Source organism: Budorcas taxicolor, chromosome 25 (assembly GCF_023091745.1).
Source record: "Budorcas taxicolor isolate Tak-1 chromosome 25, Takin1.1, whole genome shotgun sequence".
Taxonomy (NCBI): domain Eukaryota; kingdom Metazoa; phylum Chordata; class Mammalia; order Artiodactyla; family Bovidae; genus Budorcas; species Budorcas taxicolor.
In genome coordinates this window covers 47,954,946-48,095,524 of record NC_068934.1, presented here as the reverse complement: position 1 = coordinate 48,095,524, position 140,579 = coordinate 47,954,946, and the positions used below count along the sequence as shown (strand labels likewise).

At 55.8% G+C, this 140,579-nt stretch overlaps 2 protein-coding genes across 2 annotated transcripts; both read right to left on the bottom strand.

Moving 5' to 3' along the window:
- Positions 1-9,441: 9,441 nt before the first annotated feature.
- FADD (Fas associated via death domain) lies at positions 9,442-12,231 on the bottom strand. Its single transcript, XM_052661762.1, has 2 exons — positions 11,843-12,231; positions 9,442-10,343 (listed from the first exon to the last, which is right to left on the bottom strand). Exons 1-2 carry the CDS (start codon positions 12,126-12,128, stop codon positions 10,000-10,002), a joined length of 630 nt encoding a protein of 209 aa, XP_052517722.1. The 5' UTR covers positions 12,129-12,231; the 3' UTR covers positions 9,442-9,999.
- A 16,567-nt stretch (positions 12,232-28,798) lies between these two features.
- Positions 28,799-124,250, bottom strand: ANO1 (anoctamin 1). The gene is made up of 26 exons (XM_052661864.1): positions 124,143-124,250; positions 117,815-118,147; positions 100,827-100,925; positions 99,927-100,078; positions 98,348-98,402; positions 95,283-95,334; positions 92,167-92,222; positions 88,603-88,644; positions 82,351-82,415; positions 81,416-81,550; positions 76,462-76,622; positions 62,002-62,084; positions 59,636-59,647; positions 58,969-59,040; positions 56,616-56,693; positions 55,575-55,649; positions 52,142-52,343; positions 51,879-51,990; positions 50,816-50,873; positions 48,838-48,938; positions 47,750-47,895; positions 45,026-45,178; positions 38,286-38,338; positions 35,870-36,054; positions 30,929-31,034; positions 28,799-29,062 (listed from the first exon to the last, which is right to left on the bottom strand). The coding sequence occupies exons 1-26, from the start codon at positions 124,248-124,250 to the stop codon at positions 28,799-28,801; spliced, it is 2,958 nt and encodes a 985-aa protein (XP_052517824.1).
- Positions 124,251-140,579: the final 16,329 nt, after the last annotated feature.

The window sequence follows — 140,579 nt, the reverse complement described above, 5'->3', positions numbered from 1 at the left end:
AGAGCCTTCAAGGGTGGCTAAATCTATCAACAGTTTTAGAATATTATTTTTCACTGCACTTGTTGTTATAGTCACCTTCTGCTTACTCCAAGTAATGCTGTGTTTCAGCCAGTATTAGGTTTATGGCAAACATCTGAAATCCCCAAGTCACAGAGGTTTCCGTGCATTTCTCTCATACAAATACAGTCCTGAGGTGACCTTTCCAAGGCTGGCAGGGAAGTTCCGTGACCATCAGGAACCCAGCCTTTTTCTTTCTTGCTGCTATACTCCTTCATGGTCCAATATAGCTGCCCATGCTCCATCTATCGTGTCTGCATTCCAGCTAGAAGGAAGGAAGAAGGGGATGCTGAAGTGCACATCCCCCTTTAAAAAAAAATACTTCTAAGAAGTTCCAACCACCACTTCTGCCCATCTGTAGAACTTCGGCTAAATGGCCATACCTTGCTACAAGTCATATTGGGAAATATAGTCTGGATCCGGGCAGTGAAAAGTTAGGGCTGTGGTGTAAAGTGAGAAGGTATGAACAGATACTGAGGACCCCTGCCATGTCTGCCATGTACTGCTTTCCTTCTGTGATGGAGAAATTATGTTCCTTTTCATTTAAAATTCGGTGAGGAAAGAGAGCCACTTTGGAGGAAAAGATAAGAAAATAAAAGAACAGGTGGTACAGAGCAAAGACAAAACTTGCCAAGCTGGGGACTCCCCTGGCGGTCCAGCGATTGAGAACCCACCTGCCAATGCAGGGGGTGAGGGTTTGATCCCTGGTGTGGGAAGATCCCACACGCCCCCAGACAACTAACCCGTGCGCCCCACCTACTGAGCCCACGCTCTGCAGCGAGAGCAGTCACCGCTGGCCGCAGCCAGAGAGACCCAGCGCAACACCCCCGCCCCCAAACTGCCGAGCTGGCCCTGGAATTACTGACGCTTGGGAAACCTGCTGTGAAGAAGGAAACACGAAGTGGGGGTGTAAGCTCAGGATCAGGCTGGATCTCAGGCCCGGGGGGTGTAGAGAGGTGCCTGCAGGAGGGGAGACCCAGGCGGGGGTGGCGGGGGAGTTGGGGAGGAGGTTTGTCCCAGAAGAGAGGCTGAGAGGGTCTGAGCCAGGCTGGGGGGTGGGGGGGCGGGTGCCGGAGTGAGGGGTAAAGTAGGGGATGGTGGCTACATGCCTGCTGAGAAGGGACCCCCCGCACCGCCCTCCCCCCGCCACACACACCAGGTAAGCCTACCCAGGAAGGGCTGCAGGTTCCTGCCGGCCTGCTTGTTCGCTTTGGAAGGAGCTGCTGAGGTCGGGGGCTTGAGACGGGGTTTAAGAAAAAGGCGGCTTGGAGCTGAGGCGGTGAAGTTAAAGGGGACCAGGTCAGAGGTCGGTAGGTCAGAGGCTGCTGGGGTCCGCTAGGCTAAGCCCAGGGCAGTCCTGAGTCTGACGTCCTGGTTCACCGATGCGGCGGGACTCATGACCTTGTCCGTGTCGGCTGCCCACGCCCCCACAGTCCTGGGAGCCCGCCCTGATCTGCCCCCCCACCCCCGGGCCCCCTGCTGTGCCCTGATGTCAGGAGCAGGGCCTGGCACCGGAAGGGCCCCTGCGTCTGTGCCCGGACTCCCCCTGGCAAGCGTTCCGTGGGCGGAGGCAGCTCCAGGTGGCAAGGGCTTGATGGCCCCAAATAAAAAGGGGTGGCGACAGAAGTGTGGCTCCCTGCTCTGCCTCGGTCCCCGGGCGGGAAGCCAGCGGACCGGCCCGTTTCCAGCACTTCAGTGTTTTGAGCAGAGTATTTTTGGAGCACACAAGCCTTATTTTAGCTTTTGGGGTCACTCCCGCCCTGTGGTGAAGACGGCACGGCCTTCCTCCCCACCCCAAGCTGGGCCACTTTCCCCAGGCCTGCGTGGGGACTAGAAAGTTCTGCGGGCCAGGCTGACTTGATTGGTCTGGCAGAGTGACGGCAGACCTCGTGCTGATCACCAAGCTCCTCCGCTTGGGGGAAAACCACCTCTCTTGATACAGTTCAAGGTTCTGTGAGACGAAAACAAGAGGCAAAGCTGCCATATAGCCTTAACGAGGGCCATCTTCCTCCTAAGGGACAATTACCGCCAGCACACTTTTTTCCCTTGTAACTTTCCTGATCCTGCCTGGAACCAGCCCCACTCACCTACATGCTGCCTCCTGAACAAGCCCTCCAGTTTCTTGCCTCCTGGCCTTTGCACTCGCTGTCCTGTGCCTAAACCATGCACCCTCTAGCAAACTCCTATTAATCCTATGAAACCCAGCTCAAAAGGCCCCTTGTCTGAATCACAGTTGGAAGTCCTGGATATTGCAGGGTCCTTGGAGTCAGGAGGGTTGGGTTCTCGTCCTCTCTCTGCCTGTGAACTGGCAGATCTCTCTGACTCTCAGGACTTATTTCTCCACCTGTAATTGTTTCTCTGTCTGAACATCAGCACCATGTTTTATTCATCCCAGCCCTCTCTTTCCCCCCCAGGGCCTAAGGCAGTCACTGTGCCAGGGTAATAATAGATCGGCACTAACTTCTCGATGACCTTGTCCTCTGGAAGCCCCAGGGGAAGGCAGAGTACTCCCAAATTTACTCACAGGAAATCCAGGGTTGAGAGTTCAATACCAGTAAGACGTAAGTGCCTGCAGGCAAAGGTGTGACCCCTTCCTCTGTGAGGCCTTGTCCCCTGCGTGGGTCCAGACATTGGATGCTCAGAGCCAAAAGGACTCAGAGCTCAGCTCTGGGGACCCAGCAGGTCAGTGTCACCCTCCTGGGAGGCGTTTGGCCACTGTCTCTCCTGCTGGAACAGAAGCAGCTCCTGTCCTTGCTAACGTCTAACACTGCACGCGCTGAGTGCTCACCAAACCCTTGCTGACGAGTGACTGAGCAAATGACGCTGGGCAGGCTCTTCACCTTAGACCTCACTTCCTTTAGCTTTTAAAGCTTTATTTCCTTTAAAGACAAGTGGCCGTGTCTTTAAACTTGTTGATAATATATATCGGGCTTCTCTGGTGGCTCCGTGGTAAAGAATCTGCCTGCAATGCAGGAGACTTGGGTTCAAACTCTGATCCCCTGGAGGAGGAAATGGCAACCCACTCCAGTATCCTTGTCTGGAAAATCCCATGGACAGAGGAGCCTGGCGGGCTGCAGTCCATGGGGTTGCAGAAGAGTCGGACACGGCTTAGCAACTGAAGAACATATACACGTATATATGGAAACATGTTATCTGGCTGCCCTGGATCTCTGCTGCTGCGCTGAGGCTCCCTCTAGCTGCGGCGGTACAGGGCCACCCTCCAGCTGCTGCGCTGAGGCTTCCTCTAGCTGCGGCGGTATGGGGCCACCCTCCAGCTGCTGCGTTCAGGCTTCCCGGGCTCCGGGGAGGGTGGCCTCAGTAGTTGCAGCACGGGAGCTCCATTGTCCTGTGCGTGTGGGATCTTCCCAGACCAGGGATCGAACCTGCGTCCCCTGCACTGGTAGGCAGTTTCTTAACCACGAGACCACCAGGGAAGCCCAGGTGTCTTATATTTTTTGACAAGTTGACATTTTTAGTTTTCTAAGCTGTCAAATGGATCACTTGATCAGTCTTTTATTTCACAGCCCTCTCGTTCTTCAAGATGATAAATTCTCCTAGGGTTCTTCATTATTAAAAATATATTCAAATTTTGTCTGCACCTGGATTTATCTTGGTAGGAGAAAGGTAAGGATGCAACGACCTTTCCCAGTTGTCCTAATCCCAGTGATCGGATTTTTTTCCCTCACTGACTTGACACACCATCTTTATGTTCTAAATTCCCGTTTGATCCCTTGGATGCTTTTCAGGGCATCAGAAAATCCAAAGTGTCTTCAAGAATTGTATAAAGAAGGGCAGCACGCGTGACGGAGTGCAGGTGGAACAAGCCGAGTCAGACGCTCGGGGCACCGCGCTGCTTGCTCCTGGCTCTGCTGTCTGCTACACAAATGCCCGTGTGGCCAGGAGGCTGCGCAGGTGTCCTTGTACCCACCCTGAGCTCTCTGATCTGCCAGCAGAACCCCCCAGCACCTGATTCCTTTGAGGCAGGCCGTATAGTAACCCATCTTGTAGGTGAGCTCATCTCAGCACTTTGGAGCCACTCAGCAGCAGAGCCTGGCCACGACCCCGGGCCATTGGCTCCAGGGGACGCTATGCCTCTCAGTGGCACCGTCCTCTACCCCTATCACATTGCTCTTATTAATTCTGTAGTCCTTGGCCTCTATGAGGCCCCCATCGTGTGAGGAAGAGGAGTCAGTCTCTAGTCTTGTCCATCTCTCTTTCCCTGTGCTCCGTCGTGTCTGACTCTCTGCAACCCCGCGGGGCTGTAGCCCACCACGCTCCTCTGTCAAAGGAATTTTTTCTGGCAAGGATACTGGAGTCGACTGCTGTTTGCTTCTCCAGGGGATCCTCCCGACCCAGGGATCTGACCCAAGTCTCGTGTCCCCTGCATTGGTAGGCGGATTCTTTACCACTGCGTCACTTGGGAAGCCCATATTGTCCTCCTACTTACGTTCACCTATATTTCCACAGTTGTGTGGTTTATGGTCTGGGCTGCAAATGACATCAGTGTGACCAGAGGACAGAGGACTCCGCTTTCTTGCAAGAGGATTCCGGGGTCTGGGGCTGGGTCACGTGTCTCTCGGTGAGAGGCATTACAGCTGGTTCCCCAGGCATCACCTGATGCCTCCAAGGACCTTGGGGAGTGACTGTGTGATCTGAGTTTTGTATCGAGACAAGTTGGTATAAAGGCAAGTCATCTGAAACGGACACAGTCACTTGGGAATAATTACAAGAATGACATAGTGACCTTTACCACATGCCAGTAACTTCCAGCCACTTACCACCACTTGCCTCCTTGGACCCTGCAGCAACTGGCTGGGTGGGGGGGTTGCTGTCAGGGAGACAAGGAGCTGGGGCTCCACTGGGGGGTCACCAGCTAGAAGGGAGCTAGTGGGCACCACCCCCCACCCCATCTGAGCTGTCAGCCCTTTGCTGAGAACCTACTGAGTGAAGACTTGGGTGTGTGGGTGGGTGTGTGAGCAGACCACACATCTCGGAGCACTCAGACCCAAGATGTGTGTGTTCTTCCGCACGTGCCATCAACCCTGCCTGGGGAGGGGACCCTTGGGGCAGCCGGCGGCAATTCAGGGGTGGGGGGCCTCCCTGGCTGGACTTTGTTGGGACTAGGCGGTGAGAAGGGTACCTGCTGGGTCTCCATCACTGCAGGGCCCGATGGGCAGACAGGCCCCCTGCACTGGGCACCTGGCCTGGCCTTTTATCACAGCTGGCTGACTCACCTGCTCAGCGAGTACACATTGAGCCTTGGCAGCTCTGGAGACCGCAGGAAAGAGGAAGCGCGTCTGGTGGGAAGGGCAACGCAGCAGCCGAGGTCCACTGCGGGTCTGTGGGGCTGGACGAGGCCGCATCACACTGGGTGTTGGAGGCAGATCTCAGGCCCTGGGGACCGGGGTGGGCGCTTGGGGCCCCTTCTATTCCTCACAAAGCTGGGACGAGGGCCCGGGACCTGGGAGCCCAGCAGAGCGGTTTCTGTAGCCAGAAAGCCCTCTGGAAGGCGTAATGGGGACCCAGACTCCCAGAAACGGGCATGTTTCTATTTATTATAACAATGTTGCTTTGATGCACACATAAGCCAGATACAAACTTATGCTTCTAGCCGTCATAACTCATAAAAGGCCTACAAAATTCACGAGACACTTGAAACAATTTAGATTAAGAATGTAACTAAATGGTTACTGTGAAGTAGGATTCCTAAAACTGTAGCACAGTCATACACAACAGAAAATTCACCCTTTTCACTCACAGTGTCATCAACATCACCCCATCTGTCTTGAGAACTCTCATCTCCCCAGACAGAACTTCTGTCCCACGGGAACACGTGTGCTGAAACAGTCGTCGCCCGAGTCTAGACTGTCACCAGGCAGGTGTGGGGCGGGCAGCGTGGCTCTGCCTGGGTGTCCAAGTGGCCCATGCTCTTCCATGACGGCCTCCACCTGATGGGCACCCCGCGCGCACAATGAGCTGGCCTCCGTGCCCCCGGGACAACGAATGTGGTTGGCACCCACGTGGGACTCTTGCCACAGTCCTAACTGTCACTGACTCAGGGAGCTGAGGGCTTCTGTGATGCAAACGGTTTTCACCAGTAAGTTCTCCTCGTAAGAGGTTTGCCTTCCAGCAGATGAGGGTGACTGGCCCCTTTCGCATGTGTGCTACCCCGCGTCAGGCCTGCCTGTCTTGGTTCCAAAGTGCAATGGGCACAGAAACCCTGTGGTTAGGAAGCAGCCAGCAGGATGACTCAGTTACCATGGAAATAAAAATACACAACTGAGAAACGTGTGGAGAGCCTGCGGTTTCTCAGAATACAGAGCGGGGTCTTTGGGAGGGCTGGGCCGGGGCTGTCCTGAGAGGGGCGAGGCTCTGGAGGTCGTGTCCAGGGAGCCGCTGCTGTTACACGGGAGCGCACGCCTCAGGGAAGGGGCCTGGGTGGGGCCCGAGGGTGGCCCACTGAACTGTGGTGCCAAGTCTGAGGTCTGTGGTGGGCAGGCTGGCCCCGTGGTGCCTGGAATCTGTGACCTGCCCCCTCGCACGGCAGGGTCAGCTCGGGACCTTGAGAAAGGGACGGGGAGGGGCCAGGGAGGGGGGCTGGGGGCCTCCGCTCCGCAGTGCCGTTTCGGGGTGCCTGTGGGGCTGCCAAGGAGGAAGGGGAGCAGGTGGGAGCTAGTGGGGAGAGTAAGATGGATGAGGGACTGTCAACCCCCTACCCCAAGGGAAGAGTCTGGAGGGCGTGAGGACCCTGGGTGGTCACCAACAGCTGTGTGCGCCCAGAAGCAAGGCTCGGGGTGGCATGGTGGAGGGCAGACTGGGAAACCGGGAAACCTGCAGGGCCGGGAGACGGTGACCCTTCATCTCAACAGACACTTGTTCAACACCCCTTCACTGCCAGGAAATCTCCGGCAGAGCACACACACGGGGACCCTTCTTTCCGTCCTCAGGGGAGGACTGAGAGCAAAAGGCGCTTCTTTCGCCTTCAAGTCAACCCTGCGCCTTGTGTGCGTTTATTGGAAAAACTTCACAGAAGACTGACTTTCTGTGAAGCTGCCAGAAATCCTTGCTGAAACTGCAGCAGCTCCGTCGGGTGGGGTGTCACTGACTGGCCCCCAGGTCCCAGTTCTGATCAAACATGTCTGTCTCAGGAGGGGCAGTGAGAAGACCCAGGACAGGACTCCCCTGGTGGTCCAGCGGCTGGGACCGTGCTTCCACTGCAGGGGACACAAGTTTGGTCCCTGGCTGGGGAACTAAGAGCCCTCTGTGTACAGCAAGGCCGAGTGTCAGGGGCCATGCAGAGCAGAACAGCACTGGACAGCCCTCTGGGCGCTGGGTGACATCAGCTCGTCTTCAAGCTGAGAATGGCACTGCAGACGTGGACAAGCACCTCTGATTTACCCAATGGCCTCTTCCGAGAGTGGTGGAGCCACAAGGGGAAGAGCCCCTGGTGGCCTCCATGGTCTCTGTGACACCCAGGGCCGCATCTGGTGGACACCTGAAAGCCACACCACAGAAGCGGGGACACAGACAGCACACACGAAGACCGCACTGTCCAGACGCTGGCTACCTTCCACCCCCGGGGCTCACACTGTCCAGAGAGCTGCCCTCTGACGCTGGCTGTCTATCTTCCACCCCTGGGGCTCACACTGTCCAGAGAGCTGCCCTCTGACGCTGGCTGTCTACCTTCCACCTCCAGGGCTCACACTGTCCAGAGAGCTGCCCTCTGACGCTGGCTGTCTACCTTCCACCCCCAGGGCTCACACTGTCCAGAGAGCTGCCCTCTGACGCTGGCTGTCTATCTTCCACCCCTGGGGCTCACACTGTCCAGAGAGCTGCCCTCTGACGCTGGCTGTCTACCTTCCACCCCCGGGGCCCACACTGTCCAGAGAGCTGCCCTTTGACGCTGGCTGTCTACCCTCCACCCCTGGGGCCCGCACTGTCCAGAGCTGCCCTCTGACGCTGTGTACCTTCCACCCCAGGGGCCCGGACAGGCCCTGCTGCTTTCTCTGTCCACTTGCACTGTCCGTTCATGCCGCCAGCCTGTGCAGTCTCACCTCAGCGCCTGGAGGGCAGCTGCGGTGGAAGCCGCCTGACTGCTGACGGTGGAGTACCTGGATGCTCCCACCGGCCTGCAGCCCACTTTCGGGGGCAGTGTCCTCTGCAAGTTCGCCTGCCACCAGGCTCTGTGGCTTCGCCCCAGTGGCCCACAGGTGCCAGGGCAGGCCACCTCCAGGCCCCAGGGAGGCTGACAGCAGTGCCTGGAGGAGGCGCCTCTCTGCCCCGACCTCAGGTCTGTGCTGTGATTAGGTCACATGACAGGTTTGCTGAGGCTGTTCCAACTGCTTCACCGTCCAGGGCAGGAGAGCAATCCCAGATGTCAGTGTCTGGGGGACAGTGCTTCACCCCCGAGGACGCAGCTCGGGAGTGAGCCAGTGGCAGCGCCGGGCCCAAGCGATGGAAAGCTCTGAGTGCTGTAAGCGCATGTTGTCCAAATGTCCGTGAGAACACCTGGAGTGACAGAGGGGTGGTCCCTCCCCGCTGTGAGGACCACATGGGGATGCAGGCCAGGTCTCAGGATGCTCAGGATCCTCACCCATTGGTAGCAGCATCTGCCATAAACCACGAGGGATGGGCACCATCTCGTAGTCTGCCTCTGGTCAAGACACGTGGGCACATTTCCCAGACCACCCATTTCCCAGGGCAACCCACTGGCCAAGCCCCGCCTTTACTGGTGGTTGTGATGTTACTATTACACACAGACTCGCCCTGACCCAAAGCCTCTTCAGCACATCACCCTGGGCTGGGCCATGGCTCTGGGGCTGAATGTGGCGCATGGTTAACGCCCGTGTTCCAGCCCGACTTTCGGGGCAGGGCCACGTTTGCCTCGTCTGCTGCCTGGGCTCAGCTCCCAGCAGTGCCCGGCGCGGTCAGGATCTGCCAAAGGCTGGGCCCACAGCCGGCAACCCAAGGTCAGGGTGGCACAGCATGGCGTCAGGCGCTTTCCCAAGGTCACAGCTAGAAGGTACGCGGCGGGGTTCTCTGATGCCTCCTGCAGGGAGGCAGGGCCAACAGCAGGTAAGGGCTGCCCTCTGGCAGATCATGGCCCACCGCGGTAAACACCCCCCTTGGCAGTGGTCCCTGGAGCTGATAGGAAACACAGGCACCCTCCTACAGGTTGGGCCTGTGATAACCGTCAAGGGACAGTGAAATTGGCTATAGCGGGACTTCTGAGAACCTGTAAAATGAGCTCACCATCCGTGGGAAGAGGCAACCGTCATGTGGAGGTCTCTTGCAAAGGCACCTGCTTCAACAGGACTTCAAGCAGGAAGAAAAGGTGCTTCTCAGAATCTGAGGATTCAGCTTCTTACTACTTTTGTTATCAGAAAAAGTGACCGTTAGCAATCCATCGTGGAACTGGAGTCATGATTCATCTGAGAACCAGCATGTGCCGAGCGCCTGCTGCCTGGCCCTATGGCAGGGGGCTCGCTCCCCGAGCACTGAGAGCCTGGGCTGCTTCCCAGACCCGCGAGGGTGCGCCTCACCCCGCCACCTGCCCTGGAGATGGTCTGCACTGCCAGCCTCCAAGCCTTTGGCAAGTGCAGGGGCAGGAGAATGAGCCAGGGGTTCCAAGCGTGGGTTCTGGAGCCCAGCACCCCCAGCACAACGACCTCCAGCTCCTCGCTCTTCAATGCTGCGCGTCCTCTCGTGTCTGGGAGCACCAACTTTCACAGACCCCTACTTCGTACCAGGCGCAGCGCCACACGCCCTCCCGGAGGAGCTTATTTAATGGGGACGACGGTACACACAGTGGCCCCCACCCGGCTGGCACAGAGGAGTGTGGGCCCACAGCCGCCTCCCTGAGTCTTCACGGGGCTGGCACGGACGGCACGTGGTCAGGACCGTGCAGCTGCCCTCGGTCCCCATGGAAGAGCCGCTGGGTGGTCAGGAGGCTCCCGGGGCAGCAGAGCCCGAGTCCCAGGCCATGAGGGACCCGGGGTTGGCGCTCCTTCTCTGGCGGGCCTGGGCCCACTGGTCCTCCTCGATGAGATCTGCCACCACGTTTAGCTGGCAGCCCCGGAGCGCGCTCACCAGGCAGGACACAGCTGCGTCCTCCCTAGCGCTGTTCTTCCAGACCCTCAGCAGTTCCCTCACCTGCTCCACCAGGTTCCGGGGGTACTTCTCCTCGATGGCTTCAATCTTGATCTCAGACACTCTGAGGCGACGAGCCAGCCTCTTCCAGTCCTTCCCCACGTTATCACAGATGATCTCGATCGCCGCCTGCAGGTCTGGTGGGGGAAAAGGGCAGAGTGGTAACCTGCGGTCTGGGGAGCTGTTTAGAAAACAGATAACCGCACACTGGCTGATGGGCCTCCTGGTGCTGACCCAGGTGCTGGGGACCCGAAAGGCCCTTCCACAGAGGCGGACACCACCCTGCAGCAGAAGGGCCAGGGAAAGCTCCATGCTGCCTCAGCCAGCCACACCCTGAAACACTACCCACAAGGCGCAGCCTGCTCTGAAGACTTACTGGTTGGGGGGGTCTTGTAATGGAGACGCCCACTCAGGCCTGAGTAGAGTTGCACCTCTATCCCACCCTGCAACGGGGTTGAATGGGGGGCCCTAGAAGGTACACGCACGTCAAATCTCTGGAGCTGTGAATGGGAACTTTCTTGGAAAAGGGTCTTTGCAGATGTGAGAGTACGCTGAGGATCTCGAGCTGAGGGGATCATCTTAGATTATTCAAGTGGGCCCTAAATCCACTGACAGGACCATGTGCTGTGGAGGCAGAGACTGGAGGGGTGTGGTCACAAGGCAAGGAATGCCTGGAGTCCCCAGAAACCAGAAGAGGGAGGAAGGACCCTCTCCTAGAGCTCTCAGAGGGAGGATGGCCTACTGACACCTGGATCTGACCACTGGCCCAAGAAAGGTAAGAGCATCAGATTCTGTTGCTTTAAGCCACTGAGACACAGTCATTTGTATGGCAGCCCTAAACAGCCCACTTGCTGCTCTGGAAGATGCCCTGACTGACACCAGGCTTCAGTCCCTGGCTACTATGTCCTCATCTGCTGAGAAGTCACTCCTGAGATCAGACTAGACAAAATGCTTCTTGGAAGCAAAGCTTCATCTCCAGCCACAAACCCCTGATACGCTGTCAGCCTGTGTGCCAACTCCTCCAGCCCCGTGAGGTGGGCACCTGTGTTGCTGACCACTGGGAGAAAGCAGGAAATGGAGGCCCAGGGAAGGGAAGTGCAAGTCACTTCCTGCGGTCACAGCCAGCCACAGAATGGCAGAGCCAGGAAGAATCCACTCTTAACCCTTATACAAAAGCAGCGCCCTATCAACCCGTCCTTCCTGCTGAGGCTCTTCTGGAGTCCTTTCACCCCTGTCCCGCCCGGTAGGTCAGCAACGTCTTCTTCTGTCCAATAACTTCTAACTTTCCTGGAGGGAGAGGGGTGGAGAAGAAAGCACTGAGGCTGGATGGGGCAGGGGGCGGTGGTTGTCCACGCTCCGCAACTTTGGCTAAGTTAACTTCTCTGAGCTTTGGTTCTCCTGTCCGCAAAGCGGCCACGTTCCCGTCTCTCGGGGCTGTTTAGGGAAAACCCACGGAAACCGAACCCGGAAAAGGCTGGGCGCCTGGAAGATCGACAGCTGACCCCGCCAACCGCCACAGGGTCCCCGGGCACCCCTCGCCCCTCTCCTCCCGCGCCGCTCCGCGCCCGGCCCCCGCTCCCCGTCCTTCGCCCCCACGCCTCCCGCCCGCACCCCGGCCCCCGGCCCTCGCCCCCACCTCGCTCCTCCGGCGCCGCCCCGGCCTCCGCGCGCCGTTCGAAGTCGTCCAGGAGGCACAGGAGGTCCTCGCGCCGCAGGGAGCCGAGCAGCTCGCGCAGCAGCACGGTGCGCTCGGCGCTCAGCTCGTTCTGCTCGAGCAAGACGGTGAAGAGGTCCAGGCCGCTCTGCGCGAGCTCCAGCTTCCTCTTGCTAACGCGGTTCCGGCACAGGAACTTGAGCTGGGTCAGGTCGCTGCTCGACAGTCCGACCGACACCGAGTGCAGGAGCACCAGGAACGGGTCCATGGCGACACGAGTCCCCGCGGGCTGGGCCGCGCCTCCTCACGCACCCTTCGCGCCTCAGCCTAGTGGCGGCGAGAGCAGTTTCGGGAGCTCGAGGGCCCGTCGCCGGAAGTATCCCGCTGGGCCGGTCCCTCTCGAGGTAACTTCCGGGGCTCGCGCATGCGCTGCAAGCCCAACCGTAGCCATTTCCGCCCGGGAGGCTCCCTGCTGACGCCAGGCACCGCCCCTGACCGGGGACCCGGAAGATCTCTGCGCATGCGCCCTGACGACGTTCTCCCTGTGAGGACCGGCAGCTTTAGGGGTCCCAATCAGTGCAGATGGTGACTGCAGCCATGAAATTAAAAGACGCTTACTCCTTGGAAGAAAAGTTATGACTAACCTAGATAGTATATTCAAAAGCAGAGACATTACTTTGCCGACTAAGGTCCATCTAGTCAAGGCTATGGTTTTTCCAGTGGTCATGTATGGATGTGAGAGTTGGACTGTGAAGAAGGCTGAGCGCCGAAGAACTGATGCTTTTGAACTGTGGTGTTGGAGAAGACTCTCGAGAGTCCCTTGGACTGCAAGGAGAGCCAACCAGCCCATCCTAAAGGAGATCAGTCCTGGGTGTTCCTTGGAAGGAATGATGCTAAAGCTGAAACTCCAGTACTTTGGCCACCTCATGCGAAGAGTTGACTCATTGGAAAAGACTCTGATGCTGGGAGGGATTGGGGGCAGGAGGACAAGGGGACGACCGAGGATGAGATGGCTGGATGGCATCACGGACTCGATGGACGTGAGTCTGAGTGAACTCCGGGAGATGGTGATGGACAGGGAGGCCTGGGGTGCTGCGATTCATGGGGTCGCAAAGAGTCGGACACGACTGGGCGACTGAACTGAACTGAACCCCTAAACCCAGAGCGCAGTCGGCGTCCGTTTCCTTTGGAATGTTGCGCTGCGGGTGCTCTTAATAACAAGTTAATTTATTTATGAACATTTGTGAAAATGCATGTCGTTTGGGCTTCCCTGGTGGCTCAGTGATAACGAATCGGCCTGCCGATGTTGGAGAGGCGGGTTCGATCCCTGGGTCAGGAAGATCCCCTGGAGAAGGACATGGCACCCGACTCCAGTGCTTGCCTGGGAAATCCGGTGGACAGAGGACGGGGCGTCACGGTCCATGGGGTCGCAAAAGAATCAGACAGGACTTAGCGACTAAGCAACGAATGTCCTTTAGTAACCCCTGCAGATCTGTGTGCAGGAAAGACTCTTAAGAGCTTTATTTAGTTTTTAAAATTTGATACCAACGTGATTTCTAAAGTTATCGTCGTTATTGTGGAAGGCTGACTAGCGTTTCTTATTGCCTACTGTGTACCATGGAGTAGGTCCTGGAGACAAATTCAGGAAGATAGTGTGGAAGGCCCCACCCGCCCGGAGCTTGCAGCGTCAGTGCACAAGGTTACCTCATGCAGATAGGAAAGTGCCGTTAAGCCAGAAGTCAGCGCGAGCCAGGGGCCAAGGGCATGGGGGTGGGGAGTGTGGAGGTGGGGGTCTCTACACGTTGAGAAGGCGGTTCTGGAGCAGGCCCCAATGTGCAGGCGTGAGGGGCCAGGTAGAGAGGTGTGGGGGCCGTAAAGGCGAGCCCATGGCAAGAGCAGAAGCACCGAGGAGGGCGCAGGGTGCTGGGGCAGAGCTGGGAAGGCAGGGGGTGGTCAGTGAGGGGACGGGGCAAATTAGGAGGAGCCAGGTCGGAACCCAGCTTTACCTTCCCTAAGCCCCTGCAGAGGGTGAGAAGAAGCCTGAAGCCATCTGAGTTACGTTGGGAAAAAATTGAGATATAATTCATATTCCCTGCAACTCACCCTTTTAAAGTGTACAATTCAGCGGCTTTGCTTGTGGTGCAGTGGTTAAGAACCTGCCTTGCAATGCAGGGAACGCTGGTTGGAATCCTGGTTGGAAAACTAAGATCCCACACGCAGGGAGGTGACAGCCTTCATGCTGCCACTAGAGAGCTCGCAGTCCGGCTGGAAACATCCCACATGACGCAGCAAAGATCCCTCTTCCTGCAACTTAGACCTGACTCAGACAAATGGATACATCAGTATTTTAAAGCGTGTACAATTCAGTGGTTTTCAGCATATTTATAATGTTGTGCAACCGCTACCATTAGCTAAGTTTAGAATATTTTCATCACCTTTGTAGAGACCAGTGCTCATCAGCAGTCACTTCCTCTCCGCCCCCCACTCTTTCTCCAGCTTCTGGCAACCACTAGTAGGCGTCTGTCTGCCTGGGTTTGACCAGGATGGGCGTTTCATGTAGGCGGAAGCACACGCTGTGGGGCCTTTCGGGCCTGGTTTCTTGAACTGCGTGTGACGTCTTCAAGGTTCGCGCGTGTTGTAGCCTGTGACAGTGCCTCCTTCCTCTTTATATCGTGTGTGTGCTCAATTGTGTCCGACTCTTTGAGGCCTCATGGACTGTAGCCCCCCAGGCTCCTCTGCCCATGAAAGTTTCCAGGCAAGGATATTGGAGTGGGGTGCCCTTTCCTCCCTGAGGGGATCTTCCCTCTCCAGGAATAAAAACCTACATCTCTTGCGTCTCCTGCCTCGGCAGTTGGATTCTTTACCCCTAAAGTGCCGCCCGGGAAGCCCTCTTTTTACTTTATTTATTTATTTTTGGCTGTGCTGTGTCTTCACTGCTGTGCACGAGCTTTCTCTAGTTGCTGCCAGTGGGGGCTGCTCTTTGTTGCAGGCTCTAGGCACATGGTAAGGAATTCACGTGCAACGCTGGAGACCAGGGTTCGATCCCTGGGTCCGGAAGATCCCCTGGAGAAGGGCATTGCAACCCACTCCAGTATTCTTGCCTGGAGAATCCCATAGAGAGAGGAGCCTGGCGGGCTACGGTCGGGGTTGCAAAGAGTCGGACACAACAGAATGGCTAACGCAAGAATTAGGCACATGGGCTTCAGCGGTTGAAGCCCATGGGCTTAGCTGCCCTGTGGCGCGTGGGGTCTTCCCCAAACAGGGATTGAACCCACGTCCCCTGCATTGGCAGCGGATTCTTAGCCACTGGTATTAGGGAAATGAAAGTCTTGTTCAGGCTTCAGAAGTAGGAGACCAGGCCTCTGAACTGCTCCTGACCTGCCTGGATACTGCCCAGATTCTGTGCCTGCACGCAAGCACAGCAAATCAGATGGCCCTTAGGTAAGAAAGGGAGTGGGTCCTGGAATCTCTTGAGCCCCTGAGGGTCTGGCCAGTCCCCCAGGGTCTAATGAAATCCTATGACTCACAAGGTGAAACAAGCCATATTGTAAAAAAGTTAAAGTAAAACCAGAGCTGCATTTTGCAGGCAAACTGATGATGATCTCCGTTTACTGAGTGGGATGATAAGCGGGAGCCCCCTCGCACCGGAATCTGAAGTCTCATCCGTGGGATAGACACACTGCCCAGGACCTTTTCCCAGCTGGGACTCCACATTGGTTTTCATGAGGGGCTTCCCAGCGCCGTTCAAGTCTGGGTGTAGGTTGTTGGCCCAATTTGGTGATGTATGTGTTTCTTCTCTCTATTGTTTCTATTTCTTTTCTTTTAATGACCGTATATTGAGATTAAGCCAAATATCTATACAAAAATAGAAACTGTTTGTTTGTATGTAACGAATGGTTTCTTTTGTTAATGAATCTCTTGAACCTAAAACAAAACTTTCAGCGAAACAGCTGGTTTTCTTCTTGTTGCTGTTTGATCACTCAGTCGTGTCTGACTCTTCTGTGACCCCGTGGACTGCAGCCCACCAGGCTCCTCTGTCCATGGGGTTCCCCAGGCATGAATACTGGAGTGGGTTGCCATTTCCTTCTCCAGGGGATCTTCCGGACCCAGGGACTGAATCTGAGTCTCCTGCATTGCAGGTAGATTCTTCACCAGTGAGCCGTCAGGGAAGCCTCAAAACAAATGAGTCACCAGGAAAGTCATTTTTGATGGGTCAATAGTACCCTGTCCTGCGGGGGGGCACCTTTGTCTATTCCGTCATCCGTGGATGCACCTTTGAGTTTTTTCCGCCTTTTTTGTCGTTATGAATAATGCTACTGTGGGCTCTGAGCTACATTTCTAAAGAATCGCCAGGTAGAATCCAAGGGACCCCTCAATAATGCAGATGAGATGCGAAGGTTCTCGGACCAGGTGCAGTGGAGGGGATGAGAAGGCAGCGTCTTTCTTTTGGTCTGGGCTGCATGTAAGTGAGGAGCGTTGAGGATGCCGTCGGGTCTGAAGGGTGGAATGTCTACCAGCTCACCTGGGGAAGGTGTGGGTGGGTTTGAGCAGGAGATAGATGGGTCCCAGTTTAGACATTTACCTCTAGCCTCCTGTTTACATTTGAAAAATAGATGTAATAACAGGAACAGGATAAGCAGCCAGGCTTTGTCTCCTGTGGACACTTTAAGATGACGGGAATGGCAGGAACAGCAAGGGGCTGAGCCCTGCCTAGGGAAGGGATGAAGAGACCACATACTTCCCATTCTTGGGGTCAAGGAGAACCCCCCCCCCCCCCCCAGACTATACACACACAGAAAGGGTCCTCAAGGGAGGGGATGCTAGGCCATAATATGTTCTACCAACTCCCCAGAGACCCTTGCGCTGGAATCCATCGTGGCTAAATGATGCGCACGCACACAGGGGAGGACCCTGCATCAGAGAAGGTATGGACTCAGGGGCAGACAAGCAACGCGATTGGCCAGAGGAAACCCAGAAGAACTTCCCCCACGAAAGTGAGTTGCTGTTGCTGTTTCTCAGTTGCTAAGTCATGTCCAACTCTTTGTGAGCCCATGGACCACAGCACTCCAGGCTTCCCTGTCCTTCACCAACTCCCGGAGCTTATTCAAACTCATGTCCATTGAGTCGGTGATGCCATCCAGCCATCTCGTCCTCTGTCGTCCTCTTCGCCTCCTGCCTTCAGTCTTTCCCAGCATCAGGGTCTTTTCCAATGAGTCGGCTCTTCGCATCAGGTGGCCAAAGGATTGGAGCTTCAGCTTCAGCAGCGGTCCTTCCAGTGAACATCCAGGGCTGGTTTCCTTTAGGAGGGACTGGCTGGAGCAAAGCAGTCAGGTCTTCAGGTAAGCGGTTTAAGCCACCCCGAGGTGTGTGTCTGTCTCTCTCGGCCTGCTCGCGCTTTCTCTAATGGATCTTCTCCCATAATAAGCAGTTTCCCTGCCTCACTGCTTTCTTCTCTTTGCTGAGCTCTTCCTTCGCTCAGGCGGGCGCCAGGGCCCTGCTGCTGGCCACGAGCTCCTGGTGCTCTAACGATTAGGGCCTGGCGCTCTCACTGCCGTGGTCTGCGTTTGATTCCCAGGGAACCGAGATCCCACTTCAAGCTGCTGCTCACTGTGGCTGCCCAGCGACTACCCGAGCCCAGGGTGAATGTGGGGAGAACCTGTTAGACATGTTCACGGACAATGGGATGCACGGGGCCAGGGTTTGGGACAGAAATCTGGGCAGGAGAGGGAATTTGGGAGAGTGAAAGTCGCTCAGTCCTGTCTGACTCTTTGCAACCCCATGGACTGTAGCCCGCCAGGCTCCTCTGTTCATGGAATTCTTCAGGCAAGCGTACTGGAGTGGGTCGCCATTCCCTCTCCAGGGGATCTTCCTGACTCAGGGATCAAACCCAGGCCTCCCCCGTTGCAGGCAGATTCTTTATTGTCTGAGTCACCAGGGAAGCCCGTGAATTTGGGAGTATCCTGCAAGTAGATGTTGCTTGTGATGGTTAATCATATGTGTTAACCTGACTGGGCTAAGGGCCGCCCAGCGATCTGGTAAAATATTTCTGGGTGTGTCTGTGAGGGTGTTTCTAGAAGAGATGAGCACTTGAATTGTCTAAGAAACGCGAGTGACCCTCCCCAGTTCAGGTGGGCATCATCCAAGTAGGATGAAAAGGCAGAGGAAGGGAGGATTCCGTCTCCACTGGAGCACCATTGCCCCGTGGCCCCCCGCCCCCATTATCAGGCCTTCAGGCTGAATTACCCACCAGCTTTTCTGGTTCCCAGCTTGCGGATGGCAGACGGTGGACTTCCTGGCCTCCATGACTGTCGTGTGAGCCAGTCTTAGAATAAAGCTTCTCACTTGTCTCTATCCATCCGGTTGGCTCTGTTTCAGCACCTCCAGGATGCGGTCTCCAACGGGGGGAGAGCTGAAAGAAGAGCAAGTTCTGAGGCCACGGGGTGTCTGATCGTAAGGGAGACGTGATGGAGCCAGGGGAGGAGGCTGGGGTGGGAGGTGGTCCGAGCAGTGCTGGGCCACGCTCCATCTGCTGCACCCCTGCCGCGGTGCGCCTCTGGCCCTGGCGCGCAGCCTTTCCTGACTCACTACACATTTTCCTTCCTGCTCTGTCTCCCCTGCAGAGCCTCCGTGTGTTGCAGTCCAGGCTACAGTCCACAGAATCACAAACAGTCAGACATGGCTGAGCCGCTAAGCCTGTACACGCAGCTAATCAACAATACTGTGGTCGTTTTAGGTGAACAGCGAAGAGACTCAGCCGTACGTATGCACGGATCCATTCTCCCCCAAACCCTCCTCCCATCCAGGCTGGCACATATCACGTAGAGTTCCATGTAAACAGAAAGAGACCCATGGACTTGGAAAACAAACTTGTGGTTGCCGAGGGGGAAGGGATAGTTAGGGGGTCTGGGAATCTCACATACACCCTGCTATATTCACAATGGATAACCGACAAGGACCTGCTGGCTAGCTTATCTTTTCATCTTCTTTACAAGATATTTCACAAAACAAAATGTAACTTTTGTGGATTTTGGGGGCTGTGCTGCGTCTTCATTGCTGTGAGGGCCGCTCTCTCGCTGTGCTGAGTAGGGGCTTTTCTCTCGCTGCGCTGAGTAGGGGCTTTTCTCTCGCTGCGCTGAGTAGGGGCTTTTCTCTCACTGTGGTGCTCGGGCTTCTCCTGCTGGGGAGCGCAGGCTCTACGACGTGTGGGCTTCAGCAGTTGTGGCCTGAGCAGCTCACAGGCTTATTTGCTCCGAGGCAAGTGGAATCTTCCTGGACCAGGGATTGAACTAGTGGATCCTTATCCACTGTCTGGCATTGGCAGGTGGATCCTTATCCACTGAGTCACCAGGGAAGTCCAGAATTTAACTGTTGATGAGGCCCAGTTTCTCAAAATTATCCATAAGATTTGACGGTTACAAGGCTATTCAAACTGTCTCCTTCATCTTGATTGAGTTTTGGTAGTTTGTGCAGTTTTGAGGATGAGTCCATTTTCCTAAAGGCTTAGGATTTCTGAACACAGTGATTTGTAGAATTCCCTTATTTTGTGTCTTAGCCCATTGGCGCTGCTGTAGCAAGGTGCCATAGCTTTCCCGAGAAATCTGTGTGCAGCTCAAAAAGCAACAGTTAGAAATGAACATGGAACAACGGACTGGTTCCAAATTGGGAGAGGAGTCCGTCAAGGCTGTATATTGTCACCTTGCTGATTTAACTTATATGCAGAGTACATCATGCAAATTTCAGACTGGAAGAAGCACAAGCTGGAATCAAGATTGCCAGGAGAAATATTAATAACCTCAGATATGCAGATGACACCACCCTTATGGCAGAAAGAAAAGAGGAAATAAAGAGCCTCTTGATGAAAGTGAAAGAGGGGAGTAAAAAAGTTGGCTTAAAACTCAACTTTCAAAAAAACTTAGATCATGGCATCTGGTCCCATCATTTCATGGCAAATAGATGGGGAAACAATGGAAACAGTGAGAGACTTCATTTTCTTGGGCTCCAAAATCACTGCAGATGGTAACTGAAGCTATAAAATTAAAATATGCTTGCTCCTTGGAAGAAAAGCTATGACCAACCTCAACAACATATTAAAAAGCAGAGATATTACTTTACCAAGAAAGGTCCGTCTAGTCAAAGCTATGGTTTTTCCAGTAGTCATGTTTGGATGTGATAGTTGGACCATAAAGAAAGCTGAGCACTGAAGAATTGATGCTTTTGAACTGTGGTGCTAGAGGAGATTCTTGAGAGTCCCTTGGACTGCAAGAAGATCAAACCAGTCCATCCTAAAGGAAATCAGTCCTGAATATTCATTGGAAGGACTTTGCTGAAGCTGAAGCTCCAATACTTTGGCCACCTGATGTGAAGAATTAACTCATTCCCTGATGCTGGGAAAGATTGAAGGCAGGAGGAGAAGGGGATGACAGAGGATGAGATGGTTGGATGGCATCACCAACTCGATGGATATGAGTTTGAGCAAGCTCTGGGAGTTGGTGATAGACAGGGAGGCCTGGTGCGCTGCCATCTATGGGGTCGCAAAGAGTGGGACACGATTGAGCAACTGAACTGAACTGATTGACTGGGTGGATTATACACAACAGAAATTATTTCTCAGGAACCTGGAAGCAGGAACTCTGTGAGCAGGCTGTCAGCAGGTTTGGGGTCTTGTGAGGGCCTGTGCCAGAGAGCAGCCTCTGAGCTCTCACTGTAGTCTCCCGCGGAGAAAAACAGGGAGGGAAGTGAGTTCTCTCCAGATGTTTTTAAGGGCATTAATGTCATCATGGGGGCCCCACCCTCAAACACCACCACAGGGTGGGAGGGTAGAGTTTCAACATATGAGTTTTGGAGGGATACATTCCGTCTGTGCCTTCCCCGGTGGCTCCGCAGGAAAGAATCCACGTGCAATGCAGGAACCACAGGAGACATGGGTTCGATCCCTGGGTCGGGAAGACCCTCTGAGCAGGGCACGGCAACCCACTCCAGTATTCTTGCCTGGAGAATCCCCGTGGACCGCGGCGCCTGGCGGGCTACAGCCCGTTGAGTTACAGAGTGGGACATGACTGAGGCGACTTAGCGTGCACGTATTCGGTCTGTAGCGTTATCCGTTTAATGGCTACAAGATCTCTAATGAATCCTCCATTTCATTCCTGAAATTGGTGATTTGCGTCTTCTCTCCTTATGTTTCTCTGTCTTGCTAGAAGTTTATCAATTTTATTTATTTGCAATGAACCAGTTTTTTGTTTCAACGATTTTTCTCTCTTCCCCCTTTCCCTAGTTTTATTTCATATTTTGTCTTGTCTTGGCTATTTTATTTCCCTCTCCTTGCTTTGGATTTATTTTGCTTTTTTATTCATTCTGGTTGTTTGAGGTAGGCATGTAGGTCATTTGTTTCTAAGATAAGCATTTTCAACATTGCTTTAGCTGTGTCCTACAAATTTTGAGATGCTGTGTTTTTATTTTCATTTATTTCTATGTCTTTTCCTCTCCTCTGAGGCTTCCTCTCTGGCCCAGGTTTATTTGGAATTGTGCTGTGTCATTTGCTTGGGTTTAGAGATTTGCCTGTTGCCTTTCTGCCATTCGGGTTTCCCAGTTGGTTCACTGGTAAAGAACTCACCTGCCAATGCAGGAGAAGTGAGTTCAGTCCCTGGGTTGGGAAGATCCTCTGGGGGAGGAAATGGCCACCCACTCCAGTATTCTTGCCTGGAAGATACTATGGACAGAAGCGCCTGGCAGGTAATAGTCCGTGGTGTCCCAGAGTCGGACCCGAGAGAGCTGTAAGTCAGCATGGGTTTCTGTCGTTAGTCCCTTTTATAGGTTGATTCCATTACAGTCAGAGAACACGCTCTGCATGGTTTCAATTCTTTTAAACTTGTTGAGCTTGTTTTAAGGCCCAGCATGTGGTCTGTCTTGGCAAGTGTTTCATGGATGCTTGAAAAATTCTGTCATCGGGTGATGTGTCTATAGATGTCAAATGGCTGCTGGAACAACTCTTCCCCAGCTCTCCCAGACCTCTTCTCACCCCTTCAGGTGTTCTGACTGAAGCTCTGCCCCCTGGGAGGCTTTCTCTCTCTCCACTGTCCCTCCGGGATGCCCCAGAGAGGGGCTGCCGTGCTGGGACCACCCACCTTTGGGGGCTGTCAGTGCATCGTGTAAAACCACCCATGAACCACGCCTTAGTCTTCTCTTCCCCTGTGAGCTGACCATCGGGAAGTCCCTGTGAAGCCGTAGGTGAACATGAGTAAACCGGGATGAGTCCCTGCTCCAGATTCTTTTGTTTATGTACCCAGAGGTGAAATTACTGGATCGTACAGTCCTTCTGTTTCATTTTTCTGAGAAACCATCAGAGTTTTTCCCACAGTGGTTGCACCAGTTTACGTTTCTACCAGCAAAGCACTAGGGTTCCATTTCTCCACGCCCCCATCATGTCTTATCATCTTCTGGCTTGGATCTTGGGCATCCTAGGGGGTGTGCCGTGCTGTCTTGTGGGTTTGATTTCTGGCTCCCTGGTAACCAGTGGTGCTGAGCATCTTCTCGTGGGCTTGTTGACCATTTGTGCGTCTCTGGAGAAATGTCTAGTCAAGCGCTCTGTCCACTTTTAACTGGGTTGCTGGTCTTTTTGTTGCTGAGTTGTAGGGGATCCTCGGACATTCCAGATATAAGTCTCTTACCAGAAGTATGATTTGCCATTATTTTCTCCCATTTTGTGAACTGCCCTTTCATTCCGCTGGGTATCCTCCAACCTCCCCCTCCCCCCAGGCTTTACATCTCGGTGAAGGCTAGTTTTTGTATTTTCCTTTCATTCGCATCGCCTCTTTAAAAAAAGAAAGAAAATAGCATCTTTTTCCGGTTTCATGGAGGCACACTGGTCTTTTTTTTTATGTTCCAATAATAGTTTATTCCTAGAGACTGAAATTTGAATTCCATGTAATATTCTCGTCTCCCAGATATTCTTCGCTTCCCCCTGACCATTTTAAATATACGAGCCATTCCCAGCTTGTGAGCCATTCAAAGACAAGCAGCCAGTCGTCCTAGAGGAACTGCCGCAGTGACCGGCTCATGCAGGAGAGCTCAGCAGTGTGGCTTGCAATTGCTGTAAGTTGCCCACCAAAGCAGACGCAGTGAGCGACGGTGGGTTGAGTGTCACTCACAGGGCGGAGCACTGCGGGCGCTGAAAACGCATGAGCCGCGCTACCTGCGCGCGCTCAACCACGCCCACTCTTTCGCAACCCCACGGACCACGGCCCCCAGGCTCCTCTGTCCATGGGACTCTCCGGGCAACGGCCGGTGGACTCCTTACCACTGCGCCACCTGGGACTCCCCTGCGCATTGGTCTTTACTCCCAAGGATGATGAACCGAGTTGCTTTTCTTTCTTCTCTTGTGTCGTCTCAGTGTCCCCCCAAGCTCCTCCTCCTCCTGTTTGTTTTGATCTCTCTCATTCCTGATGAAGCCTTTCCATAGATATCTGGGGACTGTGGGGGCTTTGCTTGGAGGTAGTTAGGTTTTTCCCTGGCGGCGGGGGTACATGGTGGACAGAACAATGGCCCCAAGGTGTCCGATTCCAATTCCCGGACTTTGTGAATGAGTCAATTGACGTGGCGGGAACTTTGCAGGTGTGGTGAAGATGAAGGACTCTGAGGTGGGGGGAGGTCACCCTGGGTCATCCCAGGGAGTCAAGCTAAGCCAGGTCCTCGAGCTGAAGAGACAGCTGTGGGAGAGATTGGCTGCGGTGGCTGGAGGTGGTGGGAAGGGTGCAGCCCCGCCCACACCTTCATCTTAGCTCTGTGAGGCCTGTGTCAGACGTCTGGCTTACAGAACTGTAAGACAGTACGTTGCTGTAGTAAGTCACTAAGGTCATGGTCATTTGCAGGGCAGCAAACAGATAACCAACACAAGGACTCAAGTGCTGGATCTTGTCCGTCCCCAGGTGCAGCTCCCACAGATAGCCAGCAGAGGGCAGCAGCCACCCACAAGTGAAACCAGGCAAATTCAGTTCAATTCCGTTCAGCCCTCAGTTGACTCCACGGACTGCCGCAGGCCAGGCCTCCCTGTCCATCACCAACTCCCGGAGCTTGCTCAAACTCATGTCCCTTGAATCGGTTATGCCATCCAACCATCTCATCCTCTGTCGTCCCCTTCTCCTCCTGCCCTCAATCTTTCCCAGCATCAGGGTCTTTTCCAATGAGACAGTTCTTGGCATCAGGTGGCCAAAGTTGGAGTTTCAGCTTCAGCATCAGTCCTTCCAATGAATATTCAGGGTCCTGATTTCCTTTAGGATGGACTGATTTGCTCTCCTTGCAGTCCACGGGACTCTAAGAGTCTTCTCCAACACCATAGTTCAAAAGCATCAATTCTTCGGCGCTCAGCCTTCTTCACAGTCCAACTCTCACATCCATATGTGACTATTGGAAGAATCATAGCTTTGACTAGATGGACCTTTGTTGGCAAAGTAATGTTTCTGCTTTTTAATATGCTGTCTAGGTTGGTCATAGCTTTTCTTCCAAGGAGTAAGCATCTTTTAATTTCATGGCTGCAGTCACCATCTGCAGTGATTTTGGAGCCCCCAAAATAGTCTGCCACTGTTTCCCCATCCATTTGCCGTGAAGTGATGGGACCAGATGCCATGATCTTAGTTTTCTGAATGTTGAGCTTTAAGCCAACTTTTTCACTCTCCTCTTTCAAACCAGCTGCTGAAGTCAGGACGGTGGGTAGGGATCAGGGTCACAGTTGGGTGAGGAGGGGTGACCAGAAAGGAGCACCAAGGGAGGCTTCTGGGGTGCCAGTTACAGAGATGTGTGTGTGTTGTGGCATTTGAGTGTATACTCAAGACCTGTGCAGTTTTCTGTATACTGAAAAGTGAAAACATCAGTCACTCAGTCGTGTCCGACTCTTCGCGACTCCATGGACTGTGGCCTGCCAGGCTCCTCTGTCCATGGGATTCTCCAGGCAAGAATCCTGGAGTGCATTGCCATTCCCTTCTCCAGGGGATCTTCCCGACCCAGGGATCACCGTCTGAGCCACCAGGGAGGCCCTTTTTGCATATTAAATTAAGAAGATTTAACGAGCACTGAACCAAACCTAAGCGGTATCTTAGGCTGGTCGCAGCTCAAGGCGGCCTTCACCTTCAGGGTCAATCATTGGCATGAGGGACCCTGCCCCGGGCCTCAGGCCCCCATGAGCCCCAGTCCTTCACTGTCTGTGCTCGGGGCTCAGCTCTGCCCCGCTCCTGCCACTCCATTCCAGGGACCAGGAGCAGAAACCGTTCAGCACCAGGTGCCAGGGTCCTGGGTCTGAGGGGCCCCTGTGGGGCCAGCTTGCGGTGAGACCAGAGTGGAGCCCTGACCCTCTCTGGGCCCCACTGTGCCTGTTTGTGAAACGATGGTGCCAGCTGCCCAGCTCATCTCTGGGGGTCCTTTTGCTGCCAGAGCCCAGGTCTTTGTGAAGTTAATCTTGTGGCTCCCCGCCCCCCCCCCCCCCCCCAACTTCCTCCCACCCTTGTCCAAGGCCTACATCGCTCACCTGAATTTCTGCATCTCTCCTCTCTGGCTCCCAACCCCTCTGCAGTCTCCACCCACACCACCAAGACCTCGAGATGTGTGAGTCAGCTCCATCCCTGCCCTGGTGGAGGCTGCCAGCCCCTGCCGTGGACTTACCGCCAAGGTTGAAACCCTCAGGGAGCCAGGGCAGGCAGGGGGCGCTGGTGCGTGCAGGTTCCCGATTCCTCACCTCCTGCCCTGCAGCCCCCAGACGTGAGGAACTTCTCGCTGCTCCTATAACCTGCCCAGCACGCCGCTGCCTCAGGGCCTTTGTCCTTGCTGCTGCTGCTGGAACCCCTGGCCTTTCTCCAGGCTTTTGTATTCCGGCTCCTCCCTGCTCAGACTCTGGGGGCCTTCCTGCTCAGCTCGATCGCTCTGAGTGACCCTCGGCCACACCCCTGTCATATTTTCATCAGCACCCCTTCCTTCTTCTGAGACGATCCTGTGCTGGGGTGCATTTTCTCGCCCCGCATCTGACGCCTGCTGCAAGAGGTCACCCTTGAGGGACCTTGCTCATGGCTGCTGCTTGAACGTTGCAGGGATGCGTGTCTGTAAGCTCTGGCTGTCAGGGAGCCCTGTGCTCTTGGAGGGGGGTCACCGCCCCACTCTGAGAGGTTTCTTCACAACCCAGAGGGGCTAAAGGTCCCCTGTGAGCCTCTCAGGCCCCTGGGAGGCCCCATGAGAGGGGAGGGTTGATGCTGGCCCTGGGAGCCGCCCTCAAGCTTTAGAAGGATGCTCTTGATGGCGGGCAGCCAGGGCCTCTTGGGCTCGGGTTTGCTGAGACTTCCTTGGGGACACAGCAGCACCAGGGGTGCCCTGCAGGCCTGTGGGTTGAGGCCTCACTGATGTTTGGATGCAAAAGAGAGTCTTTCTTTCAAGAAATGAGGGGGATTATAGGTGATGGGTTAAAGAAAAAGTGTCCCCACTTGCCCAAATGAAAACACTGTGGGACTTCCCTGATGGTCCAGTGGCTAAGACTCCATGCTTCCAGTGCAGGGGGCCTGGGTTTGATCCCTGGTCAGGGAACTGGATCCCACATGCTGCAACTAAGGGTCCACATGCCACAACAAAGATCTAGCGAAATAAGTAAATTAATAGAAAAAAAGAAAACACACTGGCAATCCTGGGATGGTCCCCTAAAGGTTTGGGGGCAATTTTAGGTCCACGAAATCTTCAGTACTACTCTGTTGGGTTGGCGGGACCAGGGGTCAGGATTTGGGGATCATGGAGGAGGTGGCTGGAAAGCTGTGCCCACCCCCCACCCCACATACGTGTACACGCATGCATTGCTGTTGTTCAGGCAGTCAGTCGTGTCCAACTCTTTGTGACCCACTGCAGCACGCCAGGCTTCCCTGTCCTTCACCATCGCCCAGAGTTTGCTCAGACTCATGTCCAGTGAGTCAGTGATGACATCTAACCATCTCTTCCTCTGCCACCCCCTTCTCCTTCTGGCTTCAACTGTGCATAGGTGTAGACAAAGCAATGCAGAGACACATACGCAGGCACAGTCACACGTGCACGCACAGACCCACACAGCCATGCACGTCACACACTCTCGGACAAGGTCCCAAGAACATCAGAATGGGCCAGTGTCCTGCGTCGAGCAAACGGAGGCTTGCGAGTTCCCTGAGTTTGCAGGTCCAATCATGAGGGGGCTCTGGGGTTGGCCCCTTGAGTTTCTGGGAGCAGAAGTCACATGGACAGGGTTTGGAAGGAAGATGTCATGTATACAAATTTATTCAGATGCATGTTCAGTCTCTGTGAATCTGTGTACATTCACTTTTTAAAAAAGAAATGGTTTCCATAAAAGGATATTTGGTAATCACCTCATTTTTAATACAATGTTTATATACAAAAACCCCATTTCAAACTACTTACTGTACAAGAGAAAGCAGAAGCATCAGATGGCATGATTTTAGCAAATAACAAAAAGCTATGACACCTGCGGACGTCCCTCCTAATCAACAGCTTACGGGAATGTCCGCGCTCGCCAACCACATGTTCAAGACAAACATGTTCGTGTCTTCGCCCCTCCCTTTGCTGGAACATTTCTCTTACGTTTCTCTGCGTGCTTGAGAAATTTCAGATCATCAGTTAGTATAATGGGGCTGTAAGTTGAGACCATTCCTATCAGCTATGAGGTTTGTTTTTACAAGTTTTTTAAAATAATTTCCAATAGTAACATTCCTGTAAGTAAAAATATAGAGAAGTGTTACCAAAATAGAAGCCTTTATTAATAAAAATCTTTGGTAGTAACAGTAGTTTAAATTCCTCTCAATGATATTTGGTTAGCTAATAAAATGAACGCCTTCCACCTGTGAGCTACAGAGAAAAAACCCTTACATCCACTGTAGAACTGATTTAAACAAACAAACCCAATAAATATGCTGGAGCTGCAAAAGTACCCCTGGAAGCCTTAAGGCTTCTTGAAACCCTGGCGCTGTCTACAGAGGGGCCTCCGTGGCCAGGGTCTCTCACTGCTCACTTTCCCGTCAGCCTGTGGGCTTCCCTGGAGGCTTAGACGGTGAAGAACCTGCCTGCAACGCAGGAGACCCAGATTCGATCCCTGGGTCAGGAAGGTCCCCTGACGAAGAGAACAGCCACCCACTCCAGTATTCTTGCCTGGAGAATACCATGGACAGGGAAGCCTGGCAGGCTACCGTTCACGGGGTCTCAGAGTCAGACACCAACTGAGAACTACCATCTCCTCTTTCACTATGGTGGGGGGAGGTGCATGGCTGACGGTGGGGACCCCAGAGGGGCCGTCACTGCTTACGCAGAACACCTGCACCCTGCTGATTCTCTGAGGGAATCCGGGGCTCCCGGGCCGTCTGAGTGACACAGCCAGGGCACCTTTCACTTTGAGCAGTCTGTCGGTTTCTGAACCCGTGGAAGGAAAAGGCGATGAAACAATCTGGCTTTCTCGACCTAGAGACAGGTGACGTCGTTTGGAACGGGTGTCAATATCGTTATCCCTCATCCATTTCTCTGTTTGCCCTCAAATCTCTCACCAGCTTTTGCCTGATGCCTTGGAATGCCACCTCACCTTTCTGAAGGCATCAGGAGGGTTTAAAGAAGATGACTTCTGGGGGCTCACCTCCCAACTGCCAAGGAGACCCCAGGCTCCAAGCATCACAAAACACCTGCATCTGCTGCACGCCACCCTGTCCCCAGCAATCGTTTTGATTAACGCTGAACACTAAGCATAACAGGATCCCTGCATAATGGTTTTGTGCAAAAACAAGAGAAAACAAAACAAAACAAAGTAGAAAAAGATGGAGAAACGCTGTCCTACTAGAAGGCAGTTTTCCAGGTTTGCCACAAACCCAGGAGCCCCGGGGCCAGGTGGGTGTGAAAAGCCCCCCGCCCAGGAGGGAGAGTGTGCACGTGGCTGGGGCTGCCCAGCGGCTACAGGGAGCCTCCGGGGAAGTCGGGGCCGTCCGGGGGCGGGGGCGGGGGTGGGGCGGCGGGGGCGGGGCTGTGGTTGTTGCAGGGCTCCGCCTTCTTCCGGTCCTTCTCCATCCACGTGTCCAGCAGCTGCTGCTTGCCCTGCTCCTCCCGCATGAACAGCTCCACCATGAGCACCTTCTCTTTGTGGATCTGCTGGCTGATGTCCTTGGGGATGTCGGGGATGACCCAGTCCACAAAGTCGCTCATGAACATGACCAGGTTCTGGAAGGAGAGTCAGCGTCGGGGGGCTGGGAAGGGCGACCCCGGAAACGCTCCCACCTCCCCCTGCGCCTCAACGAACAGCACCTTGCCCCACCCATCACCCCAGCCCTGTGACCTCAGATACACCCTGCACCTCCCCGGCCTTGGTTTCCCGGGAGGTCATAGATGAGACCGGAAGTGGGCCCTCTTGGCTGCATGACTCTCAATCTCCAGGCTTAAGAAATGATCTGATTGGTTGTGCTCAGTCACTCAGTCGTGTTCGACGCTTTGGGGCCCCACGGACTGTAGCCGAGGCACCCTTTTACATCCCTCCCAGCAGTTAAGAGGGCTCCTCTTTCTTTCCACCCTCAGTGCATGCTTAGTCACTCGCTCGTGTCCGACTCTCTGCAACCCCATGGACTGTAGCCCACCAGGCTCCTCTGTCCATGGGATTCTCCAGAATACTGGAGCGGGTTGCCATGCCCTCCTCCAGGGAATCTTCCTGACCCAGGGATTGAAACCAGGTCTCCCGCATTTCGAGTGGATTCTTTACCATCTGAGCCACCAGGGAAGCCCAAGAATACTGTAGTGGGTAGCCCATGCCTTCTCCAGGGGAACTTCCCGACCCAGGAATTGAATCAGGGTCTCCTGCATTGCAGGCAGATTCTTTACCAACTGAGCTACCAGGGAATTGGTTACTCATCACTAAACACAACAAGTGCTAAGGCTTCAAGGGAAAGTAGTTAAAATGCAAAGACAAGACAAATGGGGCTTAAGCCATCTCTGAGGACTCCGCAGGCCCTTCTGCCCTTTGTCAGGCCTCCCAGGATTGCCCTGAATCCATGCCAGCCGCCTCCCTGCTTACATTTCTGGTCTGTAGAATGCAGACGAGTTGGCTTTCACAGACTGATGGAAAGTTTTCAAACTTTCATCTGACCAGCACTTGTGAGCACGTGTGACTGAGTTAGTCTACTGGTCATGGAGGGTGCCGGTTCCCCCCTCGCCCCGCCTCAACCCCCGTCATCTTTCTTGGTTGACGTTCCCAGCCCTCAGCTGTGGCCGCTGACACTCACAGCTGCCTGTCTGCAGGGAACTGCCTCCTTCTGTCTCCCTGGTCCCTGCCTGAAGCCAATGCAGGGCCACGTGGGCAGACCAGGCACTCTCCTGCATCAAGGTGGGCCCGCTTGTGTAGCAGGATTCACGCTTGGGCCCCCTTCCTGCTGAGCACCACCCCCACCCGCCACCCCGCAACAAGGCCTTCCCTCAATAACCCGTTTGCACCAGAATCCTCATCTCAGGCTCAGCTTCTGGGGAACTGGGCCCCAGACACTAGTCTGACTGCAGTGGGTTGTGGAAGGCTGGTGGTTGAGGCGGGGGGCCTTGGGGGCTGGGGGTCCTGGAGGGGGCCACAATGTGTAGAAGGGGTAGGGCTGGGGGTTGACCCCAGTTCCTGGGATCCCAGGGCTAGGGGGACACCCTGGAGGCAACCCCAGCACGATCTCCCCAGCTGGGGTCCCAGTGCCACGTGCCGGCTGGCTTCCCTGTCTGGATCTTGGCCTCAGGGTTAGTTCCCCTCCCTGGAGACTGGGCCTGGCAGGGCCGGGTCCCCTGCCTGCTGGAGGTGGGGGCTGGTGTCAGCCAGGACCTCGCCAGCCCTGACCACCTCCCATCCCCGCCAGCCCTTTAACTCAGGAGGGTCTGGGGCCTCTCCTTGCCCAGGGCCTGGGGTCACCAGCACCTCACACCCCGGGGTGACCAGGATGAGTCCTCCAGCCTCCAAACCCCTAACCCCGGCCAGTTCCTGCCCTCCTGACCCTTTTCTGGGCAACAGCGCATCCTTGGCGCCTCAGCCCGTAGCCCTTCCGGAAGCCGAGCAGGCCCTCGCACCTGGAAGACGATGACGAAGGCCAGCCGGGCGGCCAGGACGGCCCAGAAGTCCTTGGAGATGTCATACTTGTGTTCTGACCATGGTGGCTCCCGGTAGTCCTTGTACCTGCAGAGGCGAGGCGGGTCTTCAGGAGGAGCTGCGGTCCGGCTCCGCCGCAGGGCTCCTGTCAGGAGAGCCTGGGCCGCCTGCAGGACAGCCCCCAGCCCCGCCAGCTCACACAGTGTGCGGGGCTTCTCCCCACACCAGAGGGGATCCCGGCGCCCACGTGGGCTGGGCAGGCCTGCGGGGGTGTCCCCATAAGCAGCGGGCTCTGGGACCATATTGTCCGGGGATCCCAAACTCTAAAGGCAGTGCAGCCTTGGTACCAAAAAGCACCCCCCTCCCACCCCGGAGACTCCTCACACACAGGAAGTGGGGCCTTCCGGTGGAAGAGGCTGGGGTCCCTAAACCAGAGCCTTAACCCACCCGCCCCCTCCTGCGTCCACAGAATTCCAGGCCGCGTGCTGTGAGATCCAGTGTGAAAACCGCTTCTCCAGGCTTTCCCCTCTCTGTGGGGGAACTACTGGAAAAAAATGAAACGTTCTGCAAAGTAGCCCATGTATGAGGTTAAACACACAGTTGGTGTGTTCAGGCCCATTCTGTCCCCTGCCGCCCTGCCAGCCCCAGTGCCTGAAGGGCACCTCCCCCAAGTGTTACCTCATCTCCCTGTGAAAAATATCCACCCACCCCTCTTCTTATGGCTCCTAGACGCGGCTCTTGACGCCCCGCCGGGAGACAGCGCTCACTCCCAGGGCCCCCAGGTCCCACCTTTGCCCCTTGTACAGCGGGAGCGTGGGGGCCTCCATGGCTCCACTTCTGCCTTTTTCTCAGAGGTCCAGAGATGCCCGAGGTGGGGGCAGAGGAAGGAGGGGAACCCGGGGTTCTGTCCCCACCTAGGCGCCCCCAGCTGCTCCCAAATGTGTGGGAAGAGCTTCCTCAAAGCCATCTGAGAAAGCCCCGGCTTCTTTCCGAGAAAGGGCAGTTTCCAGATGCAGGGCCGCAGGTGCACTCGGCCTGTCACTGAAAAGCTGGGGCCTCGTTGGGGGCCCAGGAGAGGAGGCCCCTGGCTCTGCGGGTGTGGGCCTGGTACAGACCCAGACTGGGCTCTCGCCTCACTGTATGTCCCTGTGGCATCGCTTGACCTCTCTGGGCCTCGGTCTGGCATTCCCTCACTTAGTCACATCACAAGAATGTAGTGCTGCACACCAGGCCCCATTCCAGGGGTTAGGGCTGGTCGGGGCACAGACAGGCCCCCTCATCCACAGAGCTGTGTGTCTTCTGAGGCAACAGGACAGAAGTCGCCGAGAGCCTGCGCAGCACTAAGTTGCCAGTCCCAGAGATAGGATCGGGCGGGGAAGGCACACTCTGGTGCCAGCTGCTGAGCCGTGCAGAAGTTGTACAACCTGATCTCCTGTGGGAACAAGCGGCCACTGCTCTCCCACCGTCAGCAGCCATACACACCTGCTCCTCCCTCTTCCTTCTGTGCTCAGGGCCAGCTGCACTAGGGTGCGGGGAAATGTGTTTGTGCTACCTGGCAAACTCCTACACATACTTCAAAGCCCACTCATAGACGTGTCCAGACGCCAAGCCCCACCACTTGCACTGATCTCTGTCAGAGATGATCTTGCTGTTTTCCTGGCTCAGCTCTGGCACTCAGCCTGCAAGCTCCCCCAGCCGGGGACGATGACGCCCTCTCTGGAGCTGCCGTGAGCATTCAGTGAGACCACGCTTGTTTCAGTGCAGTGGTGAACGGTAGCAGGGATCACAGCTCTCAGCTGCGTTTTTATTCCCACGGCTGCAGGCTGGGCTGGGTGCTGCTCCGCCTGCAGCCGACTACCCTGGGAGGTGGCTTGACCAGGAGCAGCTAGCAGCGTGGAGCTCACAGCACTCACAGGGCTTAATCGCGGCCAACAGACAGATGGGCCTGACTAAAGCCAGAGTCCCAGGGAGCAGAGAGGGCTGGCCCACGACCTTCCACCTCTGTGGGGGAAAGGTAGCAAGCGTCTCACTTGAAAAGGGGGTGTTTGGGTGGCCCAGGAGCTAAGAGTCTGTGCTTCCAGTGCTCGGGGCTCAGGTTCGATCCTTGGTCAGGGAACTATACTTCACCTGCTGCAACTAAGACCCGGCATGCGGCAGGGAAGACTGAGGATCCCGCACGCCTCGACTACGACCCGGCGTGGCCAAAAACCCGAAAAACAACCCCCCACAAAACCCCCGGGGTCTTTGCCCTCTTTCCTCAGCCCTCCCGCTGGCCCCCTGCTGCGTGGTCAGGACTCCTGCCAATGCTCGGATAGGGGGCTACCTCGGAGGCCTGGGTGCCCGGGGGCCCATTCTCGAAAACCAACGCTTACCCTGTAAACACCAACACTGACCTTTTGAGGGGATTTATAATAAAACGACCACCTATCTCCCCGCCTTCTTTGTTCTAAGTCATTCTTCTCTGAAATTCATTTTGAGTTAAATAGGTCAGCCTGAGCGTGTTCTTGGCGTGGGGCATTCAAACAAAGCAAGAGAGGCGAGCAGGGGGCTGGACTGGAAGCTCAGGGGTCTCTGGAGCCGAGGCCTGCTGACGACGGGGAGGAAGGGACCCCCAGCTCTCCAGGCCGACCTTGCCCACGGCGGCCACGCAGGAGTTGGAGCAGCTCACCCGGCCTCTTCTTGATGTATTTGCTCACATCTGTGTGCCCTGAAACGTGCGGTGGGTGGGCCTCTGAACAGCAGGCAGCGTGTCGTGTTGGGTATTTATGTGTCGTCTGCCCTCTTTCATTGGCAGGCCTGGCCCCAACTTGTTCATTTTCACCCCTGTATGGGTCTCAGAGTAAGTGCAGTCCCTGCCCTGACTCGGAGCACAGAGCACGCCTTGTAGTTTAATCCCTGGGTGGGGGGGGTGGTCACCGGGGCACAGGTCCTGTTCAAAGTCATCAGCTGCACCTACACGGGGTGGGCCTGCCTGCTGGTTCCAGTGACCCCAGGTGTGCTGTTTTCCATTTCTTGGACCTGTTTTTTGCTATTGTTTGCTTTGTTTTTGTGTTTTGTTTTTCTTTTGCAGCCATGAGCTACTGCTCATTGCTGTCAGTACCCTGGACCCCGGCAGCCTCCTCCACAGCCTGCTGCCAGGTCAAGGGTATAAAGACAGACAGGTGGGCCTCACAGAGCGAGGTGCACAGTAACAGTACACAGGCTTGGAGTAAACTCCGCCCTACACAGAAAGGGCCGCGCTTCGCCACTCCGGCTTTGCGACGTGTGTCTTGGTCCCTGAGGTCTTCCTGTTCTGAGTCTCAGGCGGTTTAGACTGTCAGAGGATACTAACCAAGCTGCGGCCAAACGGCCTCCACTCTGCCCCTGCCCTCAGCCTCATCTCAGCCCGGGGCCCATCACACCACAGTCCTGTTTCCTGAGCCGGGATATGGGGCCCCGGCCCGATCCCTCGGTCTCACTGTCCACCACGCTGGGCCTTTACGCTCTGCGCTCTAGAGCCCACCCGTGCCCACCACCCTGCTTTCACCCACAAGCCCTCTCCCTGGAACGGCCCCCATGCCCCCACCCTTCCCCTACGCTTCCAGCTACTATTACGCGTTTAACTGGATCTGTTTATGCTTGTGCTGCCCCCTGTACAAGGTCCCTGGACAGCCGGGTTCATGTTGCCCGTTCCTGAGTCCCCAGACCCGAGCTCCCAGCCCCTAACCCTGCCAGGCTGGCCCATGGAAGAGGCGCAGTGAATGGCCAGGCCTGGCTGTGCCCCTCGCCCCACCACCCACACCCCACCCCTGCCCCCGTCTCTCCTGGGGCACCCCTCGCCCCACCACCCACACCCCACCCTGCCCCCGTCTCTCCTGGGGCACCCCTCGCCCCCACCACCCACACCCCACCCCTGCCCCCGTCTCTCCTGGGGCACCCCTCGCCTCCACCACCCACACCCCACCCCTGCCCCCGTCTCTCCTGGGGCACCCCTCGCCCCCACCACCCACACCCCACCCCTGCCCCCGTCTCTCCTGGGGCACTCCTCGCCCCACCATCCACACCCCACCCCTGCCTTCATCTCTCCTGGGGCTCTCCCTGCCTGCTCTGAATGACCGTCTCAGGTATCTGCTGCTTTTGCCCACCTAGCATCCATGACCCCTTGTTTGAAAACCCCAGTTTTCCTCGAGATGCCCCCAAATCTATGGCCACAACCCCATGCCCTGGCACCCAGCCCAGACCTAGCCAAAGAGAGGCCCCACACTCTGGCAACTGTGATTGGTTCAAGGAGGGGCCTGTGACCGAAGGCAGGTCAGTGAGACTCAATCCTAGGACTTATGCTGACTTGTGGGAAAGAAATAGTCTTCCCACCAGGACTTTTGAGTAGAGAGGACTGCTGGGGGATTCCCTTCTGCCTGCCAGAAAACGATGCCAACGTGCAGGAAGCATGTTGAGAGACAGTGTCAGAATGGGGCTGGGTGACAAATGGCAGCCCCTGGACCCAGCCGTGCCTGAAGCTCTCATGGACTTCTTAGTTAAAGGAAATGATAGGTCACCTCCTACCTCCATCCGATGGTGAAGGACAGGCAGCTGCAGTCCATGGGGTTGCAGAGTCACACCCAACTGAGCGACAAGCTACAACAGCCACCTCCAACCCAGGAATCTCTCTCTCTCTTCTTTCTCTGAATCAAGACTGAGCTGTTCTGTGATTTGCCCAGAAAGAACTCTGGCTTGAATTGGGGTTTTTCCAGAAGCCCACCAAATGAGGCTCTTTAAAGAGAGCTGTTAGGGATTTCCCTGGAAGGCCGGCAGCTCAGGCTCTGAGCTCCCAGTGCCTGGGTTTTATCCCTGGTCAGGGAACTAGGTCTCACATGGTGCAACTAAAACCTGGCGCAGCCAAATAAATATGTTAAAAAAAAAAAGAGAGAGTCGCTGGGCGGTACCTGCAGATCTGCACTTCATAGCCCAGGTCCAGGGGGTCGTTGGGGGCTGTGCCGTTCTGGAAGTCGCTGACATTGAAGGAAGAGAGGGTGTGGTTGACGAAGCCGTGCATGGTCCCGTTCTCACTGTACATGTAGAGGTACACCAGGCGAGGGATGAAGTCGGACGTGAAGGAGATCACAAACGCCTGGCCAGGGAACGGAGCGGTCAGCGCGGCCCCCAGCGGGGAGGGGGCCCTGCCCCACCTGAGCCTGGGCAGCGCTGGCCCTGGAGCCTAGCCAGTGACCCACATTGGCAAACGTGACCCAGGGCCCCGGCTCGCCAAGTAAACAAATGAAGGGTTAGGGGCACCCCTATCAGCCCCTCCAGCATTCCAAGGAGAGCTCTGGGGATGGGAACAGGGCACCCCTGAACGAGGAGGCTGGGGGACCATGCTGGCTGCCCCTCGCTGGCTGGGTGGCCCTGGGCAAGTGACCTGACCTCTCTGTGCCTGCTTTTCCTCTTGTCAGACAGGCTAACTGCACCCACGGTGGGTGCCTCTCCTTCCTGGCCTGTTTGGAAGGGAATGAGGCAGGGAGGGAAGGTGCCTTGTAGACTGTAAAGTCCAGACCCAGCTCCCCTGTACTGGAGCAGCCCCCAAGGCAGAGTGGTGCGATGCCAGTGTCAAAGCACGGGCCCGAAGGCCTGGGGTAAAGACCAGCTCTGCCTCTTGCTGGCTGGGTGGCCCTGGGCAAGCGGCCTGACCTCTCTGTGCCTCAGCTGTATCATCTGCAAGATGGGCAATGCCCCTGACTTCAGAGCCCATGTGTGCACCGGTGGGTGGCCTATGGAAAGGGCTTAGCAGCGTCTGGAATGTTCAATGGCTGCTACTGTGGCCGTTGCAGCTGGTTGCTCTCACAAGACGCCCTGTGTGCTCCCAGCTGCTCTGTTCACAGCACCCCGGTGCTTACGCTGCACACTGAGGGGCTACGCCTCGGTGTTTCCAGCGCCTCCTCCTTAAAACGTGACCCCCGGCTCAGCCTGGATGGGTGGACGAGCTCTGACCACAGCCTCCCTTTACAGACGGGTTTCAAAGCCTTAAGCCGGCAGGAGTGGGTGGCTGATGGGGGCGGCCTGTCCCCAGGGATAGCAGGTCCCAGGGCTCTGAGGGTCCCTGTCTGGGCTGAGCATCACTTCCTGTGCTATGGGGATGGAGTCAGCCCCACGACTGTGACCATCTGCTCCTGGGGGCTGTCTGCCTGGCCCTCCCGCCCCCACCAAGATGCAAGGTGGCAGCTTCTGGGGGGCTCAGACTCGGTCGGTGGGTGGAAGGGTGAGGGCCACAGGACTGCAGACATTCCTGAGGTGCTCGTACTTGGGGTTCATGTGTCATGAAGGTGTGAACCAGATCCGCGGGGGCAGGGTCACAGGGGGTGCTGTTCCCAGCAGACTTGCGTGCGCGTATGTGTCTCTGTGTCTCTCTGTGTGTATGTATGTGTGTCTGTGTGTATGTATATGGGTATGTATGTGTGTCTCTCTCTCTGTGTTTCTATGTGTGTGTGTCTGTGTATGTATATGTGTGTCTGTCTGTGTATGTATGTGTGTGTCTGTGTGTATATATGTGTGTGTCTCTGTGTGCGTATGTATGTGTGTGTCTCTCTGTATGTATGTGTGTATATTTGTGTGTCTCTCTGTGTGTTTCTATGTGTGTCTGTGTGTCTATGTCTGTGTATGTATATGCATGCCTGTCTATGTATGCGTGTCCGTGTGTATGTATGTGTCTGTGTCTCTGTGTATGTATGTATGTGTATGTGTGTGTCTCTCTGTGTGTTTCTATGTGTGTGTGTCTGTGTATGTATGTGTGTCCGTGTGTATGTATGTGTCTGTGTCTGTACGTGTGTGTGTGTGTGTCTGTGTATGTATGTGTCTGTGTCTGTGTGTGTATGGATGTGTCTGTGTGTATGGATGTATGTGTGTCCGTGTGTATGGATATGTCTGTGTCTGTGTGGGTGTATGTATTTGGCTAGTAAGTTCCTCTTCTCTCCATGTTTCATTTTCCAAACCTTCTTCAAAGAGCAGGTGTGAGCTTCACATAAAGGAGAAAAAATGAACTTTTTTAAAGAGCAGAAGAGGTGCTGACGTGGAATCTCTTCCTCTGGGTCTCCCTTCCGCCCTGTCTGCCTCTGTCTCCTTCTCTCAGGACTCTGGGGAGAAAGGGCACTTAGAGGCCCAGGTGGGCACAGTGGAGGGTGTTGCCTGGGTTGTGGGGCGCGGCTGAGGAGCTGTGTCATTCCCAGCTGGAACTCGCCCCACTCCTCAGTAGAACCAGGAGGCGCTCTCTCAGTGGGGCTGCCCGAGGCTGCAGGCAGAGACCAGCTTCCCGGAAGGGCCCCCCATCTGTGCAGCAGCTCAGCCAGTTGCAGTCCCCAGGTCACTTACGTTGATGATGACGGCAAGCTTCCCGACGCCTCTGAGGATATTGTACCAGATTCCTGGGGGAGGGGCCAAAAAGCACAGGTTCAAGACCCTCTTTGCCAGGGCTCTTAGTAACTTGAGCAAGCCCGCGGCAGGCTGGCCCTCTCAGGGGCCGGTCTGGCCCTCTTGTGGCACAGGTCAGACCCGTGGTAACTGGGAGTCGTCTGGGGAGGGCCTGGGGCAACCTGGTGAACCGCAGAGCCCATGGCTTGTACTGGCTCAGTGTCTGTTTGTAAGCCAACTAGATTCTCAGAGGGATGCTTAGAAACACCTGGTTCCTGGTTCTGAACAATCTGCCGTCAAGCTGTGTAAACTACTGACTGTTTTTTCTAGAGAGACAAAGAATCAATTTAGACGTAGCTTCCCCCTCCCCAAAGCGTCCATGCAGCAGTAATTAGAGACGGAAGCCACAAAATTTGGTGTCCAGAAACTTCTACATAGCCCTAGTGCCAGCAGTGCCTGCTCTTCGGAAGGAAAGTGCTGGCAAACCCAGGCAGCGTGTTAAAGAGCAGAGAGACTACTTTGCCAACAAAGGTCCGTCCAGTCAAGGCCAGGCTATTTCCTGTGGTCATGTATGGCTGTGAGACTTGGACCATAAAGAAGGCTGAGCACTAAAGAATTGATGCGTTTGAACTGTGGTGTTGGAGAAGACTCTTGAGAGTCCCTTGGAGTGCAAGGAGATCCAACCAGTCCATTCTGAAGGAGATGAGTCCTGAATATTCATTGGAAGGACTGATGCTGAAGCTGAAGGTGAATTTCCAGTACTTTGGCCACCTGATGAGAAGAGCCGACTCGCTAGAAAAGAGCTTGATGTTGGGAAAGATTGAAGGCAAAAGGAGAAGGGGATGACAGAGGATGAGACGGTTAGATAGCATCGGCAACTCAATGGACATGAGTTTGAGCAAACTCTGGGAGATGGTGAAGGACAGGGAAGCCTGGCGTGCTGCAGGCCACGGGGTTGCGGATTCGGAGACGACTGAGTGACTGAGCAGCAATGGTGCTAGAGAAACCATGGTTAGGGACAGGTCAGATGGCAAGCCAGGCCAGGGCCTCCTAGCCAGTGTGGCCAGGAGCACATCTTGGGTAACATGACTGGGCAGCAGTGAGGTACAAACCATGCCCGTCTGGACACCCCCTTGGTCCATCAGCAGGAGACGTGGGGCTGTACCCAGTCACAGGGGAGTGTGGATGACCTCACAGCACTTGGAGCATCGCCAGCTGCCCCACTGGCCTCGCTCCCAGCAGAGACGAGAATCAGGAGGCCCAGGAAGGAAGCCTGAGGGCCCAGAGTCGGCCCCGCTCCTTAGGGCCCCAAGGCTATGGCTCCTGGAAAGGGGCCCAGCATCCCTGGCCACCCCTGTCCCCACCCTGATGGCATCTTATCAGGCCAGGAACACATCATTGCAGACGTGGGGCGGAAACTCTGTCCCACTCACCCTCTTCCCCTGCCTGGAGCCAGATCTGAGATGGTGACAACAGAAAGGGCTGGTGGGGACAGTGGCAGGGTGGGGGGCTCTCCATCCAGGGCCCATAAGGCTGCGCATGGGTGTTCCTGCCCTTGCAGTGAGCGCCCATTTGAGGGGTGCATGCTAATGGTCGGCAGAGACAGCAGGAGCTCAGGCCCATGTGCCCCAGAATTGGGAAACCACCGGCTCAGACCCAGCCCCTGAGGGCAGGTGTAAGGGCAGCTTCCCAGCCCTGGCCAGGGACCACTCCAGAAGGGCAAGCATTTCCAGTGCCCCAAATATGGACCTTTGTTGGCAAAGTGATGTCTCTGCTTTTTAATATGCTGTCTAGGTTTGTCTGGGAGAGTTTCCAAACTTTTCCAGAGCTTGCTCAAACTCACATCCTTTGAGCAGGTGATGCCACCCAAGCATCTCATCCTCTGTTGCCCCCTTCTCCTCCTGCCCTTAGTCTTTCCCAGCATCAGAGTCTTTTTCCAATGAGTTGGCTCTTCACATCAGGTAGCCAAAGTATTGGAGCTTCAGCATTAGCAATGGGTAAGTGTTTGCTGAGTGGCTATATGAGTGTAGAAAGTCCGTCCAACCAGACTCTTCATGCCCAAACAGAGGCTGCCACATCCAGGTGCGGGGGAGTTTCATCAATCTTGCCTGCTGCTTGAAAAATGCTGTTGCTGTTGCTTACTCCTTTAGCCGTGTCCGACTCTTTGCGACCCCGTGGACTGTAGCCCACCAGGCTCCTCTGTCCGTGGGATTCTCCAGGCAAGAACACTAGAGTGGGTTGCCATTTCCTTCTCCAGGGGATCTTCCGGACCCAGGGATAGAAGCTACGTCTCCTGCATTGGCAGGCGGGTTCTTTACCACTGAGCCAGCAGGGAAGCCCCACAATGTCAATGGGTGTATACAAATTGGGATGATGTGTTTTTTAAAAAATTTAGACTAGCTGCTTCTGCAAGAGCCTCAGCTCCCAGCTGGCATCTCCATGACCACAGCTGGTGGCGGCTGGCAGTGGCGCCCCCTTCAGGCCACACCACGGATTGCAGCTCTCTCTGTACCAAGGCAACGCCCTTGATCACCACCAGTGACTTCAAGAATCACATTTACCCAAACCCAGACCCTACTAAAGCCTGGAGAAGAAAACCCTCCAAGGGCGGAGTGTTTCAAGGGCCCAAGATCAGGCACTCCTGTCCACTCATTCACAGGGTCCCGCACAATCTGAGCTTGAGAATTCCAAGTAGGGTGCTGGAGTGCTGGCCAGTCCGGCAAGTTGAGGTCTCCGGGCAGGGGCTCCCTTGGGAGGTGGATCCTGAGCCCAGCAGGAGGAAACGAGTCTGTCAATGAGCTGAGAGAGGTGACAGCAGGAAATGGGGATGGCACGGGGGAGATGGCTGGGCCAGAGAGAGCGCTCCACGGCGGGAGACTGAGGCTGCCCGACACATCCTGCAGTGTCTCTATCCCCAGGCCGATGGTTCTCTGTGTGACCCCCCACCCCAGAACCCTGGGCTCCAGGACGCTGGGCCCAGCCCACAGGATTGGTGTCTGCTGGAGTCTTGACCCGCTGGATTATTCGAACGCATGCCGCATAAGAACCACTGTCCTGATGACCTCTAGGAAAGCACAAGGGGCTGGAGCTGCCTCGGACGAATCTCAGCCTCCTTACGACATCTCGCAGGGCTCCGTCTCATTTCACCTGTCTCCTTCTTCAATGCTGAGCCTGGTTCCGGAGAACAGTCTAGGGAGGTATTGGGATGTGCCTGCTGACTTGCAGCTCCCAGGAGCTGAACGCAGGAAGGGTTTCTCACCTGGGAGGCTCTGAAGAGTGAGCCCGAGAGGAGGAAGATGCTGGCCCTGGGTGAAAGGTCAGGCCTAGGAGGCTGCAGCCGGCGCCCACGTGCGCACGGGGCGGGGTGCCCTCAGCGACCCGCCACGCCTCCCTCTCCGAGGCCGAGCAGAGCAGTGACGGCACTGGCGCTTCCTCCACATGCTCCTGGCGCTCTGGGTGTGGGTCATGGGGGCTGCGGCGGCCCCTGTCCCTTCAGGGCCCCGCACGGATCACAGGAGGAGCACAAAAGCCTCTTCAAGGAAAGGTTACGGTGGAGGAGCCCATAAACAAACCCAGATTATGCTTCGACCAACGGGGCAGGAACCAGGAAGTCAGCAGCTGATCCGTAAGCAGAGTTGCGGAGCTGTGAGCAGAGACCCCGAGGACGTGCTCCAAGCCCTGCTGGTGCTGGAACGACACCAGGGCCCGGGAGGGCTCGGGGAGGGGGGTGTCCTGGGACTCGCTTCCATCCCGGGGGGCTGCAGGGTTTAGGGTGCTGCAGTGAGGCGTGGCCGCGGCTCCGCCAGGCACAGGATGCCAAAGCAAACAGTGGCCGCTGTGGGCTTGCCTGGGGCCTCCGGCGCCCGAGAATCAGGCCTTTGTAAGGAGGACAGGGCAGGAGCAGCGCTCTCTTTCACGGCCCCTGGGCGTGGGCTCAGAATTCCCAAGGACCGTGCAGGGTGCGCCTGGCAGGCTGCCGTGTCCGCCCCGTCCATGCCGCAGGCCTGCCCTCACGGAAGTGTGCCAGGAGGGGCTCAGGGCTTGAGCTAATCTGGTTTCAGCTCAGCTCTGCTCAGCACCTGGCCTCAGTCTCCCTATCTGGAAATTGGGACCGAGGATTCACCCCAGTGTCCTCACCAGGCTCCTCGGGGACACAACAGCAAAAAGCCCCAGAGAAAGTCCAACATCAGACACGGCTCCCTGGGCCATCCTCAGAGCAGGGCATGGGGCACTTCAGAGAGCCCTGGCTTCACGGCACCTCAATCTCAAGGTCGTTGTTCAGTCGCTCCGTTGTGTCCAACTCTTTTCGACCCCATGGACTGCAGCCCATCTCCCGGGGTTTGCTCAAACTCATGCCCATTGAGTCAGTGATGCCATCCAACCATTTCATCCTCTGTCGTCGGAGGATCTGTGGATCCAGCCGGTGGCTCAGAGCAGTGCCCGGCCTGTGTCTGGATGGCCCAGGAGGGAAGAACCCTCATGAGAAGATGCCACATGAGAAACCTCAGCTTTCGGTGAGAATTCTGCACATCGCCTCACAGCCCACAGAGATGAGAACATCTGCTCTCCCGCCCCGCATGGAAGTGTGAGCTGGGCTCTGACCCAGCACAGCGGCAAGCCCGCTGCTCTGGATGGCTCTTACCAGGCCCCAGGGCCCTTAGAGTCGAGGTGTGCGGGGCAGAGGCTCACTCCACAGCCACAGGCGAGGCAGCATCAGGGACCCCGGGAGCCAGAGAATTCACACCCTTTCACATCTTTCAAAACCACAAAGTCTGGTGGAAAAGACATCTCTTTGCTGAGTCTTTACTGGTTGTCCGGGTCGCCCGGACAGGAAGGAGACTCAAGTGTCAAAACGCAGGGCGATGACCTCTGTATGGGAGCTGAGCTCAGATGTCCCTCCTGGTGGAACAGCAAGTGTTCCTGGACCCTCTTAAGCTTGAGCTCGGCAGGTCACACCATGGATCCCAAGGCACAAATGTGAACCAGGTGAAATCACCGATATCTGAGCGTGTTTGAATTGTGAAAATGGCAATTTCTTCTGGTACGACCTGAGAAGGTGCACTGTGTAAAGCAGAATTCCAGGCGGATCGGGGACTGATGGTGGAGAATTGGTGGGCCTGGCACCATCAGTTGGTGGGGGCCACTCCAAGGATGGAGCACTGGCCAAGGAGGCCCTGGCCTGGGATGCGATGACCTAATGCCAAGGGCAGCAGAAGCTTTTGGAAGGAGTGATGATGGCCCTGCATGTTTGCAGGATTACGTTTGGGCTAGACAGTAAAGAGTCTGCCTGCTATGCAGGCGACCTGAGTTCAGTCCCTGGGGTTGGAAGATCTCCTGGAGAAGGGAATGGCAACCCACTCCAGTATTCTTGCCTGGAGAATTCCATGAACAGAGTAGCCTGGCGGGCTACAGTCCACACGGTTGCGAAAAGTTGGACACAACTGAGCAACTAACGTAAAGGTCCAGCCCAAAGATCTGTCTCCCTGGTGTGCAGTCCTTAATTTGGTAGAATGACAGAGAACACCCCTAACACACAACTCAATCTTGTTTGTTTGGGAACCAGCACAGAACTGGCACAGGTGCTGTTCTAACTAAAATTGTATTCAATAGGAAATAAAAAGAATACATTCTGTAATTTTCCATCTCATTTCAAGACAAAGTTCCAATAAAGACTTTTTTGTTTTCACCCTGAAAATTGAATCCTGGTTTAAGGTGATTCTGTTTAAGATAAGATGGGCATTGTCCTTGCTGACGAGGGCTGGCTCTGGCCAAGGCACGCGTGGGTCTCTGAGCCCCGCCCACTAGATCCCCCCACTCCTGGACAGATGGGCACCCTCGTCTGCTTACATGCCTTTGGTGGTAGGGAGCTCACCACTGCACAAGGAAGCTGGCTCCATTTTTAAGGTCTCTGACTATTCGAAAGTTATGCCTGATGTTCAGTGTACAGTCCCACAGCTCCCAGTGCCTTAGTGACTTGGGGTTAAAAGGCCCAGGCTGCTCTTGACCCTGACCCGCCAGGCAGGTCACACAACGCTCTTCTTTCATCGGTAGAAGGGGGGCCCCCTCCTTCATCTCTCTGGTGAGTGTTAAATGACTACGTGACACCCTGTGTGTGTAGGAAGACACTTGCTGGGCGTGAACGCCGTCTTCCCCGGTGCTCTGGCTCTGTGCTCTGGGCCCACACAGACGTTCGGGGTGGGGCAGGGGTGCTGGGGACCAGCAGAGAAAATGCATCTCATGAACCGGCTGGAGCAGCAGGTTGGGGAGGCCCCTAGTTATCCGAGACCTGAGCTCTTCCCTAATGTTCTCTGTGGCCCGCACATCTCAGGAGCTGGGGGGTTGGGGTTCCCTAATGTTCTCTGTGGCCCGGACATCTCAGGAGTTGGGGGGTCGGGGTTCCCTAATACTGGGTGGTCAGGTTTCCCTAATGTTCTCCATGGCCCATACATCTTAGGAGTTGGGAGGTCAGGGTTCCCTAACGTTCTCTGTGGCCTGCACATCTCAGGAGTTGGGGGGTCCGGTGGGGTGCAGAGGGGCTGGAGTCCTGCATCTCCCCACCCCTGCCTCGTGTCTGAGTCTCCTTCCAGGGCAGGTGCAGTGAGGAGTCGGGGTCCCACTTGGCCAGCTGTGCCTCTGGCTTCCGGGGAGTGCGATCCTTTCCCCAAACCCAGGGTCTCTGCTCCCAGGGCCCAGGCACTCACCGATGTCCTTGGCTCTGACGGCCACTGGCCTTCGGAGCTCAGTGACGAACTTTTTGGCGTCCAGGCGGATCTCAATGATGTTGTTCAGGAGCGCGAAGAGCGGGGCCAGCGGGAAGGACGCGACAAACAGCGTGACGAAGCCGAACTGGATGACTGCAGAGAGGGGCGGCGGTCAGCACGTGCGGCCCCCGGCCCAGCGCAGCGGGACACTCGCCCTGGGCCAGAGGGCGCCCTGCCTCCCATGTGTAAGAGGGGATCTCGGCATGGGCCCTGCGGCCCTGGGTGACCCCAGGCCAGGAGGCGGGTTCTGAACCTTCACATTACGTCTTGAATAATGGGCGTGTACTCACTTATAGTCTGATCATGAAAAAATTTACCAGTGATGGGGAAAGAGTGCCTGTGAGCACAAAAGCCCAGACTCAGTCACTCTGTGTTTGGGCGGGGAAAGGGCCCAAATGCCTTCTAGGACCTGGGGGGCCCACCAGCATCAGTGCGCCTCCAACAGCCCTTAGCGTCCACTCCATCGGGCCTTGGGGAGCCAGCGGGGGCCCACCGTCCACTGTCCCGGACAATCCTGCTCCTCTGCCTTGTTCCCTCTATCTTTCATCTTCATCATCAACCAGCCGACTCTGGGGCAACTTTGGCCTCCGAGGTTCTAGCCCACAGAGGCCCAGCTCCCGGGGAGGTCAGGAAAAGGTTGCTGAATGGAAGCAAATGGGGGAAGCGGGTTCAGGGATTGTACAGCCAGACGCTGTCCAAGGGTGCTCGGTGCCAGGCGGTAAACAAGGAAGCCGGCAGAACGTCACCAGGGCTGGCAGGCTGAGTGTGGCCATTGTTAGTGGGTGGGCGGGTGGGGCTTTGTGTGAGGCTTCATCCTGGCATGGGGTCGCTGGCCCCTCGCGCCCCACAGGGGCTCTGTGGGATGCTTTGGGGCAGTGGTCTTGTCTGAAGCCTCTGCAGATGGTGGAGGTGACGGAGGCCCCCTGGGGGGCCAGGGGCCACTCAGCCCTAAGGCTGCACGTTCTCTGACCTCCGGAGTGACACTGCCTCATGTTAAACAGACAGGCTGGGGGAGAGCTGTGGAGGTGCGGGTGGGGCGGGGGAGAGGGCCAGTCAGGCCCAGAAGGGACTTGACTTTCTTCCGCGCCATCCCAGCCGAGTCAGCCTGGAGGCGGAGACCCGTGGGCATGGGGTGGGCTGCTCCCTGATGGGCAAGGCGGGGGGGCCTGTTCCAGGAATTTCATTTCATCAACCCCCAGAGGACCCTGAACTCTCCAGCCGCCAGGAAAGTGGAAATCTGGGGAAACGACCGACCGCTGTCTCCCGGTTGATCACAGGCTGCAGTTCTCTGTGTCCATCTCCCACGGGGTCAATTGGCCGGCAGTGGAGACCCTCCTCCAAGACCCCAGGATGAGTGTCAACAGGCAGGCAGGGGGCAGGCCTGGGTGGGTGGGCGGTGCCCGCAGGGCAGGGAGCTGCCCGCCTGCCTCTGGTTCAGCCCAGAGTCGATTCTGGGACAAAACGGAGGACTCCACTGGACCCCACGTGGTCTCCTTGTTTGGAGTCTCAGGGCTGTTTCTGCACTGTCATCTGAGAAGCTGGGAGTGACTCAGTGACTGCCCACGGGACTAGTGTGCCTACTACTAAACGGAACCGCTCCTGCGCTCCAAGGCCGCCCGGCCCCACCCACCTCTCCCTGCAGAGCAGTCCCTGGCTGGCTCGCCCAGGTGCCTGTTAAAATGCAGAGTCCTGGGTCCCACCCCAACAGACTGGGAATGGGCCTCGGGAACCGGCACTTAAGCTATCCAGGGTGGTCAGGGGGCACGACACTTGGGAACCCCTCTACATGAGTCTCGCTGTCCGTTCATTCAGTGAGCAGGCACTGAACACCCACTGTATACCTGGACCTGTTCTAGGTGCAGGGGGTACAGCAGTGAAGAGGAAAAAGAACCCAAAGGCCGGCTTTCACAGAGCGTCAGTTCCACAGGAGAGACAGACAGAGGGGGAGCGAGAGAGTGCCAGGGACTAGAGATGTCAGCTGTGGGGAGAATCAGAGAGCAGGGCTGGGCTGCCCCGTCACACACTGTGGGAAGACCCCTCTGGCGGGGACGTTCTGAGCAGAGCCCTGGAGGAAAGGAGTGAGTGATGCACCAGGGGAGCAAATTCCAGGCAGGACGCAGCTGGTGCAAAGGCCCTGAGGTAGGCTTCTGCTCAAATGACTTCTACGCATTTGTGTAACAGGAGAGGGCTTCCCTGGTGGCTCAGCAGCAGAGAACCCGCCTGCAACGCAGGAGATGTGGGTTCCGTCCCTGGGTTGGGAAGACGCCCCGGAGAAGGAAATGACAGCCCACTCCAGTGTTCTTGCCTGGGAAATCCTACAGGCAGAGGAGCCTGGTGGGCTACAGTCCATGGGCTCACCAAGAGTTAGACACCAGTGAATGAACAACAGCAGCAACAACAGCAGGAAGGCCAGCGCAGCCCAGTAGGGGAGGGGAGGGGGGAGGTGGTGGCCGGGAGGCCCCATGTGGCTGCCATGTGGCCTCGGCTGGCTGGCTCTCTCTCTTGCCCCAGTCCCGGGACTCTTGGGCCACCCTGGGCACCGCCCGTCCTGAGACACAGCTGCAGGCGACACGGCTCAGTCCTAGGGGTGTCCCCTGGAGCCCTGGGGGGCCGCTGGCCCGTGTCCACCCTGCTCCGCCGCAGGAGGGCCCCCCCGTTACTCACTCATCTCCATGTACTCCGGGGTAAGGCCCGCGAAGGGCTCCAGCGTGTAGTCCACCTCGTACCGCTGCTTCTTCTTCGCGTGCTCGTCGTGGTCCGAGGGGCTCTGGTGCTTCAGCCTCAGATAGCGGATGAACTTCTTCATTTTCCTGGAGGACGCAAGGCGTCGCCTCGGTCAGGCTCCCAGGAAGGCGGGCTTGGGGGTGGCCCCTCCAGGCTGTTTTAAAGCCTGAACTGACGTGTCTGCAGTGACCACTCTGTTGACGGGCTGGCTCCTTTGCCCTCTCCCCCCGGGGGCACGCGGAGGGCAAGCCTCACCGCTTCGTTTGTGACATGAGCAGTGGTACCCAGACTTTTTGGCACCAGGGACTGGTTTTGTGGAGGATGATTTTTTCCCAGACTGGAGGTGGTTTCGGGACAATTCAAGTGCATTATATTTATTGTGCATTTTATTTCTAATTTCAGCTGCTGCTGATCTGACAGGAGGTACCAGTCCTTGGCTCTGAGGTTGGAGACCCCTGACAGAAGGAAAAGGAGACGGGGGAGGGCCCCAAGGTATCAGGGGTCTGGATGGGCCTGAGCAGACTTGGATGCCTTGGACCACGGGGGCTGGCACTTGGATTTGGGGGCACTTATCTATATCCTTTTCCAGTGAGTCGAAAAAGACACTGATGCCAGGAAAGATTAAGGGCTGGAGGAGAAGGGGATGACAGAGGACGAGACGGTGGGATGGCATCACTGACTCAATGGACAGGAGTTTGAGCAATCTCCAGGAGACGGTAGAGGACGGGGAAGCCCTGCGTGCTGCAGTCCATGGAGTCAAAAAGAGTCAGACACAACCGAGCGACTGAACAAAAACAACCTGTATCCTGCACCCTTGGCCATTTGGGAGAGGAGGTGTCACCTGGCCTTGTCCCTTTCCTCGTCCACCAGGCAGTCGCTCCTGCCCATCTTCCCCGGGTTCTCACCACCTCCCTGTTTCTGGTGCCCCACCCTGGCTGGTCCAGGCCCCACGTCGCCTGCCGCCCAGACCACTGGGAGGCCTGCCCCGCGCCTGTGCCCGCTGAGGCCCGAGGCCAGGGGCTACTCACGGGATGCCGATCTCAAACAGGTTGTTCTGGATCAGCTGCTTCCCCAGCATGATGATGCTCAGCTGGATGCAGAGTTCCATCAGGCAGCCCCCCGGGGCGCACTGCAAGAGAGGGTCGCATCAGCACCCACCGGCCCGCCCAGCCCCTTCGAGGGGAGGCCAGCCCTCGGCCCCGGGGCTGAGCTGTGTCCTCCATGTCCTGGCCCCTGGAGCCTCACAGCAGGACCTCACTTGTTAGCAGGGTCTTTGCAGACGTGACTGAGGGAAGACGCAGTTGTGATGGTATAGGGTGGGCCCTGCTCCAGTGGCCGGTGTCCTTTGAAGAACAGAAAACGCATGAGCGTACGGGAGCGGGGGGAGGAGGCCCCCTGAGATGGAGGCAGAGACTGGAGAGGCACGTCCATCGGCACAGGGACATCGAAGACGGTCAGTGGCAGAGAGAGCTGGGAGAGGCCTGGAGGAACCCTCCCTAGAACCTTCGGAAGGGGCACAACCCTGCTGACACTGTGATTTTGGACTCTGGCTTCCAGAACTGTGAGAGCTTAAAACTGCCGCCTTAAGAGACCTGGTCTATGGCGTCTTGTGACAGTGGCCCCTGGGGTTAGTACAGCCTGACCGACAGGCTGTCCGGGCTGGACCCAGGCCTGGAGACAGAGCCCATCGGCAGGGGGTGGGCAGCGGTCTCACAGGCTGGGGCCCGTGCAGCTGGGAAGCCACACGGTGAGGCAGCCGGCCACCCGTTAGGCCTAAAGCCCTGTCCCCGGGGGGCTTGTACCGCCATAGGCTGGTGGGGGCGGGGGCGTAAGCAGGCAGACAGAAGCTTAACTTGTCCAAGTGGTGGGAACTAAGGGACCCTGGGTGACATTCCAGGGCACAGGTGACCCTCTTTGAGTCCTGGGCCAAACTTCATATACCAAAAATTGCCAAAAAATTTATCTGGAAGAGCCACCATCTCATTAAAAAAATAAAGGTGCTCTACACTTTATTCGGCTTTCCTGATGGCGCAGAGGTTAAAGTATCTGTCTCCAATGAGGGAGACCTGGGTTCGATCCCTGGGTTGGGAAGATCCCCTGGAGAAGGAAATGGCAACCTACTCTAGTATTCTTGTCTGGAGAATCCCATGGACAGAGAAGCCTGGTGGGCCACAGTCCATGGGGTCACAAAGAGTCGGACACGACTGAGCGACTTCACATGCTTTATTCTATTTCACGAAGACATTTCCCCTGGCTTCTCCAAGAGTTAGAGAGCTTGACAGGGTGTCGCCCTACGTAAAAGATGCGTCAGGCAGTGGGGGTGTGCTTGGAGGGCTTTTCACAAACATCCGTTACTGCGGATGAGGCCTTGGAATGTTGGGGCCAGCACTCAGCTGGCTGAAGCTCTCGACTTCACCCCAGGCAGCCAGGTCACCCAGTACCTAATCCTCTCCACCGTTTCACACGATCTTATCAGGAAGGCCTTTCTTTCTCAATAAAATGAATTATTCTGGGAATTGCAAAAGCCGAGTAGTTCGCGTGAGACCTGAGATGGGCCTTGAAGTCTGGCTTGGTCTGATGGAGCCAGTGGAACAAGTTTGGGGGCCAGGACTCAGACGCACACACTAGACTCACAGTGGCTGAGCGGCTGAGCAGAAGCCAAAGACCACCAGCATTATGATTGGTGGGGCAAGAGATGAGCATTTCAGTGTTGAGGTAAAAGAACTGTAATTGAGTTTTTTTTTTTTTTTTCTCACTAGTCCACCATAACCAAAGAGAAAAACATTCAAGGTCTTACAGAAAAAGAAGAAGAAGGAAAGAAAAGGGTGTAATTTTTTTGGTTTCCATGACCCTGAAGAGACATTCTACTTTTAAGGTGACACTATATGGACACGCCACAGAAGACTAAAGCCCACCCCAGCAGCTGGATAACAGAGCAGGGGTCTCGCGGGCTGGGAACTGAGGTGTGCTGTGTGAACAGAGGTGAGAAAGCAGAGCAGGACCTACCTCTTCCATCCGGAAAGATCGGAAAATGTACACATAGTCGCCCGGGCGTCCGACAAACCTGCAATGATGGGGGTCAGTTAGAGAGGGCCGAGTGGGCCCTGGGAGGCCCTGAAGGTGGGAGCTGGGCCGCGTCGTGGGTCCCCAGGTCGGAGCGCTAGGGTCTCACAGGCTTTCTCCCTGCCCGCTTCATCTAAGAACCGACCACAGTGGCTTTCTGTTGGTTGAATATTCATGTGATTCCCAAGCCTGCAGGTGGGTAAGAAGACGTGGCTTCAACAGGAAACCAAGAAGCCGAAGGGTGGATGGAGGGAAGGGAGCCCAGGAGGGGAGAAGGCAAAGGCAAAGGAGTCTGAGCCCAGATGTTGTCATGCCCACCACAGCAGGGTCTCGCAGCCATGCTGGGGACCGCAGACAGGCCGGAGTGGGGCTGGTCCCAGAGGCTGCCTCTCAGTTCCCTGTGGGGTGTGTGGCTGAGGGTCGTCTGAGAGCCTGCTCCATTGCTGCGGGTGCTCTCAGGGGGGCCTGGGCACCTTGGCCCAGCTCTGGGACCCTGGGATGTAAATCGCATGATGCTGAGGATGGAGACTCTGGGAGGGGTTCTGGGATCTGACCAGCCAGGCTCTGGCGGGGGCGGGGACAGTGGGGAGTCGTGGTGGGTGGGCCACAGGCCCCTAGAAATCCAGGACAGCTCCAGAGGGTCAGGGTGTGGGGTTCACTCCACCACTGGCCCAGAACACCAGTGGCTGCCCTTTCATACCTTCTCTGGCAGCCCTCACCTCCCCAGTGTGGGAGCCCCTGGAACTGGCTGCCTGGAGCCCCTGCTGTCTGGAGTCCCCAGCGCCTGGGGTCCCTCCTCCCGAGGGTCCCTGCCCCCTGGGGGCCCCGCAGGAGCCAGGCCTTTGCCCGACTGCAGCAGCAGCTGGAGCTCACTGACTGCTCTGCCTTGGGCCTGGGTGCCTCCTGCCTGTAGGGAGTCAGGGGTGGGGGGCGGGAAGCCTTCTATCGGACGGGCAGGCACGAGCTAGGGAAGGCGGTGTGTCTGAGTCACCAAAGCAGCCCCTACCGGCCTTTGAAGAAAGCCACGTAGAAGATGGGGGTGTAGGAGTTGACGAACTTGAGCAGGAAAGCCTTGAAGATCAGCCTCTCCTCAAAGCTCTTCTCCGTCTTTGGAACCTCTAGAGGGAGTGAGAGGCAAGCCGCTGAGCCACTGCCCTGGTCCAGGCGGGTCACTTCACTTGACCATCAGAGGGGCTGAGCGACCAGCCCAGGGCCCCACGGCAGGCAATGTGCGGCCGCCTGGCTCTGGGGCTCGGCCAGGGAGCTCACCTATCTTGGTGAGCCATCTGGCTATGCAGCCGTACACCTCGTCCAGGAGGATGATGACCACCAGGTTGATGATGACTGCAGTGGCCGTGACCGTGACCCGGATGTTGGACCGCACGGACGGGGAGGAGTTCATGGCCAAGGCAGCGGCCGTGGAGATTCTGTAGATGATGACGCCGAGGACGATGGCGAACGTCACGGCAATCTGTGGAGGGAGGAGGGACACCGTCGGCTGGACCACACCCTCTGGCTCCCTGGGCCCTGCTGTCCCCCACCTGGGAGCGCTTCAGCTTCAAAACAATGACAGGCGTTTCTTGTCACCCACTAGATGCCAAGGGCTTTACTGGTGTTAATGTCACAGATGAGTGAGGGGCCAGATTCTGTTTTACAGAAGAGGAGACTGATGCTCAGAGAGGTTGGGTAACCAGGCCAGGTCACCCAGCACACGAGCTGGGGCTTTCCTGGCGGGTGCACCACGCCTGGAGTGCACGGCTCTGCAGCTGCCTGCTGTGAGAACCAGGACTGCCTTGCCCACTGTCCCCAAGAGGATGGCTGCAACCCCAGTAACTGGCTTGTGCGCTGGCAGGCTGACTCTGGGGTGGGCTTTGCCCCAGCCTGGGTGACCCCGAGTGGAAGCAGTGACATTCTCGATGCTGTTGTGGGAGGCAGGTGGGGCATGTGGTGGTCTGGTCTCCCTGGCAGTGCTGCAGGCCTGCCTGGGTCAGATGGATGGGGTCCCTTCTCCTGATCTCTCCAGAAGACCTCCACACCCCTCCAGCTCATCCCCCATCTTGCCAAACCCACCGTTGCCCCAGAACGTTTCCTAAAGCTTGGACTGGCGGCTGCTTGAGAGACAGGGGTGGGCACTGGCTAGGATGATGAGTCTGTTCTGCATGGAGCTGTCTGTCTGCCTGCCCAGACTCCTCTTCCTTACCCTCAAAAGCCCTGACTCACCTGGGAAGACCCTGTCTGCACCCTGTCCTGCCCTAAGGGTGAGGACGCCTGCGCATTCCAGTCCTGAGGCAGTCCTGAGGGTGGAGGGCGGCTGTGCAGGGCCGTCACCCAAGCCCAACTGCACCGTGCCCTCTGCGTACCCTGGGCCCTGCGTCTCCCTTTCATGGAGGGTGTGCAGGGGACCTGCCCTTGCCGAGACGGCCCCTCGTGGCTCCCAGGACAGCCCTGGAGGGCAGGGGCTGCGCTGTGTGCCTCCAGGATGCAGCTTGGCAGGGCTCTGCCTGCTTCACCCCAGAGAAAGGCCACAGTGGTGGGGATCTCAGGATGCTCCTATTTTAAATTTCCGGCTAGTGACTCCACTGCTGCCCACACCTGTGAGCAACTGAATGGCGACCACACCCGCCCAGGGAGCGTCTGCACCCCACACCACACCCCGAAGAACGGGCTGCCCTGTGGAGAGGTGTGGGTACCACTCCTGCCAGCTCCCGGAATGAGGGCTTTCCTGGAAACTCCCATGCCCCTGCCAAGAGGCCCCACCCCACGCCCAGGGGAAGCATTGCCCTGGGCTTGGAGATGCCCCTCCTGCCTTGTGTGGAGGTGTAGACGGGGCACTGGGCCTGCAGAGACTCAGCAAGGTGCCCCTTTCCCTGCTGGTGTCCCCCCATGACCACCCTATAGCGGTGTCCCCTCCTGGGTGCAATGCCCGCTCTGGAATGAAAGGGCCTCAGGGCCGGGGTTTGGATGCAGTGTTCACATGGGCACCTTCGGGACCAGGAGCATGGGGGCACCTGGTAGGTGGTCAGCTGCTATTTGTTCAGAGAATGAAGCTCCTGTGTCCAGGACAAGACTGATTCATCTGTCATGGGGACCCCAGTCCCTCAAGGTCTGCTGGTTCCCTCACCACTATCCTGCCTTTGCTGGGAATGACACTGTGCCCATTTCCCAGTCTCTGTGTAGACAGGGCTGGCCAGCACAATGCAAGCACAGGTGTGGGCAGCCCTGTGGCAAAGCACTTTCAAAGAGGGGCTGCCTCCACTGGCATCCATCTTCTTCCCCTTTATGCCTGGAAAGTGGAGGTGATGTTGGAGGTGGGGCAGTCATGTTGTGACCAAGAGGATACAGGCAGAGACCAGAGAAGTCAGTGCCTGTTGGAATCATGAAAGTGCTGGGCCAGCCCTCCACTGCCTACACCTTGATTCTTATTACGTGAGAAACTCAAAACTCCCTGAAGACTATTCACAGAAGTGACATGTAACCTGAGGGCCCCTGTCCAAACTTGCCGTGGTGCAGAAGAGCCCACAGCCTCCCACCTCCTCCATCCCTGTGCTGGACCTTCTGATTCTTCTCTGCCAGGAGGGGCTGAACCTTGGTGCCTGAGTCCCATTTCCTGTACCCCGTCCCCTGCTGGGGAGCTCTGGCAATGCTGTGGGCAGGGCCCACATTGTCCTAGGTGCCCTCAGCACCACTCGTGTGTCTGGGACACGTGTCCCAGCGCTGGGCCCACTGCCACTGGAGTCATCTGCAGGCCCAGGAGCCCTGCGCACAGCGGCTCCACAGTCCTGGGGGCCCCACTATGGGTTTCTTCATATCAGCGATGTCCTTCTCAACAGTGTGCAAGACTGTGAGAGGAAGCCGAGTCCTCGCTCTGCTTCTAACTACTCAGCTTAGAGGGCCTCAGCTGCCGCCCCTGACACCCAGTGGAAAAACAAGCCCACCTGCATGTCTCCAAGTTCATGGAGAATAGCGAGGGCCTCAGGGTGGACGGCCAGCCTGGCATACGGCCTGCGGAGAGGGAGAGACCTCTGGCCTCTGTGTCCTCGCCAGCAGGTGGGGGGGGGGGTGGGGACAGGTGGGTGTGAGCCCCTCAGGCCACTGGGCACAGCCCAACCTTCGGTCCACAGCGGCCATGAGGGCCCCCCACAGGGTCAGGGGCTAAGACCCTAACCTAAAATTCCAGGGATGGATGAGGGGATGGTCATTTCTACAGAGACCACAGCTGGCGCTGACCTGTTGGGGAACATGGGCTGAGGCCTTCCAGGGACGTGGCCCAATCACCTGGGCGTTAAAGCCTCCAAAGAGAGCTGGCCATGTGTTGCTGGTTTATTCAAACCCACAGGGTCCGGATGAATCCGGCATCACGGACCAGTCCTGACTGTTGTCCTGTCTCTATATTATTCATTTCGTGGCCTTCTTTAAAACCCCTCCGTTTTGTCCTGAATAATACCTGTGAACTCCTGGGTGTGAATGACAAGTTACCTACATGTGTCACTCTCAGAACAAAAGATGTGTGTCAGGGACTATCCCCCAGGTGTAGGGAGCCCCGGGGGTCACTGTAGAACCCTGGCCCCTTCCCATTTTAGGGTGGAATCCCCCCACCCCTGCCTGCCTGGGATGAAGACAACTGCCACGTGGACGGCTGACCCCATCCAGGTAAACGCCGCCTGCCTTGGTACACGGTCCCCCTCGGCCTCCCGGGACTCACCATGAAGATGATAGAGACCAAATTGGTGAAGTAGGCGGGGAACCGGTCTCTCCAGGTCAGCTTCACCTTGTCCGTCTACAACACGAAACAGGGCTGGGTCAGCAGTGGGGACCATCCTGGTGGACAGGTGTGGTGTGTGAGTGTGTGTGTGTGCACGCGCACATGTGAGTGTGGGCGTGAACAACGTGGACCACAGAAACACGGTGGGAAAACACAAAAACCCTGCAGGTGATGAATGAATGCAAACATCCAGGCTTTATCCCTGATGAAAGGATGCTATGAAATGACAGGAAAAATACTTGTCTACAAATGTGAGTCTTCTCTGTACAAGGTGTGATGGCGCCAGAGGCTTTTCTAATTGAGACGCTCAGACTGCCTCCCCCCATTCCGGGAGAAGCCCGGCCTCCGTCTCCTGGCTGAAAGTCTCATCTGCACGGCAAGAAGATCTAAGCTGTTTTCCTCCGCCACCCAGACCATAATAGTTATTTTCCTTTGCAGAGCAAGTTGAGACAAGCCACCAGCACTACGAGTTCAAACGCTGCCCGCCGCGTAGCAACGGCGGTCGGTGGGGACACACGGCCCCAAAGGCTCTGGCGCAGGGACTGCGGAGTCTGGAGGGACTGAAATAGATGCTTGTCACTAACCTGGGATGTTTCTAGAATGGGGTGGATCTTTAACGCCAAAAAAAAAAAAAAATGCATGGATGAGGTCAAAGAATGCTGGCAGGCCTGACCCCCGAGGCCACGCATTCCAGGGAAGGTGGCATGCATGTTAATGAGACCAGGGACCGCTGGCAGGCAGCTGTGGCAGGCACGATTCACAAGCCCCAGAGACAGCCGAGCTCCCGCCCACGACCCCACAATGGCCATGCAGAGACACCTCGACACGTCACAGCCCGAGGGTGCGGAGGAAGGCAAAGGAGCGTGGATGTGGATGTTAACACGATAATACAGCAGTCAAGAGTCGGCTGAGGAGACACAATGAACTTTGGTTCATCTGCACACACTGAAGACGCGCGACGCCCGATGACACGACATGTACCAATTTCACCCCCGCCATGGCGGTCTTAACCCTCTGCCTCCACTTGTTTGTGGGCTCCTCCGGAAGGTGCCGGCGCTTCTGGGGCGGGTGGAGGGAACAAGAGAGCACCGTGGGGTGAGACCGCGGCCCAGGTCCCCGTTGCCCCCCGGGGAAGCCAGTGCCTCCCTGGCTGTGTGGCTGCTGGGGCTGAGTCAGGCTCTGGGCGTCTTAAACCCATCGGGGACGGCAGAGATCCACATTCTGAAAGAGCGTGTGCATGCTAAGTCACTTCAGTCGTGACCCACTCTGTGACCCTGTGGACCGTAGCCTGCCAGGCTCCTCCGTCCAAAGGCTTCTCCAGGCAAGAACACTAGAGTGGGTTGCCGTGTCCTCCTCCAGCGGATTTTCCCAAGCCAGGGCTCGAACCCGCATCCCCTGTATTGGCAGGTGGGTTCTCTCCCACTAGTGCCACCTGGGAAGCCCATTCTAAAACAGAGGCTGCAGTGAGGTAGTGGAAACAGCCTGGAAGCTTGGCGGGTTCCGCGGGGCCCCCTCGCCAGACGGCGACCGTAGTTCAGACGGTGCATCTTATGCAGACGCGGGTTACCCTGCGCATTTGACACCGACGTGCAGGAAGCCACACTCTGCATCCTAACACCCATGAAAGGGGGGATCTCTTATTTTCCCCCTAAACGAATTTGGTGCCATAGTCAGGGGAAAAAATTAAAACCATTAAGTTGGGAGACAGTGAAACGGTGGAAAAAAATCAAGGGTATGGCCCCCTGGAGGCCTTCAGGGCCTGAGGTCACCATCGGAGGCCGGCGAAAATGAACCCCAACCTTTCCTGCTCTTGTGGTCAGAGAGCTCGGGTCCAAGCCAAAAGCCAGGTGACAGGGAATTGGGGCAGTGCTCCCGGCACGGCGCAGAGCTCGGGTTTGGGGGAGCCTCTGACTTCAGTGGATGTGATGTGGGCCGCTAAGCCCCTTTTCCCTTAGGAAGAGGTGCAACCTCATCCTCGCTCACACTAGGAGGGGCCGCCGTAGAACTGTGGGGTGGGCTGCCTGGGGGTGCAGATGGCACACCTCAGGTGGGGTGCAATGGCCCTCAGCGGAGGCCTGGGGGCTTCAGAGGAGCAGCACCTACGCCTCTCCCTTTAGGAGGGGAGCCGCAGCCTGGGGAGAGGGCGCTGACGGAGCTGTGGGGTCAAAGGCACAAGGCGGCTGCTCCAAGGGCAACGGGCACGCAATGGGCAGACGTTCCGATGGGTTAAATGAAAAGACGGTCTCCTCATCATGGTGAAGGCTCATGCTTTTGTGGTTATTTCCTCTGCACCCCCGGTCCCGCTTGGACTCTGAGTTCAAGGACGTGCACCCGCTTTCTGGCTGCGGGGGGCTGAGCTGGGCTCTCTTTCTGCTATGGGAGCTGGGGTCTGAGAACAGGTTATGCTGCATCCACTTTGCCCACCCCCTGTGGGGGGATTGTGGTAACTGGAACCCCTGGCCACGTTGTACCAGCAACTCTGTCCATGGAACACAATGGTAAGAAAAGACAAAGGCAGGGGTTTGCGCTGGTCGCTCCCAGAGGCCAAGGAACGCCAGGGTCTGGAAAGACCACTCTGCCCTTGTTCCCGTCCCTACAGCGACTGACCTTCCAGCCTCAGGGAGAGGTTGACAAGGGCCTGGGGGCTCTTGCCCCATGTCATATAAAAAAATACCCTCCGATACAAAGAACAGCCGAGCATCCCTAGAGGGCCGTGAGAGCATGACTGTGAACGTGACTGCCAATTTAAACGAGAGGTTCTGGGGAGAAGGGAGGGCATTTATCGCAGACTAAGGAAAGGTGGCGGCCTCAGGAGGATCACAAAAACACTGCTTTCTCGTTCTCGGCCTCTACGCGTGAGGCAAGGAGCTGGCCATCCGCTCAGGGGCCCTGTTGGGGCAAACCCTTCCATCCATCAGTCAATGCAGAGCATGAGGGCTGGACAAGACCATCCAGAGCAAGAAAAGCTGCAAAACCACTTGGTTTTCTTGATGTTGAGGTGTTGGCTGAAGTTTGAGGTCACCCTCAGGACAGCAGGGGGAGGCTGACCTCTGGCAGGGTTTGGCAAATCTCCCCCCAACCCCTGCCTGTTTTTATAAATAAAGTTTTATTGGAACACGGCCAGACACATTTCACCTGTTGCCTATGGTCGTTCTCCCCCCACAATGGCAGCGTCGCTGTGACAGAGGCAGGGAGGGCCTGAACATGTACTCTCTGCCCCTATCTGGGGGCCGCCCCCTCCATCAGCACAGCATGTGCTGACCCCTGGCCTGTAATGCTGATGGACATACAATGCTTCACTGCTGGGAAAGGCAACTGGCAGCGGCCACCATACCTCTTTGTTTTTGGATTCTTTCCTAAGAGACTTCTCCAGAACTCGGGCTTCATATTCGGCTCTGGGATGGTCCTGTGAAAGAAACCAAGTCAGCGAGGAGTCTTGTGAACTGCGAGTCTGCGACCCTTAACAGGAGCACGTGTGGCAAATTCACCCCTGCCATTCCCTCGGGGTACCCGTTGGGGCCAGTTCCTGTTTGCACCATTTCCCATTCAGAGCTCCCTGAATGAGGTTCATCCAGGTTTCTCCCCCTTGTTGGGAAGCCCAGCCCACTGGGAAGGCCACAGAGTCAGGCTCCGTGGTCCTGGAGGTGGGTCAGTCTGCGCTAGGCTACAGCCTGTCCTGCAGCCCACTCTGAACACCCAGCCGTGAACTGGCCCCTGGGGACATCCCATCAGGAGCCGCGGGGTCAGAAGAGATGGCAGTTAAGTGTCAGCAAGCGTGGGCAGACCAGAGGCACCGGGCCTCAGGGGAGCCCAGAGCAGGTCAGCGAAGGGCACTGGAACAGAAGAACAGGGGTTAAGAGAGACCCGGAGGTGGGGGAGGAAGCAGAGACCCCTGCCCGCCGTGGAAGAGGTACGGGGACCCACTCAGCAGAAACAGATAGAGCAGGTGTGCCAGAAGGTCCCTTTCCCAGGAGACAGACGAGTGACAAAAAATTCCAAACCTTGACAGCCTCCTTCCGGGAACCAGAAATGTAAAACAAAAACAAAAAGATTTCATTACTTGTGTTTTTTTTTTTAAGAAAAAAGTCCTCTTAGAGGTGATAGTCTTAAAAAAGTGGGATGAAGGCAGATGGACATGGGTGGACAAGGAGAGCTTGCCAAAGGCTGATGCCACCCTAGGGTGACTGCGTGTGTTACTGTTTCTGCAGGTGGAGTGTTCTAGGCGTTCCTGATGGTGTGCTGGGCTGAACTGTCTTAGACTCAGGGGAGGAGACTCAGGCCAGATGGCTGGGCACAGGCTTCCTTCTGCTCCGAGAGCAGACACTTGGGGTTCATGTCATGGAGGGGCTAGCCCTCTGTCTCAGGTGACCAGCCCCAGAAGAGGCCCTACCCAGTGTGGGGGGCTCACTCTCGGGGACTCATTCACGCCCCTCGGGGCCCACGTCCACCACTCTGATCACCACCCCACTACCTAGTGCCTGAGTCATCAGGGTGAAGACTTCATGGGACAGGTTCCCAACAGGTTGAACTGTCCCAACCCCAAGGATGTCATGAAAAGCACATTCTCAGTCTATCCCAAATTAGTAAGATGACACTAACCCTATTTGAATCTATTGAATCTGCTCTGGCAGAGAGCTGACCTGGGGCCCTCCACGGGGGATGGAGCACCTGTCCCATGCCTATCTCTGCACCTAAGGAGACCCGTGTCTCGCTGGCCTGTCAGCCTTGGCCCCGCCGTTTGTGAAACAGCAGGATGAGACCTGCTGCCGGAAGAGGCTGAACCTGGAGGCGGGAGGCCAGCTGGGGGCACTCACAGCTGTCGGACCCCCCTCAAAGTGCTCTGTACCTGCTGACCTACCAAGACCCCCTCAAACTCTACTCTTCCACCCCTGTTTGTGAGGACATGAGGCACAGAAAGGGTAAGCAACTTGCCCCAGGTCACACAGCAAGGGTGATGCTGAAACAGGACAACCTGGTCCTGGAGGTCATCTTGGCACCACGAAGCTGGTGCCTCTTCCAGCAAACTAGCGCCCGTGTCTGTCAGCTCAGAACCCACACAGCTACACAGTTGACTGAAGAGTGATCTACCAACTCAGTCCTGGAGGTGGCACGTGTGTGGGGACATACAATAATGAGTGAAGTCGCTCAGTTGTGTCCGACTCTTTGTAACCCCATGGACTGTAGCCTGCCAGGCTCCTGCGTCCATGGAATTTTCCTGGCAAGGATACTGGAGTGGGTTGCCATTTCCTTCTCCAGGGGATTTTTCTGACCCAGGATTCGAACCGGAGTCTCCCACACTGCAGGCAGACTCTCTACCATCTGAGCCACCAGGAAGGCCTAATATATGTGAAGTGAAGTCGCTCGGTTGTGTCCGACTCTTTGTGACCCCATGGACTGTAGCCTACCAGGATCCTCTGTCCATGGGATTTTCCAGGCAATAGTACTGGAGTGGATTGCCATTTCCTTCTCCAGGAGATCTTCCCAACCCAGGGATTGAACCCGGGTCTCCCGCATTGTAGACAGACGCTTTAGTGTCTGAGCCACAGGGAAGTCCAATATATAATAACAGGGATATATTAATATATAATATAGTAACAGAGATATTTAAAGAGATGATGAAAGAGGCTTTCACATTACAGTGAAAATGCACGAGTGGTTTCTTTTTAAAAGAGCTGAGCAAAAGATTCCGTAACACGAAGCCATGGTCAGCATGGCCAAACCTAATGGCTCTCCTGTTCGGGGGATCTTGTTCCTTTTCATTCCCTCTCATCCCACAGGGATTCTGCTGGAGCTGGCAATTCAGGATGGGGCAGCAGCAAAGCGTCTCCTGAGCAACCCCAGGGAAGGGGGCTCACCCACCACTTCAGTGGCCGTTCAACTTGGAATGCCCCTCTCCTGGCACACAAAGGTGCCCAGCACGTGGCTTCCCTCTGTCAGTGAAGGATCAGCCCCACATCTTGGCCACGCCTGACTGCAGGCTGACAGCTGGCTCCGGGAATCGCAGGTTTGGCACTCAGGGTGAAGGCTCATGGCTGCCTCTGGGGACTCAACCTCGTGGGTTGCAGCCACCCCCTCCCCAGACCCGTGGTGCAGCTCCCAGACTGGATGAGATCAGTGTGGTGAGCCTTGGCCTACGTCCCCGACCACATTTCTGGGTGGTGTGTCCGTGTGAGCATGGAGATTTAAAACACTAGAGCGGACACTGAGCAGTCACCCTGGCAACCGCGGGGGATTCAGACATCAGGGACATGAACTGAGAAACAGACAGGGAGCTGCCTCGCCTGGACTTTACGACCTAGTGAGCTCCCCTTCCGAAAGGAACGGGGTGGGGGAGGACACAGGGGGCGCAGCTGCTAAGCCCACTCACCTCCTCCTCCTCGAAGCCTGTGAGGTCCCAGCGGTAATTGAGCCGCATCTGTTTCCGCTTCCAGTGCTCCATGAAGGTGGCAGCTAAGGGCAGAGAGGAGAACCAGGTGGTTAGGGGCTCAGAAGCCCCATGATACTGGGTGACATGAAAGCATTCTCCCCTCCTGTACCATTTGGAGGGTGAGGGCAACAAGTACTGGACCAATATTAAACTGTTCAGTTCTCCCACTGACTCTGAAAGGCAGGGATGGTCTATTGCTCATTTTACAGATGATGAAGATGGAGGTACAGGGAATCTGAGTCCCAGGCAAGCTTACTGTGCCAGCCGGTGAGGGGCCTGGGCAGGATGGTCTCAGAACTCGTGTTCTTGACCATCCTGCTCCATTGATCTTGGGGACCCCAAGTCACAGGAAGGGGTCCTGAGATCAGGAAGAGTACAGGGTGAGCCAAGGCCACTCACTCAAGCTTCAAGCCCTACAGGTGCCCTGCCTGCTGAACTGTGCTCCTAGGTGCTACGCCCTGCCTCGTATTCCCAACAGAGTAAGCACAGTCCAAATGCCACCTACTCCAGGAAGCCTCTCATCAATTCCCTTAGTGACAGGAGAAAACCAGCTCTTCCTGGGACCTTTCATGCTTATGGTGCCCGTGCCACCTTCCCTTATAACTCCTGTCCCATGTCCTGTGGCCTCTCTGGGGTGTGTGGGCAGGGATGGGGTCTCGGCCTCTGGGTCCTCCACAGAAAGCCCAGTGTCTGGCACAAACAAGTGCCTCACGGTTGCTCACTGAATGCACAAAGGGCTTGTAAGAGCACACACTTGCACCTTGGGACACCACTGACTGAATCATTCTTTGTTAATGCTTCCACCCAACACCGGAAAGTCAGCAGAGTCTGGGTGCTGGAGGAATGATACGAGTGACCATAACGGTAACTAGAGCTCTGGATTCTTGAGCTGTTACGCGGTAGGCACTGTTCAAAGAGCCTGAATACATGAAGTATTCAGTGCAGTTCAGGCCCTCAGTCGTGTCTGACTCTTTGCGACCCCATGGACGGCAGCACGCCAGGCCTCCCTGTGCTTCACTATCTCCCAGAGTTTGCGCAAATTCATGTCTATCGAGTTGATAATGCCATCCAACTGTCTTGGCATTAATCTCATTTAAACCTCACAGTGATCTTTGGAGGGAGATGCTATAACGTACTGCCTTTTACAGATGAGGAAACTGAAGCTCAGAGGAATTAAATGACCTGTATGATGAATGGTGGTGTCAAGACAGAAACGCAGCAAGAACTTCCATGCAAATTCCCTGGTGTCATTCTTCACTAGGAAAGACGCAGGCTTTGGACCTGGCAATAAGTAGGCATGAATCTGACTCATTCCCTGGTTCAGAGAACGTGCCCACCCATTAAGGTGAGGTGAGAACAGTTTTGCACATATTTGCATATAATGGGTAAACGTCAAGCATCAGCTACCACCCCAGCCAGGTCCAGCCAGGAGACAGGAACCTCTTAGGTCTTTAGGACTGGGGTAATTTCATCCTGGGACTTGGCCACATAGATAGCGGAAGAGCTGAGACAACAAGCAGGGGATGGTGAGACCACCCAGAGATCAGCAACTGCAAGAAGCTGCTGCCAATTTAGGGGCGGCGGGACAATGGGAGCTAGTGTTACCAGGGCCAGACACTGGAGCTGCCCAGAAGCAGCCAGGATCACGGAGGGAGGGGCTTTCCGGTGGGAGTTAGAGCCACCAAGGGAAGGCAAAGCCTCTGCCAGAGATGTTCCTGGAAGCACGGAGAGAGAAGGAGAAATACCCTGGTTTCTCCCCCGCCTCACTTCTTCGGATCCCCATCGGGGCCTCCCATTGGCCGAGAGCAAGGGAGCCTGGGAAATGTAGTTCCCTGAGACACAAGTGCTCTCTCAGCAGAGGCATCGTGGTGGCGGGGACTCCGGGAGGAAGCATGTGGCCGGTGGGACAGGCCTATCGGCAGCCTCCTGAGAAGGAATGTGTGAGGATGTCTCCTTCCGCCTCTCAGTGTGTCCTTGGCTCACTGTGGCAGAGGGCCCTGGTCGGGGCCCATTCCCATACCCCCTCCAGTTCTGGAAGGCCTGCCTCTCCTTCACTGTGTTTTGACAGCTGTGTCTCTCTGGCTTCTGCCTGCGCATGGCAAGGCCTCCTTTGCAACCTTGGGCTGAGCTGGGGAGGAGGGCTGGCTCTTTGCCCCTGCCCCCGCCCTCCCCCATGCCTCCCGGTTCCCAGGCTCACCGACCCCCACCTCTGCCTCCTAGACCTCTGCTCTTTCCACTCACCAGCCTGCAGTGTGGTAACCCCCACCTTTTAATGAGGACTCAGCCTACACCAGGCTCTGTGCTAGTGACTTACCAACATCAAGAACCCTCAAAACAATGCGATGCACTCGAGAATGATTTCCAGTCACACCTTTACACGTGAGGACAGAGGCTCAGAGGATTGCATGCTTTGCCCAAGGTCGACTGCAGGTTAACAGCAGGAGTGGGGTTTGAACTGACTTCTACTTGACCCCAGAGTCTACCCTTAACCATTATATTGACTGACCTTCTGCATGTTTAACGTTCTTTAAAGGAGTAACAATTGTAGTTGTAAGTCTGATGGTTACAGCAAAAGTTGTATTGCCATTTTATGGATGAGGAGACGAAGTCACCGACAGGGTAAGTAATTTGACCAAGGTCCTACAGTTAGGCAGCTGGTATTGAAACCCAGGCATTCTTGCTAGAATGTTACTGGTAAATGTCTTCAGACAGATACAAAGGCCCTCTCCCAGGAGTATTTGGAGTTTGACCAGGACCAAGGCTGGACCTGAGGCCACAACCTGGTAGCCAAGGAGTCGGTGCCTAGACAGCCTTGTTGGCCTCAGCTATGTTTAGGAAATGCAGATATTTTATATTAATCGTGGGCTTCTCGTCTCTCCTTTAAAAGTCTGAAGCCTCCTTAGCCAAGGTTTGGGCATGCCTTCTCTGCTGGGCTGCAGACCACACCATGCTCTATTGCCTGGGCGGACTGCATGGTGCTGAGTTTGTCACACTTCTGCTCTGGAGCAAAGAGGTGGGGCTGCGATGTTCAGGCTTGGCCAGCGGCATGAGCAATGGGAAGGCCCACACCAAGCTGGAGGCAGCCCCAAGATCTCAGTTCATAATCAGGCATGGTGAGCAGTGTGAAAAACCACCTGCTACTGGGCCAGACCTGATACAGTGCGTGCAGAACTGTGGACGGAGGTTCGTGACATTGTACAGGAGGCAGAGATCAAGACCATCTCTGAGAAAAAGAAGTGCCAAAAGGCAAAACAGTTGTCTGAAGAGGCCTTACAAATAGCTGTGAAAAGAAGAGAAGTGAAAGGCAAAGGAGAAAAGGAAAGAAATACCCATTTGAATGCAGAATTCCAAAGAATAGCAAGGAGAGATAAGAAAGCCTTCCTCAGCGATCAATGCAAAGAAATAGAGGAAAACAATAGAATGGGAAAGACGAGAGATCTCTTCAAGAAAATTAAAGAGACTAAGGGAACATTTCATGCAAAGATGGGCTCAATAAAGGACAGAAATGGTATGGACCTAACAGAAGCAGAAGATGTTAAGAAGAGGTGGCAAGAATACATAGAAGAATGATACAAAAAAGATCTTCATGACCCGGATAATCACCATGGTGTGACCACTCACCTAGAGCCAGATATCTTGGATGTGAAATCAAGTGGGCCTTAGGAAGCATCACTACGAACAAAGCTAGTGGAGGTGATGGAATTCCAGTTGAGCTGTTTCAGATCTTGAAAGATGATGCTGTGAAAGTGCTGCCCTCAATATGCCAGCAAATTTGGAAAACTCAGCAGTGGCCACAGGACTGGAAAAGGTCAGTTTTCATTCCAACCCCAAACAAGGGCAATGCCAAAGAATGTTCAAACTACCACACAATTGCATTCATCTCACATGCTAGTAAAGTAATGCTCAAAATTCTCTAAGCCAGGCTTCAACAGTAAGTGAACCGTGAACTTCCAGATGTTCAAACTGGATTTAGAAAAGGCAGAGGAACTAGAGATCAAGTTGCCAACATCCGTTGGATCATAAAAAAAAAGCAAGAGAGTTCCAGAAAAACATCTACATCTGCTTTATTGACTACCCCAAAGCCTTTGACTGTGTGGATCACAAAAAACTGGAAAATTCTGCAAGACATGGGAATGCCAGACCACCTAACCTGCCTCTTGAGAAATCTGTATGCAGGTCAGGAGGCAACAGTTAGAACTGAACATGGAACAACAGACTGGTTCCAAATTGGGAAAGGAGTACGTCGACACTGTATATTGTCACCCTGCTTATTTAACTTCTGTGCAGAGTACATCATGAGAAATGCTGGGCTGGATGAAGCACAAGCTGGAATCAAGATTGCAGGGAGAAATATCAATAACCTCAGATATGCAGATGACACCACCCTTATGGCAGAAAGGGAAGAACTAAAGAGCCTCTTGATGAAAGTGAAAGAGGAGAGTGAAAGAGTTGGCTTAAAGCTCAACATTCAGAAAACTAAGATCATGGCATCTGGTCCCATCACTTCATGGCAAATAGATGGGGAAACAGTGGAAACAGTGGCAGACTTCATTTTTTCGGACTCCAAAATCACTGCAGATGGTGACTGCAGCCAGGAAATTAAAAGACGCTTGCTCCTTGGAAGAAAAGTTATGACCAACCTAGACAGCATATTAAAAAGCAGAGACATTACTTTGCCAACAAAGGTCTGTCTAGTCAAAGCTATGGTTTTTCCAGTAGTCATGTATGGATGTGAGAGTTGGACTATAAAGAAAACTGAGCGCCGAAGAATTGGTGCTTTTGAACTGTGGTGTTGGAGAAGACTCTTGAGAGTCCCTTGGACTGCAAGGAGATCTAACCAATCCATCCTAGAGGAAATCAGTCCTGAATATTCATTGGAAGGATTGATGCTGAAGCTGAAACTCCAATACTTTGGCCACCTGTTGCGAAGAACTGACTCATTTGAAAAGACCCTGATGCTGGGAAAGATTGAAGGCAGAAGGAGAAGAGGACGACAGAGGATGAGACAGTTGGATGGCATCACCGATTCAATGGACATGAGTTTGAGTAAACTTTGGGAGCTGGTGATGGACGGGGAGGCCTGGTGCGCTGCAGTCCATGAGATCTCAAAGAGCTGGACACAACTGAGTGACTGAACTGAACTGAACTGGGCTGGGCTGGGCTGGGCAGAGGTGGGAAGTAAGATGAGAGCGCTTCCTTTGCAGCTGTGTCCCAGCAGCCCTCCCTCTCTACGGCAGCTGTGTGGACACCTGTGGGTCCTGCTGAGCTCCCATCCCTTCCTTTCGAGGGGCCCAGTGATGGTCTCCTACATCACACAGACGTAACTCGATGTCTGCGTCAGGTGCTGGGTGTGCTGGGCGACCTCCTTGCATCCAGCCTGCAAGCCCTTTGCACAGATGGGTAAACTGAGACCCCGAGGAGTCAGGTGATTGGTTAATACACAGCAGAAACCTGGGTCTAGGACTTCTCCCCACAAGATTGGCTGGGATTAGGTGCGTGGCTTCCCACCCACATGAGCACAAGCCATGTGCCAAACGTGGTCAAGGCTACTAAAGACAAGAAGAGAGGCCCTCGACTTCAGGAGCCACACAAGGGGGCCGAGGAAACAAGTTCACATCCCTAAATCCAAGCCCAGAAGGCAGTGCAACACAAAAGACAAGCAGTGAAGCGCGAACCCAGGCCAGGGTGCGAGCAGGTGGCTGAGTTTCTTCCTGCAAACGTCTTAACGAGAGGCATTAGGTAAAACACGTTCTCGTAGAGGAGCCCAGAGGTGGCAGGCGAGCGACGGACACTGGGTCTTCCTTGGATAGAAGCAGGTGTGGGCTTGGCCCGGGATCGCCCCCCACCCGCCAGCCTCAGTCTCTGCGTGTGTACCATGGGCTTGATAACAGTGCCCGCTATGCGGCCTCGGGTGGGGCATCCACGTGCTGAGGGCTGGACAGAGGAGCGGCCCTATGACCTGGCCCACCTGCTGGATCTCACCACCTCTCATTAAGATGCTGACACAGGGTTGGTCCTGTATATACAAAGCATCCAGAATATTTACACACACATCCATCACAGAGGCAGAAAGCAGACTGGTGGCTATCAGGGATGGGGGCAGGGTGAGGAGGACAGACTGCTAAACGGGCACTGGGTCTCCACCCGGGGGTGCTGGTGAGGCTGGCTTGGCGTAGGAAGGTGTCAAATGCCCTGTACAGGGCACTTAAGACAGTTAATTTACATCATGTGAATTTCACCTCAGTTAGAAAGCAAAACACGGAACGATGGGCGCAGATCCTGCTTATGTGTTTAAATTCCCTGCCGCACACTGGGGCTGCAAAGAAAATGGACCAGAAAGACACACCGGGCAAGCTGTCCATTTCCCCCAGGGGTTTTCAGACTGTGGGCTGTATTGGAACCCCCACGGCAGGGGCCTGCCCAAATACATACTCCGGGCACCACGCTGACCCCGAGTCTGCATCCTGTGCGAGCTCTGGGGCTGGCCCTGTGCACACACGCGTCTGGACACGCTGACCTACCCACCGTCTGCCCTCCCTTCCACCCACCTCTCTATCCCACGTTCCAGCTACCCCGTGTCTCTGGTTCGGCTCTCCTCCCAGGCCACATCCCATCCCACCTCCCTTGGGCCCTGCTTGAACTGTCCAAACTGCCTTCACTCCTAGGCCTAACCCTAATTCCCGTTTCTGACGTCTCCGTGGCTGGCTGCTGGCCCCCCTTCCTGAGACCCTCCTCCCCTGAAGCACGGCCACTGACATAAGGACGATCTTGGACGCATCATTAAATGCTCCTGGTTCCGCCCTCCCACTGTCTTTTTTGCAGGATATTTCCTTTTTTTTTGGCCGTGCCTTGCGGCACGTGGAATCTAGTTCCCCCACCAGGGATCAAACCCGCACCCCTTGCAGTGGCAGCCCAGTTCTAACCACTGGACCACCAGGGAAGTCCCCTACCCATTGTCTTCTGCTGGGACATCATGGCCGCTCAAGCTGCCGTGGGAATCTCAGAGGCCATGGAGGGAAGGCTCTGACCGAAGCTGGGTGCTTCTGCAGCCGCCCAGAGAACGGCGCCGTTTCCCCTGTGAGGCCCAAGCTGCTTGTGGGCCGGGGGTCTCGACTTCTGAACCTGGATCAGGCACTCCTGAGCCACCAGGGCGCCGGAGCAGGCAGGGCGCACCCTTCTTAAAGTGCAGTCCCCGAGAGCAGAGAACAGCTTCACCAACCTCTGGCTCCTGACAGTGCACGTTCTCCGCACGTGGAGAGCAGGGATGGGTCTCCTTGGGCTACAGGGACCAGGCGACGGTGTGAACCTGCCTGTCAGCCCACAGGGGAGCTGGGGGCTCCCACCTGCACAAAGGCCCTGACCCTTCATGGTCTCACTGATTCTACTTATTCAATCCCCTGAACAAGTGTCCGCTCACAAACCTGCTGCTGGCCTTTGAATTCCAGCAGAGATTAAGTCTCTCTCTGTTTCCGCCCCGCTCGGATGACTCAGCCGGTGACCTGCCAACTGCATTCAGAGCCTCGGGCGCAGACCCCGGGAGGGGTTTCAACCACACCTGTCATTCCACTGACGCTGGGACCATCTCTTTACAGCTCCTTGCAGGCGGGCTCAAATCCAATAACCCGCTTTGTTCTGCCTGGAACTGACAAGCCTTGAAAACCCCATTATTATGCTGTAATTTCAGAAAATTGATCCTGGTGCGAACAGCTAAATGGAGCTCAAAGTTGCTTCGTCTTGACACTTTACTGGAGGTTTTGAACTGTTATAAATCCCAGGCAGTGGAGTGCTCAGCCAAAGCACAGGGTTCCAGGACCAGCGGGTCACCCCCTTGGGCAAGCTAGACCCCATGGCGGAGCAGAAACAAGATGGAAACAGCTGCCACAGCGACTCCTGGGGCAGCGACCCAGCCCTGCCAACGGCAGAAACAGGTTTGGGGTCGCTCTCTGTCACTGAGCGAGAAGAAACATTCACAGCTGGAGGTCAGGAAAAGAAAGGACACAGTGGGAGAAGAAACACCAGTGCGAAAATGATCCTTTAGAGGGTAATGAACAAGTAACTGAATAAGGGATTAAAAAAAAAAAAAAACCCTACTCTACAATGGCAAGCTTGCTGCTAATTACACTTGACAGCAAGTGTGAAAGGCCTGGGGACAGAGGGACTGTGTCTCCTCCACCCTGCAGGCAGGGGCGGGGAGTCAGCGGGCACCTCCTAGCCCAGCAGGCCCTTTCCTGTTGATTTTGTCTTGATTTATAATAAACTCCTCTTTCCCTGAGTGCTTCCTGGGAGCGGTTTGGCTTTTTTGCTCCCCCTCACCCCCGCCCCAAAAGGGAACATGTAGACCGAACTTGCCCTTGACAGACAGGCACCTTTGTGGTCTCCCACAGTGGAAGTGGAGCTGGAGGAAGGGGGTGGACAGTGGAAGCACAGACTTGCTCGTTTCCCTGAATCTTGGATAGAGGAGGATGCAGCCGGCTGTGTTTCTTCCAAGGATGGGGCTGCTGGTGAGTGCTGGCCGGCACCTTTGAGGGTATGAGGTGGTGCTGCTTTGCGCACAGTACGTGCTCAATAAACAAGTTTGCTGTGAGCAAGCTGGCTTCATGGAGAGTGCACAAAATCCAACCAGCTCCTTGCCATGCTGGTGGGCTGAACAGCATTGCTGCCTGTCTGCCCCTCACCACTGGCTTGCGGTAAATCTCTGCTTTCCCAGGAGGTCACGGAAGGGGCGGGGAAATATCTGGACAGAGAGGCGAGACCAGGGCATTAGCTTGGACCATGGAGGCAGGCGGGCCAGGGCATGGATCTGTCATGTCTGTTATGAATCTATTAGCTGTGTGCTCTCAGGCAAGTCACTTAACCTCTCTGTGCTCCCATGTCCTCATCAGAGAATAACAGGGTTTCTCTCCAGGGCTGTTGTGGGGACCAGTGAACTCTGTGTGACCCTCTGGAGGGGGAAGGGAGCCTGACTGCCTGGAGGGAGGGAGGGAAGCTAGTCCAGGCAAGAGAATGAATTTAAGGTCGTGCTGCCAGGAATAAGGGCATACGTTAGCCAGAGCTGGTTGGTACCACTGGCAAAGGGAGCGGAGCCCAGGGGTCACATGTGTGGGGCTGGGGAGCCCGACTGCCGGGGTTCAAGGTCTTGCCTCTTCACCCTGAAAAAAAGGTTTGGTGATGCTGCACCACAGGGCAACTGGGATCTTAGTTCCCAACCACGGATCGAACCTGTGCCCCTGCATTGGAAGCGTAGTGTCTTAAGCACTGGGCCGCCAGGGAAGTCCCTTGCCTCTGCCTCTTGTTAGCTTGTGTCACCCTGGGAAAGTTGCCTCAATGGTTCATCTGCTAAATGGAGGAGCAGAGCCTGTTTTTCTCTAACAGTCCCTGGGAGAATGAATGAGTCTCCATACACAAGAGGCTCAGAACAGTGCCCGACACGCAGTAGCACCAGCCAGCTGAAGCCAGTGTTGTTACAATTCACAGAGGCCCGCAGGCACAAGGTGAGAGGTTAGGTCTGAGCTCCAGTCTCACAGGGTCTATCTAGGCCGTTTTCACATTTCCAAAAAGCAAGCGCCCACCAATCGGATGTAACAGCTAGCACAATGTGACAACTAGCACCAGGCACAGCCCTAAGACACCACAAGGCGCGACTCATTCGACCTTCCCAACCACTCTCTGAGGTGGGTTGGGTCACTAGCTCCATTTCACAAGTGGAGGAGCTGGGGCCTGGAGAGGTGGAGCAACCTGCCTGAGGGCCACACAGCTGTTAGGGGACCAAGCTGAGGTTTGAGCCTGAGTCTGGCCAGTGGCTGGCGCTGTTACCCTCTGACGAGCCATCCTGGCACACAGCCAACCCAGCTGGGCATTGAATTGGACCAAACCACCCAGCCCACAGCTGCGCAGGTGGACCCCACTGTGTGCCTGTTGCAGGGCCAGCCACCCCACCCTGGAGCAGGGGAACTGGGAGACTTTGTGCTCAGATAGGAGGTTCTCCAGCCTCAGCTCAGAGCTGCCCAGGCCCTGATCAGAGAAGAAGGGAGCCCATCAGAGATTTTGAGGAAAGTCATGGAGGCTGGTGATGAGCAGAGGGCAGTGGGCAAGGGATGGGGAATGGTTCTGATGGACACAGTGCCCAAAGAGACAGGAATGGACAGGGGAGGGCACAGGCTCGGGCTCAGTGGAGCCCCATTTTCTTCACCTGTGAAATGAGGACAACTTCTCAGCTGCGGGGATGCAGTGGAATGAAGGACAAGGAGCATCAGGCCCCATGCCAGACACAGATCAGCTCAGTGACTGATGGCCATCAATCCTGCATTTATAGTCAGACTGATCCCAGAATTAATCATCAGAGCTAGGGTGTGGGGTCAGGAATGTTCTCATAAGCCACCTTGAACCACACACAGACGGCACTTCCCCATGTTCTGCAGCAGCCTTGGCAAGGAGTCCTTCGACCTCAGCTTGATTTGACCTCACCTTCCTGGAATGAGGTGCTCACCACCTGTCAACCCAGCCTGGTCCAGCACTCTCTGTTGGAAATCTCTCCCTTACCCTGAGTTGGTGACCTGTGACTCTCATTTTCGGCCTCGTTGGGAGGACCAGCCTGTGCCATGATGACTGAGTTCATGGTTAAGCTATGCCTGGAGCTCCCCAGAGCCTGGGGGAGGGACGGTTCTGGTATCTCTATTACCTGAGTGTCCACGGGCTACAGGCTATTGCTGAGCCAATGAGGGAGGGACAAGTCTCACCCTAGCCTCTTCCCAAACAACCAGGGCACTGACTAACCGGGCCTTCTCAGACTCAGGGTGACCGCACAGGAAGGCGCTCTGAGGACCACGCTCATTCTGTGGGTGCAGCACCCAGGCGTGTCCTGCAGGTGACAGGGAAGGTGTGTGACACGCTAGGATTCGCTGAGACATGGGCAGTGGCCAGAATCCAGCCGAGCTCTCAGGGCTCCTGGAGCAAGACCACCCCTGGGGCTGACCATGGAAGGTCATTCTTGAAGCTGGAAATGGAGTGATTAGTGTCCAAATGGCTTGTGACTTTATCGGCTCCCAGGCTCTCAGCTGAAGCGAGCTCCGATTGGAGGAGGAGACGTTTGCAGAGGAGAAGGACAGAGAGCCTGTAAGCCACGTGCTGCCCAGAGATGCTTGCAGAGGTGAATGTGTCTGGGCCGCAGCAGGTGGATGGCAAGCAGGGGATCCTCTGGGCCACGGGTCATGCCCAGGTGGGCAGGATGCGGGGTGATGTTCATGTGGGATGGGGGGGTGTCATTTGTACCCCTCGACCTCCAAGTGACACCTGCTTGGCCAAGCCCAAGGCATCTCCTTAGCTCACAATAAGGCAGGCAGGAGAGCCCTTTGGGATGGTCAGTCTCCTCCGTTGGGGGCCCTCAGTTTGGAGAAGCAGTTCCCAGGCATCTGGGCAGGACAGTGGGAACAGACGGGGGACTGCTGGGGAGCTCAGCACAGGGAAGGAGGGGGTGAGAGGCCCTAACTGCTTCTCTTGCGTGTCCCCACAGTCTTCCTTGCTGCTCTGTCTGCTCTCATGGAAACCGGCTTCACGCTGTCACCCGCGGGCGGGTGAGCGTCCACCTTAGAGCTCGGGTGGCAGTGAAAGCCCCCTGCCGCCCCCGTCAGAGCCGGGTCAGCCTCCTTCCACCACCTCCCCAGCTGCCCTGTGCATCAGTCACCGTCTCCGACACAAGTTTAAGATGAGAAAAACTCTGACACAGCAGAGGCCGCGCTGGCTCCTTAGTCCGCCCGGTGAACATGAAGTCCCCTGGGGCCCGTGCTGGCCTCCGGGGTCCCGCCTGCTCCCTGCACCTGCAGGCTCCTCCAACAGGCCTGCAGCCTCGCCACAGGGCCTCTGCACTGCTATGTCCTCCTGTAGGCTGGGTGAAGGCAGTGGACACAGCGGTTTTCACCTCCTATGGTTTCCCCAGAGCCCAGAACAGACACTTAACTAAATACCAGTTGGTACACGCCCTACACACCAGGCACATCTACCCGGTCTCACACTCCTGCAGTGTGGCAGGCAGCCGCGCCAGTGGTTCGCGGTCACAAGGGCAAGACTGTTTATTGAGAGTCAGCCATGTACGTGCTGAGTGTTGGCTGAGATTTTGTGCCCGCTGTAAAGATCCTTATCCCACACCCATTTTACAGGCGAGGAAGCTGAGGGCTGAATGACAGGATGGGGCAGTGGTAGGGCTGCACTGGAGTCCCCTGGGGGTGTGAAAGTGCACACATGGACCAACCGGACGGGTGTCCTTGAATGACCTTCCAGTGGCTTGGGCGCTGAGCACCGTATGTTCACGCCGGCTCTTGGGTCACCTGGAGACCACAGTAGGCATTGGCTTGGCCACCACCCAGGCCGATGGATCCTGGATGAGGGAACAGAGCTTGCCGGTGGTGTGCGGAGACTGCCGCTATGAAAACTGGGTCCCCTTAGCCAAGCAGGCAGAGGCACACCATGCCCAGGGCACAAGACCTCGGTGGAGAAGATGCCCGAAAGGGGCCTCTGATAAGGACACCAAGCCCCTCTTCAGATCTGAGGATGGGGATGGGATGGGAGTGAGGTGGTTGGCGCATGCACCTCTTCTAAGAGGAGGTGCTACAGCTCAGACCCTCACCAGGACCTGTCCTCCCCAGTTTCCAACGAGTGCAGAAATGTGATCAGGCAGTGATCAGACACCAGAGGGCCTGGCCGGTGGTCCACACTGGAACAGGAGCCCAGAGGACAGGCCAGTCTCTCCCCCTCTCCCCTGACCCCTGACTCAACCCTCGGCTCCTCTACACAACAGCCTCCAGATCTCAAAGGTTGGGCTGAACCCCACGCCCCTGGCTCCAGGAAGCCTTGGCCAAAATGGGACAAACCCTAGCCCCCTGCCAGCACCTGGTGCTTGCTGGGCTCACTGAACCCCTTCAGCCTTCCCTTAACACTGATGGAGTCTGAACACAACCGCGAGGGCAGCAGGGGAGGCTGCAGGGCCAAGCAGGGCAGGCTCAGGCTGGGAGAGGGTTCTGGAAGTGTGAGGGCCCGGAAGGCCACCACCTGGGCATCAGTCCTGTTCTGCTGCCCGTGGAGGTTGGCTCTTCTCTCTTGTCACCACCAAACTCCCTCTGGCTTGCAGGGGAATCCAAGGCCCCAGCTCAGAGGATTCTGAGGTTCTGAGGGGTCCTCTTCAGATCAAGGGCAGGTCTCCACTCCCCTTAGTAACGGAGGCTTGTACTGAATTCTCTGTTTGACGGGATCCTTGCGGATCTTAATTGCACTGACAGGTAAGAGCCGCACAGCTGGCTGGCTAGGGGCACCCTCCACCCCCCGGCCCACCAGGGCCCACCGAGCACCAGGACACATGGAGTATGCGGGGCCCGGGGCTGCCCTTCAGCAGGTGACAGCACAGCCCTCTGTGTGTCTACAGTCCGTCTGTCCCACATCTCAGCACCCCTGCCCCTTATACCTCCAGAACCCAGCTCAAGGCGCTCAGGCCTCTTCTAGGCAGCCCCTCCTGACTGCCCCTTCTCAGAGGTCCTGACCCTTCCCTCTATTGCTCTCTCTGTGCAGCTCCATCTCCTACTATCTGGGACCCCTGAGCACAGAGACGGGGGCTCTCACAAGACCCGGCTCACCACCCGGGTGGTGGCTCAGCACATGGGTGCCCAAGCCCCGAATCCCCTGCTGGCAAAGGCTGTACACGGGGCCATGGAGGAGGAGGTAGGCCTGTCGGCTAACCCAGAAACAGAGATGCATCCGTTTGCGGAGATTCATCCAGCCACCACTTACCCACCTCCCACATCCCCTCAAGCCTGAGATGGGTACCAGGTAGGACCTGCATTCGGAAGAACTCTGGGGAGGAGCCATCTGCCCTGGACTCCAGGTGGCAATGCAGTTCAGGGGTTAAGGGCACAGGCCATGGCAGATCAGGAGGTGGGTGATCCCAGACAACTCACACCCACTCTCTCTGGACCTTGACGTCATCATCTGTGAAATGGGCACCCACAGGGGTGCTGAGGGGTGATGAGAGATGTGCCCCAGAGCCTGGCCGGGGTCAGCTTCCCCAGCATCATCGGGAGGATGGTGGAATGAAGGCAGAACCCTTGGCCCTCCTCCTTCGAAAGCAGCTGCCCTTCCTGAGCCAACAGAGCCCAGCCCTGAAAAGAGCTCCATTTCCGGGAGAAATCACCCTCCAAGACTTTTTATGAGGGGCTCCTGGCCCGGTTGGACGCATCTATGGTTGTGTGTATCCGTGACCCAGTATAGCCCCCAGTTGCCCAGCAGACGGAATGGGAGCTGACCGTTCCTCCCGTGTGCATTCCTGGCACATGCTCCTGCAGGTAACCTCGAGGAGAGGGAGGGAGGAAGGGAGGGGCCACCCGAGGTCGCCCCTGCCCCAAAGTGGCCCTCGCTTACCCCAGAGGGCCATGAAGATGGAGAAGAAGACGGTGGCGGGGTTGTCGAAGAGGTGGCTGGCGCGGGCGGTGGCGCACGCGGAGCTCATCTTCCAGTAGCTGCAGGTCCTGTCGCAGAGCGGGCACATGGTGATGTTGTGTCTCTGGTCGCACATCTCCATGCTGGAAGAGAGGACAGCCCGGAGCACCCCGGCCAGTGGCCAGGGCCCCGCTGGCCCCCGTGGACCAGCACCTTCCGGAGCCATGCCGTCCTTGCTGGGGTGGACGTGGTTCGGTCGGCTAGCCAGCAGGCTTCCACCAGGGCCCACGTCTCTCTTCTCCACCCAAGGCCCCAGCTTGGCTTCCCACTCTCTGCTCCCCTTACCTTATAGTCTTCGTGACTTTTGAACAGGGTCCCACACTTAAATTTTGCACCCAGCCTGCAACTTCTGTGGGTGGCCCTGGGTGTGGACCCATGGGACTTTCTGTGTGGCGGGACAAGGTTGCATAAGTGTTCATCTCTGGGGTGGCCCCGGGCAGTGGGACGCACAGCCTGCCCTGGAGCTGCCCCTAGAAGTCGAGGTCCCCAGCAGCCTCCCTCTGATGACCAGGCACCGTCAAAGCAGTGCTAATAGTGAATGTCGTCCAAGTCCTGACGTGACAAGGCCCAGGAGACCCGAAAGAGGAGAGGAGTCAAGGCGCGAGGATGCCATGCCCTTCCTGAGTGCTGGCCTTGCACCCAGCACCTGCTCAGTGCCAGTCCTGCGGGCTTCAGTCCACCCCTGGGGGTGCCCTGGGTACCAACCTGAGGGCCTCGCTGGGCACTCTGGACCCATAAGAAGATGGAGACGTGGTCCACCCAGACCTCCTCTCAGGAGGCAGGTGGCTGGATCAGAAGGAACACACCCACAAGCTGCCTGGGGTTGTGGTCCCACCAGGCCGGGCTCACCCTGGAAATGAGGGGTGACCCGAGCAGGATGGGGCCCTGCTCAGGGCAGGCTTTCATTCTGCTGAGGAGACGCGAAGTCTGGAGACCGTGGGGAGCTCTGCGATGCCCAGGGCCCTCCTCCTCCGCCCTGCCAGTTCTCAGACTCTCTCTTACTAATACTGAAAAGTGTAGTATTTAAAGGCCATCAGCCATGTGAGCAGGAGACGTGGGCACCAAGTGTCCACCCAGGCTGGACCAACTCTGGGGCTGTTATAATCCCACTTTCACAGAGCAGGAAGCAAACCCACAAAGGGGATGTTACTTGTCCAGGGCCACACAGCAGAGTGGGGCTTTCGTCCAGGGCTCTGTCCCTGTCAAGCCTGTCTGTCCCTGCCCAGTTCTCAGCTGCCGCCCAGAGGCCACAGGAGGGCTCCCTGCTGAGGCCAGGAGGCCTGGCTTGGCTACTTGAGGGGCAGTTTCTGTTCTCTGTGAGCCCGGGGCTGGTCCTTGAGCCTCAGACTCGGTTCCTCCTCCTGGAAGATGAGGAGAGAGGCCAGCAAACGGCCTTACCAGCTTTGCCCTGCCCTGCCCCTCTCCTCCCTGCTTACTTGGACAAGACGCTGAGCTATAATTAGGCACAGGCAGGAGTGGATTCCCAGGGGTTAGATGGCTTTCTGGGTGAAGGGCGGGGGGTGAATAGGGTGATTGCTTTATAGCTTTAAAGAAAAATTTCGGGATGCCCCTGAGCTTATGCACAGATCCTGGCTGGACCACAGCCACTGGGGAGCATTTGCCAAGAGGTTGCGGGGGGCCCTCCTCTGGCAGCACTGCAGGTATTCCACTCAATTCTCTTCTCACAGTAGCTCTCCCCAAACACTCACCAAGAAAGCGTGTGCCTGCCGTGTGTGGCAGGCACGGCGTCAGGCATGGTGGATGGAAAGACAGATGGTGGGCAAGGCTATTGCCCCGGAGCATGTGGGGAAGCGTGTGTGTGTGTGTGTGTGTGTGTGTGTGTGTGTGACCACGTGTGTGTGCCTGTGAACACATGTATGTCGGGGGGGGGTCAGGCACACACAGTTCAGAGGGCAGCAAGGACTCAGGAGCCAGCCGGCTCTGCATGTGAATTTCAGCTCCACTGCTCGGGATCTGTGTGGCCTTGGGCAGGTCGTTTGAACTCCTTGGACCTCAGTTTCCATATGGAGAAGGCAATGGCACCCCACTCCAGTACTCTTGCCTGGGAAACCCCATGGACAGAGGAGCCTTGTAGGCTGCAGTCCATGGGGTCGCTAAGAGTCTGACACGACTGAGCGACTTCACTTTCACTTTTCACTTTCATGCATTGGAGAAGGAAATGGCAACCCACTCCAGTGTTTTTGCCTGGAGAATCCCAGGGACAAGGGAGCCTGGTGGGCTGCCGTCTATGGGGTCGCACAGGGTCGGACACACCTGAAGCGACTCAGCAGCGGCAGTTTCCGTATCCATAGAGCGGGCACGCTGAGACTTACAGAGCTCATTTTTTTTTAAAGGGCCACGGCATTTCATTTGAGTATATTGGGGTTTTTTTTTTTGGCCATGCCACATGGCTTGCAGGATCTTAATTCTTTGACCAGGGATTGAACCCTAGTCCATGGCAGTGAACGCACGTGCTGAGTCCTAACCACTGGACCGCCAAGGAATTCCCCGAGAACCCATGTTATTGGGTTGTCAGGAGGCTTAAACAAGGGAATGTCCAGGAAGCCCTGGGAATGGCACTGGGGTATTTAAACCATCCTCCCATTCACTGTCACTATTGTGGGAAGAACGGAGTGATGGCAGCTGTAGTGACCAAAAGGAGGTACAGGCGCCGACTCGAGGGGCCCATCTCTCATCCTCCCGGAGCTTCTGCTCTTCTGGGGGCTTCTCCCGAAAGGAAGAGTGGCAGGACACCCACCCTGTGTGACCCCGGGCCCTCTCAGGGGACTGGTGGATGGACACACCATTGTCAGCCTGTGGCCTAGCGCCACTGGGTGGGGGGCCTGGAGCCTGAGGGTGGGGGGAGGCTGGGAGGCCAGGGCCTGCGTCTCTGCCTGCCTGTGAGCCCCACGGCTTCCCAGCCCTCTGCCCTGCCAGCTTAAACAATGCCAGCCAGACAAAAAGCCTGTTTCTGCTGGTTTAAAACCCTCAGCCTCTCCCTTCACTGCCTTCAGCCAAAATAAAGACGAGCAACAGGCGCCTGCTCTTTGGAGCAGACAGAGGGACAGGCGGTGGGGCAGCATGGTGCAGGGCGTGGGGGCACTGGCCATCCTACAGACTTGGCCGGGCCAGGCTCCAAGCGGAACACACACTTCACGCTTGGTCCAAGGCGCCAAGCGAGCGGAGGCTGAGGTCAGACGGGGCCCCAGAGTCCCCAGTGAATGCTGTCCGTAACCCTGGCCATGTGACAGTGCTGGCCTGGCCCGGCCAGGGGCTGTCAGCGCCCTTGCAGGGGAGCCTGAGCCTCCCGAGCCAGGGTGTCCAGGGCCGCCAGCCCTGCCGTCCCTCCAGGACTGGGAGGGAGGCAGATGGAGCAGTCCCCGTTGGGGGCACCCCACCTTCCATTCGCCGAGAGTCTCTCGGACTTTGGAGTGAAGTCCCCTCCACGTCTAAGCTACTCTGATCTCTGCCTTCATTAAACCCCTGAGCACAGTGAACTCATGTCATTAGCAAACAAAGGGACAAGCTTTCTCCTGCCTGTGCCCAAAATAACCCTGGAGGGGACAGAAGCCAGATTCCTTTAACTTTCTGGTTCTGGGTGGGTGGAGTACTTGATTGTTATTCACGTAGATGGTTGCATGGCATCACCGACTAAATGGACAGGAGTTTGAGCAAACTCTGGGAGATAGTGGCGGACAGGGAAGCCTGGCAGGCTGCAGTCTATGGGGTCGCAAAGATTTGGACACGACTTACCAAATCAGCAACAACAACATGTATTCAAACATCCATTGCACAAAACTTCACCGTGCGTGGCCTTTCTACACCACTGAGTGGGGCCTAAGGAGCCAGTCTCTCCCCCAGGTCAAAGACTCCTTCATTGGCCCTTTTCTGACCAGACCCATGGATGAATTTCCTAAACCAGGGCTCTGCTTCAGAGACGCTGGGCTGAGTCATAAGAAGGGTAACCTGCCCTATGTCCCAAGACTATCCTGACAGACCGCTGGCTCCCGGGAGGTGGGCGGGGCGTCCGCCTCTCTAACCAGCACTTGGCCCGCAGGCACAGTGTTCCTGATGGAAGTCAGGGCTGGCATCCTGAGCTCACATCATAAACCGCTATCCCTGGGTCGAGATTGGCAAGTTCCGGGAACAGCAACCAAAGAGGGGAGACGCTGTCCTCAGACTCCCACTGCCTGAGTCACGCTCTGGCTACCAGTCTGGGAGACGCGCACCCGGCGTGAGGCCAGGCTGTCTCTGGGGTCTCGGCCTCCTTCCCAGAGCTCCCCACACCTGGCCTGCTCCCTGAGGAGCAGTGGCAGGCCTGTCGGCCCTGTGCGCACGGGCCGGGGTCTGCTGTGCCGGGCCAGCCCCTGCAGACCAAGCTGCTGCTGCACGATCTCCCCACACCGTGGGAGAGGGGGTGCGGCGCAGACAGGGCCCGGCCGGCCGAGTGCACCGCCCCGAGGTCTCCGAACGGTCCTGCCTCACTTCCTGACCTCACAGGGAACCAGTGAATTTTCTTGTCACATAATGACTAAGGACTGAATGGGAAAAAAAGCTTCAAAGGACAAAAAGGAGTCGGATATTTATTTTATGTCTTCCTCTCGACAATAAAATGTCTCCTAGGGCAAGCGTGCCTGCAAAGGCCGCCCACGCTCTCAGACAGCTATTAAAGCCTTCAGATGGGGTGGCTCTGGTCCTGACAGTGCCCGGCCTGGCCTGTGACTTCCCGGTTTGGAGGGGGGGTGGTGGTTGCTGAGTGGGGCACCGGCTTTGGGGTAAGGGGTCCTAGTCCCAGTAAGTTCTATTCCTGCAGTAAGGGGAACATGGCTCCTTAGTGAGATGAGGACATCTTTGGGGAGAGGGGCTGCCCACCTACCTGGGGATGTTGTCATCGACAGTGGCCCATCCGTAGAGGAAAACGATGATGCCGACCACAGAGGCCGGGATGAGCATCTGGGTGTAGACGCCCAGCCAGGCGAAGTACAGGCCAATCTTCTCCCCAAAATACTTTCTGCACCGCAGGGCAAAGCCAGACAGACACACGCTTACTCTCAATCCTTTCCAGGGGCAAAATTTACACCACGCCCCCTCCCCAGCACGAACAGCTCACACGGGGGCCCCTGGTTCTGGACCAAGCAGAGAGTGTTCGGGGGGTGGTTCTGAGCCAGGCTGTTATGTTTAGGGGGGCTCTCTGCTTTCACGGTGCCCACCCTTCCTCTGCTGAGCCCTGAGAATGGGAGCATTTCCTCCTGTAAGGCCCATGCAGCAGGGCGAGATGCTGCCTGGAGGCAGTCAGCTGTGTTCCAGCCTTGTGCAGCCTAAAAACAGGGAAACACTCCAGCCCTGAGGCACCAGTGACTCCATATATTGAGCATCTCTGTCTTCTTCATGGGCTGGGCTCTGATCTACGTGTCCCCACAGCACACACGTTGCCTGGTCTGTCCGCCCTGGGAGAGAGGTCTCTCAGGAGAGGACACAGTGTCCGGAGGGGGCAATTCTTACAGATTCCCAGGCAGCTCTTTTCTTCCTTTTGACACAGAAAGAAACTCCACCAGATGCCCGACTGGGTCGAGCCAGACTATGAATTTAGGGGGAGACAGTGAACATGACAGATGAGAGCCAGTCCTGCAATGAATCTGAACAAACTGCTTGATCTAAGGCTCAGCCAGGCTGCCAGTCTCTGTTGGGAGACCTCAGCTCCCCTGCACAAGCTCTTCAAGTTCGAGCAAGGGCCCACGCTCTGCACTCAGTGTGGTCGAGATGCACAGGGATGTTTATCCATCCAGGCCTACTCTCAGCATCCCCACTTACCTGACGAGGTCGATGGGCTGGTACTTGTAGAAGACCCCGTAACACGCCCACTCTTCGTACAGGAGCTGGGAAAAAGGAAGTGGTGAGGGCTGGGGAAAAGTAAACCACTCTCAGGTCCCTCGCCAGAACACAGAGCTGCCAAGGTGCTCAGCTTACGGCTACGTCATTCATTAATTCAACAAGCTCATATAGAAAGTCAGCCCTGTGCCAGGTACTGTGCTGGACAATGGGCTGTGAGCTGAACACCGCAGACACCCCCCTGAGCCCTGGAGCTCCCATTCTGGTGGAGGAGACAGACATGGAAAAATGGGTCCGAAGTTTCAGCTCTGATAAGGGCCTCAAAGAACCCGCGGGCAGTGATGGCATCTCCGAGCAAGAACAGACCTATGGTTTTAGGTGACGGTGGGGATGGGAAAGAAGCTTCTGGCATCATTATGGAATCCTGACTCTTTACTATTTGATCTGGGATTTAAAATGGCCTGCCACTGTCAGACACTTTCCTTTCTTTGTTAAAGATAGACCCACCAGGCTTTGGAGCAGAGAAACCCCAGTAGTATGATTTTAACAGATCTCACGAGGTGCAAAAGAGCCGGGGTGGATCTCTTGAGACAGGCTGTCTGATTAACATGGCTGAGCGAGATGAATGAGATCCACAAACCCACTACGCCCCAGGCTTGGGCAGGATGGTAATGAGCTTGGCCTTGTGGGAATGTGTATATTCAAATGTCTGTATGAACATGTAGGGTGTCTTAAAGAAGATTCCGGGTTAGGACTGCTGGTTTTAATAAAGAGATCCCATGCACATGGGTTAATTAATTAATGCTCTATCAACCTTAACCCAAAGCCTATGGTGACCCTGCTGGCTTGGGGGAAGCTGGCCCCAGCTGGGAACCCAGTTCCTTGGCTGCCTGTCTCTGCTGGCATCATTCGGGAAATGGATAGGAGGCCAGCATGGGGATGCCTGTGAGGACTTGCCAAGGTCTCTGGGCCTCTCCTGTACACTGAAGCTTGACTTTTGTCCTTTTCCCTTTCCTTAATATTTAAATTTAAAACTTGTGAGAGTCTCTTATATTCAGATTCTGCTGTGGCCCCAGATACATCAAATACAGCTTTCTATTTTTTTTTTTTTTAAACACAGCCTTTTATATCATCGCCCCCAATACACTATGCTATGGAATGAATGTATCTCCCCAAACACAAATGTGCTGAAGCCTTAGCCGCCCAATGTGACTGTATTAGGAGGCTACATATTTATGGAAGTAATTAAGGTTAAATGAAGTCATGAGAGCAGAGTTTTGCTCTGATAGGACTTGTTCAGTTGCTAAGTCATGTCTGACTCTGCAATCCCATGGACTTGAAGCCTGCCAGGCTTCCCTGTCCTTCACTATCTCCCAGAGTTTGCTCAAATTCATGTCCACTGAGTCGGTGATGCTATTTAACCATCTCATCCTCTGTTGCCCCCTTTTCCTTTTGCCTTCTATCTTCCCCAGCATCAGGGCTCCACTATGACCCATCTGTTTTGGGTGGCCCTGTATATCACAGCTCATAGCTTCATTGAGTTATGCAAGCCCCTTCACCACGACAGGCTGTGATCCATGAAGGGGACTAGAAAAGACCCTGACAGGACTCGTGTCCTTATAAGAAAAGGAAGAGACACCAGAGCTGGCTTCCTTCTCGTGCACACATGGAGGAAAAGCTACACAGCGGGAAGGCAGCTGTCTGCAAGCCAGGGAGAGAGCCCTCACCAGAATCCAACCCTGCCGGCACCTGGATCTGGGACTTCCAGCCTCCAGGACCATAAGGAAAAATATTTTCTATTCAAGCTGCCCCGTCTGGTACTTTGTTACATCAGCCTGAGTGAGTACATTCTCCCCCACTGACTTGGAAGACCCACAGCTGGTGGGACGGTTTTCCATACACAAAGATCCCTTCAACCGAGCCTCTGAAAATCAAAAATGTGTAAGAGGCTCACTCCAGAGGAGGCAATGGCAGCCCACTCCAGTACTCTTGCCTGGAAAAATCCCAGGGACGGAGGAACCTGGTAGGCTGCAGTCCATGGGGTCGCTAAGAGTCGGACACGACTGAGCGCCTTCACTTTCACTTTTCACTTTCATGCATTGGAGAAGGAAATGGCAACCCACTCCAGTGTTCTTGCCTGGAGAATCCCAGGGATGGGGGAGCCTGGTGGGCTGCTGTCTCTGGGGTCACACAGAGTCGGACACGACTGAAGCAACTTAGCAGCAGCAGCAGCAAGAGGCTCACTCAGAGGGGTCCAGCTTCCACAGACCAGGGAGTCAGGGATCCCTAGAAATGAACCTTTAGCAAGTTCAGCAAACTTTCCTTTTTTTTTTTTTTTTTTCCCATTTTGCATTGCCTTTCTCCTTCTGCAGCTGGAGCGTAATACTCAGGAGAGCACGAGCATTGTATTTCATCAGAAGTCAGCACACAGGGACAAAACAAGCAGGGAGGAGAAATCAGGGAGGAAAACAACAGAGAACAGCTAAATGCATTCTTAATAAACTACAAGCGAGCCTTGCTGTCAGAATCCTGGGTTTTGCCTACTCTGACCTCTTTAAGAGGAGCTTTCTTTGGATTTTAAGTCTTTCTGTAAGTGGCATGAACAGGATGTGTTCAGCATGACTCCAAGTCCTGAAAGACTTAATGGCAAGTCTGGTTGCTGGTGGGGGAGCCTTTGGAGCTTCTGCAGAAGGGACTAAGATGCAAGGGGCCGACCCCATCTCAGAACAGAAGGGGTCCAGGAATTAGAGCCAGGCTGCCGGGCTGGGATGGTGGCTCCACTGGGTCGCAGTGGGTGTCCTGGGCAGACCCTCCCCGCTGAGTCCCATCGTCTCCTTGATATGGGAGGAGCCTGTCCTTCCTCCCAAGTCATGGCGAGGACTCAGACGGACCCAAGGCTTTGTGAAATGGAGTGCTGGGGGCTCGTTATGTGTCACCTGTCTGATTATGCAGAAAAGGAGGAAAGCCTACAGTTTTACTCTCTAAAGGGAGAGGTCTGAGCCAGCAAACTCCGATGAGATGGCACAGCACCTCTGGATAAACAGAGCAGCCGTCACCAAAGGCAGCTTCCTCCCCTCAGCTGAAATTTACAGCCTAGACGCGCTGGAGGTGGATCAGAGGGAGGGATGAAGAGAGAGGCCCTGGGATGGAAAGGGGAGGCACAGAAAGACCCACTTGAAGGCTTGGCCTTGTCACACTGGCCACCTTGTTCCTGGGCCTGCCCAGTGGGACTGGTCACATAGCAGGCTGGCCATCACCCACCAGTAGACATGACAGACGGGGGTACAGCCCAGCTTTCTACATAAACCACTTTATCTTGGTGGACTTTTCTTCCTGCCAAGACGAGAACATCAATCACCCTGCAGCCATCAGCACAAGGAAATCAAACAGATTTCCTGGCTAGGGTTGGCAGAGCTCTGTGGAGCCCTTCGGCCTGTGAGCAGGTGGGAGGTGTCTGGGGCCCTGGGGGCAGGCTAGCTGGAGGCTGGTGGCTCTGGTCACGGTGGCCCTGGAGCCTTCCAGAACCTGACCTCAGAGAGATCCTGGCTCCACCCACCGGCATCTCTTCAGCCCAGACCTCCCACCTGAGCCCACACAGCTTGGGGTGGGGGGCTGTCACGGCACTGAGGTGGTCTGTAGTGACTGTACATGGACTTGTCCCTTGCTATCTCCCCCTGGGACGGAGGCACCAGTAGGGCCAGTCTGGTCTGTGTCATCCCCAGCTTCTCAGACCAGGCACATGACAAGTTTCTAGCAAGCAATTGTTGAATGAATGGATGGATAAATGCATTATGGGCCAGGGCCCTGCGGCTCTCAGCACAGCACACCAGGGACCACCTCAGTTCACACCTGGAGGAGGGAGCTCTTGGATCACAGGTTTGCAGCCCAAAGATCAGACCACGAGCTGTGGCCGTGCTCTGCCAGTCTCTGGCCCGCCTCCCCTGAAACACTCCTGCTTGTACCCTGCTCTGTCAGATCAGCACAGGAAAATGGCCTTGGCTTGGCTCGCCCTCTTTCTGTCCTGTGTCCTCAGGCACATGGGGATCCTGCCACTGACAGGATGCCACAGATTTTGTCATTGCAAAAGCAAAATACTCAGAACCAGATCACTCAGGGTGAAGTGCTCATGGGAGAATGAGTTCTCTGAGCTGAGACTCAAACACGTGTCTGGGGCATTTCCTCTTCCTCCCTTCAGTCTTTCCTTCCTTCCACCATCCACCACTACTCATCACCTATCCATCCTTCCACTCGTCCATCCACCTGTCCGCCCATCCACCCACCTACCTGTCCATCCACCTGTCAATCCATCTGTCACCCACCCATCATCCATCCATTCACCCAGTATTCTCAGGCCTTGTATTTGTTGCTGGGACATAATATTAAATAGAGGCAGGCAGCATTCCAGGCAGAGAACACGGCTGGGGCTAGATAAACCTGGAGCTGTCTGCTGGGCTGGCACACAGCGGTGCCAAATAATTCCTAAGTAATAACTGCATAGCATAGTCTTGGCACTGACGTGGCCATCAGTCAAGTCTCCTATGATTAGAATGGCAGTCAGTGAGGCTGGAGCATGGGGAGGAAGGTGGGAGACTGGGGTGGAGGGCCTGGGACCTGGAGGCTGAATGGCCAGAATGGGTGTCAGGGAGTGGCAGCGGGTGTAGAGGGATGTAAGAGGCTGGGTTCCAAGGCCAGGGCTGGTGCAGGGCAGGCCCGTGGACCAGATGGGGGAGATCAGTAAGTCACGGGCTCGCAGACGAATGCCAGATGTTCCACTAAAAATAACTAAATATGTAATTTTTGTGTTAAATCAGATAGCATCTTCAGTTGGATTCCTGGGCAGGTGGGCGAGTTGTATCAAGTACCAGAGATTTAAAAGCACATATTGGGGGCTGGAGGGAGGTGGGAGCGGAGAGCATTTCACATACAGAGGCTGGGGCCCTGGTGATTGGGGACAAGGCCTCCATTGTGAGCTTCTCAGGGAAGCGTCTCCACCGTCAGCTCAGTGGGATCCACTCTCCAGGAGCAACAGGCAAGGCAACTAGAGCAAGAAGCAAGGCAAGTAGCGGGGCGGGGGGAAGGGCGCAGGGTGCTGAAGGAATGCAGGGCGGGGTGGCTCCCTGAGGTGAGGGAGGGCTGGGCTTATTGGGAAGATGGGAGGAGTTCATGTAGAAGCAGAGAAAATGTTAGTGGCTCAGTGTGTTCGACTCTTTGCGACTCCTTGGCCTGTGGCCCTCCAGGCTCCTCTGTCCATGGGATTCTGGAGGCAAGAATACTGGAGTGGGTTGCCATGCCCTTCACCAGGGGATCTTCCCGACCCAGGGACTGAACCAGGGTCTCCCTCATTGCAGGCGGATTCTTTAACCGTCTGAGCCACCAGGGAAGCCATGTAGAGGCTGGTATCTGGGAGCAGGCAAGTGAGGGGAGGAGGAGAAGCGGCTGTGGTGGCCAGGAGTGACTGTCCTGAGAGCACGGGTGGGTGGGATTAGGAGCCAGTGAAGCAGAAAGGGTCACTTGGTGTTTCCCAAAGTGTGTCCCACAGAACACTAGCTCCATAACTTCCCCATTAAAAAGGGTTCCAGGACAGGTAAATTTGAGAAGCACTGGCTTGACCACCATCCATGGTGTCCCCTACTGGAGCGATGCTGGGGGCCAGGGCACTCCAGGTGGCTGGCCTCGCTGTTCCCAAACTCATTTCCCCGGAAGCTGGGGTGATTAGGCTAAATGTCAGCAAAGAACTCTGGAGGTTCTGGCTGCTCCAGTGAGATACAGTCGGTGCATGAAGGAAGGATAGGGCAAAAGGGCAGGCTTGGGGCACTTCCCTTCCCCTCACATGCCCGGACGGCCTGCCAAGGATGCTTCTGAGGATCAGAGCTCCCTGATGGCTCAATGGTAAAGAATTCACCTGCAGTACAGGAGCCGCAGGAGACGGGGTTTCAATCCCTGGGTGGGGAGATCCCCTGGAGGAGGGCATGGCAACCCACTCCATTATTCTTGCCTGGAGAATCCCATGGACAGAGGAGCCTGGCGGGCTACAGTCCGTAGGGAGGCATTGAGTCAAATATGACTGAAGCAAGTTAGCATGCACACAGCATGAGGAAAATAGTCCAATGAGGCAACTTCACCCACCTTCTCCACCAGCTGTGGGGCCGCGGCTCTGGGACCCTGCGCCCCTGCCCCTTGCTGGCCCCAGGACTCCCGACCCCAAGGAGCGGGCTCCCGGGTCTGCACACCTACCTTCCTGTCGTTGAACTCCACGTTGTCCCCTTCGTAGTCTCCCTGGCAAGAGAGAAGGGCTTTTATTGTCCTGTGACCCTTCCACAAGGCAGGTGGGCTTGTCCCAGGAGAGAACCTTGTACAGTGTGCAAGGGCGCCCAGGTCCCCTCCTCCTATGATAACAAGCGCCATGAGCCCCGGGCTGTCCCGCCTGCCCTCCCTCCACTCCCAGAAAGCCTGAAGCGCCTTCCCCCCGATGTAGAGATGATACCCAGGAAGGGCAAGCAGTCAGTCCCTTGGAACTGGTGACACAGAGAAAAGAGGCTTCGGGGGCTGGAAGGATGGTCAGTGAACATCCCGTCCTGCCAGGGGGTGTCCTGCTGTTTTGCCCCAGGCCCCACCTGTGTGGTGCCCCTCTCCCTCTCGAGAAGGATGCACCTCAAGGTGTCCCTCTCCCTCTCAAGTGTCCCAGGAAGGATGCTGAGTTAGATCGGTGAGGCCAATGTCCTCATCCTACAGATGGCAACACCGGAGCTCAGAGGAGCACACTGACTTCCCTGGGAGAGACGTGAGATCTGGTCAGACCTGGGACTTGGATCCAGGTCTCCAGTCCCAGCAGAAAAGAGGGAGGGCCTAAAAGTCAAAAGGGAGCCTAGTTTCCCAGACGGGTGACAGACGAATAGAAGTGTGGGAGAGGCTGGGCCTAGGGGCTCCTGGTGCCTGCTCCACTTACCAGCTCCTTTCACGAGCCCCACCAGCCCAGCTAGCCCCTTCCAGTGGTGAGAACGAGATCACCAGCCAGACCACTAATGCCCGTGGTCTCTGAATGAAGGTGCTCTGGGAGCAGTTTAACCAAATTCCCCTCAGTCTTTAGGCACCGCCCCTCTACCCGCCCACCTCAACCTTTATGCCTCCCCAGTGCCTCCCCTTTCGGCTGAGATGGCCCCAGGACTCCAGGAGCACCCCATTTCCACAGAGGCCAGTTAGTTGGTGACCTGGAAGGGGGCAGTTGCCAACCAGGAAGGAAGCCAAAAAGCTGTCCAGCAGCAGCTGAAATGCCAAGTCCTTCTCCGGAGTTGAACGCCAGTTACGGGTCGGAAGGCTCTTCCTTCATCCTCCACACACAGTCATAACTGGTTGTTGTCTGGTTGGCCATGACCCAGAACCTGGTCTGACGGATGGGTGCTCTTGCTGAATGAAGGAACAAGTGAGGCCCTGGAGGGGGTGGGGTGCTCCGGGCCACGTACTGAGATGCGACCTAGCACAGCTCAGGGGTGAGAGGCTGATGGTGAGACCCATACACGCACAGGAGGAGTCTGCCCCCTGCCAGAGGCTAAGGTGCAGCCTCAGTGCAGCCAGCATCCTCTATTTAAGGCATGGGGTCCATGGGGCTCCATTCAGAAGGATTTATCGCCCCAAATATTTGAACCTCAGCTTCAGCACTTAATGGTGTGTGTGTCCATCGGCTACACGGAAAATTTATGGACGGAAAATCTCATATTCCCTCGAGATGACCGAGGTCCATTATCCGGCTGGAAAGAACCCTGGAAACAGAGCCAGTATCTGGGCTCCGCCCCTTGGCTGTGTGCCCCTGGGCAAGTTGAAGAATGGCTGCAGTCTCAGTTTCCCCGTCTGTAAAGTGGGAACAGTCCCCACATGACGGGCTTCCCTACTGCCCTGTCAGGTACAAAGATGATGATGCAAGAGGAATTTCCAAGATACAGATCTTGGAAATGCTTTGTGTGTGCCCCGTGGATTAGTCAGTCTTGTACTCATTGGTTTAAACTACAGTGAGAATCCGTTCCTAAGACAAATGTAGCAGCCAAGCCTGAGAAGAGAAGGTGCGTCGGCCTCCAGGGAAGGTGGAGGTGGTTGTGCAATGGGGGGTGGAAGAGCCTGTCAACCACATCTGTCTTCTGGCCCCTGCTCCCTAACAGGGGTGCTGTGTGACCTTGGGCAAGTTGCTAAACATCTCTGAGCCTTCGTGTCTGCACCAGATTAAATGAGATAAAGCTCCTACTAAACATGGTTCTTTGCATACAGTTAAGTGCTCAGAAACATTGATTTCTCCCCTTTCCCTTTCGAGACTTAAAGGGCTGAATCTAGCAGGCAGGGAGGCCCTGAAATGTTTTGGCTTCTGTCCCTGACCTCTTGGTAGGGGTGATCAGCTGGAAGGCCATGCAGGGATATGTTCCTGGTGCCTGTGGGGTGGAGCAAACCCGAGAGGCACCGGTGGGGTGGATGAGCGAGGCCCCTTCTTGGGAGGAACCTGTGGATCTGAGCCTGGTCCTGGAAACATTTATCCAGCAATAGGTCAATTGTCAAGACCACCTGACTTCATTCCACACCGCATTTACTGAGTACGTAGGAGGCGCCACACGTGCAGCGAATGACAGCCAAACAGTGTTTGCTTAGTGGAACCGAGAGCAGGCAGGCCCAGAGAGGAAGGGAGGACTCAGCCGTGCGGGGGAGGGGAACAGGCAGGCTCTCCCGGCAGTCGCTCTATCTGCCCTGGGCGAGGGTCAAGGCAGAGAAGGCAGAAGGGCACTGCAGGCAGAAGGAACAGCAGGAACAGAGGCACAGAGACGGGAAAGGAGGATGGGCTGATCCCCAACCCCCCCAGTGAGTGACAGGGGGGCGGCGGCAGCTCGGCTAAGCATCCTTCCTTCTAGGCCAGCAGTCCGGGTGGACGGCCCTTTGCTGTCTGACCCTCTCTGTTTGTCCAACCCAGTGTCTCACTGAAAGCCCTCCCATTTCTGTATTCCCATCAACACTCTCTGCAGCTCCGGCAACTGGACAGGGCGGGCATTATTCCCGACTTGCAGAAGGGGGTGCTGGGGCTCAGAGGGGACCTGGGCTGCCTCCAATCAAGGCCACAGAGGAGGGAGTGGCCAGGACTAGAATCCGGGTCCTTGGACCCCCAAGCCTGCTCCCCTTTTCTCCTAGCCTCTGCAGTAACACACATTTGGAAAGATCCAGAGATCCTCTGTCCGGGGTTCCCACACTGCTCAGGCCCCATGGCCCATCCCCAGTGCCCTGCTGAACTCTAGTCCCTGTTTCCATGGAGACAATAAGAAGAGACTCCTCTTTCTCTCCATCGCAAGCCAAGACAATGCGACTGTGGCCACAGGCTATATTTGTCAGGGGGTACCAGTGGGATTTGGAGATGTAGCTCAGGAAACTGGCCACTGGCTCTGCAGAAGCAGATACACGAAGAGCTCTGGCCAATCTGCCAGAGCCCAGCGGGGCAGCGGGTCGGGGTGGGGAGACCGAGCTGGCGCACAGTTCTTGTGGAGCAGCTGGCCTGAAGTTCAGATACACCTGGGGCAGAGTTGCTGCCATAGCGCCCTTGTCCTGGAGGAATGGTTCAGTGAGAAAAGATGGCTCTGCGTGTAAGTCTGGTCCCACCTGAGGGAACCAGGAAGGGCTGTGAGCCGGTGACGTTTTTACAGGAGTGCCAAAGCAGGAAGCCCAGACTGCAGGACGATAAGAGCTCCCTGGGGGAGCTTCGGTGTGGTGTGGTCCTGGGGACCTGGGGACTCAAATGACGCACAGAGATGGACAGCGTGGGTCCAGGTTACTTACATCATGCAAGGGGTAGGCCGCCGAGTAGACACCATTGGCCAGCAGGCTCGTGATGCCTTGAAAATAAAGGCAGAGAGATGGTTATGGACCAGTCATGTTTCCTGCGGCTCCGGGTTCCATCAGAGAGGTCCCAGGACTGTCTCAATCATTGAGAATTTTTTCAAAGCAAGCCACACCTGGCTGCACAGAGCCCGGCCACCTTTCTGGGGTTTCCTCCCCGGGTTTGACTGGGAGATGATAAAAACATGCTCTGTTGGCAGAATTAGAAAGACAGAGAGGAAACCCCAAGAGGAAGTAACACCTGGGAGGAAGGAGGGACCCCCAAACCTGCGATTCACCAGCTACCCCCACCTGCTTGAGGGCAAGCCTGCAGATGAATGAGGGAAGTGGAATGTAAGTAGTTAGAGAAGCTGAATCATGAGAAAAATATGGATGGGAAAATTGATGGTGTCAGAAAACACACATACAATTTGGAATTAGATTTTAGGTTGATTGGAAAAGCTGAAGAGGAGGCCTGCGGGCCCCACGCGGGGCAGAGGCACTTACCGTATCTATCACACTTGCGCCTCTTATTTAAAAGGGCAGAGTCCTTCTTTCTTCCCTCTCCTTGCCCTGTTTATACATCCGGCTATTAGTTATACATGAATGAGGCCCCGAAAGGATCAAAGCTGTGTCTGGGGGGCAAGGTGTTCATTCTTGCCATCCAGTGCTCCTGGGGGGCAGTGGAATGATGGCCGTGCCCCAGTTTGCTGCTCAACGCCCTGCACTGGAAGCAGGATAAACATAGCCACACCTGCACCTCCCAGAGTCCAGAGGTGTGGACTCAGATGCCCAGCCCCAGAGTAAGGGGGGAAGGCAGAGCCTGGCTGTGCATGGGGACTGGGGTTCTTGGAGATCTGATCTGGGAGAGACAGAGCTGCCCAGGAGTTTCTATGAAGCCCTTTGCTGGTCACAGAACCCTCCTCCTGGCCTAAGAGCCGTTCTAGGTAGTAAGTGGGTCAGACATTTCAGTGGCCTGGTTGTCCCACTTATGACTACTCTGCTCTGGCACGGGTGGCAAAGTCCTTCTGTGAAATCTATTTAGAAATAGACCATCTCCTCAGCTAGTGATCTGGGCTGATCAGGGCACTTGAGGACGCTTGGAAACCCAAAGCAGAGTAAGGTGGGGGCACGCGGCCAAAATCCCCTGGCTGGAAAGTTCAGCTATGATATAACGTGAAGGAGGGGCCTGATTTATCGTCCCCAGAGCTCTCTCAACACCGTGCTGCCACAGGGTCTTTGCACAGGCCGTGCTCTCTATCTGGAAGGCCCACCTCTCTAACACCACCTCATCAGAAAGACCACTGATCACCGATTCTAAATCCCCCCTCACTACCCAGCCCCTTCAACCTGCAAGACGATGTTCTGGTTTACCTGGCTCTCTCTGATCTGTCTCCTTCCTCCAGAGCAGAAACTCCCTGAGGGTGGGGTCCTACCTGACCCAGAGGCTAGTGGGTAACAGACCCCATCTATGAATCTGGAGGTCAGGAGGGCTTTCAGACAAGGTGCCAATGTGGAATGGGGAGCAGAGAAGGACCATCTGTCTGCTCTGTCACTGTTGCTGGGAACCAGCCCCACCATGGAACTTGCCAGAAGACAGAGACAGCTCCCCCTGACCAGGATGGCCTGGTGTGGGGTCGGCTCTGGGTGAGAAGGGCCCAACCCTGAACTCTGCAAGTCTTCACAGCAACCACACAAATCTTCACCAGCAGGGACCCCCCTGCATTTAGTCACTCAGTCATGTCTGACTCTGCGACCCTATGGACTGTAGCCTGCCAGGGAGACTGAGGTCAGAGACGCATCGCTGGGGCTGCTGCTGCTGCTAAGTCGCTTCAGTCGTGTCCAACTCTGTGCGACCCCATAGACGGCAGCCCACCAGGCTCCCCTGTCCCTGGGATTCTCCAGGCAAGAACACTGGAGTGGGTTGCCATTTCCTTCTCCATCGCTGGGGCTAGACCCATGCTTCTCCCACCTCTGGTGGCCTGGGTCACCCTGGAGGATCTTGCTCCATCAGACACTGGGCTATGGGGTCAGTTTTCCTGGCTTCCTCTTGACTCCTGAAATCCCCCCTGCCCAGTGACTTAGGACACAGGCTTAGAGATTTCAGTCCCAGAAGGGTGGCCCTGTGACCATTGGCCACACACGGCAGGCGACATGCACCCACCTGACCCTGGAGGTGGCATCCTCTCCCCTCCCCCGCATCCCGGGCCTGCCCCAGGCTTCAGCTGAGAGCATCTCACTCCTGCCTCCACCCCCCCAGGAAGCCAATAGGGAAGGGGGTCTCCCCTGGTGCATAGGCTCTTACCAGACCCTCCCCACACCCTTGAACCCCAGCCACGAAACTTCAGACGCTTCTAGAGCATGAAGGACTGTGCTGTGAGCTCAGCTCTCAGCGGTCGTAAAACAGCTCCAGGAAAAGCAAGGAAAGGCTGGGGAAAGGCGTCCCTTTGTCCTGAAATGATTTGCTTTAGCAAATTCAGCCCGGGCTGTGGGCAAGGGACCCCCATGGGGAGAGGGTTCCCTCTGCACGCTTTGGTCAGAAAGGTTTTGCACCTGTGGTTCAAATGTTCTGTAAACTGGTACCCGAGGAGCCCAGCGGCGATGGTTTTGTGGCAGGTTCTGCATCCAGGCACCCCTTCCAGCAGGGCTGCAGCCCGGGGTGGAAGGCGGGGGAGGCACCTTCTAGGCTGCATGTGTGTCTGGCAAATGGCTGAGGATGGTGCCCCCACAGGAACCCTAACAATCTCCCCTTGGACTGAGATGGTCAAGAGCAGGGTGAGACCCCTTGGCGGCCCCTTCAGTTTCCTGCAGGCAGGATTCACTGCCTCTGCTAGGAGGGGTGCCTCAGGCCACCGCCGATGCCTCCAGCCAGAGATGAGAATCCTTTGGTGTTTAAAAGAGCCGTAAAACCGCCTTGTGGTCCTGGAACGGCTCTCCTGCCTTGAAATGGTTACATAGGCTTAAATCAAAACTCTCTGGAAAGGCCCAGCCCAGCCGCCCAGCACCCACAGAAAAGGTGGGGAGGAAGATCACACAGCGAGACGAGTGCTGATCTCAAGCCCCAAGCACGCCCTTACCCATGCTGTACTTGGCCTTCGTACACGTTGTTCTCTTCAGGATTTCGTAGACCTGTGGTGGAGACAGGGGCGGGGGCCGCAATTACTCCATTGAGGGTCGCTGGGAAGGGAGGTGGTCACTGACCGGCCGCCCGCGCCCCCCTAGGATGGTGTCAGGACAGGTCACCTTGAAAGGCCCTTGCCGAGCTGGTGCCCAGGGGTATGGGCGTCCAGTGCACGGCATGTTTCTGCCCCTCCGGCTGAAAGGTGAGTTGGAATTCAGAGGTGTGAGGGCCCTGCCCATAGGACTGCTCCCTGATGTGGCCCTGGATGTTCTAGAGACTCAAGCTCCTTTCAGTTCAGTTCAGCTGCTCAGTCGTGTTCGACTTTTTGCAGACCCCATGGACTGCAGGCTTCCCTGTCCATCACCAACTCCCGGAGATTGCCCAAACTCACGTCCATCAAGTCAGTGATGCCATCCAACCATCTTTAACAAATTACTTCACTTTGATCCTTGGGAGCCCAGGCCTGGGGGTCTGCCTGTCTGCATTTGAGTCCTTGAAGCTGTGGGGTCTTGGGCCAACTACCTTGTGCCCTGAGCCTCAGTTTCCCCATCTGCAGAATGAGATGAAAAGAATTGACCCTGCACCGTAGGTGTTCGGGTCAGAGCACTCCAACCCCTCGACACCCCCGAGGTCCTGCATCCCAGTGCCCCTCAGGCCCTGAGGCGTCTGACTTCTGTTCACCTGCCCAGCTCTGTCCCAGCAACCCGGCCTCCTATCTGCCCCTCACTCACTGGCCCTCTCCTGGGACCCCAGGGTCTTCACCCTGGCCATTCCTTTCACCAGAAACGCTTGTCCCCCAAGAGCTAAGTGCCTGCAGGGCCACCTTAACTAACAGGCAACCGAGGAGCCATGGTCCCACTGCTCCACCTTCTAATTTTGCTCTCTCTTCCCCTTTCTTTTCGGCTGTACCTCGTAGCTTGTAGGATCTCAGTTCCCCAACCAGGGACTGAACCCTGGCCCCAGCAGTGAAAGTGTGGCATACTAACCACTGGATTGCCAAAGAGTTCCCTAACTCGGCTCTCTCGTCCTGGATCCCTCCACACTTGCCAAGTATCAACGTTGCCTCTCCCTTCCCGCTTGTCTCGGGAAGATACCAGGTGCTCAGCAACTGACTGATGAGTGAATGAATGAATCACCCAGTGAGCTGGCTCCCTCCCCGGCACTTCCTGAATCTCCTCGGTGGCCTCATCCTGACCTTGCTGCTTCTACCATAATCACCTCTTCCCTTCCACATGCAGTTACAGCCCTGGTTCACCATCACCACTATGACCCCATATCCACCCTCTTCCATGTCTGGCCACTGGTGGTGATTTTTTTAGGACCTTGCTCCACAACCATCTATGGCTCCCTAGTGCCTACAGGCTGGAGATTCAAGTCCCAAGACCAGCATCTCTGGCCCTTCCCCATGGTTCCCTGATGATCCTGGCTCCTACCCACCTGCACATTGGGCTGCCCCAGTGCCAGGAGCACAGGGAAGGAGGCAGGAAGGACTGTCATAGCCTTGTCTAGAATGACGATGGGTCTCTGAGACCATAGGATCGAACTAACCATGGGCAGAGTTCTGAGTCACCAAAGAGTTTCTCTGGCGCATCGGTGGTTCACAAACTGGCCTTCAAGGTCTCCGGGAGACAGTGACCCCCACCCCAGAGGAGTCAAGGATGATTCAGCTAACCCCTACTGGCTCTGGCAGAATAGCTTTCTGTGACTTGGGGATGAATTCAATTATAAAGCAGATCCTAAACAAGATGGGGCCCAGAGCCTTCATTCACATATGCCCCCCAACCTCGGGCCACCTCCTGACAACAGGAATGAATTTACAAATTTACACCCTACCCTTGCAGGAGCATCCTGGTGATTCCCAGTAATATAAAGCCGGGGCACACATACATCTGGAAATGGCAGGTTCCCAGGTCTCCCCACTGGCCATTCCTATCCTCCCTCATCCCAAAATGACAAAGAAAAAAATGAAACCATTCAGGTTCAACTGGGTCCAGTTCTCTGAAGCAGTCAGTGGCCAAGAGGAAGTTACCTCTCTTGGAAACATATCAACCCCAAACTACACCGGCCGCTGGCATTTTTGCATAAATGAATTCCTCCTTGTTTATTATAATGAGGTTGAATTTCACCAATAACACAATCAATAATAACAGTAGGCCCTGCATCCAGGTCACCCTCGGTGGGGGCACAAGGCAGCCCTTTCAGCAGGAGGCTGCCACGGAAGCCGCCAGGCTGGGAGGGGACACTGAGTGGATGGGACCTGGGTCTGTCTGTCCAGGCATTGGCCCGAGCTCCCCATGCCAGGGCAGCATGCATGGTGCCTGTCCCGTGCCTGGTGCCTGCCAGCCTCGACATACAGCTGTGAGGGGCAGCTGTCTGCTCAAGGTCAAGCGGCTGCCTGCTCTCTGCCCCGCCCCTCTTCTCGCTGGGTTGGGAAGAGAGAAAAGCAGCGGCTTGGCCGCCAGGTTAATCCTTGTTTAGATAGAAGTTGGGTCCCGAGCTGGGCACAGCCCAGCATGGCTGGTAGACAAGTTGGTGGCTGCTGGATAAACATTAAACCAATACCTGGAGTAGTGCAGAGTGGCCTAGTCAGATTTCAAATCACAGTTTGCTCGTCTGGCAAAGCCCTGGAAATCTAGCCCCAACCCTCATGCCTTTGTCTGCACCACACCATCAGTCCCACCTGGCCGGCCTGCTCAGAACCCTCCAGGCAGAGAGGAACGTACAGATTCCATAAGGGCAGCGGAAAGGAGGTTGGAGAGGTATGCGGGGAGCCGAGAACACACGGGAACATTCTGAAATAACCTGCGGGGTCTGGAGTCCCTCTGCCTCCTTCCCGTGGATCCACCCGTTTTTCCCCTGGGCTCCTCACAGCCAGCTGGTTTTATTATTCTCATTATTTCCATCACAGACAATTAGAGTACCCCCACCCAGGGGAATTTAGCTGAAATGAAATTATCATCCCATTTCCCGGGGGCCACCTTGCTGACGAGCTGTGGATTCCCATGAGTGAGTGATACTTACTATCGTGCTCCGAGTTTTGCTGTCGAAAAAGGAATCCTTGTCAGACAGATCAAATCTGTTGAAATATTGGGGAGAAAAAAGAGACACAGCTCATTGGAGTTAGCTCTCCTGGTTTCCAAGGCCCTAAGGGGTCACACTACCCCTGTGAATGCTGACCGTGAAATCGGCAAAGCTCAATCCGCCTGCTGGGTGTGACCCAACCCTGGATGTTTGGAAGGATCTGTCTCATCCTCACCCACTGGACTCACACGGGGTCATGGTGTGGGTGGGGAAGGTGATCCTAGCAGCAAATGTGGACAGAGCCCCCTCTTCAAGGACCCTTTTTCTTTTCGAGGACACCCTCAGGGGGCAATTTCATTTCTGCTTCAGTGACACCAGGGCGACCATACTCTTGGATATTTTAACATTTGAGACAGTCTCACTGTAATTCCCAAATGGTTTCGGTCCTAAGGTCTTGGGACACACAGATGTCTTAGGGCTAGAGGGCAAAGGGACATGTCTGGAATGTATCACCCACTCCCCAAGACAGTCAGGGTTGAGCTGGGGAGAGCTACTCGGGGTGGGGGTGGCCCAGAGCCTGGAGGAGAGCCAGGCCTGCAAGACGGGGTGTCGAGGGAGGCAGCGGGGGCATAGCCGAGGGAGGCCGGGGCCCTGTGCGCGGTGGAAGGCGGGTGTCTCCCTCTCATGCCTGGAGGCCTGGGGCCTGGAGCTGGAGGGGGAAGCTGGGCTAGGGCACTTCCTCTCTCTCATGTCTGATCCCCAGCAGGACTGGGAAACAGCGATGAAGCATGTGGCCCTTGCCCTATGACTAACGCCCGGGCCAGAGCAGAAGCTCCAGTTCTGAGCTGAGGCCCAGTTCTGTGGGTCCCATGGGACGAGGGGTGTCCAGGGGCCTCCCACTCCCCACAGCTTTGTCATCCTAACCCCACAGGATTCCCAGACTCCAAACTTTCTATTCCCACTCCCGCCCATGTTCCAGCTCTGCCCAGTGAGGCTGTGCAGCTGCCACTGACCCAGGTGGCTACGCCCCACTGCCCATCAGGAGTGGGGGAGGAGGGAAGGTTCCAGAAGAGGTGCAGCCCTGCCAGCCCCGCGCCCCCCTTGCTAGCTGCAAGACCTGGGCCCCAGAACTCCGGCTAGTGGGCTGCTTTCCAATTCTCAGCTCCCAGAGCTCGGCAGACTTCAGGGGCTACAGTCAACCTTGCCCAGTTCCTCAGAACACATCCTGAGAGGGATGGAGTCAGGCAGGGAGGGGGCCCAGGCTTGCACTCACTTGGGCCTGTGCTAGTTTTCCTAAGTGTCACCCAGCAGAAGAAGAGATTTTTGTCCCCTCAATTCCTCAGTTCATAGTGACCTCGGAGGTTATTTCCAGGGCCCCTTCTGTGCTCAAGAACCACAAGCTCTTATGGGAATATGCTCCAGGGGCTGAAGTGGCCACTCCTTTGGGTGGGGGAGGGATGGAGAATTCTGGTTGGTCCTGCAGACTGTATCATTAGGCAAGTCCAGCGTGGGGGGGTGTCACCACACAGCAGGCCCCGCCCTCCCCGGGAAGGGGTGGGCAGGTGGGGCCCCCACTTACAGGTGCTGCTTCTCCCGGGAGAAGGGGTAGGAGAGCCTCTTGGTGGTCTGGGGTCTGTGCTCCGCCACCTTAGGCTGGATGGGGTCTGTGATCTTCTGGAGCACAGAGTTGATCTTCTTGAGGAGGCCACGAGTCTCGCTGATGTGATACAGCTGCGGACCAGGCAGGGCAGGGGGTATGTCATCTGCTGAGCCCTGACTCTGGGCATCTATTCTGAGCTGGTCGGGGAGGCAGCCCCTCCCCCGCTTCCACCCCGCCCCTGGAGCTGGCTGGCCTGGGAACAGGGGGTGGGGATGGGCCAGGATGCCTCCTCCACGCCTGGGGTTTTCTGAAAGCTCAAAGTTTCGGGAGATCCCAGCCAAAAGGGCAATTCTAGTACATTCCAGGGAACTTCCCCCAACTTTGCATTTGTTTAAAAAGAGGCAATCCAAAGGATGCTAGTGGATTTGAGAAGCTGGGAGCTGACATTCCTGAGAACAGTTTCACTCTCCGCTCACAAGTAAACCCTGAGGCCTCCCTGAGCTCCTGGGATGTACGGGGCTCCCAGCTTGAAGCTGTCGGAGATCAAGAAAAAAAGCCCCAGCAAGCCAGAAAGCATAACCACATGAAACGAGTCTGATGAACCAGCTGAAATACTGAGCATAGGAACGGTGGAGCAGGAGGTTTCCCTGTGTTTGTGTCTGTGAGAAGTTTCCGGGCACCTATGCCATCTCTGTGGGGCCCAGACTGTAACCTCTGCCCTCCCGGGGGACCCTGGAACCCTCCTGCCCTCCTGGGGTGGGGGCAGCTGAAGCTCCCTTGGGCTGTTTCCTAACAACCCAGACCCTCCCGATGTCGTTCTCCTGCCGGCTTCCCTGACAGATCTGGGGACCCCTTGGAAGCAGAAGCATCATCACTGACCTTCTTTGTCGGCATCTTCAGCTTCAAAAACTCGGCTTCTCGGCACAGCACATTCCAGGGTGCATGGATTTTTACAAATCCAACCCCGTGAATTTTTGTCTAGAAAGAGGGGAGAGGGCCTCAGTCAGCATGGGTGGATGTTTGGGGCTGAAAACCATTTTTGCCTTCAGGGCAACTACAGTTTACAAGATGGCAGCAGGTGGGGCTCCTTCTGCTCATCAACTCTGGGCTCCTCTGACGATGCTCCCTGGCACCCTTAGAATCCCCTGCAGATGGCACTAGAAAGCTGGTGGTTGGGTGGGCCCCTGGCATCCCACAGGAGTGATGAATGGGGGGTGGGGCGCGGTGCCTGGAGGGAGGTCCTGACCCCACAACACCTGGGAGGTACTCGGGGGGAGGCTGAGGGCCCCCAAAACAGTCTGAGCCACGAAAGACCTTTCACATCCAAGACTCCAGGCCCTTCGACTGAGGGGGTGTATTCAGTGTCCCCAGGGTCCCCAAGCAGGGCTGAGGAGCTGACAGTGAAGACAGTCCCCTCCAGGCACCTCTGTGGGTCAGGACACACCACTGGCCGGACCAGATCACGCCCCCCACCGCCTCCCCCCGCCTCCCCCGTCTGCCCGCTCCCCTGGGTCTGCACTGCCTTTATCCTAATGTGAGTGGGCTCGAGACAGGCCTGTGTGCAAGTCCATCACCCTAAGCTGCTGCAAACTTGGACAGTCACTCCTCTCTGGGCCAGTGCGTCTGAATGACAGGATCAGGCAGCAGAGGGTCACTGAGTGCCGCTGGGCCAGGAACCACACAAGCTACGATAAGAACTTTGAGGACCGACTCCAGCGGTAATAGCCGCCTCTCCCTGCCACCCCAGCCCAGCCCGAACCCGAGGCGTGATGGGCTGTTCCCTCCGCCCTCCGTGGCGCCGGGCCGCACTCCACTGAGGCACGGGCCGCTCTGCCTGTACTTCTCCGCCCCTAGCCCGCCAGGACGGCCGCTCCTGCCGTCCACGCACTGTGCGAGCAGGCGGGAGGGCGGGGGCCCCGCTCTAGGGCCATCTCATCGGTGTACGGGCTGACCGGTGGGGCCGGCGGCAGGCTGAGCCCACTGTGCCCGCCGCCTCAGACAGTGATCCCAGTATCAGGGTGGCCACCGCGCTCTCCGCTGCCTGTGGGCCTCTCTGCCGAGAGCCGGGGGACGACCTTGCTGGAGCGGCTGGCACTTCCTCAGATCTGGAAGCTTTCTGGTGTCACACCTTTCTGCCCGGGTGCAGGGGCAGCAAGGGAGGCTCGAGCTATCGTGGCCCCTCTCAGCCACTGGCTGGCACCACAACGGGCCCTTTTCCCCAAGCAAGTGACCGTTAGTGAGCAACGGTCCCCCAGCGACCGTTAGCGGTCCTGCTCAGCCATTGGTCAGTGCCATGGTAAGCCCCGCCCCTAGCAAGCGGCCATTAATGAGCAACTGTCGACCAGCAACCGTTAGTGGTCCGGCTCAGCCATTGGTCAGTGCCACGATAAGCCCCGCCCCCAAGCCGGCGCTCAGTGGTGATCTTGCTCAGCCATTGGTCAGTGCCATAGTGGGCCCGCTCCCTCCCTCTTATATATAAACAGAGGCCGAATTTGGACTGAGGGAAGATGTTTTTTTCAGACGCTAGTCTGCCGTTCTCGGTTTACTAGCTTTCTGGTTAAAGTCGTAATTCCTTGTTCCAGCAACTCATCTCCCCATTTATTGGCCTGTCCTGTGGCGAGCAGAACAAGCTTGGGCTCGGTAATACAATGAGCTCGATGGGGAAGGCAGGACCACTGCTCCCTTCATGGATGGGGAGACTGAGGTTTGGAGAGATGAAGTCACCGCCTAGGTTCCTCAGAAAATTAAAACGAGAGCCACCATCTGACCCAGCCATCTCACTTCCGGGTAGCCAGCCCAAGACAATGACATCAGGATCTCGGAGAGACAAGCGCACTCCCACCTTCTCTGCAGCCTTACTCAGGACAGCCAAGATACAGAGACGTCTAAGTGTCGTTCAGTGGATGAGCAGATCAGGAAGGTGTGGGGTATTATTCGGCCATATAAAGAAGGCATGCCCGCCGTTTGTGACAACACAGACAAACCTGGAGGATAGTCTGCTCAGTGAAACTAGTCAGAGCGACAAGCATTGTATGGTATCACTTATGTGTAGAATCAATAAAAGCCGATTTCACATGCAAGGAGTAGAGCAGTGGTTGCCAGGTGCTGGGTCAGGGGCATGGGGAGATGTAGGTGAGAGGGACCAACTTTCAGTTGTAAGATGAAGTTCTGAGGACCTAACGAACAGCGGGGTGACCGTAATTAATAATATGGTATTGTGTACTTGAGAGGTGTTGAGAGACCAAAGCATCCTCACCACACACATGCGTGTACACACACACACACACACACTCAGAGTTAACTGTGTGAGGCGATGCGTGTGTTGGGCAATCATTCCATGACGTCTATGGGCATCAAGTCATCACAATGTAGGCTTGAAATACACACAAACTGTATCTGTCGATGACTCCTTAGTGAGGCTGGGGGTCTAAAATCAGGGCCTGGAACCTTGTAGCTGGTAGGTGTGGGAACCTGGGTTCACATGCAGGCTGTACACACTCTTAATCACAGGTGAGACCTGATGCAACCCAGCAACTCTCCATTTTTCTTTTTCTGTTTTTCCCTGTTGCCCTTGCCATTTGTGTTTAGCAGATTCCCAGTATCAATGAACAGCATCAATGTAGCAATAATGTTTCCCCATCTAAGGCAGGCGCATGTAACACCAGCAGACTCCCCAACTGTCCCGAGATAACAGGGCTGCTGCGTCATAACAAAAAGCAAAGAAACACGACATTCCCCCAGACAGAGCTGCCCGACGGCAGTGGGGACTATGGTTCACCAGACTTCCCAAGGGGACCCCCAGGGACTTAGAGCCCACACTGGGCCCCCCAGCTTGAGGCCACACTTGCCTTTCCACCATTCTGGGGATCCTGGCAGAAGAAAGCCTGTCCACGAGAGGGGGATGGGGTGGCTGGCCTGTGGGACTCAGGGCAGGACTCACTTGGGTCTGTGCTGGGCTCCATGTCCAGTTACCACCCTTGGAGTGTACAAAGTTCTTGGGATCACTAGGTTTTTGGCAAAAAAAAAAAGTTCCATCCACTTTAGGATGGAACCAAAGTCACTTAGGATGGTTTATAAGAAAAAATCCTCAGTGGGCCAAACACATTCACTCAGCGCCAGCCTCGGCCCCTGAAATGCAGACTCCTGGTCATCTGTGGCTGTGCCTGCAGCCCGCCAGGGCAAGGGGAGCCTCCCAGACACCAAGTGCCATGTGGGGTTCTTCCCACACTTTGAGTGAAAGGCTACACCCCCCTGGATGAACCCGGCTCTCCCCTCCACCTCTGATGCTGAGGCCCCCATGCCTCCCATGACCAGAGGATCCAGCCTCTCCTGGGGCCTCCGTGTCACTGCACAGGCCTTGTCCATGTGGCCCCAGCAGGCAGGGTGAGTCCTGTGCGGAGCCTCCCAGCTTGCTGGCCTCGCTGTCCACATCGGGGCCTTGCAGGAGCACTGCGTGTCCACTGAACAAGTGGATGAGGGCCCCTCACAATGACAGTGATGATGACGAGGAGGAGGAGGTGAAGGGGGCTGAGATCCAAGTGTCAGTCCCTGATTCAGGCATCTGTGCCTATTAATTCGTTTAACCTCATGACAAGGTTGTGTGTGTGTGTGGGGAGGGGAGGGGGCAGCGGCTCCTGCCACTGTTCTCACCTTGGAACCGGCAAGTTCACTGTCAGTGTCCAAGGGCGGCTGCAGCCACTGACCACAGACTGGACAGCTTTAACACGAATTAATTCTCCCCCAGTTCTGGAGTCAGAAACCTGTGATCAAGGTGTGGGCAGGGCTGAACTCCCTCCAGAGGCTCCAGGGGAGGGTCCTTCTGGCCTGGTTCAGGCCCTGGGGGACCCCAGGCCTCCCTGGGCTTGTGGCCACATCACCCCGACCTCTGTGTCCATCGGCACAAACCGTCTCCCCTGGGTGGTTCTGTGCCTCAGATCACCCCCTCTTCTCTTCCAAGGACACCTATCATTGGATTTAGGGTCCTCATGTGTCCCAGGTGGTCTGGTGCAGCGGTCAGTAACTTGCTTCCATTTGCTGAGAACTGTCATCGGACTAAGGGCACCTTTGCAGGCTACAGGACGATGGGCAGCTTTGGGGCCACCACGCAGCCCACCGTGCTGGTCATGAAGCCACAGGGAAGAGCCTCAGTGGGCGTGGTGCAGGGAGCTTTGAAGGAGCAGGGCTCCAGGAGCTCAGTCCTGAGGCTGCCTCAAGAAGACAGGTAGGATCAGGACACTCGGGCACAGGGACCAGATGGGCAGGGGTCGGAGGCATGCTGGTGGGCATGGGGCTTGCCTGCAGGGAGCCTAGACCTGACATGACAGCCCAGGGCTGGGGGACACAGTGCCTGGGTTTGGGAATGGACACATCCCAGCACGGATTAGGGGAGGCAGGCCCAGGGGCTCAGGCCAGAGGAGCCCAGATCTTCCTGCTGCCCTCAAGGGGCAGGTCGGATGGGCATAGGAGGGAGTCGTGGTTTAAGCGACCTGGGTCGGAGTCCGGTCTGCCGCTGTGTTGTCTCTGGCGAGTGACTCAGCCTCTCTGAGCCCACCTTTTGCTCCTCTGCAATCTTTGCCATATGTGACTTGCTTCACAGCTGAGGGGAGTTCTTGTGCTCTCAGGACCCCTGCCCAGCCCCGTGGCTGGGGCCATTCCGCCTCTCCACGACCTTGAGGCCACTAGGACCACCCCTGCAAAGACTCTCTTTGCCAAGAAGCTGGAAGCTGCTTCCCCTACCCTAGGAAGCCCTGGGGCACCGAGACCCAAGAGGCAGCAACACCTCCAGCCTGGGGACTCCCGGGCGTGGGGCTGACCACAGGGGGCGCTGTGATATATCTGTGGATGGCCCCATACGGCCAACCCCGTCTTTCTTGTTACAGCCCAGGTTTATTTCTGTGCACTCTGCTCAGCCGCACGCAAAGACCCAAAATATATTCCTCTGAGTCCGTGGAGATTTCTCTTGACGGTGGTCAAGAAGCAGTGCCCGGGCCGGCATCCCTGGGAAAACACACTCTGCTGTTTACGTGAGTGACCGGGTCCCTCCGAGAAAAACATCTGGCAGGATCGGGAAGTCGTGGGACTCGTTGGACGAGGACACATATGGGATGTTTTAAACCTTGGTGCCCGGCCTGACAGCAGTCTGCTCCCGGCGGGAAGAAACCGTGAGACATCGGTCCCCTCTCCCAGCCGGATGGCCCAGAGCAGTGGCTTCTGTCCAGACAGGCTCCTCGGGTGGGGAGTCTGGGGGCCACACAACCCTGGGGGCCTTGGTGTGGGCATGGGCAGGGCCAAGGGGCTCAGGGAGGGGATGGGGTCAGGGCCCTTGCAATGGACTGCCACCAAATGCTGGACAAAGACAAGAAATACAATAAGAAAACAAATGTCATACCTTAAAGTTGCTAAAGAGCCAAGAAGGCCTAGAAAAGTGACCGGGACTGTGCCATCCAAGTGGGGGAGGGGAGGGGGGAGGCTCGCCCAGCACAGACTGGACAGGGTTAAACCTCCGTTCCCGGCTCAACTCACAGATATGGAGACCTCACCCCAGTCGCTCCTGGCACTTCCCTTTCAGAAGGAAGAAGGGAATCAGAACAAGGATAAACATCCCTGGTAGGGGGGATTCCTGGTGGTCGAGGATGCCAAGGGCCCCTCTTCGTCCCCACAGCTGCCTGAGCCTGCGTGTGGATGTCACGGTCACCCATCTCTGCTGAAGGGGGGGCTCCGAGGTTGCTGGAAGGTTGGCCTCAGGGAGGCCGAGCATGGGGTTCTTAGATGCCCCCAGAGGGCTCCCGGGCAGCACACCTCCCCAGCCCACCCTGACCCTGTAGCTGCTGCCCCCCCAGAGGGCCCCGTCACTGCCATCAGGGAATTAGGGGGTGCTGAGTGCTCAGGCCCGGGGGTGGTGGGGGCGCCTCCCTGGCATCCTGTGTGTGCACCCCTCCCCAGCTCACGGTCCAGCAGGAGCTGTGGGGAGCATGTGTGCATGGCAGGGACACACAGGACGACTCCCGAGCACTGCCGGCCAGGAAGCCCCAGAGCCCCGGCGGGAGGCCTCGGCCGGATGTCTGACCACCACTCGGGCCTGGTCAGCTTGCCCCTCTCCGTGCCCCTGGCTTCCTCAGCTCCAAGGATAACACCACCACCCGGAGGGCCTCTGATGCCAGGGCTGCTCTGCGGGAGGGGTCGTGTTTTCCTCGAATGTGTTCAAGGCACGTGATGCCTGGTCAGTCCCTAATGACCGGGTGCATTCTTGGCAGCCCTGGTGCCTGCCTGCTCTTCCTGTTGGCACCGGGGTCCCACATGGGTGTGAGCTGGAAGGCTGGTTCCAGGCTGGGTCTATCTGCTTAGCTGACTGACGTGCCTCCCGGGAGGGAGAGGGTCTGGCACGGGGTGGGCCTCATCCCCTCCTTCTCCTGATCGGCACCAGCACCACCTTCCTTCTAGTTCCCTGGGTGGGAAGACAGGGGCCCTTTCTGTGTCACCTGAGCGTGTCATCTCACGGGAGTCCAGCTTGATGATATTTGCTGAGTGATGCAGGAGAGCTAGGGAGACAGTCCTTGCTGAGCTCCTACTGTGTGCTGGCCGAGGATTCTCCTGTGGTCCTTCCCTGACCTCTGGCAGCATCCCCAGCTTCACTTTAATACTCATGGACGAGGGGGCAGGCTGGGACCGCCACTGGGGCTGACCCTGACTTGCTCATGCCCGCCCTCCACCTGGACAGCTCCCAGAGGGGACAGGAGAGAGCTCAGTCCCTGGGTAAGGGTCTGCACAGAGGCATTTCTGTGCTGTGGTTCCTGCTGACCATGTCTGTACCTCCCAGGAGGAGCTGTTGTGGTCACTCGGGGGTGCTCACATGGTGCGCTGGCACCAGCATGCCTTCTGCACATCCTGGACGTGGTACCCTTGACTGTCTCCAGTGAGCCAGGACCCAGAACGCGGTCTCTGAGGGAGCTGGGGCTGCAGGCCTGGCTGGGGCAGATTTACCCCTCAGCCCTTGGCACAGGGTCTGGCTCCCAAGGCCTGGCTTGTTGAAGGAATAAAAGACACATATTCATTCACAGTGCTGTTCTGATGATGGGTGTGTAGGTTACTCAGATTCACACTCTCATGGAAAACAATTAAAAAGAAAAAAAGAAGACCCAGAGGAGTAACTGCCCAAGATGGGGAGTCTAACAGAAGACTCCTCCCTCCCCATGGAGCTGGACTCCCAGGAGACGACACTTTCTTTCGAGCCAGAAGGGGCCTCCCTTCTCCAGACGCGGGAATCACAAGGAAGGTGGTGTTGGTGCCGAGCAGGAGAAGGAGCAGGTGAGGACCCCAGTGGGTCCAGCCATGTCAGCCCATGACCTTGGTTCAGGGTGGTCCTATCCATAATGTCCTCAGATGAGTGGAGAATGCAAGTGCCAAGGCTTTCTGGATAAGGGCACCTTCTTCCCGGGCTTGGGAACTGCCCCACGGGTTATGGAAGGGTGGTAGCCAGTGGGGAAGAGTGCCAGGCCCACCAGAATGCAAGACAGCTGGAGGAAAACCAGCAGAAGTGACCCCCTCAGCTTTGGGATTCTGAGAGGATTAGATGGATAATAAATCCAATAAATCAGCTAAGCTCACCTCGTTTAGAGAAATAAACCTCAAGATAGAAAGGTCCTGCAAAGGACAGGAAACTATTAAAGAAAATGACACAGCCAACTTGGAAAAGAACCAAACAGAACTTGCAGAAATAAAAAAGTGTCATAACGAGAAGCAAAAACACAACAGACACGTCTGAAGACCCTTGACCTCTTCAGGAAAGGGAGACACGAGAGGGCACGGAGCAGGGGCGTGCTGATAACGTAGGCAGCCCCCTGCCCAGCCCCCTGCTCTCCAGGAAGAAAAACCACTCTGATCTGTAGCTGCGTCATTTGCCAGTTTCCATGGTGTAAACACTCCCGCCGTGGCCTGATTCATGCACCAAAGGGTTAACACCGGCTGGCAGAATTCCCGATGAGCCAGAAAGAGCTGACTCTGGCACATAGCCAGCCTAGAGACATGGGAGGACATCAGAACCACAGCCAGAGGGGCACAGATTACCTGGAACCCGGGCAGAGCTGTCCTTGGGGAACTCTAAAGACAAGACTCTTAAAACATGTCCAGAATTCACTTGATAACAAGTACGCTTCCACAAAACCAAGAGAGGCCCAAAGGAAGCTAGGTGGGGTGTATAAAAGCCTCAGCACTTAAGACTCAAGAGACATAAAAACTTTACAGCCAAAGAAATGAATGTGTAATGGTGGAATTCTGAATAGAGATATGAGCAGCTTTAGGACTAGACAATGGCCCCTGATACCTCACTGTAGGAGAGGCTCATGGCATAGGCACTTAGCCTAGAGGTAGGAGTGAGATGGGGCTGAGGACCACATTTTGTTGTTCAGTCACTAAGTCATGTCTGGCTGAGACCCCATGGGCTGCAACACACCAGGCTTCCCTGTCCTTCGCCATCTCCTAGAGCTTGCTCAAGTCAGTGATGCCATCCAACCATCTCATCCTCTGCTGTCCCCTTCTCCTCCGGCCTTCAGTCTTTCCCAGCATCAGGGTCTTTTCCAATGAGTCAGTTCTTGGCATCAGTGGCCAAAGTATTGGAGTTTCAGCTTCAGCATCAGTCCTTCCAATGAATATTCAGGGTTGATTTCCTAGAGGGTTGACTGGTTTGATGTCCTTGCAGTCCAAGGGACTCTCAAGAGTCTTCTCCAGCACCACAGTTCAAAAGCATCAATTCTTTTGTGCTCAGCCCTCTCTATAGTCCGGTTATCGTGGTTCAGGGCAAAGAGTGTGACATGACCCAGCACCCAGGTTCAAGTGCTGGCTCTGCCCCTGTCAGGCCCAGTGGCCTTGAACTCCTTGCCCTACCTCTCAGAGCCTCAGTTCATTCCCTCTGTAAAGGGATCTGACCCCTGCACCACAAGGCAGGTCAGGGTGCCCACACAGGGTGGGGTGGGGATGGGGGTTTGCGTCCAGGCTGACAAGTCCCCGAGAACATCTCTTGCTCCACTGCCCTTACATATGGAGTTGTTGAAATTAGACTTCAGGTGCCTCAAAGTGGAGAACCCCTACCCCAATGTCCAGGCCATGAGGAGAGACTCCCCAGCCCGACTCCATGCTCATCACCGCACTTAGCCAACTGTCTCGGACACCAGCTCATGCCCACAAGGCCTCAGCTGGAAACTGCAAGAAACATGCCCCTCTCCCCTGTCCCGTGTCCATGGCAACCCTGCCCACCCCCCCAGGAGGAAGAATGTGCCATCACCTCCATTCTACAGATGGAAAAACTGAGGTCCTGAGTGGGGAAACTACTTGCCTGAGGCTGCTCAGCCCCCAGGAAGTGGCCGGGCTGGGTCTAGACCTGCACACATGGCCTCAGAGGGTCTGGGTGGGATCTGAGCCTCCCTGGGAGCTCAGGTACCCTCACCATGGCCTGACCGTGCGTCCTGGAGTCTGGTGTGGAGGTTGCTCCCATCCTCCTGCAGGCAGCTCCTCGCTTGCTCTTCAAAAAACAACATCCACAAAGACGGGAAACAGATGCCGCCGCGGCCCACATCAGCTCCGGGGAGGAACGAGGAGAAACTACAGCCCGCCAGCCCGGGGGTGCAGCGGCGAGCCCTGAACGGCAGCTTGAAAGCAAACTGACCCTGTAGGGTTCACGGGTCTGTGGCCGTAACAATTCTGCCAAAGCTGGAGTCAAGTTCAACATCAGGGCAGTGCGGGCCTCGGTCACCCCCAGTACTCAGTCGGGATTTTACTGTGTGGCCTTCTCGGCCATGACCACTGGACATAAATAATGCCCTGGCTTTGAGGCTGGACTTAAAAAATGCTGATGGGTTTCAGATACAAGGAAACATGCTGGCCCACAAGCTGCTCTTGTCCGTTTCCTGGGAACCCTGGCTGCTGATCCCAACGCCACCAGAGGGACAGAGGAGTGGGGGGTGGGCGGAAGAGGCACTCCTGCAGAAGGCAGGCCTGGGCCACCTGCCTCCGGGACCTTTCCCCACCATTTCCATCCTGTCTGCTGCCCCTGGTGTCTCTGATATGACACCCGTCCTGGACCCTCATGTGTAAAACTGACTTCAGGGGCCGTCTTCTGGATCAAGGCATCAGATCCTGATTTGACAACCAGGGCCCCTCTTGTGGGTGGCTGGGGAAATAATTTTTAAGCTGAGTTCCTCTGGGCCCATGGTGCCTGGGGGAGGGTGGGGGGTAAGTGGATCACCTGTGATCACAGCCAGTCGGCCAGGCTCAGCCTCCATGTGTCCTATACACGAAGTTATGAGCACGTTCCTTCCCGACCTGCCACTCCCCCCTCCACTGGGTTCCTGGCCCAGGGCACCCAGTGTGTGTGCGGGTCTCTGTCTGGGGTACCCCCGGGGCACTGGACAGTGTATTGGGGACTTGCGTGGACAGTGGAGGGGGAGGGTCCTTCCTTGGGGAAGTTTCTGACGGCTCCTGGGGAAACAGGTCTGCACACTCCTCACGCCTCCAAGCATGGACCAGGGTGAGAAGCGCAGTGTGGGGCCCACCTAGACCTGCTGAGTCAGAGCCTGCATCCTGACGACCTCAGGGGCTTCCGTGCACACCCCAGGACTCTGCACCAAGGCAGCCAGGCCAAGGCTTGGCTGCCCTGCTCAGCCCTCCAACCACAAGCGGTGCCTCCCCACCCACGGCTGCACCTCGAGGGGTCCTGCATGAGCTCCCCCGACTCCTGGGATAACCACTCGTGTGTAAAGGCTCAGCTTTGAGGTGGGATGAATGGTGCCCTCCAAAAGAGACACTCACATCCCAACTCCCCATATTTGCGAGGGGGCTTTATTCGGAAATGGGATCTTTGCAGATGAAATCAAGTTAGATAAGGTTACAGTGGATTGGGTGGGCCTTATGCAGAATGATGGGTGTCTTTATAAGAAGAGGAGAGACAAACAGAGAGGAGGAGGCCGAGCAAGCAGGAGGCTGAGGCTGGGGGGACGTGGCCACAAACCCAGGAACACCTGGAGCCCCAGGAACACCTGGAGCCCCAGAAACTGGAAGAGCTGGGAGCGACGCTCCCCCAGAGCCTGAGGGTGTTCCAGTCCTGCTGACACCTTGCCTTTAGACTTCTGGCCCCCAGAACTGGGAGAGAATCAATTAGTATTGTTTTAAGCTCCCTGCAGTCTGTGGTTGTGGGTATCAGAAGCCCCATCCGGGACACTCAATGTTCTGCGTCTCTAAGATCCAGCCCCCCACCGCGCCCTCAGCCAGGCCAGTCGTCCCCTGTCATCATGGGATGTCTTCTCAACAATAAGCCTCCTGACTCGGGAGAAAGTCTTGCGCTGCTCACAGGGGCCCCGTCTGTGTGGGGCTCGAAGCCCATGTTGCCCCAGAGTGGCTCAGCCACACACCCACTGGCCCTGGGGGAGCAAAGGGGGTCACACACCTCTGCACACCCTGCCTGGTCACAACTGCAGATGACCAGGCCAGCAGACACATTGGGCCGGGGGTGAGTGTACTTGCTCATCTGCCCCCATGCCTCTTGCATCACTGTCCTTCTGCATCCCCCATCCCTGGGCTTCCTTTGGGCTTCCCCTGTGGCTCAGCTGGTAAAGAATCCGCCTGCAACGCGGGAGACCCGGGTTCGATCCCTGCGTTGGGAAGATCCCCTGGAGAAGGGAAAGGCTACCCTCTCCAGTATTCTGGCCTGCAGAATTCCATGGGCTCTACAGTCCATGGGGCTGCAAAGAGTCGGACACGACTGAGTGACTTTCATTTCATTCATCCCTGCCCCTGGTCCAGCCTGTCCAGCTGGCCCTCCATGTTGGGGCCTGGGGGATACTGGTGACATTTTCGGTTGTATTTAGGAATGCTTCAAGATATCAAATGCCAGCAACGCCAAGGCTGAGAAATCCCACTTTAAGACTCTTCATATTTTGGGGGTCATTGTTTGAGTATCTGATGGAGTCCATGGATTTCTTTCTCCCTGGGGAAGCGCGCATAAGCCCCAGTTTTGTTTCACAGGGCAAGGTTGCGTGGCTGGGCTCTCTCTGAGGCTATCTTGTTCCCCAAACCCTCTCACTTCTTGTAATCAGAGCACACCCGGGAATGAGTCATCCTGGGCGTCATTCCGCTAATCGCGCTGGCGTGGACCCGCGCACACCCTGCATGCTGCCTCCTCCCGGCGGCCCCTGAATAGACTCTGGTCTGGAGCAGGCGAAGGCAACAGGCTGCCTGGGGCCTGACTCATCTCAGGGGGAAGCTCAGGGTTGCAGGGGCCATGGAAAGGTTGGTTATGATCTGAAGATGCCACAGGAAGATGGTTCACGCTCAGCTCCAGCTGCTTTGAAATCTTGAACTGTTGAGTTTACGCCACAATAACATGTTCATCTAAAAAGGGCCCAATCAGGGACTTCCCCGGTAGTCCAGTGGCTAACACTCTGCCTTCCAATGCAGGGAGTGTGGGCTCAATCCCTGGTTGAGGAACTAAGATCCTGCATGCCGTGAGGTGTGGCCCAGAGTTTTTTTTTTAAAAAAGGTCCAATCAACTGCTGAAAGCTTTTTAAGGCTATAAAACCAAATTATCACTGAGATTTGGGGTCACTGTGACCTTGTGATTTGTATTAATAATAAGAAATACATTTTTGGTCTTTGTCCCCTGGTCCTGGCACAGAGCTCCTAAAACTCTGGGAATTTCCTAAGTGGGGAGCCCAGTCAAGGTGTCTCTTGTTAGGTGAATGAGGTGACTTTCCCAAGGCGAGGGTGGGGGGACTGGTTGCCAGGGGAAGCAACCACATGGTTAGAGGACTGGGACTTCCAGTCCCTCCCCCCAACCGTGTCTGGGAAAGCGAGAAGGGCTTCCGGTTGAAGCAATCACGAATAGCCAGTGACTTAATCAATTGTGCTTGCGTGATGAATCCTCCAAAAAAACCCCCCCAAACAGGGTCTGGACAGCTTCTGGCTTGGTGAACACACGCAGATTTGGGGAAAGTGAGGCTCCGAGAGCGTGACGTTCCATGCCTCTCCCCCACACACCCTGTCTTGTGCATCCCCTGCCATCTGCTATTCCTGAGTTTATTACCTTTTACAATAAAGCTGTGATCTAGCAGGCAACATGCTTCTCTGAGTTCTGTGAGCCACTCTACAAATTAATAGAACCCAAAGTCATTAGAACCTCTGAACGGTAGCCAATGGGTCAGAGCGCAGGTGACCATCTGGGCTTGCAAATGATGGCTGGAGTCAGGGGAGGGTCTTCCTTTAATCTGCGGGGTCTGGCACTACCCCCAGATAGGCAGTGTCCACACTGAGTTAGGTTGCAGGACCCCCAGCTGGTGTCAGAGAAGTGCTGGGTGGGGCTGGGGAAACAACGCGTGCATGTTGGAATTGGGGGAAGAATCCTCGCCACTTATTGGTACAGCTCGATCTTTTCTGGTGGCCAAAACTGCTGTCTTTATGTTTGCTGTTTGTTTCAAAGTCAAGAAGTTTTTAAAAAGATATGTGTGGCAAAGGATTTAATTGGACTTGGAAAGGTTCTTCTTTCTCCTTTGTGAGCGTGGCCATTCCATTTTCATATGAGCAATAATGATATATAGCTGAATATTCATATCACCAGTGAGAATTTCCCGAGTGCCAGACTCTAAGTGAAGTACTTTAGGATAAACCAGTGATGTAATGGCTTGTTTCCCAGGTGGCTCAGCAGAAAAGAACCCGCCAGCCAATGTAAGAGATGAAGGAGACCTGAGTTCAATCCCTGGGTAGGCAAGATCCCCTGGAGGAGGAAATGGCAAACCATTTCAGTATTCTTGCCTGAATAATTCCGCAAAGAGAGGAGCTTGGGGGCTACAGTCAACAGGGCTGCAAAGAGCTGGACAGGAACGAGCAACTGAACATGCACACAGTCATGTAAACACTCTTGTTATCTCTGACAAATGGCGAAGCTTTGTTGTCGCTGTTGCTCAGTCATCAAACTTTGTCTGATTCTCTGTGACCCCATGGACCGTAGCACGGCAGGCTTCCCTGTCCATCACCATCTCCCGGAGCTTGCTCAAACTCATGTCCATTGAGTTGGTGATGCCATCCAATCACCTCATCCTCTGTCGTCCCCTTCTCCTCCTATCCTCAGTCCTTCCCAGCATCAGGGTCTTTTCCAGTGAGTTGGCTCTTCGCATCCGGTGGGCAAAGTACTGGAGCTTCAGCTTCAGCATCAGCCCTTCCAATGAGTATTCCGGGGTGACTGCCTTTAGGAATGACTGGTTTGATCTCCTTACTGCCCAAGGGACTCTTAAGAGTCTTCTCCAGTACCACAATCTGAAAGCATCAATTCTTTGGTGCTCAGCCTTCTTTGTGGTTCATCTCTCACATCCGTACATGATTACTGGAAAAATCATAGCTTTGACTGTACAGACCTTTGTTGGCAAAGTCTCTGCTTTTTAATACGTTGTCTAGGTTTGTCATAGCTTTCCTTCCAAGGAGCAAGCGTCTTTTAATTTCATGGCTGCAGTCACCATCCACAGTGATTTTGGAAATAAAATCTGTCACTGTTTCCACTTTTTCCCCATCTACCATTTATTTCCCATGAAATAATGGGACCAGATGCTATGATCCTAGTTTTCTGAATGCTGAGTTTTAAGCTAGCCTTTTCACTATCCTCTTTCACCCTCATCAAGAGGCTCTTTAGTTCCTCTTCACTTTTTGCCATTAGAGAGGTATCATCTGCCTATCTGAGGTTATTGGTATTTCTCCCAGAAATCTTGATTCCAGCTTGGGATTCATCTAGCCTGGCATTTGACATGACATACTCTGATATAAGTTAAATAAGCAGGGTGACAATATACAGCCTTGACGAACTCCTTTTTTCGTTTTGAACCAGTCTGTTGTTTCATATCCAGTTCGGACTGTTGGTTCCTGACCTGCATGCAGATTTCTCAGGAGACAGGTAAAGTGTTCCTATCTCTTAAAGAATTTTCCACAGTTTGTTGTGATGCACACAGTCAAAGGCTTTAGTGTAGTCAATGAAGCAGAAGTAGATGTTTTTCTAGGATTTCCTTGCTTTCTCTATGACCCAAGAGATGTTGCCATTTGATTTCTGGTTCCTCTGACTTTTCTAAATCCAGCTTGTACATCTGGAAGTTCTCAGTTCATATACCACTGAAGCCCAGCTTGAAGGATTTTGAGCATTACCTTGCTAGTATGTGAAATGAGTGCAACTGTACAATAGTCTGAAGCTTTATGTCTTGCGAAGGACAGGCAGAAGGTCTGGTATCTGGCGAGGAGGGTGTGAATTATTGGACCCTGGGGTAGGGGGTCCTTTCAAACTTGAGATTTTAAAGTTGTAGTCAGGAGAGAGTGGCAGAGACAGACAATGAATCCCTGGTGAACAGAAAAGGCGCCCATCACACTGCACCCAGGATCACAGTTCCAGGGACAGGCTCCACTAGCAGCCTCCCTCTGGCCTCTCCTGCCTCTGACGGAGGCCACTGGTTCCTCCAGTTATAAAGGACACGCTGAAATCAAGCCTCTATAGTAGCCGCATTGTTCCAACAAAAGGCCGCAGGGCTGGCTGGGTGGGACTGGGAAAAGCCAGTGTGAATGACTGTCCTCTCTCTCGAGTGGCCCCAGTTCAGGTCTAAGCCAAAGCGCAACAGAATACCCTGAAGGACCAGAGTATGCCTGTCTGCGGCTGCTGCCTTCAGAATCAGAGAGGCAGGCTCTCGGCCACCCAGTCAGAATCCATCCTTTGCATCCTGACAACCAGAATGTTTTAAGTCCCTCACATCCTCACGGCTCCAGTGGGAACCAACCCTACAGCTGAACTCACCGAGACCTGCCAGGTAACCAAAGCCCCACCAGAGGGGTGGTCCCTGCTGAGCACAAGAGGCCTCGACCTCGGGGTCAAGGTGGAACGAGGGCCGTTAAGCATGCTTGGTTGCTTTCTCATTCGAAGTAGCATCAAAGTATGAAAGGGTGTTCATACCCACTCCCCGGTCACTAGTCTAAGTACCGCGAAAACCTTCTCATCACCAGACCCAAAGCGTTCACCGTTTAAGGATTGGGTGGTACTTCTCAAATAAAATAGCAAACTAACACCGCCTTCTATTTGGAATATTCTCAATGGACTCATGGCTCCCTAAGTCAGCCTACTGACTATGTTCTCTGCTCTGAACATGCTGTAGAGACTTCGTCTGATTCTTGGTTAACCTGCACAGTGACAGTTCCTCGGGCTGGGGGCCTGACCCTCAGTGTTCACGGAAGGAGGGCCCCCACCCCCTCATGCACAGAGAGGTAAGCGGACGGTGCACAAGCACCAGCAAGTCTGCCGAGAAGCTGAGGGGGCTGACTGATGGTCCCCACCGTCACCAAGGTCATCTCCACACTGCCGCGCTTTTCCGCCACCAGGGCGGCCTGCAGGCCAGGTGAGGTGACCTTCTGCTTTGCCCGGGAAACGTCCCCTGAGAAAGACTCTCCGGCTTTGCCAAGGGGGGACCAGGGGGGAGCTCCGGAAACCAGTGTGATGGTCTCCGAGTCCAGCGCACCAGGGCCCGCGGGGGATCAGCCTGGCCAACCTCCTCACTCGACAAGTTGAGAAACCAAGGCCCTGAGAAGCCGACGTCGAGCTCCAGGGAGGCTCCCGGGAGAGCTTCGTCCTCTGCCCAGCTTCCCAGGGGAGGAACTGACCCGAGCAGGAAATGACCCCACCGGTCAGGGCGGAGAAGCCCAGCCCCTCCTCTGGGGCAGCAGTGGGGGCGTGTGCGGGTTTGGGCTCTCTCCACTCAACCGGGAGGGTGTCAGCACCGGCCCTTCGCTGAGAGCAGCTGAAGGTGGGGCCTCCCAGAGGCCGCCGGCCCGCCCGCCCCCGCCCGTCCAGGAGCGGGGACACTTACATCCTCGTCCCGCTCCAGCTCCAGGCCGGCCTCCACCAGGTTGCCCTCGTACTCCTCCCGGCGGAAGCGCTTGTCATCTTCGTGGTAGTCCAGCGGCGGCTCGGGCTCGCCCGCGCCCAGGGGGCCCGCCTTCCCCGGCAGGGGCTGGTCCTGCCGGGCGCTGCGGGCGGCTGGGCCCGCGTCGCCGTGCTGGGCCCTCCTGGCCAGCGTCCTGCCGCCCGAGGCCCTCTTGTGGTGGTACACCAGGACATAGTCCACCTTGCGCTTGCCGTCGCGGAAGTACAGGCCGTACTTGCACTCGGCGTCCGGGTCCACAGACAAGGAGTTCAGCAGCTGTGGGGAGGAGACAGCCGCTCACCGTCAGGGGCTTGGGAACGGGCCTGCGGAGGGGCCAGCCACCGGCCACCCGACCGCCCGCCACCCCACCCCGCCCACCCTCTCCACTGCCGCCCTCTGATGGCAGGGGCCCCGACGCCTGAGCGCACTGCAGAAGGCCCTGCCTCCCAGGGCCTGGCATTCAGCAGGAGCCGCCCCGCTCACAGCGTTTGCAGAAGCCAACCCTGCGTGCTCTCGCGCGAGGGCGTCCCAGCTTTGCGGAGGAGGGGGGTGGGCTGCCTGGCGAGGACCAGCGGCTGGAACAGGGGGCGGAATCTGCAGGGCCAACCCCTCGGGGGTGCTCCTGTCACACAGGGTCCCGGGTGGAGTGGAGCAGACTGCGTCTGCTCGTCGTGACTCCGATGGCCAGTGAGCTTGGTGACGGCATGTCGAGGTGACCGCCGGCCCTCGCCTGGCCTGGCTCTGCCACTAATGTGCGGTCAGGGGCCAGGCACCTGCTCTGTTAGTCGGGGTTCTCCCAGATCGACTGCCAGACCCCGAGTCAAGAATTTGGGTTCAGCGGGGGGGGGGGGGGGGTCTCAGGGGCCAGAGCGAGGGCAGAGGTGGTAGAGATGGCATCAGGGGTCGGGGGAGCTGCACACGCAGTCCTGCCTCAGTTTCCCCCTCTGCCTGTCCAGGGGGCCAAGGAGATGGAGCCTGGGGGGCAGGGCTCAAAGTCCAGGCACCCCCACGGGCACCATAGTGCGTGGCTTCTGTGGAAAATCACACCTGGCTCTCAAACTCCTGCAGGAGTCAGATGGTTGTCGAGGGTCTTAGGTTCCCCAGCAAGCTGGTCTCGGAAATAAGAGAAAATAAATAAAATCATGCCGGGAAGAGGGCTCACTTTGCACCATTCAGAGTCCTCGGAGCTGGGCTGGGGCTGAGAGGCCGGGTCCACAGCCCGTGCCAGGAGGGCTGGGGGGCTGGGGGGCGGAAGAAGGCCCGTCTCCCCTCCCCCAGCCAAGGACAGAGACCACGGATCACCCCAGCATCTTTGGTGGGTCATGGGGGACAGGCAGGAGAAAGTTGTTCACCTCTGTTTGTCGGGGAAACTGAGGCCTGGTGAGGGGCGCGTGAGGCGACAGTGCGGGCGGGCTGCATCCAGCCTGGAGTCCTGGCTGCACCCAGGGACCCCCACCCAACAGCACCAGGGACCCGGGGTGACACTCCTTCCCAGCACAGCTCCACCCTCTCATGCAGCCCCTGCTCGAGGGCTGTAATCAGAGTTATTGGATCTGGAGGAAGTTGCGGCTCTGGCGAGTGCAGCGGTCAGCCCTCGCTGCCCTTGCTGACCCCTCACAGGCTGCTCCACTGGACATTGTTAGTGTCAGTGCAGCCGCCCAGCTGAGCCACGGTTCCCAGCCCCCTGCTCCCAGAACCACAGGGAAGGGTAAGCTCAGGGTGGAGGTGGGTTGGGGGCAACGAGAGCCCTCAGGTACATCCAGGCTTGGTCCCTCTCCAGCTATGAGCCCTTGGGACACTCCACCTGCTTTGGGCTTCGGTTTCCAGCTCTGTAAAATGGGTGGATAACAGAAGCTGCCCCCACCAGCAGCCGGGAGGACTCGCTGAGTTAAAGAGCACCAGGTCTGGGTGGGCCCTCTCTAACTCTTGGGACAGGCACCCGGAGGCCATCCCATCTCCCAGCCCCCCATGCCGGTGCCGGCGGCAGGTGCTCATTCCCCTGGATATCCCAAGAGGGGCAAAGAAATGCACTGTCACGGAGAGCTGGCAGAGAAGGGGTTCCTCTCCTTGCAAAGGGGGTGGGCAGAAAAGCCAGAAGGCTGCCCAGGGAAGGTTGAAGACACTGGCCAGTGGTCAGGAATGAAGCTGCTGCCAGCGGGCAGGGTGAGCGCGTGGGAGGCGGTCAGAGCCAGGTGGACACGCAGGCTCCAGGCAGGCAGTGCTGAAGGGCACACGGCCTGCTGCCAGCATCCTGGGCACACCAGACTCCCGGCATCTCTACAAGGGGTTCCTCCTTATTTTCCAAACAGGCAACTCAGATCCTCTGAGCTGACCCAGAGGCTGTGTGCAGTGTCCGAGGGCGGGAGTGCTCATCCTGTCTCCTGCCTGCACCATCCTCCCCAGTCTCCTCCCTCACTGACCCCCACGGGAGTCAGGACACCTCATCCCCTCCTCCCTGTCTTTTTAAATGCTCGGCACTAAGGGCACGGTTCTGGAATGAATGTATGCATGTGTGAATGAATGACACAGACATGGGTTTTGCACATTGCTACCGGTAGGGGCCACCAGATCAAGCATATGGAAGCTGAGACCCAGTCAGACCAGAGTTTAGACACTACACCCCCACTCCCGAGCTCTAAGACTCAGTTTTTCCATCTGCAAAATGGGGACAAAAACATCTCCTCGACTGAGGTCGTGGGATGCTTGTGAGGACTGAGTGTGATGGGAGAACTGAATGGATTTTGAAGATGAACCCCTGAGCTTCCCCAGAAAGAAAAGTGAAAGTGTTAGTTGCTCAGTCATGTCTGACTCTTTGGGACCCCTGGACTGTAGCCAGCCAGGCTCCTCTGTCCATGGGGATTCTCCAGGCAAGAATACTGGAGTGGGTGGCCATTCCCTTCTCCAGGGGATCTTCCTGACCCAGGGATCCAGGGATCGAACCTGGGTCTCCTGCATTGCAGGCAGATTCTTTACCCTCTGAGTCACCAGGGAAGTCCAAGGAAGGTAGAAAGATGGCTCCTTGAGGTGACAGGAGAAGAGGCCAGGGGCCAAAGTTCCCCTTCACAGTAAGTGTGCCCTGACCCAAGCACCAGGGACAGGGAGAGGGCAGTCTACCTGCCTCTCCAAACTCTCAGAAAAGGACAGAGGAGGAGAGTGGAGCCCTGAATCCACATGTTGGTTGCTGCACTGGGGCCCGTGTATTCTTTCTTTATACTTATTTTTTTATTGCAGTATAGCCGATCTACAAGGCTGTCTTAATTTCTGCTGTACAGCAAAGTGATTCAGTTATGCATAGATACAGTCTTTTTGCAAAATACTATTTTCCATTAGGGTTTGTCACAGGATATGGGCATAGTTCCCTGTGCTCTACAGTAGGACCTTGCTGTTAAAAACCTGTGTCTGCTAACCCCAGTCTCCCACTCCATCCTTCCCCTCCCCCTTGACAACCACAAGCCTGTTCTCTATATCCAGAACCCAGCGCATTCTTTCATTTGGCCTCTTACCTGGAGTTGGAGCTCCAGGAACTGAATTCACTCATTTGTGTGCGATAGACCAAGTCAGGGCATGTCTCAAGGATCATTCTAAGAGAACCTGCTATATTCATTTTTTCCAAAAATGGGGAAAATGAAATCAGTGACCTGCAAAATTTCTCTCCATCTTGGGACTCTCTGAATTTCAACTCCAATCTGAACATCACTCTGAAACACTTTTACTCGAAAAAATTTTAAATTAAATTACTCGCATTGCATATTAACTTATGATTAATGGGCTAATTCCGTGATCCATAAACAGATCGTCTCCAACAGCAGATAAAGAGGACGCGCTCTTATCTCGCAAGCAGGCAAAGGCCAGCCTGTCTCTGGGGTGTCTGGGCTTGTTGAGACATAGACTCAAGGCCACTGACAGCCCACAGTGTGAAGGAAGAAAGTAGAAACACTCAAAGATTAACACAAAGAAAACTTCATGAAATGAGTTGCACCCACCAATCTGGGCTCTAACTTTTGAGTTATCTCTTATACCTCTTTCTATAGGAACAAGGAAATGACCTTCACCCTTAAACTTGGGAATGAGAATGAGGAAAGGCACAGACAAGGAGGCTGGGGCAGGGTTTATTCTGATGGCCCATGTAAATGACGTTGACACCCCCAGTATGGGATGCAAGTCTGGGAACCGGATGGGGACTTTCTGAAAGGCAGTCCACACCCTCTGGGCTTCATCTGCATGGAGCCGCCTTCGCTGGGTGACTCAGGGTAGTGAATGAACAACAATCATTGGCATGAGCAGTCTTGGGGATGCCCTGGGAGGCTCTCTCTGGCACAGGGCCTGCCCAGCAGCACGGACAGGCCCCCGGCTCCTGGAGCCGCTGTGTCCAGCCTCCCTGAGGCCCTCTCTCTCCGGTGGGACACTGCTCAGCCCGCCTTCCTGTGGCCATGTGCCCCTGATTCACAGCCCTTCAAGCCGATCATACCTGGAACCTTCCCATAGTAAGAGCTGTGTGCAAAGAAGACTCACCAGTCTCCTCTGGGCTTATCTACTTGTTTCTGGATGGTAGAGACCTTGAAGGAAGGGCCGAGTGGCCTCTCTGCAGACTTTGTGGTTTGGGGGGAGTGGAGAGGGGAGTTCTAGATGGGGGTGGGCCATGGGTCCCTGTAGTAAAGCTCCAGAGCCCAGGAGCCATCTGTTAAGAGCTCCATTTTTCATTTCACAACCTGTCTCTCTCAAGTTGAATCTGGTCAACCTCTGGAATGTCTGTTTTTCTTCATTATCTTGGCTGCCACCCCTATCTCATGCCTCCTAACCCGTGCACCCCTCCTTCCCACCTGTGAGTCTTCATATACGCCATTTCTTTGGGCTGAAGGCCCCACCCCGCCCAATTATGGATATAACCGGCCCCCTCTCCTCCAGAATGTCCGTCCCTCCAGCAGGCTGTCCGTGGAAACCCGCCTCTGTGTCTTGGCTCTTCCGAGCTCACCTCCCAGCTGGTGAGTGACACCAGACAGTCATCTGCCCCCTCCGGCCCCCACTTTTCATCTGCAGGAACAACACCTACCTCCATAGCCACTGAGAGAGCAAAATGAGTTAACACACAGCGACTGGCCCACCGCCCTGGAAGCGTCCCTTGTCGCTGTCCTGGATAACCTCCACTACTGCTCCTTGAGCCCCAGCTGGGCGGGGTCCCCTGTCTCGTCCCCTCTGGGGGTGCCCAGGATCCCACAGGGCCCGGCACACAGCAGACACACACAGTGTGGGCTGAAGCGCTAACCCCTAAGCTTTCAAGGCCACCACCAACAGCGGTCCCTAACACTGCCAGCATTTTGGGGCAGGCCCAGGTGTGAAAGATGCCCCACAGCCCATGGGAGCCCGGCTGTGATCTGAGGCTGGGGGTCTCTGCCTTTCCTGGCACACACGCCACCGGCACCCACCCTGGACGCCCCCACCGACTCCGGCAGAGGCTACAGAGGCAGGCAGGGATAACCCTGGGCTTGGTCAGAGCAGAACAGGGCAGCTGGGGCTTCCGCATCTCCTGGGGAGGGGCCCGGGCGGTGCTTGGGGGAAGGGGGGAGACAGGGGAGTCTATTTTCTGGCCCCAGAGCCAGCAGAGTCAGCGGGGCTCCCTGGCTGAGGCACTGGTCTCAGCCCTTCCCTCATCTGGCAAACTTTGTTCCAACTTTAAGCCAAAACCCTCACGGGCGAATTCTGACCTGGGATCAGAGGAGACCCGCTAGGGTCTCGTGGTCACCTGGTCGGGTAGGGTAGGTGCTGGCCCACGCGGCCTGGCTATCATCCAGGCCAGGCGCAAACGCGGGGTTTGGGGAGCCGGGCCAACGTGGAAAGACCGACCGGCCCTGGCGCCTGCTGCCCGGGGCGTGTGGAGCTCCCAGGCCGGGCACCCCGCACAGAGGCGCGAGGCTGTGGCCCGAGGTGGACGGCGCGGTGGCGCCTGGAGGCTGCCGCCCTCCCCGGGCGAGGCGGCTTCCCCACCCCCACCCGTTGCCCCAAATCGGCACCAGCGGGAAGGAAGCGTTCCTCCCGGGGCCCTAGCGGGCTCACGCTCGAGCTGGGGGCGAAGCGGCTGCAAGCGGGGACTCGCGGCCGGGGTCGGGGCGGGGTGGGTGGGCGCGTGCCTGCGGCGGGGCCCACGTGCGCCGCTGGGCGCCCCCCAGGCGCCTAGAGCCCCGCGGACCCGGCGCCTCCCGTCCCGCCCTCCCCGGGCGCGGCGCAGGTGCGCGGCCCTCCCTGGCGATCGCGGCTGGCGGCCGCCCTCACTCACCGTGCCCTCGGACGGCAGGTAGCCGATATCCTCGATGGCGCAGATGTTGATGATGTGGACGCTGCGGTCCTCGGCCGGGAGCGTCGAGTACTTCTCGTTGACCCTCATCGCGGCCGCCTGTGCGCCGGGACCGCCGGGCGGCGCGCCCTCCCCATCCACGGCCCCGGCGGCCTCTGCAAGCGGACAGGCGGCGTTCGGGCGCGCTGGCTCGCAGGGGGCCGGGCCTCCCGCTCCGCCCGCCGCCCGCGTCGCCCGGCCCCGGCCCGGCCCCGGCCCGGCCCCGGCCCGGCCCCGGCCCCGGCCCCGCGCGCCGCGGTGCAGGAGCGCCCACCCTGCGGGTCCCGCGCCGGCTCGGGCCTGGACGCCCCGCCGGCTTCCTTCGCCTTCAAGAAAGATACCAGCGCTGTGCGCTCGCTTATGCCGGGGCGGCGGCCACGCGGGTCAGATTTTCCGTAGAAATTTAAACACAGGAAGAAAGTATTCCATTCCTGCGGAGCCCCACCAAGTTTTATTTTTATCCGAGGAAAGTGCCCCTCGAGCTGCTTTTGAGGGAGGCCAGGGTGTCACAGCAGGGAGGGAACGTCCACCAGCCCCCACCTTCAAGAAAAGGCTCGGATCGTGGTAGTCCTGCTGCGGGTCACCTTGCAGCCTAGAGGGACGCTTCTGAGGTTGGAGTCACGAATGCTCTCCCTGCCTCTTCCCGCTCCACCCCTGGCTGACTCCTGGTGGCCACTCAGCTCTCACCTCCTCCAGGGAGCCTCCCCTGCTTGCTGCGTGCCCGCCCTGTCCAGCTCCTCCCCGGAGCCCCCACTTACCGAATGTTTAATACTCTTGTGCCCAAGCATGACCAGAGTCTAGAACACAGTTCACCTCATTGAACCCACAGCCTGGTCCTCCCGTCGCAGAGGGGACTGGGGGCTTCAGAGGCCAAAGAAGTGGGGGTGGGGTGGGCCCCTGCAGAGCTGCCTGCCCTCCTTGTGTGGTCTCTGCTACCCCCCTGAGGGATGGGGAAGGTGGCTTTGATATCTCTCCTCCCTGGGCTAGCAGGGGCCCAGCCCCTGGTAGGTGTTCACTTTTAATCCTCTGTCCCTGCAGGAGGAGGATGAAGGTCCCCAGAGGCAGCCATGCTCCTGTTTAGCCTTTGGGGTTCACACTAGCAACCCTGCCCAGTGGGGATGGTGTCTCCTTTTTTTCTGCCTCTCCATTTCCCGTTTGTTCCTCTAGGAATGTACCGAATGCCACTTCCTCCAGAAAGCCACCCTGGACTGCCCCTCCCTTAATCATTCAGGCCCAAGAACGTGTCTATACCTTGACGACAGCACTTTCTTTTCTCCACTTCGTTTTGCAGTGGGTTCCTACAGCTGCTACTGTGACACAGTCCACGGTGTCAGAGTTGGACACCACTGAGCGACTAGCACTGTCGCTAGTATCATTTTTCATACAACCAGTTGCTCACGGCCACTGAGGAACTTTCGGGGTCTACAGAAATGATGACAAGCTGCCTTATAAGGTCCTGGTGGCAGCAGCCTGTTTTGGCTTCAAGAACGGATTCTGGGGTCAGACAAGATGGGGTGGGGGAGATGGGGTGGGGTCTGTTCCCGCTCTGACACTGTCCAGCCCCATGACCTTGGGACAGTCTCCTAAACCCTCACGGAGCCTCCATCTTCTCCCGTGAACGTCTAGTGTGTGTGAGCTCAGTGCTGAGCTGGGGGGCGCTGGGCAGTGGCAGCCATGGTCAAGATCACTACTCCAGTCATCTTGTCATTGCCATGACCTTCTCCCCTCCCCCATCAGGCTCAAGTCTGTCAATTTCTTGAACTTGGAGAAAAGCAAGAAGGTTACTCCATCCTTGGGCTGGCCTTGCCAACAGGAGCTGAGTGGCCCTAAAGGACTCTTTGTCTGCTACCCCTTGGACAGCTAGAGTTGGCTTGGAGAAGTGCGTTAGGCTGCCCAAGGTCCCACCACAAACAGTTTTCCACGGTCTCTGCCACACCTGGGAGATCTTGCCCCTTAAAGTTCAAGTTTTGGGGGTTGGGAAGACTAATCTCACACACACACACACACACACACACACACACACACAGAGGATTATGTAACTTCATTCATCCTTGTTGGTAAACCACCAAGATTGTGTAACCCTAATGCACCATCTTTCTAAATTTATTTTCAAGTGGTAAAGAGTCTTGCTGAAGTCTATGATATATAGTGTTTGAAGAAAGAGTGAAAAGGTAATTCCTCAACTCTGGGGACATTGACATTTCCAAATGTTTGGGAGGTGACGCTTGACCGCTGACCCTGGACAGGCTCTGGGGCTTTGTGCCTGAGACCTGGGGGCTGCAGAGTAGGGACCGTGTCTTAGGCTGGGCAGCTCCCTGTGTCCTCCCAGGACAGTGCTCCCTGCGGCGGTCGCCTCAAAGCCTGTGTTTCTCCTCTTGTTTCTGGGGTTCATGCCTTCACATGCTCAAGCTATCTGCTTGCCTGTAGAGCATCCCTTTCTCCTCTGCACATCAGTAGATGTCCCTGTTCTGCTCCCCTCCCTCATCCGTTTCCTCCTGCCCCCTCTCCTAGTCTTCCTGGGAGGATGGTGTAGAGGTGCTTCATCAAGAGCAGGGGAAGTGCCCAGAGCAGGTACGAGGATGTGTCAGCTGGGATCAGCTCTGACTCCGGGCTGCTTATGGCCTGGACCGGGGTGGGGGTGGGGTCGTGGTTCTTGGATCTGGGGATCCCAGGGACCAACGAGAAGTAAAAACAACATTCCCCTCAAATCAGGAAGAGGGGGATGGGATTCTTCTAGAGAGATACCTTCAAAGTAGAAGGACTTTGCACGCGTGCATGCTAAGTCGCTCCAGTCGTGTCCGACTCTTTGCGACAACATGGACTGTGTCCCGCCAGGCCCCTCTGTCCATGGGATTCTCCAGGCAAGAATGCTGGAGTGGGTTGCCATGCCCTCCTCCAGGGGATCTTCCCGACCCAGGGATCGAACCCGCATCTCTTATGTCTCCTGCACTGGCAGGCGGGTTCTTTACCACTAGTGCCCCCCTGGGAAGCCCGGAAGGACTTTAAAGGGTGCCTTGTGTTCTGGTGACGGTTTCTCCTTCTGGGTTCGCTGCCTTCCGCTGTCTCACGGCCGTCACGTTGGGTTCTGTCTCTCCTCTGAGTCGCTATTTGCTTATGAACAGATTTTCTAGATAAACTGTTGCATCAAGTTTGCGTTTTCTTCTTTTTGACTTGCTGATTCTCACGGTTAAAAATCCACGGGGACTGGTTTCAGCAGCAGGGTTAATTCTCGCTCACGATTTACTGAAACCCGGCCTCATTAACTTTTATTATGGGAAGTTCTGGACCTCCCGGCTCGCTGTGCTCCGCCGCCGTGCTGCCCTTTCCTGTCCCTGTGACGTCACCCACCACTGGGCACTTTCGGCTTTGCTGGCATTTCTAATAGTCCCTGGGAGTGCAGGCACCAAGTGACAAGGGGCACAGGAGAGGAGGCTTAGCGTGCGGCCGGCTGAGTGTCTCCTCTGGAAGAAGCTCTAGCGGGGCCCCTTTCCGCTTTGGAACATCAGTTTCATCTCCTGGATGTCGGGTGTGATCAAGAACGTCTTGCTGTCTGCCTGCCTAGTGCACACGTCTGAGCGTCGCTGGGCGAGCAAATCAAACTTTGCAGAGCAAGCAGAAGAGGGCATGGTGAGCCCGAGGCAGGGGTCATTCCTGCCAGGGTCTCTCTGATACAGCGCTCTGCCGGGATGGGGTGGGTGGGGATGGGGTTTCTCTGCTTGGTCTAAGCACAGCTGGGGCTGGACCGTAATTTGCCTGGGGGTGGTCCTGTGCCCTGTAGGATACTCAGCAGCCTCCCTGACTCCCTCCCACCCCTCCCTCCCCAGTGTGACAGCCAAGCACATCTCCAGACAGTGTCAGGTGTCCGCTGGGAGCAAAACCACTCCCTGTTGAGAACCCTGCTCCCAGGCGTCAAAGGGAGACCCAGGAAGTTGATCTTCCCACCTGTTTCTCTGATGAGGACGGAAGCCTAGAGAGGTGCTTGGCTTTTTATTAGAGGCCCACAAGGTGGGAGTTTGGGGTTGCTTTTAATAAAATACACAGATGCCTCCCCGCCCCCCAAGAGCTGCTCTCATTTGGTGGAGGGGCTGGCAGGATCCAGGGCAGGCCAGTCTGCTCTACCCCTCAGTTCTGGCCACGCCTGCTCTGGGAGCCTTCTTCCCAGGATGGATCTCTGTGCTCAGTGGTGCTAAATAAATGCTGCTGAGTCATGGGCTTCCCGGGTGGGGAGAGGAGCATGGAAGAAGTGAGAAGCTCATGACTCAGGGCTATTGTGAGCGCAGGGCACCCCCATCCTCCGCTAGCTGGGCCCCCTGCCCCCCTTGCCTTGGAATATCCGGTGGGCAATCCCTGTAGAAAGAAATGAATGCCCTACAGGTATATGACCTAACCGGCTAAAACTGACTGGGATGTAATTATCCCCAGGGGAGACATGCCTGGGGCATTTATAACTGAGATACGGTGGGCGGGAGACTGGACCCCTGTCATTTCCTTCCCTTGAATGATGTCAGAACCCTGAGCAGAAGCTGGCGAGCTGCAGCTGGATGGGGACACTCCGCAGGCATGGAGGCTGCCAGCTCAGGGCTCTGGACTGTGGCCAAAGCATGAAGTTCTGTCTGGGGGATTTCCCCCCACAACAGAATCCATGGATGTTGTTTCCATCAGCAGGTTTTCAGACGTTTTAAGTGTTTTGTTAACCCAAGGCCTGCCTTTTGAGAATTCCTAGGAACTCTAAAAACACGCCCAGGGTAAGTTAGAACCCAGCCCCTCACCTCCTCCTGGAAGCCCTTCTGGCTTGACTGGCATTACTCATCTCTGTTCTGCTGCCTCCTTCCAGGCTCTCCAGCCCATTTCTACTCCACCCTCCTCATGCCTCTGCTTTATTTCTGCACTCTTCACCACCCCTCCTATCTTTGGCACAATATAGATTTCCCTGTTTGTTTATTTATTTAACAAGCAGTGGGCAGCACTTACTACAAGCCAGCGGCGTGCTAAGCTCTCTGCAAACATTAACTCACATTCTTACAGTGATTACAACCAGCTGCAAGTGGATTCACACAGATGTATCCCCCCCTCACCCCCGACCCCGCCTGGGGTCCTTTCTTGGGGGATTTGGGGTAAAGTCCAGACTGAGTTTCCAACAGTTCCCTTCACACTAGTGATCCTACAGGTATCATGACCCAAATCCCCATGATGATGAAGCTTGGGCACCAGAAATCCCACCCACCAGGGATAGAAGGCAGGATGCGACTAGGCCAGCCCTGGACTACCCTGCCCGGCAGAGTGTGGAGACTCTGCTCACAGTATGCTGATTGCCTGCTTCTTAAAATGAAAGCCCCATCCAAAGGCCTAATGTGCCTTCTTGGGGCTTGAAAGAATGAAATAGCTTCAGCCTGCCCTGCTCTAAGAAGCAGCCATTTCCCTTCATCAACGCGCCCCAAGAGAACAAACGATTTCCAAGTGCCACGCACAGGTCGCCCTCATCTGGGCTCACACCACACCAGGCGAGCTTTCAGGATCGTGGAGCTCCTAAGAGATGAGAACAAGGTGCTCCGGGCAGAAGATGGCACTAATCCCCCGTTTGCAGAGCCGGGATGTTCCTCAGCCAGTGCCCTTGGAGTGTGTGAACCGGGGAGTTGCTCTCACCCACACAGCCCAGCCTCCTGCCTCTTCCACATGCATGCGTGCACGTGTCCGAGTGCATCACACACGCATTACTGCCTCCTGCATTCAGTGGCCACGTACAACCCTCTGTTTCCCTAAAGACCCTTATGTCACAGCCTGGGTTGGCTACCTGAGTCTCCTTCTAGAGCGGATCCTCCTGGACTACCCTGTGTGACCTCACATGGCTTCCTCAAAGATCAAGCGAAACCAGAAATCCTTGGACGGAAGACTAGGCTTAGCTATAGTTATGGGAAGATCCTGGAGCTTTCCTGTGAGATTCACAGTCAGATTAAAAGATCTGGGCTTTTGTGGGGCCACGACCTTTCCCAGGGAAGCTCGCTGTTCCTGTGGTTGTGCCTTCATTTGTGAGGGTTCAGGGCAGAGCTTCTGTTTTGTGTCACGGCCTCTGCTAGATCCAGAGCCTCCATCCTCTGCTGGGTCCGGAGCCTCCATCCTGCAGCCGAGCTGCTGGGCTGCAAGCTTCTCTTGTGTACAAACTCACTGCGTACTGTGTTCTGGGGCTTGCCCGGCTGGACACCTAGCCCAAAGCAAAGACCCAATTTTGGGGGAGGTGTGAAGGAGCAGATGAGCAAGGGCACCAGCTGTTCCTGTCCCAGTGCTGGTGATCAGAGCTTCGAACTTCTTCTGGGTTTGGCACCCTGGAACTCATCCTCCTGATGTAACTTTCTGGTGCACTAAAGGAGTAGATTTTCGAGACTTAAGCAACAGCACTGTCCAGTAGGAATGTGATGTGAACCACTGGCAATTTGCAATGCTGAAATAGCTATGCAATATTTCAGTTGCTAAGTCATGTCCGACCCTTTGTGACCGCATGGACTGCAGCACGCCAGGCTTCCCTGTCCTTCACTATCTCCCAGAGTTTGCTCAAATTCATGTCCATTGAGTCGGTGATGCTCTCTAACCATCTCATCCTCTGCTGTATTACAAGAATAAAAATCATCAGGGGAAACTGATAAAATACTGTATGTAGTTTGTTCCATAAAATGTTATCTTTTCAACATGTGATCTGTATAAAAACTGGTGAAGAGCTAGTTGACATTCTTTTTGCCCCAGAAGAATTCGAAATCTAACGTATGTTTTATGCGTACGCAGCATATTCCAGTTCAGACAAGCCCTGTTTCAAAGGCTTGAACAGCCCAGCTACGAAGCCTTTCCTTATTATGCAGTTGGATGGCTGTTATTTCTGCTTTATGTTTTCTGTGTTTTCTAAGATTTCTGCAATGAACACAAATTAGTTTTATCACCAGGAAAAGGGAAGCTATTATGAAAAACTCTGACATACCATACAGCCGGTAGGGTTATATCAGACCCTTTTGATTGTTTGAGGAAAAATGGCCACTTTAGAAAACCACCTTTGCTAAGGGCCAATTGGAGACACATTCCTAAAATATTTTGACAGTTTAGTCTTTAATTACAAACCTATCTGATTACACGGCTGGCCACACAGGCTTTTTAGTGGAGGAGGAAAGAGAACCCTCTATTTCCAGACCTGAGAAGCATCATCTGACCCACCGGAGGGCATCCTCCGTGGTCCTCAAGCTAAGCACCAGTTCAGCCACGTGTGAGCTGTCTGTGCCCCCTACCCGAGCATGGGAGCAGATGTTGACTGAGATGCTGGCCCAGAGCATGGGGTGGGGTGTCTTCTCCTGCTGCCCAGAGGACTACTCGACGCTTGGGCTCCTGGCCCCTGGCTCTTCTGATAGCACCGCCTGGGCTGAAGGGAGGAGGGGTCATTCATTGCCTCACCCATGACCTACCCACTCCTTCATTCACTCACTCATTTATTCATCCGACCGCTCATTCAGTCATCCATCATTCGTGCACCCATTCAGTCATCCGAATCACTCATTCATTCACCCACTCCCTCACCCGCTTGCCCATTCCTCCACTCGTCCTCTGGGTGCCTACCCCATCCATCCGTTTCCGTTTCTCCCTGCAGATTTCACCTCGCCGCCCCCCCTCCCCCACCTACTGCATAATTCCTTTCATTGTCTCCGTTCTTGTCTGCCCCACCCCCTCTCTTGGCTAGAATGTCAGCTCCAGGCTATTTTGTCATGATTCATTCAGTGACTTCAGATTTCCGTGCCTGAAAATGACACCAGAAAGTAAGCCTCAAGGACCAAGGGCAAAGGAACACAACTGAGCCAGTCGTTCAGTGAGTGTGGGCCCCGAAGCATTTTCTATTAAGATGTAAAATATTTGGAGGAAGAGAGAGAGAGAGAGAGAGGAGCATCTGTGTAACCCACGAGGAATTCACTTGGCCCCTTCAACCTCTGCACATGCACGCACGCACACACACACACACACACACACACACACACACACACACACGGTCACACAGAGACCAACTCATCCTAAAGCATTAAAAATGGGCCCACAGTGAGTAACCTCTCCCTGAGGCAGGAGGTGGACGGGTCACCCAACCCAGAAAGCAGCCAACGTTCATTCCCCGTGGACAGAAACTCCAACATATCAACTGCATGACAATCGAAAGAGGAGGCTGGGCCCTGCCCAGATAAAAGATAAGAGACCACGTATTTCTCATTCTTGAAGAAGGAGACCTTCCCAACTAGAAAGTTCCTTGGAGGTCAAAAGGAGAGGGGACACCACCCTTCAGTAAGTGATGTCAACTACCCATAGGCCGCTTCGCCAGAATCCATCTTGGCTGAGAGACGCTCACGCACATGTGAGAGGTTCCTGAGGTAAACCAAATACGGACTCAGAACCAGGCAAAGCAAGATGAAGCCAAAGAAAGTGAAGCAAGGTCGTCATTAGTGTCCGACTCTTTATGACCCCGTGGATTATAGCCCACCAGGCTCCTCCGTCCATGGGATTTTCCAGGCAAGAACACTGGAGTGGATTACCATTTCCTTCTCCAGGGGATCTTTCCAACCCAGGATTGAACTTGTGCCTCCCGCATTGCAGGCAGACACTTTACCATCTGAGCCACCAGAGACGCCCCAAAGGAAACCCAGAAGCAATGCCCCATAAAAGTGATTCAAACCATCACAAGGGCACGACTCTCACTGTGACTTGCCCCGTGGGTCTGCGTAAGTACGGTACTCTTTTTCCTTCTGATAAATACTTGTTTCTTTACTTTTCATCTTTGTGGGAATTCTTTTCTGCAAAGCCGAAGGGCCAGAGCCTTGTCACTGACCACTGGTCTAGTTGCTAGGATCCGGGGCTCTCACCACTGCGGCCTGACCTCAACCTCCGGCTGGAAACTGATGCCTCACTTCAAGCTGCTTCAGGCCGAGGCCACAGAGGTCACTTCTTCACACTGACACGGTTCACGCAGAAGTTCATCCCCACCGCAACCCAGATCCTCCAGGATCTGCAGTCCTGCAGATCTCAGAGGGCCCAGGCCTGCCCCTTCTGTGGTGCCTGCACCCTGGCCTACAACACCACTTCGCAAAGCAGTATCTGAGAGCCAGTTTCTCTGCTTGGAGTGCGAGAATTAGTACACCTGAAATCAGGCTTTATGGAAAACCAAATGTCTTCTTTTTCGCCCCCTGCCCTGGTGAAGCTCCAATACTTTGGCCACCTGATGTGAAGAGCTGACTGCTTGGAAAAGACCCTGATGCTGGGAAAGACTGAGGGCAGGAGGAGAAGGGGGCGAAAGAGGATGAGATGGTTGGATGGCATCAATGACTCAATGGACATGAGTTTGAGCAAGCTCTGGGAGTTAGTGAAGGACAGGGAAGCCTGGCGTGCTGCAGCCCTTGGTTTCCCAAAGAGTCAGACACGACTGAACAACAGCAACAACAACTCCTTCCACCCACCCTTACGTGGCAGGAGAACCCCTCGGAGGAGGAACTTTTAACTAAGTGATGTCTTATTCCACAGTTCTATTCTCAGGGCAAGCTCCTTGAGATGCTTATAGCCATCCACTTTTCCCTCCTGCTTTCCTCCCTATTTGGCAGAGAGGCTGACCTCTGACCTCAGCCCCAGACCCCTCCTCTTCCTGGAGAAGTCACTCCTGGTTCCTTCCAACCCCTTTCAGAAGAGAAAGCCCACCTGGTCCTTTGTTGGGGAGGACATCAGTGCTCCCAATTCCTTTTGTTAGGCAATTAGAATAGAAAAAAAGGAGTCCAAGATGGTGGTTAGAGGAAGCTGTGATTAGAAGAACTGTGCAGAAGACAAACCAAGAAAGGGAAAGTCCACAAAAAGGGACACCACAGGCCAGAGCGAGAATCTCCAGGGGAAGGCATGCCCAACACACCGCTTTGCCTGATTGGCCTTGAATACATGACTTATTTACATTCCCTTCCCTGATTGGTCTTGGGTACAAGCCCTATTTTGCATGGGACAGAACTAATCAGGGTTCGGGGGACGCTTAGGGGAGGGAACAAAGGACATAAAAAGGGAGACCTAGCCAGAGTGGACAGAGACGGCAATGGCGCCCCACTCCAGTGCTCTTGCCTGGAAAACCCCATGGGCAGAGGAGCCTGGTGGGCTGCAGTCCACGGGGTCGCTGAGTTGGACGAGATTGAGCAACTTCACTTTCACTTTTCACTTTCACGCATTGGAGAAGGAAATGGCACCCCACTCCAGTGTTCTCACCTGGGGAATCCCAGGGACGGGGGAGCCTGGTGGGCAGCCGTCTCTGGGGTCGCACAGAGTCGGACACGCCTGAAGCGACTTAGCAGCAGCAGCAGCAGCAGCAGCAGCCAGAGTGGAACCTCTCCTGTGGGGGTTGGTCTGCTCTCTGTCTTGGCATGTGCTCCTTGCTGCTTGCTTAGCAAATCTTGCCTGCCTGAACAGTCCTGGCCTGTCCTTTCAATTCTTTGCTAAGATGAGAAAAGAACCGAGGGAAAAACACCAACCTGATGATTTCAAAAGGAAAACAAGGGGGGAAAAAAGACTCCGCGTGGTGTCCTGAGATGGGTCCAGGCCCTCGTGAGCAGATGCACGTCAATTGCTTTGTGAGGAAAAGTGTATTGAGTGGGGCGCTCTGCCATCCAGGGGGAGACGAAACTACTCGGCACCCCCCAGCCTGAGAATGGACACGGGCCTTGGGCTGTGACTTGTGGCTTTGGGCTGTGACTCCAGCACACAGCCCCCTGCCTCAGAGCTGGATGGACCTCTGCGGCTGCCGTGACGTCTGCGGTCAGCTTGCGAGGGGGAACCAGGTGGCAGGCCCCACCTCCTTCTCCCGTCATACCCTTGTGGACTTCAGGGACAGTAAGAGGAGGCTGCTCTTCCTCAGGTAAGGGCTGGATGCCCTCTCCATGGCCAGACACTTGCTAATGGCTTCACAGGAGTGACCTTTCCCCCTCGGGTCCCTGCTCAGGCATCACCTTTCCAGAAGGACTTCCCCATCCCCCAACCCTGCCCCTTTGCTTCGAAGCACTTGTTGACTTTCTCTTTATCCCAGAGAATCGGGGCCCTTATCGGTCACTCTCTGAGGTGTTCTCAGCACCCACCAAAGCACACAGCAGGTTGTAAAAATATTCGTAGAAAGTGTGAGTGAGTAAATATGTGTGCTTTGCTGGCGTCCACAGACCCCAGTGCCATGAAGAGCAAGCCCTGTTGCGACTAACAGGTAATTCTAATCTGATTCAAACAACCCCTGAGTCACCTGCCTTGGCTGCAGGAGGCCTGGAATCTTCACAAATGGGTTCTCCCCCAGGAGCCAGGAGGATGGAGGGGCCGTGGGAGAGAGTCCTGGGGCCTCTGGTCCAGAAGCTGCAGGACCTCGGGGAGGAGCCCTCATCAGATCTCTGACCTGCGGGAGGGAGGGAGCAGGGCTGGGCTCCAGGCATCAGTGCTTCCGGGTGGCGGTGAGGGTGAGGAATGTGCCTGCCAGTGCAGGATATGCATGAGTCGTGGGTTCGATCCCTGCAGCGGGAAGACCCCCTGGAGAAGGGAATGGCAATCCATCCTAGTATTCTTGCCAGGAGAATCCAATGGACAGGGGAGCCTGGTGGGCCACAGTCCACGGGGTCGCAAAGAGTAGAATACAACTGAGTGACCGAGTGCCGTCAAGGTCCCACTGTGAGCGGCCAGGGAGCTGTGAGCCCCAGACACAGGCAAGAAGACAGATCTGCCCACACAGAGCTTTACGGTCACCCCGGGAAGTCAAAAAGCCAGGGGAGAAGCCCGAGGAAGAAAGAAAGATCACGATAGGTCCTGGAAAGTTCTCCAGAGCCAGTGGTTCTCAGCTGAGCCCTAAATGGTGACCGGGAACCAGGAGGATGAAGAGGAGGGGACGGCTGCTCCAGGGAGTGGGAAGGTCTGCAGGTGAGGGCCCCAGGGGTCTGGGAGAGGAGATGGCGAAGCCTCGAGGAGAGGGAGGGCAGTGGGGAAGGCTGAGGGCCGCCGGTTCGTCCATCGCATCGGTGTCCCTCCACCCCTGGCTGCAGTGCTGCACCCCAGTCCCCCTGACGTTACGAGGGGACGCACACAGAGTGGGGAGGCATCTTCCCATGAGCGGCCACAGTGGCCTCACCACGAAGGGGGCATGCACAGCCACTAAGGAGAGGGAGACCTTGGGAAGACTTTGACACCCACTCTGTTTCCATGCAAATGAAAAGGATTTCTAATGACTGCCTTGAACGTGAACGTGAACGTGAAGTCGCTCAGTCGTGTCCGACTCTTCGCGACCCCATGGACTGTAGCCTACCAGGCTCCTCTGTCCATGGGATTTTCCAGGCAAGAGTACTGGAGTGGATTGCCATTTCCTTCTCCAAGGGATCTTGGATTGAACCCGGGTCTCCCACAGCGTAGACAGACGCTTTACCGTCTGAGCCACCAGGGAAGTTTGCTGCTCTCTTTTAAAGAGCAAGGGGGTGGGGGCTGGATGGGGGAGGGACCAAGGCATGGCAAAGGGACAGGGAAGAGAAGTCAGAGAGAAGAGGGGAAAAGGAAACCCTTCATTTTCTGTTGGTCTGACATGGACCCAGTCCTTCACTGACCACCGCCTCAACTCTGGAAGCCAGCGTAAACAGGGAGGGGCCTGCCTCTGTCTGACCTCGAGGGACAATTTTAAAGCTCATCTCAGTCCAGGGCATCCCGCTGAAAAATCTCTCCAGAGCAGAAATAGGACCAAGAACAGAGAAAAAGTGCTGAGGCCCAACAGAGGGCTCACGATGGGGATGAGGAACCTGTTTCTCAGATAAGCATCTGACCTTAAAGAAGTGTTCCTTCTCATCTGTGGGGCTGAGGTCAGAGAACCAGCCCTGGGGGCGGGAGGTGGGTGGGAGAGAGGCGAGGGAGCCACGCAGGGGTCTTCCCAACAGACGGACAATGGATGGTGCCCGAAGCATGGTCCTGCTTCTGCTCTGTGGATTCAGGCTGTGAGCCCTTACCCTGGCCCAGATCTACCCCCCAGGCTGGGGCTCCACCCCCCACCCTACCCCCCACCCCAGCATGATCTTGGGAGCAGGAAGGGCTCTGCCTGGCATTTCAGAAGCCTCCTTCCTTCAACAAGTGATAAATCTGCCAGGTACCCATCGTGGGAACAGCCTCCCTCTGTGTGCTGGGAAAGTGCTCCCCACCTGCACGCACCAATCCACTTCCAAAGCGTGGAGACTTCCAGTAAAGAAGGAGGAATGAGGAAGGGAGTGCAAAAAAAAAAAAAAAAAAAAAAACAAAACCAAACAGGAGAACAAGGGAAATAAAGAGAACACAAGATTCCCGGAGGCATGAAGGCCTGCACCTCAGAGAAGAGGGATTGGAAAGCCCTGAGGTCACGGTCAGGACCCCCGCCCCCCCGCACCATATTAAATACAGTTACTGTGCTGGCTTGACTTTGATTTGTCAAAGAGCCACCAAAAGAAGGGGGAAAAAAGATGTGCTATGAGCTGGTCACATTTCTCCAGAACCAAGGGGTTTCCGAAGCCGAGGGTGGGAGGGTACGGAATGCCCGATTTTCATTATCACAGGTAACGAGACACCAAGAAAGTGGTGGGTGAGACACCTGGGGGTGGCTGGGCTTCCCAGCAAAGGGTACCAATGCCAGGTGGTGTGGCAAGACTTGCATTAGCATAACTGGAATCTTCTCTTTGAGAAAGGCAGGACTCGCTCAGCAAAAATGCCCATTCTTGCTGCCAGGCTACTGGACAGCAGACCGGGGTGGAACTTGCTGGGATTAGAGGGGCTTGAAGGCTCCTGGTGCTTCCTCCCTCCCACCACCCCCTGACCCCCTCAACAAACATAGCACCAAGCACACTCGGGCCTGTGGCAGTGACTGCCCCAGGGAAGTCAGGTTTCACATTCTGAGATTCTCAACTGCCCCCAAGGGCTCAGGGAGCAGCTGGGTTTGGGACCCACCTGGTCTCAGGGGAGCAGACACGCACGCAGGTGACCGTGGTGCCCTGGGACCAGTAACCCTTTATGGAGAAGGTGCGGAGTCCACAGGAGGCCCGTGGAGGGGACTCGAATGGAGCCCCAGAGGGAGGGCGGCTTCCCGGCCCTCTGCCCACCTTGCTCCAGCCTGACCCCTTCAGGATTGTACACGTTTGTTCCTGGGGCTCTGCCTTTGCTCGCGAGATTGGGTAATGTCTTTAGGGTCTTCTGGAATTTAGGTCCCTGGGGAAGGCTATCTGGAGCACACACCCGTCCTTGGCAGATGTTTATAAATATCTCTCAGGCACTCCACACAGTGAAAGGTTCTCATCCTGATTCTGTTCTGAATTCAGGGCCCACCGCATCTTCTTACTTAAAGAAGAAAAAGTCATATCTGTCTTCTCAAAGTACTCTTGGCTGCATTCCCTAAGGCTCATCCTCACACAAAGTCTATGGTATACACGGCACAAGTATCATCAGACCCATTTTGCAGATGAGAAAACTGAAGCCTCAGCAGATCCAGTGACCCACTCAAGGTCACGCATTTGGAAGCAGCAGAGGTAGGGACCCTCCCCTGACCACTTGAGCCCAAGAGCAGGCTTCCTTCCCTGCTGTCGGTCTAAAACGCCAACTCTCACGGCCATGCGGTGTGCACGCCCCTCAAAGGCATAAAAGGATCTGTAGGAGGCAGCTGGTAAGATGCAGAATGGGGACTCTGCTTCTGGCCACAACACTGTAGTGACTGTGTCAGAGTCATCCTTCTGCCAAGGACAACTATGGAAACTGGAAAAAAACAACCAGAAAAGCTTCTAGGCATTGGGAGAACTTGGAGGACAACCGAGGCAGACAGGACTCAAGGGCTAAGATCCCAGAGAGGAGGAGGCCACGGAGAACTGGGCTCAACATTTATGCTCAGTCTGTTCCCAAGTTGTTCACGCACAAGGCTGAGCAGCTGAGAACGGAGGCAGAGAGTGACAGCTGAGAGGATGCAAAGGCAATCAGAGATGTGGGCAGTTTCTTGATTCTGGGAAAGCAAAAACTGCAGCTTAGGGCTCACCACGGAGGTCGGTGGGTGGGGGCGGTGGGGTGTTTCTGGTAAAATATCCAGGTTTTAAACGAGAACCCCGAAAGGCTACAACATTCCAGAGGAAGACCAGCCTTCCCAAATCCTGAAGTCCAGCCTAAGTCACCTCCAACACTGATAGGAACGAGCCGAAGAACCTAAAACCCTCTCTGGAAGAAGCAAAGGTCATTCAGAGCCACCTCATTTTTCATACATAATATCCAGGAGTCAATGGGACATTCCCACAAGTGCCAGGAAGCAGGGCCAAACCATTAAAAATCAAGCAATATAAACAAACAAAGGAGTCAGAAGAGAAGAGTTCAACCCAGAATTTCCCACAATGCTGACAGATAGCAGGCCACCTTTAATTATAAGTGTGGGAAGCTCTAGCAACCTCAAGTGGAGGCACACAAAGAAAACCACAGGTAACTGCAGGCGCACCTTGCTTTACTGTGCTTCACTTGATCATACTTTGCAGACGCTGCATTTTTTTTTTTTTTTTACAAATTGCAGGTGTGGGGCAACCCTGCACTGAGCAAGTTTGTCAGCCCCATTTTCCCAGTAGCATTTGCTCGCTGTGTGTCTCTGTATCACATTTTGCTTATTCTTAGAGTATTTCAAGCTTTTTCATTATTCTTGCTTTTGATATGGTGATCTGTGATCAGTGACCTTTGGTGGTACTACTGGAGAAAGATTCTGACTTATTGAAGGCTCAGATAACGGTTAGCACTTTTTAACATTAAAGTATTTCTTATGAGTAAAACAAATATTTATTAAATCAATCAGGAAATACTAGAAAGAAGAAAGCACTTAGAAAATAATTTTTGACGCTTTGGCTTTTTACTTCGTATATGTTAGTTCCGTGAAATAAAATGTCAAAAACTTCTAATTGGATGACTGTGGTTGTTTTAGTCTCTGAGCAGTGCTAAGAGCCAGACGCGACTGAGCGACTTCACTGTCAGTCTTCACTTTCACGCACTGGAGAAGGAAATGGCTACCCACTCCAGGGTTCCTGCCTGGAGACTCCCAGGGACGGAGAGCCTGGGGAGCTGCTGTCTGTAGGGTCGCACAGATTTGGACACGACTGAAGCGACTTAATAGCAGCAGTGTCTGACTCTTCTGTGATCCCGTGGACTGTAGCCTGCCAGGTTCCTCTATCCATGGGATTTTCCAGGTAAGAATTACTGGAGTGGGTTGCCATTTCCTTCTCCAGGAGATCTTCCTGACCCAGGGATTGAACCCGCATCTCTTGCACTGGCAGGCAGATTCTTTACCACTGAGCCACCCGGGATAGTTGATAGTAAATCAAAATATCTACATGTTTTTTTAAGACATACTGCTCTTTC

Excerpts from the sequence above, each read along its gene's own strand:
- ANO1 (XM_052661864.1), bottom strand. The coding sequence starts at position 124,250 with ATGAGGGTCAACGAGAAGTACTCGACGCTCCCGGCCGAGGACCGCAGC. Across the intron at positions 92,223-95,282 it reads GAAGGCCAAGTACAGCATGG|GCATCACGAGCCTGCTGGCC; the intron begins GTAAGGGCGTGC and ends TTTATTTTCAAG. Across the intron at positions 62,085-76,461 it reads CATCTTCATGGCCCTCTGGG|CTGCCACCTTCATGGAGCAC; the intron begins GTAAGCGAGGGC and ends CTCTGCCCTTAG.
- FADD (XM_052661762.1), bottom strand. The coding sequence starts at position 12,128 with ATGGACCCGTTCCTGGTGCTCCTGCACTCGGTGTCGGTCGGACTGTCG. Across the intron at positions 10,344-11,842 it reads GGCGGCGCCGGAGGAGCGAG|ACCTGCAGGCGGCGATCGAG; the intron begins GTGGGGGCGAGG and ends TTCCCCCACCAG.